This window comes from Hemiscyllium ocellatum, chromosome 6 (genome assembly GCF_020745735.1).
Source record: "Hemiscyllium ocellatum isolate sHemOce1 chromosome 6, sHemOce1.pat.X.cur, whole genome shotgun sequence".
NCBI lineage: Eukaryota > Metazoa > Chordata > Chondrichthyes > Orectolobiformes > Hemiscylliidae > Hemiscyllium > Hemiscyllium ocellatum.
Genome location: NC_083406.1, coordinates 67559304 through 67703482, shown reverse-complemented (window position 1 = coordinate 67703482; position 144179 = coordinate 67559304). Strand labels below are relative to the sequence as shown.

Here is a 144179-nt window from a genome sequence, read left to right as displayed (position 1 = left end):
GATAGATAACTCACCCAGCCGCCCCGAGTGAGTTGCTCCACCAAATCAGATGCAACTTTCAATTAGATATAAAAAAGATTCAGCCTGAGCTTCTTGTGTGTTGTTGGAACTGCAGTCTTCCAGGTAACTGGGAGTATTCCTTCATGCTGCTGACTTGTGACTTGTAAATAGAGGATAAGCTCGGGGGAGTCAGGAGGTGAATTACTTGCTGAAGGATCGCTAGTGTCTGAATTTTTAGATTAGATTAGATTAGATTACTTACAGTGTGGAAACAGGCCCTTCGGCCCAATAAGTCCACACCGACCCGCCGAAGCGCAACCCACCCATACCCCTACATATACCCCTTACCTAACACTACGGGCAATTTAGCATGGCCAATTCACCTGACCCGCACATCTTTGGACTGTGGGAGGAAAGCGGAGCACCCGGAGGAAACCCACGCAGACACGGGGAGAACGTGCAAACTCCACACAGTCAGTCGCCTGAGGCGGGAATTGAACCCAGGTCCCTGGCGCTGTGAGGCAGCAATGCTAACCACTGTGCCACCGTGCCGCCCAAATTGCTCTTGTTATCATAATATTTTTATGGCTGATCCAATTCAAAGGGCATTTTCTCACTGGAGATGGTCATTGCCTTGTATTTGTGTGTTGTAAAATATTACTTGACAGTTGTCAGCTCAGACTTGATATTGTCCAGGTCTTGCTGCTTTTGAACATGGACTAGTGGTACAGTTGGCGGGAAGTGGAATTTGAAGCTACATTCACTGACCTTTGCCACAAGTATGAGGTTCTTGCAAAACTTTATCTGGTCCTTGGAGCTTAACCCCTGACATTAATCTCCCCAGTTATTAGCCCCTTTTAAGTATGCCAACAGGGATGCAAATAGAAAGCATCTCTTCAACTAGTCTTGTCCTCCACCACAATCTTCAGGGCAGTATCCAAAAATTTTGGGGTCCATGCCATTGTATATTGTTCCATTCTTCACTCTTTCCCAGTTTATACTCAATTCCTGCATAAGTGCCAGCACTTCTTCCAATTCCAATGCACCTCCCATTTCAAAAGGTGTGGACCAGCTTTAAGCATTCCAACTCACATTAACTGGTACTAGTAAGTCATCTTTTTAGTTTCCTTGCTCATGCGTGCAGCCAATGAATAGCACAGTTAGCGCTAGCTGCACGCACTAATATTCAAATAAGCATGCAGTAGGCAGTTGGTGTGCTCATTGCATTACATTGAATGGATCTGGATTAGTCATGCATCATGATCCCAGTACATATTTTCAGGGGCTATCCAGCTGAACCTCCTTTATATCATTTTTTTAAAATGATGTTTTAATTGTATAGCATAAAGTTGAGCGTATTCACATCCACTTAAATCACATTTATAAAATTATGGAATTTGTGCAAAAAAAGAGAGATTGTCTTCACATTTGATCTTATATGACAATGTAAAGATTTTGCAATCAAAATAAAGTCATACTATCTATCACTGCACATCATTCATAATTTGTAATTTTTCATGGAAATTAATTTGTTTTTTAAGGGATGTACAACGTAAGAAAATCATCAAATGTTGCAAACTTTGATAAACGCTTCGGAATGCAATGGCCCTTCTCCACACTCTTGACCAGAGTCTCCAGGTTGTTGTTGGAGAATGCAGTGCAAATACATGAAAATACATCTGGACGTGGAAATTCTCACTGCAAGTTGTTGTTAATTTAAAACTGCAAAAATGTTGCATTTTGAAAGAGTTAAGCAGATTTAGCTTATTTTTCAAGAACAAAAAATACTGCAAACACATGGTAAAAATACAGGGAAGCGTACTGGTTATAATCTCCCATTTCACATTATCTCTAACATAGGTTCACAAGCAGAATGTTAGCTATTTATATTTACTGACATGTATTTCCAACATTTGTTTTAGATTTCCAGAATTTGAATTTTTTAAAAAATATATTATTTGTAAGTAGGTTTATTTGTAAGATAAAGAATCCTTGCGCCAGTTCTGAAATAGAAGAAAAATGTTTTCTGGTCTAATGTAGCAATGGTATTAAATAAACCGATTTGCTTGGCTGGCTACATTTTAAATTGACACCCCATTTCCAAGTACAAGATGCAGCCTTTATCCACTTTTACTTCTCTCTGCTTCCCAAAGGCTTTCTGTGCTTTGCATAGTAATTAGCTCCTTTTATTATCACTGATGTGCTGCTCCTGGCTGTTTCCTCAGCTGTCATTGTGTTTCTTTCATCTGCTGATGTTGAAATCTCTTTATAAAAGTGGTGGTAAGGGACTGTGATACTTATTCTGATCTACTGTGTGACAGAAATAGCGGTGAGGGGCAAGAAATCAAAGGACTAAAGGAAATCATACCCACCATTTTTGGAATGAGGACAAAACTTGTCAGCACTTCCTTGATGGTACAGTTAAACAGTGAGGTGAGATTGTTCATCCAGTTTTTAATGAGCATAATTCTGTAAGCATATAATTGATATAATTTTCAAAAATAAACACAGAATTGAAAGACTATTTGTTGAATTAAATTGCATTTAATCTGTCGAACAAAATTCAAACACAGCCCTCTGATTGCTATTAAACAAATTTGACCATAACCCATCTGAACTCAATTCATAGGATTATGCAGCAAATTTTGAATCCTTAGCAGTGCAAAATTAATGAAAATTGAATTCAACAAATCTTTATGTTGCTTGTGAATGTTACAATACTTTACATTACCTTTTAAAGCTGCATTACTTTGGATGTCGTCATAGCACCAGAGACAGTGTAAATGCATACATTTGTTGCTATTGCTACAAAAAAAATTAAAGGGAACTGGAAGCAGTAGTTGCATCATATGGAACAGACAGGTAGCCCAATATCTGTAGTAAAGTGTTGAACAGGTAACCCAGTATCGGCAGTAATTTGTGCTATCATCTGTGGATAGCTTTGTAGCTTCTTGGCTGGCATGAGGTTTAATGGACAGTTTCCAACTCAAAGCACAGGAACAACAGCAGATTCACCCAGCTGCTCAAAGTTTTACCTCACTTAGGGTATCATTAATGATAATGAAGGCAAAGTCTGTGCCATCTTTACAACTGAAGATTCAAATTTGCAGCTGGAAATGCAAATAGTGGATTTTAATGAAAAAAAAGTGCAATAAAAGTTTCCAGTTAATATTAGTCATTATAAACCCATTAGAATTGCACCAATTTACTAACCAAACAGCAAGTTGGAACATGTGAGTCTCTGGCTTAAATACCATTGCAATCCTTGTGTAGCAATTTTTCCTGGTATCTGATCTCATCTTTTTCTGTCTTTCTCTTCACTCCTGCTTCTTCCTATTATTTTTGCCTTTGCCTAATCTTCTTTCTCTTTTTCTTCCCTTTCCTTTTGGATGGAAAGTTTTAAATGGGATATTGCAGGGAGCAGTATATAATGTCCTTTGGTGAGAAACTAAGCCCCCATTGGCTGTATATGCACAAAGCTTCAGCGGTTGACACTTGCAGCAATCCATTTCCTTCCCCTTTCCGTCTCCAATCACTAAGGTTCACAGCAATGTTTCACTTTCATCATCTACCCCAGCTTCACCTCCCCATTCTCTCTTCACTTCCTATCAACCTTCAATTCAACACTACTCTTACCTCATCTCTTTCACTTTGTACTCAACATTTGTATTCTTAATTTGCCTTCCTCTATTGTATCTCCTTCACTTGTAATCCTTCATTGATTCCTCTATTCATATTCATTTTACTAATGACAGGCTGAGATCAGAGGCTTCCAAATCCTCAACCAATTTCTGATCTCCCTCATCCATTCCTACCCTTCCTTGTTGAGGCTTTGAGTGCTTTCAAATTGTAATTTTAAAAATCACAACATTAGTGTGTGAATAATGCTACTGAATTTTGTGAACATTTTCAGGATTTCTGTCCACTGTGCTTTTGGCTCAATCTGTTTTAACTGCGGTTCTACTTTACAATGGCGAAGCAATAATTTCTGGTCCATTCCTAGGATTTGTAGCATTGCTGGTCAGCTCAAATTTTTGAACATTTTATTGCAGACAAATTTAATCCCTGTAAATTTGGAATGGCATAAAGTGCGTATGTGCCATGATTTCACCAAGGGTAATGCATCGATAATTAAGAGGATGGCATATTGACAGAAGCAGCTGATACTGAAAGAAGTGCTTTATTCTGGTATGGAGTTTTGAGTAGGGTTTAATCTATACTTGGACAGAGTTAGCCCTGTCACAAAGGTTATTACACTCAATAATTAACAGTCCATATATATATTGTATAGACTTTAGTGATGGGGACTGTTCTGGTGCAGTAGTAATGTCCCTGAGCCAGGAGGCTTAGGTTCAAGTCCCAGCTCTTCCAGAAGTGTGCAATAACATCTCTAAATGGGTTGATTAGAAAATATCTAGATAATCTGGTGAAAAGAATATACTTTACCAAATATTTCCTTTTCAAAAGCCATGACATTTCTATTCACTATAACAACTAAATATAAAGTTGTGGTTTCTTGTTGTGGGTCTGCTCAAACTGAAGGAGGTAGTGATATAGTGGTGAGTGTCACTGGACTAGTGATCCATAAGCCCCAGCCTAATGTTCGGGGGACATGGGCTTGAATCCCACCATGGCAGTTGGTGAAATTTAATTTCAATAAAATCTGTAATAAAAAGCTAATCTAATGGCAACCATGTAACCATTGTTGTTTGCTGTTTAACACAAAAAAGTTTGGTTTGCTAATGTCCTTTAGGGAGGAAAGTCTACCATTCTTACCTGGCCTACATGTAATTCCAGACAATGTGGTTTATTCTCAATCCTTGTACAAGGGTAAGGAGGGATCATATTGCTTGACCTCCCTAAAGGAAATTTGGTGCATCGCCAATCAATAGGCAACAAGGCTGACCCACAACAACAATATACTGTATCTTAGGCAGGTAAGAGTCAGACTTCTGACTCTCAAGAGCTGCCAGATTGATCAGCTGCACTTAATATGAGTTTGCCTCCAACAGGCAATGCTAATGCTGTCCCTTGTCACTTTAAAGTATCATGGTATTGATATTTTATTCCAGCTAACTTCATGTACAAACTTTATATTCCTCAGCCATTTCAGTGTCTGGACTAATATTATGTTAATGGGTTACAGCAAAGGAGCATGCTTCTAATGGAGTGCCATGCTTCAAGTGATCCCAAGAAAATGAAGTATGAGATCTTTATCCACTCACCACAAATGCTATGATGTGGTGATGATAACATGAGCAGCTCACCTAAATGTAAACTACCAAACTGATTGTGAGTCATAACACAACAGCTCTAGCAGTGCCAGCAACACCAGAACTTATCCATGGACACTGCTGCATCTGCAAGGAAGACCTCTGAAGAAGAATGATAGATTCCATATGAAGGTAAATCCTGTGATTTTAAGGCAGGAAGGTATCAGGGAGCATTGGGAGTAGGATCAAGTCAGGGAATGGGAAGGTGGAGTTTGAAGACCAGGCAGTAAAGATGTGGAAGTTACACCTTTGGAAGAGGATGCCTCTTGTGGATGGGACACCCTAAAAGATGCAGTTCCCTTCCTTCTTGCCTTCTTCCGTAAAGCTGTTTAAGAAATGATTTTCTGAAAATTGTCTACCTGCCGATGCCATTTCATTTATGACATGGACATGTATTTTCAGGTCATTTAGCTTATTAAAAAGTTTGATTGCTCATTAATTATATAATTTGCCATTTTCAATGCCCACTTACCTGACTATGGGAATAGGGTCAGAGATGAGTGCGATGGTGGTGAGTTAGCCACTCATCATATTTCATGTGCCCAATGCCAGAAATGCGGTGTAAAGCAGTTAATATGTGAAAGGATTCACCAGCATCTCTGCCCATTAGGTTATAAAGTACTGTTGCTGGGGGGAGCAAACTGGTTCTCATTCCGCTCCAGTTCAGTGATAAGCCTATGTAGCTGATAGCTTGCGCATCTATTCTTTAGTCTAACCTGAAGTCTTACAGAGGAATCTCAGTAACTTAGATGTAATGTAACTAGCAATTATAAGCTAAGTAATAAATCTATTTTGTTTCTCAAGACTGAGCTCACTTCTGCGTTGTGTGGGCATCCTTTCTTACTTAGTATTAGTAATTTAGAATAATACCAATAATGAGGATTGGTGATAGTGAAGCAAGCCAAGATGTCACAGATGGTTTTGATTGACATGATTACAGCAGACACTATGTTGGCAGAGGTAGTATTTGAAAAGATACCAGTAAACAGGCCCAGCAAGTGGTTGCAAATTCTAGCCTGCCAGCCCTATAATTCTTTCCAGTCATGAAACTCTAGTTTTATGTTTTCAAATTCATTTTTACCTCTGTGAAAAACATTACACGCTTTTGTATTGGCGTAGTCACGTTATAGTTTGTTGAGATGCGGTATAATTTGATCGGACATTTTCAGATCTACTTTGGTTACTTGCAGTATTCAACCACAATTTTAATCAACAATATCTGCATGAGGTAATTAATGAAGCATGAAAATCTCAATGAATAAAAAAGTTAAGTAGGCCATTGCAATTACAAATATGATACACACACATGCCAAAATAATGTTGACTGCAAGAAAGCCGTATAATTATCTTCAGCACAGCATAATTACACAAACTAATGCGATTGAGATAAGCTACAAACGGAGTATAAAATTTCTTCTTCAACAGAAGATTTTTAAAAAACTATCACTTTTGAGAGTTGTGAACAGCAGCATTATTCAAGATTTCAAGTGCGCTCTCCTGTGTTGGTCTATTTGTAATGTAATTGGTGCTTAAAGAATTGTTCAGTAATAGTCAATCAATCCCCAATTTTAAAATTGAATTCTATTGCTGGAATAATTTTGTCTTAATCAAAATATTGGAGATATATTTTTCTTTTGATGATACAGTATGATTATACCAATTGTAACTCTGACCAGCATTGTGATCGGCATGGACTCATTGGACTAAAGGGTCTGTTTTCGTGCTACATGACTCTACGTGCACAGAAAGTTTTGGGCCAACCAATCTGGCATTCATGTTCCAATTGAGCCTCCTATGATTTTTTTCTAACCTAAATTGATTATTACAACTATCTTTTCTCTTCCTCGGTGTCTGCTTGATTGATTTTCTATTAAGTGCATCTTAATTATTTGCTTAACTATGCTGTCTGTGACAGCAAGTTTCACATTCTTACCAATTTTTGGGTAAATAAGTTCCTTCTGAATTTCATATTCAATTTCTTGGTGACTATCCTATATTGAGGATGGCTAATTATGTACGTGCTCAGAAATGGGAACATTTTCCCTGCGCCACTCTTCAAGAATCTTCCATGGTCTTAAATTCCTGCATTCAGTCTACCCTCAGCATTTGTTTCCTGAAAGGAAAGAAACTCACCCCGCCAATTCTTTCCCAATATGAATGTCCATAGAGTTCTAGTATTATTTAAGACTAAAAGTGGGCCCTTGAAGACAGAAGCAGGAGAATATATTATGGGGAACAAACAAATGGCAGAAGAATTGAATTGTTACTTCACTGGGGAAGATACAAGCAATCTCCCTGAGGTAACAGTGGCTGAAGGACCTGCACTTAAGGGAATTTATATTTGCCAGGAATTGGTGTTGGAGAGACTGTTAGGTCTGAAGGTTGATAAATTCCCAGGGCCTGATAGTCTACATCCCAGGGTACTGAAGGAGGTGACTCGAGAAATCGTGGATGCGTTGGTGATTATTTTCCAGAGTTCGACAGATTCGGGATCAGTTCCTGCGGATTGGAGGGTGGCTAATGTTGTACCACTTTTTAAGAAAGGTGAGAGAGAGAAAACAGGAAATTATAGACCAGTTAGTCTGGTGGGAAAGATGCTGGAGTCTATTATAAAGGATGAAATTTCGACACATCTGGACAGTAGTAACAGGATAGGTCAGAGTCAGCATGGATTTATGAAGGGGAAATCATGCTTGACTAATCTTCTGGAATTTTTTGAGGATGTAACTCTGAAGAAGGATGAGGGAGATCCAGTAGATGTCGTGTACCTGGACTTTCAGAGAGCTTTTGATAAAGTCCCACATAGGAGGTTACTGAGCAAAATTAGGGCGCATGGTATTGGGGGCAAAATACTAACTTGGATTGAAAGTTGATTGGCTGATAGGAAACAAAGAGTAGTGATAAACGGCTCCATTTCGGAATGGCAGGCAGTGACCAGTGGGGTACCGCAGGGATCAGTGCTGGGATTGCAGCTTTTTACAATATATGTTAATGATGTAGAAGATGGTATTAGTAATAACATTAGCAAATTTGCTGATGATACTAGGCTGGGTGTCAGGGTGAAATGTGAGGAGGATGTTAGGAGATTACAGGGTGAGCTGGACAGGTTAGATGAGTGGTCAGATGCATGGCAGATGCAGTTTGGTGGCAAGAACAGGAAGGCAGCTTACTACTTAAATGGAATCAATTGAGGTAAAGGGGCAGTACAATGAGATCTGGGTGTTCTTGTACACCAGTCAATGAAGGTAAGCATGCAGGTACAGCAGGTAGTGAAAAAGGCTAATAGCATGCTGGCCTTCATAACAAGAGGGATTGAGTATAGAAGTGAAGAGGTTCTTCTGCAGCTGTACAGGGCCCTGGTGAGACCACACCTGGAGTACTGTGTGCAGGTCTGGTCTCCAAATTTGAGGAAAGACATTCTGGCTATTGAGGGAGTGCAGGGTAGGTTCACGAGGTCAGTTGCTGGAATGGCGAGACTACCTTACGCCGAAAGACTGGAGCGACTGAGCTTGTATACTCTTGAGTTTAGAAGACTGAGAGGGGATCTAATTGAGACATATAAGATTATTAAAGGATTGGACACTCTGGAGGCAGGAAACATGTTTCCGCTGATGGGCGAGTGTCAAACCAGAGGACACAGCTTAAAAATACGGGGTAGACCATTTAGGACAGAGATGAGGAGAAACTTCTTCACCTGAGAGTGGTGGCTGTGTGGAATGCTCTGCCCCAGAGGGCAGTGGAGGCCCAGTCTCTGGATTCATTTAAGAAAGAGTTGGATAGAGCTCTCAAGGATAGTGGAATCAAGGGTTATGGAGATAAGGCAGAAACAGGATACTGATTGAGGATGATCAGCCATGATCATATTGAATGGTAGTGCAGGCTCGAAGGGCAGAATGGCCTACTCCTGCACCTATTGTCTATTGTCTAATCTTGTAAATCTTCTCTGCACCCACTCCAGTATGTCTACATCCTTTCTAGAATATAACAAAGAGCTGTGCATGCAGTACTTTAGGGCTAACCATGGTTTGATACAGGTTTAAGTATAAGTTTCCTATTATGCCTTTGGAAATAAAACCTAATGCTTCATTTGATTTTCCATGGTCATGTTTCTTCTGACTGTTTTCTGTCCAACCTTGATTTGCCCCTTACAGTAAGTGACTGCCCAATCTTCCTACTAAAATGTACTCCTTTCATTGATCTCCTTTGAATTTAATTTGCCAATTATTTATTCAATTTGCAAGTACTTCCGTAATTTTATTTTCCCAATCTCCTCTACATTGACCATTGCAGCACCACCATGAACCGTTGTGGTCTCATCCACAAGTTTAGGAATTGTGCTTTTAAGTTCAAAGTCCAAACCATTCATACAAAGTGTGAACAATAGTTTTCCCAGCACTGATAAGTGCAGAAAAGAAATTCCCAACTTTTGCTGCTGCGAATTACTACCCTTTATTCTCTTTCAATTATTTATGTCTTAAACCCAGCCAACAATTCATTCTGCCACATGTCCTCTGACATTTATTCTGTGACCTTATCATTAGATTATTTTGGAGCACCTTATCAATGATATTTTTAAAATCCAAATAAATTACACCTACTGAATTAGTATTGTCAATCCTTATCTCCTCAGAAAATTTTGAGAAGATAAATCAAACAAGATTTTCTTTTTCATTTTTCAGATCCATGGTGAGTATTCATTATTAACTCTCTAAGTTTTAGTGTTCATCTATGCTCAATGGTTAGCATTGCTGCCTTGTAGCACTAGGAACACAGGTTCGATCCCAGCTTCGCGTGATTGTCTCTATGGAGTTTGTACATTCTCCAAGTGTCTGCGTGGGTTTCCTCCCGATGCCTGAGGTTCTTCCCACAGTCCAAACATGTGCAGCCTAAGTGGATTGGCCATGGTAAATTTAAGGTTGCCCATAGTATCCAGGGATGTACAGGCTAAGTGGATTAGCCATGGGAAGTGCAGAGTTACAAAGATAGGGTAGGGGGGTGGATTTGGGTTGGATGCTCTTCAGAGGGTCGTTGTGGATTCAATGAGCCAAATGGCCTGCTTGCACACTGTAGGGATTCTACGGTTATTTTTCCTATCCATGATGTTAAAGTAACTGACCTATAGTTTCCTGGTCATGTTCTGTCCCCCTACTTTAAGTAAGAATTACATTAACTGTCCATCAGTTGTCAGCCACTATGTTCTTTAATATTGCCAATCATATCTTTTGTATGTAGTAATATAACAATGTAATAATTCCTATCTCTTGCTCAGATTCTTCTAAAATAGATTAATTAGTTTGTTTAGTCATTACCTTCTTTTATGTTAAGTGCACTTATTTCATCATTCAATGTCATTTCTCACTTCTATCTTCCTACTGAAGCAAAGTAATTTTCCTTATTGCCGTCATTTTCTTGCTGTTATCTGTCATACTACCCTGTCTATCCCTTAATTATCCTATTCACAGCACAGTCTTGCTTTCTTTATTGATGTGCGTGTAAATTATTTTATTATTGTATATTACTTGATTTAATTTTATAGTTTGTCTTTGCCCTCCATATTGGTTTTCATGACTTATTTCCCAAACTGACTCTGCATGTATTAGTGTAAGTATCATGGCTGCAAATGCTGCCAATGCCATTGCTGTGTGGCACAAAGAGTGTACATGCACAAAAAGACTCTCAAAGTCACTCTTGTAAAGCAGGAGCCAGTGCTATTGGAAGTCTGTCAGATGTTCTGAGAGAGGCAGGACTTAACCTGAATCCACATTCAGTGGAAGTATTCATACTGTGACCCGAAAGGAAAACCAGTAAAGTTTTCATGTGACACATAATGTGTGTTTCGACCAATGAGGGAGGGGGCCATACTGGACCTGGTATTGGGAAATAAGCCTGGCCAGGTGATCAAAGTTTAGGGGGGGATTATTCTGGGAATCGTGACTATAATTCCATACGCTTTTAGATACTTATGGATAAGGACAAGAGTGCACCTCAGATGAAGGTGTTAAATTGGGGGAAGACCAACAACAACCGAATTAGGCAAGAATTGAAGAATATGGATTTAATATGGTTAGAAGGTAAATCCACATCAGACACATGGGAGTCTTTTAAAGACCAGTTGATTAGAATGCAGGAAATGCATGTTCCTGTGAAAATGAAAGACAGGAATGGCAGGAGTCACAACACTGGATGACAGGGAAATTATCAGCTGAGTCAAAAACAAAGAAAGCATATCTAAGTTCACAGCAACTAAAAACAGATGAAGTCCTTGAAGAGTATAGAGAAAGTAAGAAGTTTAGGGTATTAGGATGGCTGAAAGAGGCAATGAAATGTCCTTGGTGAAGGAGAATCCCAAGGCATTTTATACATATATTAAGAGCAAGAGGAAAGCTATGGAAAGAGTAGGCCAACTCAAGAATAAAGGAGGGAATTTATGTGTAGAGTTAGAGGAAATGGGTGAGATCCTTAATGAGTAATTTACATTGGTATTCACCAGAGAGGGAAGAGGAGGGATGTTGAAATTAAAGAAAAGTTTGAATACTTTCAGGCAGATCACCATAGCAAACAAGGAAATGTTGGGTGTCTTCAAATGCATTAAGGTGGACAAGAAGCTTGCTTGTCCTTTCAGAGGAAAGCATCTTGATTACTCCCACGCTATCTCACCTTTGAAGGCAGCCCATTGTTTCATTATAGTTTTGCTTTCCAATCTTTAGATGTGTTCTCACAGCACAGAAATTAGTTCTGCTCCAATCCAGTATTTTTACTTTAGATTACACTTTGTTATTTTCCACAATTCACCAAAAGCTAATGATTCTATCATCAATATTTCCTAAAAAGCTGACTCTCCCCTTGACTGACCTCATTCTCCAGCACTGCTTCTTTCTGTGTTGTGCTGGAAACATGCTGAATGTGAAAACTCTTCTGACCACACTAAAGAAACTCTCTCTCTCTGCTCTACCTTCTACATTATTATACTAGCATGAGGAGGCAATGGCTGATTGGTATTATAACTAAACTATTAACCCAGCGACCTTGGCAATGTCCTGGAAATCTGGGTTCAAATACTACTATGGCAAATGGTGGAGTTTGAATTCAATAAAAAAACCTGGAATCAAGAGTCTAATGATGACTGTGAGTCCTTTCTCGATTGTCAGGAAAAGCTCATCTAAAGACCTTTAGGGAAGGAAACTGCCTTACTTATCTCGTCTAACCTACATGTGACTTCAAACCCACGGCAATTAGGGGAGGGCAATAAATCTGGTCTAGCCAGCAATATCCTCATCTTGTGAATGAATTTTAAAAATTATTAAATCAGTAATGATCCCCAGTATAATGCAACAGCTTTCCAGCTTGTAGATCAAGCTTTGTGCTGCGATGGTCGCATTCTGGTTTGGTGTGGCTCAGGGGTCCCACTCTGATGTGGCAGTTACTGTAGATGTAAACTATGGACTAGAAGGTGTAGGGATTACTGGTGCTTATTTTCAATGGGCTGTCTCATTGTCCAACTGAGCTTTCAATTTTCTCTAGTCTCCTATAGTCTTGCCAGTCAGTCAGCCTCCACTGGTCATCGTAAGCTATCTGTAATTTTTCCTGAAACATTATTCTTTTGTATCTTTCCCACTAGTTAGTGGCCTGTAGAATACACCCAATAGTACATTTACACCTCCATCATCTTAACCCTAACCAAATAGTTCTCTCTTTGATCCCTCCAGGACATTTTTTTCAGCGCTATAATGTGACCTTAATAATTAAAACTAAACCATCTCCATTCTTTCATTATATTTCCTGAAAAAGTATATTCAGGGTTATTAAGTCCCATCAGTCCCTTTTTTGAGAGGATCTGTGTTATCACCAATGATATTCGAAAATACCAATTCCACTTGCAGCTCACCAACCTTATTTGCCATACTTCATATATGATAAACCTTTGTTTATCACATTACCTTTCATTTTGACCACAGCTTATTATTTCTTATTCTTTAAGCTATGAAACAGTACCTGCAGGAGAAACTATTCAGAAAAGATTCAACAACACAGATATACCACATTGATGCCAACCATGAAATTCCAAAACTCCTCTAAGAACCTGGAGCAGGACATGTCCCATATGGAGCAGGGTGTGCTTTGAACAGCATTGTGATGCCATGCCATACAATTTTATAAATGGAGTTTGCAGCCTAATGAATAAGACATAAAGACAAGAGAAGGAGGCATTGTTAGTATGGTTGTGGATGACATCACAATTGGTGCTATAAATGGACAGTGTAGAAGGCTATTTAAGATTACAAAGAGATCTTGATCAAATGGTTCAGTGGGCTGAGGAGCAGCAGATGGAGTTTAGATTACTTACAATGTGGAAACAGGCCCTTCGGCCCAACAAGTCCACACCGACCCGCCGAAGCGCAACCCACCCATACCCCTTACCTAACACTACGGGCAATTTAGCATGGCCAATTCACCTGACCTGCACATCTTTGGATTGTGGGAGGAAACCGGAGCACCCGGAGGAAACCCACGCAGACACGGGGAGAACGTGCAAACTCCACACAGACAGTCGCCTGAGGCGGGAATTGAACTCAGGTCCCTGGTGCTGTGAGGCAGCAGTGCTAACCACTGTGCCACTGTGCCGCCCCAATTTGGTTAATGTGAGGTATTGAATTTTGGTAAAACAAATAAGGGCAGGACTTATACAGTTAATGATAGGGCCTGGGTAGTAATGTAGAACAGAGACACCTGGGAGTTCAGGTACATAACTCCTTGAAGTTTGCACCACAGATAGATAGGGTGGTCAAGAAGATATTTAGCCCTCTTGCCTTCATTGCTCAGACCTTTTGAGCATACTGGGATGTCATGTTACGATTGTAAAGGACATTGGCCTCTTCTGGAGTACTGTGTGCAGTTCTGATTGCCTTGTTATAGAAAGAATATAATGAAATTGGAAGGGTTCAGAAAAGATTTACAAGCATTTTGCTGAGACTGGAGTATTTGAATTATAAAAATTGGCTGGATAGGCTTGGACTTTTTTCTCTGGGGCACAGGAGGTGGAGGGATGACCTTATGGAAGTTTATAAAATCATGACAGGCATAGATAAGATGATTGGCAAGGATTTTTTCCCAAGGGTGGGAGAGACCAAAACTAGGGAGCTCTTCCTCTGCTGTCATCTTCATTGATGATGGTCTGTGGTCCTGAATCACTGCTCCTCTGTATTCCTCTGTTTGGAAAATTAAAATCACCTACAATTACCACCCTATTATTCTTACAGATAACTAAGATCTCCTTACAAATTTGCTTCTCAATTTCCCACTGACTACTGGGGGGGGGGGGGTCTATAGTACAACCTTAATATGGTAATCATCCCTTTCTTATATCTCAGTTACACCCAAATAGCTTCGCTGGATGTACTACCAGGAATATCCTCCTGAAGTAGAGCCATAACATTATCCCTAATCAAAACGTCACTACCCCTACTCACTTGCCCTCCCCCCCCCCCCTTTCTATCCTTCCTATAGCATCTATACATTGGAACATTAAGCAGCCAGTTCTGACCATCCCTGAGCCACATCTCTGGAATCACTGTGGTATCCCAGTCCCATATTCCCAACCAGGCCCTAAGTTCATCTTCATTTTCTGTCAGGCCTCTCACATTGCAGTTTAATTTATCGGTACTACCTCATTCTCTGCTTTGTTCCTGCCTGTCTTGATTGTTTGACTGTCTCCTCATCCAACCTGAACAAATCTCAAACTGGTCTCTTTTTTTCACTATCGCCCTGGGCTCCGTCCTCACAGGCTTACTAAATCCTCCCGAGCAGCTCTAGCAAACCTCCCTGCCAGTATATTAATCCCCTTCCAACTCAGATGCAAACCGTCCTTCTAATACCGGTCACTTCTACCCCAAAAGAAATTCCAAATCCTAAAAATGTGATTCCTTCTCTCCTATACCAGTTCCTCAGACACGCATTCATCTGCTCTATCCTCCTATTCCTACTCTCACTAGCTCATGGCACTGGGAGTAATCCAGATATTACTAACCTTGAGAACCACCTTTTAAAATTCCTGCCTAATTTCCTAAATTCTCTCCTCAGAATCTCATTCCTTCTCTCATCCAATGTCATCAGTTCCAATGTACACAACGATCTCCCTGGTTCCTCTTCCCTTTGAGAATATTCTGCACCCTCTCCAAGATAGCCTTGATTCTGGTACCAGAGAGGCACCTCACCATTCCGAAACATCTATCTGTGCCTCTGATTGGAAAGCCCACTGTCACATTTGATCACTTGGAACCTGATGAACCCCTCATTACTTTAGAGCCATTTTCGGTACCAGGAACTTGGCTGTTGGTGCTACATTCTTCTGAGAGTCAATCACCCCCTATATTTTTCAAAACAGCATACTTGTTTGAGATGGGGATAGTCACAGGAGACTCCTGCATTACCTGCCTACACCTCCTATCTTTCCTGGAATTAACCCATCTACCTGACTGTATCTGCAGTTTTTTTTCCCTTCCTGAAACTGCCATCTATCACACCCCCTAGCTCCTGTAAATTGCTCATTGGCTCTAACTGCTGCCCCAAACATCTGTGAGATCCAATAGGATTTGCAACCAAACACACTTCCTACAAACATCATCAGTAACATTGAAATTCTCCCTGATCTCCCACATCCAACCAGAAGAGCACATTATTGTACTAACTACCATCTTTTCACCTTAACACTACAGACCCAGAAAATAACACAGTCTTACTGCTCAAAAAAAATACTGCTCCAGGATAACTTAGTGTCTACATTTTATACTTTTAAAGTTTAATCAAGAGACAGATCTCAATAAAACATATAATCCACAACAAAAAACTCTACATAACTCATTATTTTAGATTTACAAATAAGTTACATTAAAAAAAGTCACTTAGCTGTTCCACTGGTGTGAGCTCCTCACATAGGTTTCTCCAAGGTCAGCTGTGAATCGCCCTGTTTGTTTATTTTTCTGAGAATGAACTCTGATATCCAGAGATACTTGAAACTAAACAGGAGAGGCAGTCAGCAGTGAAGGTTCACAGCCTGATCACACAACTGTGCAGGTTTACGTCTCCATTTTTTCACCGCTCACATGGTATCTACGTTGTCTCTCATCCTCCTTTTTTAAAATGCTGTTCTTTTGATTTTTTTTCAAAGTTCCAAAACAATGCAATAGCTTATAAAACAGTAATTACTGCTCCAAAAATTTAAATAAATCAACTCCAACACACTGAAAATACCTCAAAAAAGAAGCAGTTGTGACAGGCACAATTTTTTTTCCCATTCTCCATCTTGGATTACCCAGAATACTTTGTCCAGTGAGATTATCACACTTGTTATTATTCTTGATCCCTCCTTAGGGAATGGGAGATTTTGTCTCCATACCTGGCTTCATTATAGAGCATATTTACATATTCAGGAAATAGTGAAAAAAATCAGTGATTTGGTGAGCATGATGAAATTAAAAGATATCGATGTCAGGTAAAGCACTGGAAAAATTAATGGGACTAATCTCCGAATATGATAACCTGCTTCCCTGAGTTTTAAAAAGGATATTTGCGGTACAATCAATGAATTGGCCTCAATCTTCCAGAATTACTTTGTGCTGGATTTTGTAAGCTGCTTTATTCCTCAAACTCCCCTCCCCCCTCCCCCCAACAATTAAAAGTTTGGCCGGAAGCCAGCTCACTAAATTGATATCTGTCCTGCAGTCACTTTGCTCTCAGAAAGACACTAATTGTCTCAGGGTAAGACATCTGCTCCCATTTAAAGAGAAGTTCCACCTTGTAGAGTTGCTGATTCCAAACAAAGGAAGGTTATGGAGGCAGATTTCAAAGTGAGTTTAGGATAACACTGGAGCTTACCTTGCATACTCCCACAAGGGGCTGAGGAAGATGTGGTGGCAAGGTTGAAAGGCTGCGAGAGAGGAGATTGACTGGGGCACACAACATCCCCTCTCTTCCTACTCCCAGTAAAAGCTGCTATGCCATGCAACTGGTGTATTCTCCACCCTGCTATGGATAAATGTATTCATAAAGGCCAAAACAGTTAATGCTAAGGAAAACATTAAGGAACAGTACAATGGTATCACCTGGACTTGGACAATGGAAGAGCTTTGACAATGCTTGTATAGTGAGCAAGGGTCAAGATTCCCAAGATGAAAGGGCAGTATGTTGGAGAAGCAATTTCTTGAAGCAGCCTCATGGAAAAGCTGATTGTAAGATTGTGTGGATAAAACATTTCCAGAAAAATAATTTAATGAATGGGAGGCTTTAACTATGCCTCACTTTCACCACAATAAATTTGTTTTAAATTTGGCACTGAGAAACATTCGCAAACTAATTGAACATTTTAGAAAAGCTTTGAGCTACAGTTGACTAAATTGATTGAACTCCTTGTTACAAGATACCATGATGGAGGACTTTCATTGTGAACCACTGTAAACCTATGTTTCCTATGGCTAATCTGCCTAGCTTGCCCATCCCTGGACACTATGGGGCAAGTTAGCATGGCCAATCCACCTAATCTGCACATCTTTGTTCTAGGAGGAAACTAGAGAATCTAGAGGAAACCCATGCAGACATAAGGAGAATGTGCAAACAGGCAAGAAGTATCTGGCTCAATGTCTTATTCCAATCACTGTGATTAGTGTTCAATAATCTTTTACTTCAAATACAAAGGAAGCATGATTAAACACATGTAAAATTACAAAGGATTACTTAAAACTTTGCAGTGTGAATCTTCTTTTTTATTGGATTTTATCTTAAATAAAACAGTCATGCATCTTTGTTGTGGTTCTGTTCGCCGAGCTGGGAATTTGTGTTGCAGTCGTTTCGTTCCCTGTCTAGGTCATGCATCTTATTAAGTATCTGTTATTTTAATACAATTGTAATTTTGTGATATCTTTCACACATTCATTTGATGTGGCTGCGGGTATGTTCACCAAGCTGGGAAGTTGATTTGTAGACATTTTGTCTCCTGTCGAGATGGCATCTTCAGTGCTTTGGAGCCTCCTGTGAAGCACTGCTGTACTGTGTCTCCTGGAATTTATTTGGTTCTGTTCTGCTGTTTCCGGTTGCTGGTTCCAGTTGTTTATTGTAGCTACCAGGATATTGGGTCTCGGTCAATGTGCTTGTTGATGGAGTCTGTGACTGAGTGCCATGCTTCTAGAAATTGTCTGACTGTCCTATGTTTAGCTTGGCCTATGATTATTGTGTTGTCCCAGTCAAACTTGTGGTCCTTGTCATCTGTGTACATGGCTACTAGGGACAGCTGGTCATGGCGTTTATTCTCTAGTTGGTGTTCATGAATGCAGATTGCTCGTGGTCTGCCTGTTTGCCTATATAATGTTTTGTGCAGTCTTTGCATGGAATCCTGTAAATTATGTTAATTTTGCACTGATGGGTATCAGGTCTTTTGTCCTGGTGAGTTGTTGTCTGAGTGTGGCTGTTGGTTTATGGGCTGTCATGAACCCGAGTGGTCAGGGAGGTCTGGCTGTCAGTTCTGAGACTTTTTTGAATGTAAGGTAGTGTGGCTAGTGAGTTAGGTCGTAGCATGTCCTCGCCGTGTTATTTGTCTGTTAGGCATCTGTGGATGAAGTTGCAAGAATATCCGTTCTTGGCAAATACTCTGTAGAGATGCTCTTCTTCTTCTCTTCATAGGTCAGGAGTGTCGCAGTATGTTGTAGCCCTTTTGAACAGGGTCCTAACGCAACTTCTCTTGTGTGTGTTTGAGAAGTTGCAGTTGTAATTCAGCACATGATCAGTGTGTGGCTTTCTTGTACACTTTGTGGTGCATTCTCCATTCAGTGTTCTTTGTACCACCACATCTAGGAATGGGAGCTGATTGTTGGTTTCCTCCTCTTTCGTAAATATGATTCCTCTGAGCATGGTGTTGATAATCCAATGTGTGCTCTCGAATTCTGTTCTCTTAATGATAACAAAATCGTTGTCTGCATAACTGATCCAGAGTTTGGCTTGGATTTGTGGGAGGGCTTTTTGTTCCAATCTTTGCATCACTGCTTCTGCTATGAGCCCAGAGATGGGTGAGCCCATACGTGTTCCATTGATGTGTTCGTATATTTGGATGTTGAATGTGAAGTGTGTCATGAAGCACAGGTCTAGTAATTTGAGTGGTCCTTGTTGATAGGTACTCCATTGTGTTATCTGTTCTGTCAGGAGGTTGGCTATTGTCTGTCTGGCTAGAGTTTTGTCAAATTGAAGTGAACAATGTCATTACCTTGAATGAGATCATTGCTTCGTCCTGTTTATGTTTATGTTCTTGATGTCCAGGAATTCTTGTGATGATTGGATGGAGTATTTGGATCCACTAATAAGATGTTTTTGTTTTTGTTGATGTTCTTTTGCCAGTTTATGCAGTGGCGTTCTCGGGAGTGCCACAATGGGTCTAAGTAGTATGTCTGGTTGGTGTATTGGTGCTTTCTAGTTTCATCCTTTGTAGGTCAATCCTGATTATTTGTCCCTTTTTTTAAAAGGTTCCATAGTGTGTTGTTTATTGTATTGGTAAGCTGTGGTGTGGGGTCACACTCCCTCTGTAGGCAGGTGTCGGTATCTGCAAGTAGTTTCTCTGCTTTCTGAATATATTTGGTCTTGTCCATGATAACTGTCATTCTGCCCTTGTCTGCTGGTACTATGATTATGTTCTTGTCATTTTTGAGTGTTTTTAGGGCTTCTCTCTCTTTGGTGTTGAGGTTGTTCGTTTGTCTTTTTTTTGTTAGTAAGGGTAAAATGGTTTGTCTGCCTGCTTGCTGTATCTCTTCAGTGATGCAAAGATTGGAACAAACAGCCCTATTACGAATCCAACCAAACTCTAAACCAGATACATAGACAACACTTTTGTTATCATTAAGAAAACAGAAATCGAGAATACACACCAGATTATCAATACGATACTCATAAGGCTCAGATTTACAAACACCAACTAGCCACTAAACACCATAACCAGTTGTCCCTAGTAGCCATATGCGCAGATGACAAGGATCACAGATTCGACTGGGACAACACAATGATCACAGGACAAGCTAAACATAGGACAGCCAGAGAATTCCTAAAAGCATGGTAGTCAGCAATGGACTCCATCAATAAGCACATTGGCCAATAAACAACTGGAACTGGCAACTGAAAGCAGCAGAAACAGAACCAAATAAATTCCAGAAGACACAGTATAGCAGCGCTTCATGGGAGACTTCAAAGCACTAAAGATGCCACCAGACAGGGGACGAAACATCTGCAAAACAATTCCCCAGCTCGGCGAGCACACCCACAACCACGTCAACTGGCACCTGAGCTACAAATCTTTACACAAACCTTGAACATTGATTTGATATTTGTGCGCATAACAAAATTCAGCTGTAAAAGGACAGAAAATGTTCAAGGAAACATTGGTGGAGAGTAAGCCTGTGCCAGAAGTTGAAAAGGATCACACGTTTTAGATACAGATATTCAGCCTTCATTAGATTTCTTGAATTTCCCAAGTAATCTTACCAGATCTTCTTCTTGTCCTTTCTGAAAATATGATAACATATTACCTAACTGAGTATTTCAGTATTGGCTAGTTAGATTGTAAGCGTTCACCTTGTGAACTGTCTACCTTGCGTTCTAATTCACTCTTACTGTCCTTGTCATCCACCATCACTGTAAACACGCTTATTTTTTATCTTCTTCCCTGTGATATTGTTTTAGCACATTCATTTGACATAACTGATCAGAAACATCAATCAAATAAGTCACTTTTCTAACCCTCCTCTCTACTTCTATAGATCATTTAATCATGTTTTCAGAGGTTCACCTTTCAAAAGAATCATACCAACACATCATCTCCTGTTTGAATGTTCTAGCGATAACAGGCCTGTGTGCCCACTCTTTCATTTTTGCTTATAAAATTTTCAAATGCTACTTTACACTCAAGAAACATGGAGTTGTATCCAAAATTGAAGATTCAGCTTTTCCTGTAAAACCTTTATTTTCTGCCATAGGAATTTCATATGGTTTTCACAATATTCCTGAACAATACTTGGGCAGTAGTACAATTTGGTGAACAACTATCCATTTCTCATCCACTGGTCTGTTAGAATATGTCAACTTCCTCATCAGAATTCCAACTTTGGTACAATAATACTCCAGATCTCCTTCAGCCTCACCTTCAATGAGAGCTGCTAATCTACTCAACACCAGATCTTCTTTCTGAGCCTCAATTAATGAAGACATACCAAACACTTCCTTTGGATTATCCCCATCCTTAAACAAAATTTTGGCTTCTCTAAAATTTGTTTATGGTATTATTTGACCTCTGGTGATGAAGACTTTCTTTTGCCATTGTTCTGTCACCATACACAATGAAAGAAATCTGGAACTTGTTCCTGTAACTGTTGTCTCTTTAACCTTATTCAGACTTTTTGTTCGTGTGGGTTAAGGATAACCTTTACTCCAGCCAAATCATTCTCCAGGGTGAAGTCAATTCCATCTATGGGTAATTTCTTAACAATTCCTAACACCGCTGGTCTGGACAAAAGTCATGTTCTATTTTTACTGCATACAATGCATTGATCCATTTATTAGCAGTTTGACTTACATTTCACTCTCTGAAGGGAAAACTGCATTCTTCTCCTGCAAAAATCTGAATAGCTCCTATGTCCCTTAATACACTTATACATTTAGCAGTATCATTTTAAGAAAATAAAAGTTTTTCTTTTGATAAAAACTCCTTTATATCCCTCTGCTACCCTGTTCATTTCACCTACACTCATGTCAATGTTTACCTTCCTGGTTTCCCAGATTGTAGTCAAGGCTACAATTTGATCCATGGTATGTTCCTTTTGAGTTCCCTTGGCATATCAGTTTTGTAACTCCAAACAAAATCCCAATGCCTTCCCTCACTGCTTCCTGAATGAAGGTGTCGTACTTGATTGAAATGGAAAGATTTAGCACGTTGATTTTCACCTTTGGCCTCAGCACGTTCCTTTCAGATCTGAAGGGTGAATCTCGGAGCATTTCCAGCTGCCCTTTCTTTACGCTGGCTACTTGCCTTCATTTCATCCAAGGCCATTCATTTTCTCTAGCACCTTCTCCTTGGTGATGGCCACCATATTCATCTCTGCACCCCTCCCCCCCCCCCAACTCTCTTGAACTTTTGGGGTATTAATCATGTCTTCCACTTTGAAGACTGACGCAAAGTACTTATTCAGTTCCTCAGCCATTTCTTTGTTCCCCATTACTACTTCTTCAGCATAATTTTCTAGTGGCCAATGTTTGCTTTTGCCTTTCTTTTGTCCTTTATGTATCTCAACAAACTCTTACAGTCTTACTTCATATTACTGGCTAGCTTACCCTCATACTTAATCTTCAACCTCCTCACTTCTTTCATTGTTGTCCTCTGTTTGTCTTTTTAAGCTTCCCAATCCCATGACTTTCCACTGTCCTTCACCACATTATATGCTTTCTCTTTTGCTTTTATGCTGTATCTGACTTCACTGGTCAGCCATGGTTACCTCCTCCTCCTCCCTTTAGTATGTTTCTTTTTCCTCTGGATGAGGTTTTGCTGTGGTTGTAGATTAGAGTGGTGCTGGAAAAGCACAGTAGTTCAGGCAGCATCCAAGGAGCAGGAAAGTCAACGTTTTGGGCAAAAGTCCTTCATCAGGAATAGAGGCAGGGTGCCTGCAGGGTGGAGAGATAAATGAGAGGAGAGTGGGTGTGGGGAGAAAGTAGCATAGAGTACAATAGGTGAATGGGGGTGGGGATGGAGATGATAGGTCAGAGAGGAGGGTGGGGGAAGGTAGCAAAGAGTAGAATGGGGAAATGGAGGTGGGAATGAAGGTGATAGGTCAGAGAGGAGGGTGGAGTGGATAGGTGGAAAGGAAGCTAGACAGATAGGACAAGTCATGGGGACAGTGCTGAGCTGGAAGTTTGGAACAGGGGTGAGGTGGGGGAAGGGGAAATGAGGAAATTGGTGAAGTCCACGTAAAGTCCAGTAGTTTTTACCTACTGAATCTTTTGCTGTGTCTCCTGAGTTACTCCCAAGAAGTTCATGCCATTGCACCGACTCCTTTTCTTGCAATTCACTACCGACCTGATTTTCTCAGTCCAGCTGCATATTGACATCCCCCATCATCACTGTAACCTTGCCTTTCTTATATACCTTTCCTATTTCTTGGTGCATCTTGTGCCCAAATCCTGACTACTGTTTGGAGGCCTGTAGATAACTCCCCATTATGTTTTTTTCTAACCTTTGCAGTTCCTCAACAGCACAGATTCTATATCATCTGACCCTATTTTGTTCATTACTTTTGATTTAATTTCCTTTCTTTCTAACAAGGCAACCCCACCCCTCTGCCCACCTGCCTGGCTTTTCAATAGGATGTATATCCTTGGATATTTGGGTCCCAGTCCTGATCCCCTTGCAGCCACGTCTCCATGATGTCCACCACATCTGCCAATTTCAATCTATATCACAAGCTCATTTACTTCTTGGTCATTATACTTCTTGGAGTTTTACCCTTCCCTCTTCCCCCACTTTCTAGTTTAAAGTTATGCTGGTCATCCAATTTGCCCTTATCTCTCGAACACTGGTCGAGACCCTCCAACAGTACAGATCCCTCCTGTTCCAATATTGATGCCAGTGCCGCATGAAAAGGAACCCCCCTTTCTTGCACTACTCTTTTAGTCAAGTGTTTACTTCCCTTATTCTCACATCCTTATGCTAATTTGCACATGGCTCAGGCAGTAATCTGGAGATTATAACCCTTGAGGATCTGTTCTTTAATTTAATTCCTGGTTCCTGATAACCCCTAAACAGGTGGTCTTTCCTAATCTTGCCCGTGTTATTTGTCCTGACATGGACCACAACAACTGAATCCTCCCCGTCCTGTTCCAATATCCTTTGAAGCCGGTCAGAGATGTCCCACACCCTGGCACTGGGCAGGCAACATACCATGCTGGACTCTCTATCCTGCTTACAAAGGATACTACTTATTCCTCTAACGACCCCCGTGGTGAGCTTGGTTCAGCTGATTTGAAGCTATTTCAGAGGTACATGCCAAAAAACAACACAACAGATAAAAGAAATGATGTTTATTAATGTTTAAATTATTTCTGATAAAGAGTATTATTAAAATATTAAATTCTTTGAACAAGTACTTTAATTTGTTTAGTGAATACAAATCCCAAACCCAAGTAATAGCCTCTTATACGGAGTACAATATACTAAATCCTTTTATTGTCACATATACTCCATCGTAGGAGTACAGTGAAAAACCTTTACAACATCTGCCTTCTTATGGCAACATTGTAGGTACAAATACCTAGGTACAATTCTTGGATACAACAAAGGAATAAGTAATTGCATTTCTTAGAGTTGAAAAATAAGTTTAAAATAGGACAACATTAAATGATTGACATTAGAGTAAGGTGGGAAATTTCAAATAGACATTACAGTGTAGCAGATCAGCACAGGTTCTCCATATGTGGTCTGACTACCCGTGCCAGACCCCAGTCCAACAGCCGTCCCTGCTCCACTCCAAGCCCCAGACTGCTCTATACTGGCATTCAGCTGCTCCAAGGTATGTGGCAGGACTGCCTCCCTCGCGCTGGTCTCTGCCCAGGACTCGCTGCCTGTGGGATGCTCTAGGGCTGCTTCCCCACACACTTCCCTGGGGTTTGTAGCCCACACGCTGCACCAGGGCTTGCTGCTTGTGCTGTTCCAGGGCTCATAGCCCAAGTGCTGTTCTGGGGCTTGCAGCCCATACACTGTACCAGGGCTCGCTCCTCACAGTGGTCTGGGGCTTCCAGTCTGCACTCTGTTTAATGTGATTACTCTGTCAATTACTGTCACCAGAATTGACTTTAGACTTGAACTGCTTGTTAAGTACTCTGTAATATGTTTGAGTAGTAATGATAAATTCTTCCTTGTTCTTTTTATTGACAAGTAATCACAAGATTGTAAGAAAGAAATTTAATTTGTAGTGAAATAGAGCTTAAATCTTACAGCATGTATCACAAATGTTTGTGGCACATCGGGCAGAATCTTTTGATGCCAGAGGAGGCAGACCTGTAGGCAGGAAGGCAACATAATTTGAAGAAATTGTGGTCTTCCAGAACCTTGCCTCCTTCCCACCTCCACCTAAATTCTTTCCTGCCTGCTACCAATTGAGGCACTTAGAGAGGGTTACTTAGGAACCACTGAAGGACTGTCCAGGAGCTGTTCCTGCCCAGACTGCAATTATCTCAGGTCCAGTCAGGACAAATAAGAGGTATGATAAAGGAGCAGAGTGGCAATCTGAAGAGAGATTGCCATTGGTCAGAAAATCCAAACTTTTGTATTAAATATGCTGGCAGAATGTTTTGGCAATGTGAAATAACTCCACAGAGGCCAGTATCCTGTCACCAAGTTACCCTTCATTTACACATGATCAGTCCTTGACTTTGTACAGCCACTTCAGAGTCAGTTCTCAGCATGTCATATTCTCTGACATTCCCTTTTCATATGTCAGCCAGGGGTCTCTGACTGGACCAGATTAGCAGCCTCAATCAGGGAATTCATATTCTATGAGTCAACCGAGCTGACCATGTATAATCACTACAGTTAGCAATGCTTCAAGTGCTGTTGCATGATAATAATATCGATGACATGTGGACCACTAAGGCACAAGCCATCGGCACTGTCTGTCTCATGGAATCAAAGTTAGTCTGTATAGCAGAGATATATGCTATTTTTTTCCTCAGCTATTTTGAAGCTACCTTGATCCCAAAGTAACCCTACACGCCTTTGATGTTGACTTTTGTTTCCCCTGAAAAGCCCATTGGCTGATTGTTCACTGACAAGATAGATTTGAATCTCCAATACTGGGCACAATCACTAGTAGTTCTTCACATGTTATAAAGAGCAGTGTAACACACAGTAAACATACACACATATGTTACCATAACATTCTGTTCATAATGTTCATAAATTTCCAAGGCTGTAGTCTACCATTGACTAATTTGATTTGTAAAGCTTCAGCGTCATTTGTTTTCTTTGCCAATCTTTAGATTAGATTACTTACAGTGTGGAAACAGGCCCTTCAGACCAACAACGTCCACACCGACCCGTCGAAGCACACCCACCCAGACCCATTCCCCTATGTTTATCCCTGCACCTAACACTACGGACAATTTAGCATGGCCAATTCACCTAACCTGCACATTTTTGGATTGTGGGAGGAAACTGGAGCATTCGGAGGAAACCCACACAGACATGGAGAGAATGTGCAAACTCCACACAGTCAGTCGCCTGAGGTGGGAATTGAACCCGGGTCTCTGGCGCTGTGAGGCAGCAGTGCTAACCACTGTGCCACCCTGCCACCCATGTGCCACCGTGACGCCCAAAGGCATGTAATGTCTTACACTGTGTAAAGATAACAGCTGACATCATAAGTCTCATCACCATCCATACTACTGGATATTAATTTCTATTATAGTATTAAAAAACAAGAACCATTCACCTTGATAGTTGGAAGTCTAAACCCTTTTTTATTGTTTTCATGTGATTTAGCATCACTGAAAAGAGTTTAGATTAGAGTGGTGCTGGAAAAACACATCAGGTCAGGCAACATCCGAGAAGCAGGAAAATCGACATTTTGGACAAAAGCTCTTCATCGAGAATGGAGGTCCAACTATAAACAAATGAGTGAACTGGCTTGGTGAGAATGGTTATTTTTGAAATTTGAGGAAGTATTCATCAGTCAGAATTCACAACTTCAGGAAATGTAAGGCCAATATTTGCTGCCACCTTCAATTGTTTTTTTTCTAAAGTGGTGTTACAGTCCATCTGGCCTAGAAATACTACAGTGGCATTCGGAAGGCAGTTCTAGGATTTTGACGCAGCAACAGGAAAAGATTGATAATATAGTTCCGAGTCAGGATGGTGTGTGACTTGGGATAAGCTCTTGCAGGTGAGGCAGCATGCAAGGAGCAGGAGAATCAACGTTTCAGGCATGAGCCCTTCTTCAGGAATCATGCCCAAAACGTCAATTCTCCTGCTCCTTGGATGCTGCCTCACCTGCTGCGCTTTTCCAGCAACACATTTTCAGCTCTGATCTCCAGCATCTGCAGTCCTCACTTTCTCCGATAAACTCTTGCAGGTGATGTTTCCATGCATCTGCTACCCTTGTCTGTAGTCAAGATTGTGGGTTTGAACAATGATTTCAATGAAGCCAAGGTAAGTTACTACGGTGCATCTTTTACATGGTATACACTGCTGACATTGTGTAATGGAGTACAGATCAAACAAGATTGATTGTCCTGGATCATATCAAGTTTTGTTGGAGCTGGATCATACAAGCATTCCTGAGTAATATCTTGGAGGTAGTGACATTCTTTGGGGAGACAAGTGGTTAGCTACTTTCCACAGATTTCCCATCTTCTGGTCTGCTCTTGTAGTGATAGTAGTTATGTGTCTTTCACATTAAATTTCTGATCAATGGTAACATCCAATATGTTAATGGTGGGGGAATGCAGTGACAATTAAGTAATGGAATGTCAAGGGACAATAGTTAATACCTAGGTCTTATGTGATTCAAATGTTATTTTTCAGCCCAAGTTTAAATGCTGCCCAGTTCTTGCTGTATACGGACATAAACTATATCAGCATCTGAAACAAAGAATAGTTTCAGAACACATGTTTCAGACCATCAGTCTCATGGAAAACACCATTATCTTGCATGCTTATGAAATTTCAAATTATCTGTCCGCAGAAAGCCGGCGATTGTTTGTTATTGCATAACATTGACACCGGGGCAAGTACCGATTTATACATGTACCCACAGATGTAGGAAGCCTTGATAAAACATACCAAGGTAAAATTTTCAGCATATGATAGTTCAGCAAGTCCATGTGCAGGATCAGTAGTGCTGCAGTGCAACTACATTCAATCCCACTTGGCTGTCAGTTGTGTTCTAGATTGATACTGCTGGACTAGCATTTGCAGCTGTACCAGTTTTCTGTGACCTCACAGTAATCACAATCTATGGACTCAATTAGATATCAGAGACACATTGGGAACAGAAGCAGACTTTTGAAGAAGCACATGTAAAACCGAGTATTAAAGAAGAACATTTCATTTCACTTCCTTCTGAATTAATGGAGCCAAAATCTCTTGCTCACTGAACAGAACTTGTACTGCTGACATGATTGTTGTATTTCTCAAAATTTTCATCTTTTGGATAAAAGTGAATTTTGAGGAGCAGTCGACAACTACAAGATACCATTCAGACATGATTATGTGTGGATAAACTGGCTGTCACAGTATACCATAGTCATAGTCATACAGTCATACAGCATAGGAACTAGGCCTTTAGCCTAACATGTCTATGCCAACCAACAAACACTAAACTACACTAATCCTATTCACTGGCACTTGGTCCATAGTTTACTTCCTGGTATTTTATATACTAACCCAGATGCTTCTTAAATACCTCCACCACCCTCTCAGGCACCCTCTATATTACTACCACCTTCTGAGTGAAAAATGTTTTCCTCAGACCTCCTCTCAACCACTTACTCCTCACCTTAAACATATGCTGTCTGCTCTTTGACACATTTGCATTGGGAAAGGTTCTCATAGTTTACCCTGTCTATGCTTCCCATAATTTTGATCACCCTAATCAGATACCCCTTAACTTCCTCAGCTCCAGGGAAAACAAACCTGCTTTATCCAATCTCTCTTCATAACTGAGATCTTCCATCACATGTAACATCGTAGTGAATCTCCTCTGCACCCTATACAGTGCAATCACATCCTTCTGATAGTGTTTCGACCACACTGCACACAGTATTCTATCTATGGCCTAACCAATGTTTTATTAAGTGGCAACAAGACCTCTCTGCTCCTATATCCTATGCCCCAGTTAATGAAGACAAACATTGTGTATGCCTTCTTCACCACTTAATCTACCTGTGCTGACACCTCCAAGGATCTATGCACTTATACACCATAGTCCCTTTGTTCCTCAGTACTCCCTAAAGACTTTACCAATTCATTGTGCTTATCCTTTCCAAGATGTCCCAAAATGTGTCACTTCTATACATATCGAATTAAATTCTACCTGCTATTGCTGTCCAGTTTACAAACTGATCAATATTAGAATGTAATCTGAGACCATCGTCTTCACTATAACAACTTACCACTTTTGTGTCATCTGCAAACTTACCAATTACACTTTCTACATTTGCATCCAGCCGTTAATGTACATAGCAAGTAGCAAGGGTCTCAGCAACGAACCCTGTGGTACACCACTGGTCACAGGCTTCCTGTCATAAAAACAACCCTCCACCATCACCCTTTCCCTCCTATTTGTAAACCATCCAGTCTGTTAACTTGTCTTGCATTCCATGGGCTCTTCGTTTTTTTTTACCAGTCTTCCATGTTGGATCTTGTTAAAGGTCTTACTAAAGTGAATGGAAACCACATCAACTGCACTTCCTCATCAATATCATAGAATCATAGAATCCCTTAGTGTAGAAGCAGGCCATTTGGCCCATTGAGTGCACACCAACTCCCCCCCCCCCCAAGGAGCATCCCACCTAGATCTATCTCCTACTTTATTCCCATAATCCTGAATTTCCCATGGCTAATCCACTTAGCCTGCACATCCGTGGACACCATGGGCAATTTAGCATGGCCAATCCATCTAACCTGCACAAATTTGGACAGTGGGGGGAAACTAGAGCAGCTGGAGGAAATCCACATAGATATGAAGAGAATGTGCAAACTCTATACAGTTGCCCAAGGCTGGAATCAAACTTGTGTCCTTGGCGCTGTGAGGCAGCTGTGCTAACCATGTTGTCCTTAACGCATTTAGTCACCTTTTCAGAAAACTGAATTAAACTGAATAACACAGCTTCTCCCTCCATAAAATCCATGCTGACTGTTCCTGATTAGTCCCTGTCTTTCGAAATGTTGATTAATCTTGTCCCTCAGAAATTTTACCAATAATTTTCTAGTGACATCGGACTAACTGGTCTTTAATTATCTGGTCTATCCCTGCTGCATTTTTGAACAAAGGATCTACATTAGCTATCCTTCAGGCATCTGGAATTCACCTGTGGCCAGCGAAGTATTAAATATCTCCAGCAAGGAAGCAATTTTCTTCCTTGTCTCCCATAGCATCTCATCAAACCCTGCAGATTTATAGGCCTGTATGCCTGCAATAAGCATCTAATACCTCCTCCTTATTAATTTTACCTTGCTCTAAAATTTGTCCATCCCAAATGAAATCGCCATCTCTAATGTCTTTCTCCTTTGTGAATATAGACAAGAAATATTAATTTAACCTCACTCATGTCTTCTGGTTCAATGCAAAGCTTACCCCTTTGAAGTCTATTGGGCATCTTTCATAGTCACTAAGGCTGTGTCTCAGTCTGGATGTGATATCTCCTTCCTGACCACATGAAGCTTACTGATAGTGTGCTTTCAACAGGCCCTCTCTTAACTAGAGCTGAGTTGCGCTGAGAAGGCTCATACTAGTTAAGTTTCAACAGTTTTAAACACCTACTGAAGCCCGCCCTTTTTTTGAATTTCTGCTTTTTTTTAATTCTGTTTTTTATGTCTTAGATGAGCGTTTTGGTTTCTGTATCTAAGATAATTGTTTTCCTTTAAATTTGGGTTTTTGTACCGAGGATGGCACTGGGGCATGGTGATTTTGTACACTTTTCACTGTACCTCTGTACTTTGCGACAAAACCTAATTCTAATTCTAAGCTTCAGGTAATTGACTAATAACTAGCTCTCAGTCAGATGAATCTGCTAATGCACCAACTTTTAACTAGACTTCTAAACTTTAAACTTCTAAAAAGACAAAAGGAAGGATTTACCAATTCTATTCCCCCACTGATCCAAAATCCCTGAAATATATACTCACTTGTTCTATGCCTCATTCTGGATGTGATCTCTCCTTCCTGACTGTGCAAAGCTTAATTCTCGTCTGGAAGATAGTTCAGTTACTATCATCTTCTCTTTCAGCTGTATAGTTTTATAATCCTGGCAGAGTTTTTACGTAGACACCGTTCGTTTGATAGGCTTTAATGATATCTGTCCAGCAGACAGCTGCTCTGGCTCAGAGCTTACTCTTCCCATTGCCTTCATTTTTTTTCAGAAATTCTCCCTGCATCATTTTCACTATGGTTATTCTGAATGCGGCTAGCAAAATATCATCATCTAATAAGTTGTCATCCATCATTGACCAGTAATGATGCATTCCTGGCTGTGCTTCAATAGCTGATTAGAACATCCCAGATCACTTGCTGAGTCTTCATCTTTGTGGAACTCCTCTCTAATTTCATCCAGTTTTGATAGTTTAACTTCACTGGCTTTCTATGGTGTATAATTTTGCTTACAAGTTGTGCAGATCTTTATACTTAGATTTTTAATCTCATGTTTCCTGAGCCCTGATGCAGCTCTTTACAACTGCTCAATCCCAGGATAGTAAGATCACCCGTTTCAGTGATGTAGAACATACAGTTAATCTATTTTTCTTACCCTCTTGTTTATGTGCCTTTGATTTAGATTATTCCCAGCTGTTAAATTTCAGTTACTTTGCATGCTAATAGCATGATCTTGATTAGTGACCTTGTATAACCACTTCTGATAAAAATTTCTGGCACCATTTTCTAGTATAATTTGAGCAGAATGATGTTACTCAGTGCTTCAGCTTCAGATTTATGGTTATAGGTTTATCTCTTACCTTCTTCCTGATCTGAATGATTATGTGAAATTTTTCTTTTCTCTAGGAACCATCACATCCAACCACTCATTGGGTTACATGATTCCTTTATGTATTGAGTCCTCCAAATCATCATAATCTTCCAGGGTACAAATATTTTGTTCTTTGTTCTTCTCATTTGTCTGTTGTTCTGTCTCTAATAGCTCATTTACCAGCTTATCTATCGTTATACATTTTGCATATCTTTTCCCAGTGATTTGACTTTCCACAAGCTCTGCAAGTTGTTCTGTGTGCAGGACATTTCCCTCTCTCATGTGGTCATCCCACAGCTCTTAAACTTTTCTCAATTAGTCTGGTGTCAGTTTTTTTGAGATGTTTCACTGCATTAATCCCACTGCCATTATGTTCTCTCATCTTGTAAAATGGGATTTGAACACATGAAGTGCCAAAGGTCATGAAGCAAGGGTTCTTTATTCAAAAACAGCAGGTCATTACAAGCAGGAAAGGAAATTAAAGATAGGCAAGGAACTAATTACATTCGGCTACCCTTTGTCTGTCTGTTCCCACTTCATGTCAGCATTCTTTCCACCAAAGAAATGCTTTTTTTCCAGTGAGAAAATGTTTAACTGCTCCAGCTGCAATCCCTCATCATTGCCACTAGTGTCAGTCCCGGCAAATTGCTTCTCTCTGTTGTTCAGTGTTCTCCATCATCATCACTACCTGGTGCTGGAAGTCCCATTACAATCTTGAACTGAGCTGTTTGTATACAGTAGAACCTTGATTATCCTACCATCAATTATCCAAATTTTGGATTATCCGAACAAGATCTCAATGTCCCATAAAAATGGCTTTAGGCAACTCAGCAGTTAGTTATCAGTTAAACGCTATTATGGTGTCCATTGCCAGATAACTGAGAAATGTTTGATAACTGGCACTCAAATTACCACTTGTTTATGATAGATCAGTTATCGGTTAAACAGCATTATGGCATGCATTGCTGATAACTGAGAAATATTCAGGTGACCGGCACTCATAAATTGCCACTTGTTTCCAGTTATCCGAACGATCAATTATCCAAACAATATACTCCGCGCCCATCTCATTCGGATAATCAAGATTCTACTTCAGTCAGCATCCGTTTCTTGTGCTGTGGCAGATTTTACAACCTGCAACATTGAGTGCTTGTCCTTTTCAATTAAATATGCAGATTTTTCCCCCAAATTTGCAACTTTACATGAGTAAGCTTTGTTTGCAATGAACTAGTTCCTTATTTGTTCATTTACAGCACCTGGCTGACTTGTTTCTGATACTGAACTATATACATTTCTATATATATATAATATGTATGTATTGTGTCTATATTATATATGTAAAACTGGAATTATCATCGTTTTTAATTCAAACTTTTTTTTGTGGCCAGTGCAGGAGTGAGACAAGGAAAGAAATCATTCCAGCCCTGTTTATTGAGTATTAAAATTTATTATGAACTTGTCAACATTACCCCTGCCTCAGGCCTTAAAATTTGTATTGGTTGTCACAACTGGCTGAGAAAGGGTGAACTGGCTAATTACTTTTCAATCTCATTTGTCAATCTGAATAAGTTTTTAAGTTCTTTTTGGCATGAGGTGTATTATATGAGGTGCCTAATGGGTTCTTTAAGGTCTGATCAAAATGAATACAAGAGAGTGTGTGCTTCAATAGGAAACAAATTTATTAGCTCCATCTAATTTAGAGATATGCAAACCAATGAGTGAATCTATTAGCTTAACCTACATTTTCAAAATTCATTCACAAGACATGGAAGCACTGGCTAGTCCAGCATTTATTGCCCATCCCTAATTGCCGAGTTAAAAGTCAACCACATTGCTATGGGTCTGGAGTCACATGAAGGCCAGACCAGGTAAGGATGGCAGCTACCTTCCCAAAAGGACATTACTGGGTTTTTCTGACAATTGGCAATGGTTTCATGCTCATCCTTAGACACTTTCTTCCAGGTTTTATTAGATTCAAATTCCGCTGCCTTGGTGGGATTTGAACATTGGTCCCCAGGATATTACTTACATAAACTGGATTAATTTTCTAGTGATAATATCACTGCGATATTGCCTCCCCTCTAACTTTAGACATATTTAACAAGTGATTCTAACTGCCTGGCAGTCAGGACCACTTGGGTAGCAGCTGGCACTGGGAGATCAATCTCTGCTCTCATGACCCCGATGTCACAAATCCCAGTCTGATGGTGAAAGGTCTCCTGAGCTGGGAAAAGTCCCCAATATTTATCCTGTTCTGAATCTGATAACATGTGCTGTATTGCCATCTTTGTATTCCTTTGTGCCAAAACAGTTCCAGGTGCCTCTGTGTCTTCGCACAACAGTCTGCTCCCAATTCTGAGCCAAGGTCATTGGAGCTACCCTCCAGCTGTGGTTTTTACACAAAGCTTGTTTTCCATGTTTTTCCCTTCAATTTCAATTTCTTATTGCCATATCCAATTAACTCTTAACAATTAAACCTCAATTGTCTGATTTGGAGATATGTGTAAACCTTACACTACTAATATAATCTTGCTGTGAAATAGTGATCTAAAGCTGTTTTGAGGTTGTCAGATATAACATCTGATTCTCATTGATCTGTTGTTGAATGAAGACATGGTCTGATATTGTCCGTGTGTGGAAAAGAGATGTGCTAATCTGGACTACATTTGAATTGGTGTCCAATGTGGAAGCTGTTTGAAATCTTTGGAATTGTGATTTTTCTGTCTGCCAGCTTGCTGGTCAATAAAGTGGATCTGTAAGCTTAATTTTTTGTAGTGGAAGGAATTATACCAATGAATTTTGTAACATTGGCTGATTGTTGATAGAGACTTGAAGTTTTGATCATTATCTTGATTTGGAAGGATACTGATGTGACTTTGATCCCCTTGCACTACATCATTTTGTTGCCTTGCTTTATTCTTTGTTGATTTAAGTTGTTGAATATTTGCTGTATTGGGGTAGAATGACCAAATAAATCACTCAACCACTTCTGGCATCAAAGAGTTTATTGAAATTACTCTGTTGGGAAGAAACCTCTTCAATCTTCTGCAGTGAACAAAGACATACATTTTTATACATTGTTTTCAGCTCACCTTTAGCAATTACAGATCAATCATATTATTAATTGATTACATACACATCCAATCAGGTTAATCATGTGACTGCATTATCAGTGAATGAATTGAATCATTTATTGTCACATGTATTCAATCTAAAATACAGCGAAAAATGTGCTGTTGTCATTGTAGGTGCCATTCACAGTCACTTATAATAAACTAAAAAATGAAGAAAAATAACTTAAAGGCATTCCAACTTTTCCTTCTCCACTGCTACAGGCTCCCTCCAGGCTTCCCAGACCATGCCATGTCACCTGCTCTGAGCTACGCCAGCCAAAACATGCCACCATGCAAAAGTCCAGCTCTGGGCTTCCCAGCCCTAGCCATGCCACCACCAACCCATGCCACGCCACAGCCAGAGTTCCAGTCTGAACTACACCAGTCCATACCATGCCGCTGCCAGGAGTGCATTCCACATGGAAGCGAGATTTCCACTCCAGGCTTCACAAGCCAGCCAACTCTGTGGCCATGCTGCCTCCGAAGACACCACCACCATTTCGGAGCCCATTGAAGCCGCCTTTCTACCACTGACCTCTTTTTATCAGTTAAGTTTGGGAAAGAAGGAAAGAGAAAAAAGTAAATGAAGAGGATGAGCCCGTGTACAGGAACCTGGAAGCTGCCTACTTCGCTGCCACAGCCAACTGATGGACAGGTTTCTGGATAACCCTTGGTCTTCCATGATCTCGTGATGTTTCCCAGATACTCTTATTTCTCTCCTTGAGGCTTTTCATAACTCATGCTGTATTTAACCACATTCCAATACCACCAATTTCTCTACCTGTAATTTGACCCTCTCTGCCAGCAGTATGGGAGATGCCCTCCCTTGTTTATATTTTGTTCGTATGATTTCTAGTGGAATCTGTTGAATCCTTATTGTGGCTTTTTTTTTAAGTTATATGTCAAAATCTATAACAATTTCTAAGTCTATAACTATGATTATCGAGAAACTCACCTAAAGTAAATCTTGTTGTGATACGTTCAAGACTCAAAATTAATTAAATATATAATTTTTCTATCGGCATACAGGGTACTCTTATCTAGTTTTTCCTACATAAATGACTGCAGTTGCATGTCTGTCTATGTGTGGTATCTTAATCCTTAGATATATTCTGTCTAAGGAGCTACAATTGTTCTAACTTCTGATTTACTTCAAAACAAACTACACCAAACAAGCTTTTCTAAATTAACTGAAAACAACTTTTGGGTCATTCAAGATGGTGATGATCTAACAGATCTATCTTGCTGAGCTCTGCACCACAAATCAGGCAAAGTGGTCCTTTTACCCTCTCCTTGCTAGCTGTTTTGGTAGATCCTCAAAGCTTTAATACATGGTGAGGAGTACAGTGCTCTGAGTGTTTATTGCCTCCTAGCACACCCCCTTAAATTGTTAACAGATGCGCTTTCCAGGTTGATGTGCGCCATATGATTATAGGGGGAGATTTTAATCATCTCATGGATCCCGCAGTGGACAGGGTGCCCAGGGGTCTCCTGGGCACCTCCCCACAATCTAAACAATTGGTGGACTTATGTGGGAAGTTGGGATTGGTGGATATATGGAGATGCCTTCACCCAGCATTTAGGGACTTTATCTTTTTCTCCAATCCACACACGTGCTACACAAGGATTGATTTGTTTCTTGCTCCATTTTTTTTTTGGATTCAGTGATGTCCTGTAAAATTGGGAACACAGCCATTTCTGATCACGCAGCATTGTATATGGAGATTAGGGCCAGGGGTAATGGGTATGTTCGCGGCATTAGCGCATGTACCCTTTTCTCCTGACGGGCCGTACGTTTATCCAGTATGTTTCGCGGCAGTTTAAAACGTTCTTGGATATCAATTTGGGTACGGCCAGTAACCCGTTGCTGCTCTGGGAGACTGCCAAGGCCTATGCAAGGGGTATAATTATCTCTTACTCAGCGAGGCAGAAATGACAGAGGGGAGAGAAGCAGCATATGCTTGAGGCCCAGCTGAAGACAGCCAAGACTGCATAATTTGACAGGCAATCTGTGATGAAGTTACAGTGGATCTCAGCTCTTTGGGCTGCTCTGAACTCTGTGGTTACTGAGACAGCAAAGAGAGAGATGTCTTTGGCAAAGCAAAGGTTATTTGAGTATGGCGATAAGCCAGGTAAATACCTGGCATATTTGGCTAGGAAGAAAAGCACCTCGCTCCCCCCCCCCCAAATCTATTACACCTATTAGAGAGGGCACTGGTACTCTTATTTGTGATTCCAAAAAGATCAACACAGTGATTAGGAAATTTTACTCCAAGCTTTATCAGTCAGAAGGCTGTGAGGACAGGTTGGCGAAGATGAAGTCCTTCTTTAAGAACCTGGACCTCCCAGTTGTGACTCTGGAGCTGACATCCTTTTTGAATGCTCCTTTGACAGTGTAAGATGTACAGGAGGGGGCAAAGCAGCTCTAAAGTGGTAAGGAACCTGGCCCAGATGGCTTTCTGAGTGAGTTTTATAAGGAATTTATGAATATGTTGGCTGAACCAATGTTGGAAATGCACAATTATTCATAGAGTCAGGACTACCTGCTGCCCTCTTTGAGAGAAACTGATATTCTCTCATTCTCAAGAGAGAGAAAGCCCTGGAGGACTGTGCTTCATACAAGCCCACCTCGCCGCTAAACTCAGATTTTAAAATTCTGTCTAAGACACTAGCGCTGAGGTTGGAGAAGGTGTTGCTTTCTATTGTCAAGGAGGATCAGACATGTTTTATTAAGGGCCATAGGACCTCTAATAAATTAGAAGAGTATGGAACATGGTCCAGATGTGCCAGCAGAGGTCAATTCTGGGCTTGGTAGTCTCCCTAACTGCTGAGAAGGCATTTGACTGGGTGGAATAACCATATCTTTTTAATGTTCTGGGGCAGTTTGGTCTTGATGGGGTCTTTGCCAGATGGATGAAAGCGATCCTATGGCAGCAGTCGTTATCAATGGCATAAGGTCTGATAATTTCAGTATTGGTACATGCAGCTGACAAGGATGCCCCTCTCACCATTCTTGTTAAAATGAATTTTCCTCCTCGCTTATTATTTCCATTGTAATTGCTCCCTCTGTTATTCCCTAAGCAAACGTTGGAGAGACTTAACAGTTCTTCTTTCTTTCATTTGGCATTGCAGGTGGCCTCTCATTAAGCTTGCCAAATTGCAGCTCATCCTGGGAATGGGGGTGTTAGACTTTCCAGATTTTAAGTGATATCAAATGGGCTCCCTATTATCCTTTGTGAATGACGAGGCTTGTCAGGATCCAAGGTCAATGTGGCTGGATATTGAGGCTTCCCAAGCAAAATATCCCCTTATTAATTTGTTATTTATGGATAAGATGAGGGCAGTCACGGAGTATTGTCAGAACCCGATTGTCAATAACATGGTTAAAACGTGGAGAATGATGTGACAAAGCGAGGGCAGTTTATATAAAACCTCCTTTTTCACCCCCATTAGCAGGAATGCCAGGATTTCGGCCAGGGTCGATGGATTCTGGTTTTAGGTTATGGGCGTCCAGAGGAGTCTCTTGTCTGGGAAACTTATTCGAGGGGGAGGTTATGATGTTCTTTGATCAGTTGAGCCGTAAATATGAAATGCTCAGGTGGGACCTCCTATGTTATTTTCAGATCATTATCCAGAAAAATATCACACTGTTGGTTGACCCTTACAGGTCTGATGTGGAAAGGAGAGTGCTTCAGACTACAGGTATTCTCTTGATTAACACTGTCTACCATTGAGGTGGTGCCTCAGAAGATATTGAAAAGCTCTGCGGGGTCTGGGTGCAAGAATTGGGAGTGGAGACCTCTTCAGAGGTATAGCAGGACATTTGGGAGAAATTGAGAAAGATCTCGATTTTAATATAACACAGGTTCATCACAAGGTCCATTTGCCCCCTAACGGTTTACAAAATTTAAAAAGGGAGCACCTCCAATGTGCACTAAGTGCAAAATAGGTATTGGCACTCTTACCCATTGTTTGTGGTCATGCCACAAGCTTTGCAAGTACTGGGGCGCTATAGCAAGTAACTTGGAGGGGATCCTGGGCGACTGAAGTCAAGGTAGGTTTGGTATCTCTTCTCTTGAGGTCGAGAGTGTGGTGCTGGAAAAGCACAGCAGGTCAGGCAGCATCCGAGGAGCAGGAAAATCAATATTTTGGGCAAAAGGAATGGGCCTCTTCTCTTTAGCCTGCCAAATTTGCCTTATTTAGATGAGCATGGAAAGAAGCTGTTTAATATTCTTACATATTGTGGAGGAAGAACATTCTGATGAGTTGGATCTTGGGAAGTCCCTATCGGTATGGCATAGGTTAGTTCTGGAACATGTCCCCCTAGACTTCCTCACAAGTATGGTGCATCAGAAAACAAAACTTTTTTATAAGATGTGGTGGCCATTTCCGAGCTATATAGAAGTAGATTTGTCAGCTTTACTTGTATAGCCATGAGGCCTGGGTCTGATGGGCTGGGTCCCCTGAGAGGAAGAATCCCAAATAAACACTGGTATGCTAACTGAATGACCTGATGATGGGGAGCTTTGATTGGGTTGTGCTGAGTGATGTAATTTAATTTAAATTAATTTAATTTATATTGTTTAGTTATTTATTGAATTGTAGTATGGGTAGTTTTTTTTATTATTTGTTTTGTAAAGTAGAGTAGTAGTTAGTTTATTGTTGTTATACTCTCAGACATTTTTTTGTAATTTTGTAAAGCATAAAAATCTTTCTCAATAAAAAAAATTTTAAAAAACTATTACCAGTCATCTTGTGCAGCTTTCAACTATGGCGGCCCCAACAGTTGTTAAGATTGTTGTTGTGGTTCTAAAACTAAAAGCTGTTGAAGTGTCTATTGTTTTAAACATTGTTTTCAATGAAAGTTTGGGGTTTCCTTTATCAAAGTAGCTCTTCATTATCCCAATGGTAAAGCTTTTTCAAAATGACTTCACTGAGCAAGTGTTAGCAGACGGCTTTAGTGATTGGAATGAGGGCCAGGTGGATCTCATTGACTATGAGATCCTTGACTGGGGTTGTTAGCAGGGGCCAGCCAGGGAGCCCTAGCTGATAGATATAAATAAAAGATTAATTGAGTCTTCACATTGTAGGGACTGGCTCTGAGCTGACTGAGGAGCCCATGTACTGTACACATGTAAATAAACAGTGACTTTCCTGGTCACGGGATACTGGCCTCTGTGCAGTTATTTCACCGTCATTATATTGTTGATGCTGAACTTTTGTATGCCCTATGTATTCTTGCACCAAATTCCTTTCCTCAAGAAATTGAATCAGCTTTGGGTGTCCTATAATCGGGTTATTTTCATGGGTACCTGATCCAAAAACAGCTTCCTGAGCTGCTAGTGGGCTTTTACTGTTCTCGCTACATTCTTGTACACTTCTTTCCTATATTGTTGTCTAAAGTTTTGTTTGAGACAGTGTTCTGATAGTTTCTCCAGAGGAGATTTTTGTTCAGAGATGTTTCCTTCACTGCTGTTGTTCAGCTCTATAGCTTTGTTTCTCTGAAACCACTGGCTGGTCTGAAAGTGATAGCAGCAATTTGTTAAAGCAATGATTTTTTATAAGTCCTTTTCTCCAGCCAATCTCTGATCTGTTTCTTGGTCATAACTGCTAAGATTTTCCAGGCAGTGCATCCTGCCACATCTACCTCTTTTATCTTGTGGATTAATGCCATGTTATGAGTGGGAGACTGGCCAAGAAGAAAGTATAGTCAAGAACTGTCTTTAGGCTCAAACTTCAAACTAACACCATATATTATACATTGATACTAAATATATAGAAGATTCTGATCTATGCTTACATTAGGTAATGAGAAATCTATCTTCTTTCTGTGTTCATATCCATATACTCTCAAAACTCTGCCTCATTGAAGAATGTCCTATCTCCATCGACACCGTTGATGTGTAAGGCTGCTCCAGAGTCCCAATTCCAGTACACAAGTTATCTTCTTTTCTATTGAAGGAACTGATTACAACCACCTCCAACATACCATCACCACCCAAAATGGTAACTGAGGTTCTGTTGACATCAAGGGACTTTGATTTCCATGGTTGAAAGGACCTACAGGCAGTCCCTGGATTATGAACAGGTTGCATTTCAGAATATGTTCATAAGTCAATTTGTCTGCAAGGTGGAACATGATACAGTACAATATGAAATATCCGTTTGTAAGTATGAGTGAATGTTCACATGCTGGATGCTTAAAGTTAAGGGTACTTTGGGACCTTGTTCGTAAGTTGGATGTTGGGAAATTGGGGATCCCCTGTGTTGGTTTGTGTTCAAACTGAGAATCTTTGGACAAGCAGCAGGCTGTCCTTTATAAAGTCATGCCTGCTGCATTGTTAGTGCTCAAGGAATGATAAATATCTTCAAGTGCAGTTGATAGTCTTACAGATCCAATTATGGTAAACAAGAATACACAAAAGCCACCCAAATTGTTTTACTTTATGCCAATATTTTGTGAGATGAATTTTTGCATATTTGTATTGCAGAAGGTTCTAGAAGACGAGGATACCATCATAAGGAGAGAATATCTTCTGTGAATCCCAAATGTTAAGGTGAGCCGAATATCATTTTTCATTGTTTTGACATATGGTTTGAAGCAATTTGGTCTTACTGACACTCGGAATGGAGTTTGCTGCAGATGCAAACCTTGTGTTTGGGGCTGAGCCAGAAATATGAGAATTTTTTAAAACTGCCCAATCTGTATCATACATAATCAACCTGCTCGCTGTTTCCAGTCAGTGATCTCAAACATAGAACATGAATTGCGTTCCAGTCTATCTATAAGTAATATAGATAGTGTCTACATCTGGTTTTAATTTATGTATCTGGCTTCAGAGTGACTGGGTTTCCCCTCAAAATATACATTAATCATTTTATCATACCTCAGATAGTAACAGTTCTAAATCTAACAATGACATGCAATACCACTTTGAGTATCTTACTTACTTCCTGCTTTTATTTGCATATTACTTTGATATCTGGAAATGGTAGTACTAATACAATATGTAAGATATAAGTTACAATAAATGGTTCCAATAAAATATATAGCACTAATAATATTTAGCCATTGGTTATGAATGGCAATTTAATTTAAAATCTCCTTTGATCCAGTGAAACATAATTCACTTTGAAATTTTATTTGCATTACAATCATGTTATGACATTTCAGAGTTCTAGAAGATATCAGCCTGATGCTGGCATGCTTACTGAACATTTGTGTTCTTGATCCGTTTTTGATCTGTAAATGTTCGTAGATTTTCTTTATAATTGCATAGGAAATTAATCTCTGTCTAGATTTGATTTTGGCATTTTTATAATCCAGATGTGTCGAGAATGGACTAGAACAGAATGTTGCTGTCACTCATAATTTTTTCAGAAAATTGTTAAAGACTTTCATTAAATTTTATAGTTTTGCTCCACCATATGTTTCAAATGTTAAACTATACAAATGTTGAACTCAGCAAAAACATTTGGAAATTAGCCTTTCAATAAAATGATACCAAACAGTATCTGATTTACTGATATCATATATGAATTACCTGTTTATTTGGTAGAATAAAATCCTGGTAATTTACTAGACTAATATCATTACCGATCTCTATAGTTTAACAAACTCAGTGACAATTTGAAAGCTATATCATTTTTTTGTCATGACACGATTTTATTGTTTCAAATGCAAGTGCTTAGAAAGAATTAAACAGAAAATCCAATCTTCCTTTATATCCTTAGATTGTTTGCAGAAGGAAATTTTTAACTTGGAGACATTGGTTTTAACTCCAGAATATGAGCATTCAGACGCAGGAGGTCAGATTTTTGGCACTATTTCATATACTTAACTTTCCCTTTGTCACTTTGATTTGAAACTTATTTTAGGCATCCACCATTCCTGTGCAAAATAGTCATCTAGTTGAACATGTTAATTCAGGTTATGACTGTTTTGGATTGAAATGTACTTTTCAACTGTTGTGTCTATCCAGTTGCCAGTCAGAGCAATTAGAAGGAAGAATAGGCTGTAGATTGCCATTTTAAAGTGATCACCAGCTCCCTTTAAATAAATTGCTCGTTAATATATTTGAACTGTTTGATTGCTGCTTTTGTGACTGTTAGGAGTTTTGACAGCAGTAACTGAAGACAATCCTTTGGGAAAGTAATTTGTCGAGTCAAGAGAGAGGTCTTATTCAGGCACTTCTGGAAAATTTCTGATTCATCCCAATGGATTTGGTGCTTGCACTGTTATTGTAGCTAGAAGAAGAGGAAGAAAGGAAGATTAGAATCTATAGAGCTACACCACCAGAGAAACAAAAATATAAGAGGGCAGATCACAATCAATGAGTGTTTGGTCTGAACTATTTATCTGCAAATCACTATGGAGCAGCATAGTCTGAATATTCATGGAGTCAGGGACTTTCACCACTGCAGAGCCACACCCATACCTGACTGGCTCACACCCATCTCACACCTTTAATTTGCAGTGGTGAAAATTGCAGGCATTACAAATAACATCAAGATTCCCAAAAGTAGATTTTGGTTGCCATTTTCCTCACTGTCTCCCCTACTCCATTAATATCCAGCCTAAACTGCTCCAGAGCAAATTGCAGATAGCGAGTTTGGACTGATACACTAAAGTGATGTAAGGTATGGGAATATGATTTCCTGATCTAACAAAAAAAATCAGTTTTGTGGAGGAGAGAGTATGAGCAATGAGATTAGTTGCCGAGTTTTGGAATTGACATCAAGAGTAAGGCACTAAATCTTTCAACGCAATTGAATGAGAAACATCCTGGGTCAGATCTTTGAACTTCATTCTACACTGTTGTCAGTTCCCAGGGGGATAAATATAAGCCATTTAATGCTATTCTGGTAGTATACTAAGGCAGTCTTCTTCTACCTGATGGTTGTACAAATAGAATGCTTTCTCTTAAGTTTCTCCACTAAAGTGTTCAAGGCATTTTAGGAGATTCTAAGCATACCTCCAGTTGACAATTTTCATCTTAAGCTGCAGGAGCAATTTTCAATAGAACTTCACAAAGAGAACTGCATTCCACTCAAAAGATAAAAGCTACCAAGAACTGATGTTGGGACTGCGTAATTTATGCTGACACATGTTGTTGAACAGATCTCAGAAAGAATGCCTTTAAGATAGCTAAATGACATTACAACATGTGAGCTGTAGTTTAAGAGGCCTGTGTCTTACTCACCATTCATTCAGTCAACAGTCATCCTGTTAATCAGTCAGTTGGCCAGTCAATGTATATTACATTAGAGCAATCTAAGTAAGTATATAACCCACAATGTCCATGTGAGTCTGAGGTGACTGAAATATTAGTGTATAGAGTTGTTAATAAATTTATAAATACCTACTTTAATAACATTCCTGGCTCTCTGTAGTATATGTCCATGGCCTAACATCATATCAATAACTAATTTTAAAAGAGGTAAGACTTTGGTGCATTGTGCTAATGCCATAAACTGAGTAACCCTATTCACTTCATGATCAATTTGAGTGTTATTCTTCCCAAGGAATTGTAAAAATGTAAAAAGTGGGTGCTCAATTAAAATAATTAACTTAAAGCTTAAATGTCATATGGTTTTTAGTTAATGGCACCGTCTTATATTATGTTCATTCTTTGAATTCCATTCAACCCGAAGATGGAAAACAATTAGAGTCATAGAGTCATACTTAGCTTATCGAGTCTGCACCGACAATAGCTACCACTAAAGTCATGCTAATCTCAACTTTTGGATAGCCATTTGTTTTTAATATTTTTCAGGCAATCTTTATTGTTTGCGGCTTCCAAGGTACAGAAATACATGGAGCAAAAAGATTAATTAAAGCCAAATATACATAAGCTGAACAATTTACGATTGATATCAACCTTCTTTTAGGACACAAATGGACATTAAAATATGCCAAAATTAAACTAACCAAAATAAATTTTCATAGGACTTTTAAAAACTAAAACCTATCATTTTTATTTCTTTCCAATTTTTCCTCATATGAAGCTGGTGACTCATGATTCCAAAATGCTGGCTTGACTCCAGTAACCTTACCCAAATGGCCATTCTTCAAGAATGAGACAAGACAGTGAATGTATGCAGACTATTAAATTATGGAGCATATCATTGCCAAGTCTCATCATGGCTTCATCAGACGTCTCCACACACACATGCATATGTTACAATGGGGCCACTGATTATCAATCAAGATCAAGAATCTCAACCTTTTTTTTCCCCGGCCATAGCTTGGGAACATAAAGTTTAATCATGCAGTTCAGTGTTACTCTACCATAGAAGAATAATGAAAGGTATTGCTTATAAAGGAAATTGAACGACTTTGTTACTCAGAATAAAACTTGCAATTTAGTTTTTATTAAACAACACAAGATTAAATACACAATAGAAATAATTAAATTAAATTAAACTAATAAATCTAATTAATGAATCTTCAAAGTATTATTAGCCACTCTGAATTCAGGATGGAACATGAGCTATATTGAAAGTTTTTGACGGAGTGAAAATTTGACAGCTCAAGCTTGTCAGTCTTTTTGATTAGACAATTAGCCTTTAGCCTGTCGGGACAGATACAGTTGAAGTTGCAGAAGTTAATAATTTATAAGTATTTACAAGTTTATAATTTTTTTACAGAAAATAAAATTATATTCTTATTTTAGCTTTTAATAACTTGTGAGTAATAGGCTTATATTTCAAGGCTAAATCAAAACTGTTGCCCCTTAACTACTTTATAATTCTTAATTGTATAACACTGTCTCACTGTGACTGATAGATTGAGATCAAAGTTCTTACTCGTCTGTTGGGTTAAGATTCCCTGTTGCTAAGGTGACAGCTTATTTTAGAAACAGCATGTTCAGAAAATAAGCTGGCTGAAATTTGAAACTCTATGTTGTTGCACTAAGCTACAGCTAGTGGCTTATAGTGTCCAGACTGAAGAATCACTAATTGACACAACCTGGACTGTCAGCTAGACAATAAGAAAAAAACTTAAAACTATGAGATCATGATACATTATTTTTGATGGTGATATGTACTGTTTCAATTATAGTTCACCATTTAGCAAAGGGCTAACTAGACATTATGCTGATTCAATACTGCACACAGCGAGATATTCAAAACTGGCAAAGAGCCAAGCAAAATAGCTAGCATTTTGTATGGAAGAAAGCTGAGGAGTGAGGCCATAGGGCGGAAACAGTCTGTTTCACAGTCTCTTTAGCCTGAATGTTGGCCAGTTCTGCGACACGATCATTTTATTAGCCTTATGAGAGAAAACTTCATATGAATAGCAATCGTCTGTTATCCGTGCTTTTTGGATTTTCCCTTTCCAATCTTATACATGCGCAATGGACATGATTGTTACTAAGAAGATGATTGTATGCATTTCAGATTTCTTCTGAGAAAAGCTGTTTCTTAAGGTGCTATTTGTAACATTGACCCGAAGAACGTGTACAGTACCTGAAATATTTATAATGATATTTTTAAAGCACAGTGGTGAAGAAAATGTAATCTTCTGCTCTACATAGCTATTGTTGAATACTACTGATCATCGAACAGAACTGGAAATAAGTCGATTGCTGGTTTGGAAAAGATCTTAAAAGTTGTCTTCTGTGTCTGTTACTATACTTGGAAAGTATTTCCATTAATGATTTAAGTAAAATATATTTATAGTCTGTACAGATACATTACCTGAAGAAGCCTGTTCATTAACCTTGTTCTCGACACATGGGACTATTTTTGACTTGACATCTGCTAAAAGAAAATATTCTGGATCTGTTAGAATGCTGCTAGAAGCACATTTACCAGTGCTTGACCTGCTTAGCCAAAACTGGAGTCAATCATCTTTGAGGTATGTTAACTTTAAATCAGTTCTTTAAAAACACAAAACTCAAAAATGTTTGTAAATGTTAGACCTGTAAATATTTTGCAAACTTCAATCTAGAAGATATTTATTTACTTTTGAATGCAGTACATCAAAAAGGCTTGATGTTCAAATGGATGCATAAGATGGGAAAAGTATGGTCATTCGTTTTGAATAACTTTCTATTCCATTTCTGTTTTGCCTGAAGGCAGGACCTTGCCTCATTCTTCATAATTCTTCAACCTGAACAAATTTTTTCTCAATTTTTGTTAGTGATGGTTTGCCATTCCCTTCCACTGTCAGGGCTCTAATAAGGACACAGATGCCAAGTCTATTTCAGCTGCAATGGGAATTGAACCTAGACTATTGGTGTTATTCTAAACCATGCATTAGCCATCAAGCTAATTGAGATACTTGAGCATCTCAAATAACTTACTTACTGCAAAACCTGATAATCCACCATGCTGGTATAAAACTCTCACTCACATTTGTTTCATGATATTATGCAGTAGCAGAAGACAGTCTGATGGTTGCTCCTCCATGTTTGCAAGGAATTAAAACTACAGGTGGAATCTTTCCACTTTCAGACTAAATCCAAAACGAAAGAGATGAGCAGAGGGAAAGCATGTCTTGTTAGAATCTGAAACCCATTGGATCTATTGGCAACAAATTACTCGCCATTCAGCCATTGACTGGGTTTTAGACCCTGAGCAAGAAAGTCCTGCCAGCCACTATTTCCATCATTTTCTGTTTTAATTTCAGATTTTCAGCATTTTGCTTTTGTATCATCAATGCCCTGACCAATAGTTATTGCTCAATCAACACGCCATAGAGCAGGTTATTCAGCTGTTATCAATTGTCATTTGTTGGAATTTGGTAAGCACAAACTAGCTACTGTGTTTCCAATACTGCAACTGTAACTGCACTTCAAAAGTACTGCATTGGTGTGTCTGGTAATTGCAAATATATAAATGCAAGACTTGTTTGAAAAGGTGTATCTCAATGATAAGTAATCCCATTGCTGACCTTATAATGGATAAGGTGATAATTTTTGGACCAAAGACCTGGCGGACTCCTTGTTAATGAAGCAAGTAGTTAAGCAGGTGATTGGAGTTAGTAGGTTAACTAACTGATTGTGTAGATATAAAGAGAAAACAACATGTAAGTTAGTTGATTGTAAAACATTGGTGTTTTACTGATGGTGATCAATAGATGGAAAAAATACAATGGCTGATTTGGTAAGGGGATAAAATGTTCAGTTGTGTGGAAGAGGACTTCTGGATATGATGAAACAGAAAAACAGAACGGAAAAGAGGAAGAAAGTAGAACTTTTGTATGGAAGGAGATGTAAGACAAATTAGTTGATAAAACATGATCCACAAAGAAAGGCACCTTGGTTTCTGACTCACTAACTGGCTTGGATCCAAATTGACATTGACAGCAGAGGATAGTTGTCAGAAGGTGGAAACAAAGAGACAGAAGATTGCAACTAGAGTTACTATTTAGAAGAATGGCTGCAAAGATTTGGAGTATGACTTCCCACTGACAGTTTGTGCACCGGAACCTTTTGAACAATGGGAAAATGAAGTGGAACTGCAGATATAGGTTATGCCTTTATTATGAAAAGAATAATGTAAGCCTTGGCATGGTTGCTTCCTCCTAAAAGCAAGATCAGGTGTGAAGTATTCTCAACCAGCTAAAGATTCAATAACTGGACACTGAGGAAGTTTCAGCAATGTTATTAAACTTTATGGACAAAATTCATAAGAAAGATAACCTCAACTGGACATTTTAAGATAAGGGACAGGAGGTTTAGAGCAGATGTGAGGAAAAGCTTTTTCATCCAGAGAGTGGTAGAAATTCAGAACTCACTGCCTGTGAGGCTGGTGGAGGCAGAAAACGTCATCACACTTGAGAAGTATTTAGATGTGCACTTGCAATGCCAAGGCTTACAAGGCCATGAGCGAAGCTCTGGAAATGGGATTAGAATAATTAGGTGGATGTTTTTGACCAGTAAGATGCAAAGGATTGAAGGGCCTTTTTCCATGTTGTAGATGTCTATGACTCCATTCAGCCGTCACACAAAGATGGAGAATTTGATGGTAGTGGCAATGCAAGACTGACCAGGCACAGGTTGAAAGCATAAAAACAAAAGAAGAAACATGGCTAAAAAGGAGTGAGTATAGACATACATTTGACAATTAAAATAGGCAATAGAAAATTGTAACAGAAGAATCATCTCCAGGAATACAGAATGTATGGTCCTCAATTATGCAATGATACAGATCAAAGTTAAGGAATTTAAGAGTTCTGTGCGCTTTAGGTTTAACAATAAAAACAAGCTGCAATCACCAAAGGAAGTTCTCTGTTACTTAAATAGGTTGCACCACTTTATCAGGACTGAAGTAGTGTCAAATGGAATGCATATATTGTTGAGTAGGTTGTCTATGAAAATGGCTCAAACTGGAAGTAAAATACGACAAGGCGATTAATTTTTGAGAAGCCACTGAATCTACAGTTTACACAATCCTGATTGTATTCATATAATAAGACATAATCACTCAAATCAAAAAACTAAGTTGGTGTCATTGGCATCATAGGAAATTAAAAGAAAATAGGGTTATATTGTATTGAAAGGATTGCTGGTTAAAAGTCCTATTAAAGGATGAAGTAGCAGGGGCAATGAGTGCCCCAAGCTGATAGAAGAGATTGGTAATAAATGTGATATATGTAAAAAGAGTAGAAGGACACCATCATGACCATAGTGAGTCTTTTATTAACAAGAGAGTAACAAGGCTGAAGCAATGCAATTGAAGGTATGTGATAAAGGAGAAAACATTTTCATTCTGTACTTCAAAGACATGACAACTTGACTTAGTCGATCTACAATAATATAACAAAGGGAAAAAGTAATAGTGAGCGAGAATTTGAGAAAGGATACAAACCAGATTTGGTTAATAGATATATTCCTAACCTACGATGTAGAAAGGGTGGTACTTGTTAAGTATGAGTGAAACGATATGTGTAAAAATATAAACATTGTGATAATGTACAGAACATTCTTTAATAAGGAAAATATGAAAGAAATCAGATTATAATGGGTCAGACCCTTAAGATCCTAGCAGACCAACCAAGTTGTAAATTAACAATTAACCTGGCATGGGTAGTTTCTGTGAAGAATTTACTGAAAATATATTTCCAAGTCTGATGGTGAATGGCTTGGAGGTGAACTTGCAGGTGGTATTTTCCCATGTATCTTTTCCTCTTGTTTTTCTAGGTGATGGTGCTCGTGTGTTTGGAGGATGTTGTTTAAGGAGCCTTGGTAAATTTCTGTGTTGCTTCTTGCACATGATACACACACACCGCTGGTATTGAGTGTCAATGAGGATGGGAATAAATATTTATGGTTGTTGTCCATTTAAGTGGGCTGTTTTGTTCTGGATGATGTCAAGCTCCTTGAGTGCTGTTAAAGCTGCACACATCTCCTGACTTGTGTCTTGTAAACAGTGGTTAGGCTTTGGAGAGTCAGGATGTTAGTTAATTGCTACAGGATTCCTAGTCTTCAACCTGGCCTTGAAGCCACATCTTTATCTGGCTAGTTCAGTACAGTTTCGGATGAATGGTAAACCTTAAAAAGATCTGTTCAGCAATGGTAATGCCATTCAATGTCAAAGGGTAATAATTAGATTCTGTCTTGTTAGAAGTGGTTATTGTGTGGCACAACTTTTACTTGCCACTTGTCAACGCATATATGGGTATTGTCCAGGTCTTTCTGCATTTCTACATGGGCTACTTCAGTATCTGAGGAGTTGCAAACGCTGCAAGACATTGTGCAGAGCTATCATAACAGTGAGCATCTCCATTTCCGACCTTACAATTGAGGAAAGGTCATTGCTGAAGCTGGTTGGATAGAGGACTAGAGTGCTATGGAACTCCAGCAGAGATGAGGACCTGGCTGTGGGTCTGGAATCACACATAGGCCAGACAGGTAAGGATACCTCTAGATTGTTAGAACATTCAAGGTTTGCATAAAGAATTGTTAGAACACTGTTAAGTATGGTGGCCCACAAGAAACTCGTCTGAAAAATTCGGTCATATGGCCTATGGGGAAATATAGCTTGGAGTTGATATTGGGGATATGATAGGGAACAAAAGGTTAGGCTATTAAGGTGTTGCTTTGAATAGAGAATAGATCGAAGTGATTCATTTCAGGGTTAGTGAACAATTCACTTGTTCCCAATATGTACATGTATGGATGATTTTGACTTAAACATATTGCCTAGAAATTGGTTAATGTTAATAGGCCTATATGAATTAAAGGCAGGATTGATCCCTATTCTAAATCCCCTTGGTCCAAGAACTGCACGAATAATGTTAAGGTGAGTTTCTCCTCAGTGCTGTGAATTGCACAGGAACCTACTCATATTATGCAAATACCCCTCATGTGAGAATCACTTAGATGGAAATTCTGCCTCAATCCACAACCTGCCTTAAAGAAGTCCACTTCATGTTTCAAATTTTGACGTTTTGACTCATAATGGGTGGATCTATAACTAACATATTAAGGAGCAATAAGAACAAGATCTAAATCATTCAGTTTGATGCGTTAAACAATTTGCATTTATATTATGCCTTTAATGTAGAAAAATACTCAAACTGCAGAACCAGATAAAAAGTGAATGACAAAAAGTGAGCAGCTTCTGCACCTTTTGCAGGCCATAGAATCTTGGAAGGTGATTGCTACTTTGACAACGAGGTTGAATCTTTCCGGATCCCAAAAATTCTGTTGTGCCTCACAGCCATTAGTACAATTGATTCAAAATGTTGAATGATGTGGTCAAGAATGCTTGGGACCAGAACGTTTAGTTGACATAATAGGTTAATCTGTAAACTGCACTTACAGTATTTTGTATTTTACCTGTATTGTGTGGCTGTTGGTTAACTGCAATTGCTCTTTAAAGAGTCTCCAATCACATAAACATCTTTTAAATCTTTCCCCTCTGACCCTCTAGTCTAAACTTAAGCCCTCTAGTTCTGGACTCCCCCAACTCAGGGAAAAGACCTTATCTATTTACCCTATCCATGCCCCTCATGAATTTATAAACCTGAGCGGGACTGACAATGGTAGAGGCAAAGACTCCTGAGCTGAATTACAATTGTAGCTAACTGATCTTAATTCTGATGCATGATTTGGGAGCCTGTCCCTGTGCACAATGGCAGCAATGTTAGAGTGAAAGGTGACAGTGCACTTCAAAGTGCAGTATTGAAGTGAAGATCTATATTGTAAAAGGAATAGGAGATATGCTACGTTGCTTCAGTGAAGTTGGTACATTTCTGATACTAATCTCCATTGACATGGGGCATGGTAGCCTATGGTGTGTGCCCTACAATGTTGGTGCCTGCTGTCCAAGATATGGCCCAGAGCAGCAATTGGTGTGCTGCAGTTACTTGGTACCTGCTTTGATCTTCACTTTGGAATTGTGCCATTTAGTTTTCTCTCTGGCACATGGTAGAATAGGAAATGCATATCAATGAGGTGAGACTGGACATGAATGGCACATAAAGGCATGCAAAAAGCCCTCTCTCGGCTCACCATTGAGATGCTCAACTGTGAGCATGGAGGTTGGCATTGGCAAAGTACCAGCCTCACCATATCACCATGACCTGTTTGGGACTAATACAGTTCAGCATTTCAATACTGCACTTTGGAGCTCACTAACACCTTACCTTGCAATGCTTCTGCCAAGCCACTTTGCACACAATGTCGCAATCCATCTCATGCATCAGTATAGGGTATATCTCTGGGCTCTTATCTTGCTGTGTTAGCATTCATCCACTCTGCGCTTGCTTAGTTGCTCAGAGTATCTCTGCTTGCCTTGCTTTTTAGCGCAGACAATAACCAGGCAGCGTGTCTCATTTGGCTGCAATGAACTGTCAAAGGTGACTATGTTAGTCAGCCTCCTAGTCCTTTCTCAGTCAGGAAAGATGATGTGGTGTTCCAACTGAGTAGCAAGTACAAAGGGCAGTAACTTTTAGTACATTGAAGGAATGGGTTGAGTGAGAGCCATTGAAAGAAGATGCTTCATGCAGCATTGAGAGTGATAGACCATGAGCCTTTGTGGAGGATGGGTGCAGTGACAGAGTTAGAGTGGATATGAGGTAGCAGAGAGGAGATGGTGGCTCTTACCCTGACAGAGTACAGAAGATCATTAACCTTCTTGTGGCATGGCATTTCTCCAGACCATGGACAGCATACTTCAGACCAGCAATTGACATAGTACACAGCTGGCTTTAAATATGGCACCTACAACACGAACACTGTGAGGTCCTACCATTGCTGATTGAGAAAACAGCGCCATGCAGACATGCTGCATTCTTAATGAGATGGGCAGTGGAGAACTACATGAGGACTCACTCAGCAGAAACTCTCCATGAAACTCTCTGAAGTTGGCACTTTGCTGATTTTTGGTAAAATACAGCCCTATATTTTTTAGAAAACATTGACAGTGGGATACAACAGTTCAGTTTTATTGATTTGGAATTGCAAAGGATTAAGATTAGATTAAATTTCATGCAGTATGAAAACAGGCCGTTCAGCTCAACAAGTCCACACCGACCCTCTGAAAAGTAATTGACCCAGACCCATTCCCCTACCCTATATTTACCTCTGACTAATGCACCTAACACTCTGGGCAATTTAGCATAGCCAATTCACTCGACCTGCACATCTTTTGGACTGTGGGAGGAAACCCACGTTGACATGAGGAGAATGTGTAAACTCCACACAGACAGTCACCAGAGACTGGAATCGAACACAGATCCCTGGCACTTGTGAGGCAGCAGTGCTAACCACTGAGCCACCATGTAACTCTAATACAATTCAGCATTTAGAAGCCCAAGTACACACCCTGTGGGACCTCCAGGCAGAATAATTTCCATCCACTACAACTTCCTATCATCTTTCAGCCAGCCAACCCTATATCCAGACGGCCAAATTTCCCTGTATCCCATACCTCCGAACTTTCTGAATGAGCCTACAGTGGGGAACCTTATTAAATGCCTTGCTGAAATCCATATACACCACATCTACTGCTCGGCCTTCGTCAACTTGTCTCGTCACACCCTCAAAGAACTCTATAAGGCTTGTGAGGCATGACCTGCCCCTTTCAAAGCCATGCTGTCTATCTTTAATCAAACAATGTTTTTCCAAAAAGCCATAAATCCCACTTTAGAATCCTTTCCAGTACCTTGCTTACCACAGACATAAGACTGGCTGGTCTGTAATTCCCAGGGATTTCCCTATTACCTTTCTTGAACAGAGGGACAACATTCGCCCCCGTTGAATTATCCGGTATTACTCCCATTGAGAGTGAGAGTGCAGAGATCATCGCCAGTGGAGCAGCAGTCTCATTCCTCTCTTCCCATTGTAACCTTGAATATATCTGATCCAGCCCTGGGGACTTATCTATCTTGAGGCTTTCCAGAATTTCCAGCACATCCACTTCCTTAATATCCATCTGTTCAAGCCTATTAACCTGGTCCACGGTGTTCTCACTATCAACAAGGTCCCTCTCACTAGTGAGTACTGAAGTAAAATACTCATTTATGGTCTCCCCTACTTCTTCAGACTCCACACACAAGTTCCCCCCCACTATCCCTGATCAGCCCGACCCTCCTCTGATCATCCTCTTATTCCTCTCTTATGATTTTATCATATTATTTAAATCACAACACAAACAGCCATTTTGGCTAGTAAAGTGTTTCATGTTTCTTTTAAGAGTAAATGGTATAAGCAAGGTGTTGATGTACAATTAAGATCTGCAAAAGATCAGTTAAGCCGAGTGTATTCATGAAATTTATGTACTAGCTTCAAATGTTTAACCATTTTTCATAAAAAGTTTGAAAGACTTGCAAAAAGTACACATATTAAAGTAATATTCTCATGTCTAAAATTTCATTAATTCTGGAGGCAATGACAAATAATGGGAAACATCATAAACAGAATTTTTAAAGTGAAAATTCATCAAATTGCGGATGTTGGAATTGAAACTATGAAATCACATTATTGCTGGACTTTGTTAATAGAAACCTCCTAATTTTCTCCTAAACCTCTTAACCTTTAACTAGCAATGGGAAGATTTATATGAAGACTTAACTCTTTTGGGAATCATGAGACCTTGCACTATAAGTGATGATGTGATATATATTGAACAACACTATAAAGGAATTCCATGTTTATTCTTTGTCTGAATGTTCCTTTGTTATGTTCTGGCAATTATCATACTCCAAATTGACAATGGATAATATATTAAGAAAGTTTTATGCTATACATCTCTTAAAATATTTTTGACGTTCTGTTGTCATTTAGTCTCTTGCAAGTGAATAAAATTGTGCTCATAAAATTGTATTTTGAGTTTATGATTTTTCTATTTATTCTCTATCCACAGAATGTTAGAAAACAATCTTAAAATCAATAATAATGAAGAAAGTGGTCAGGTAAGATTAACCATCCAAGAATTAAAATCAGTTTATCCTTCAGGGAGTCCTATTGATGTAACAAGCCATAAAAACAAAACTTGATTATACAATAACAATTTGTACACATTATGCTGTATAACTTCCTTGTCATTATAAAACCATATATATACTTTTTCACCATGACTAATGCTGCAAGAAATCAACTTAAATATAGCATATTGTATGAACACTTCAGACACAAGATAACATCGCATAAAATAAGAACAGTTCTTGGCAATGGTATTTACGCTACTCAGTATCAAAAAGCAAAAGGAATAGAATATCTGGGCTGGCAGATGGGGAATTTGAGGCAGGATTTTGTAACCACAGCTCTCAGTTACTTATTTTTACTGTTTTAAGATCCCGCTACAGGTGGGAACAGGCAATTCTTGTGTCCCCACATTGCTCCCCTTTATATGGATTTCAGCACCAGAGTTACGTTTTATGGGATGATCTAAGTAATCAGGAATTTTGACAGTTCTACTTCCAGTGCTTTCATTTCCATTCCAGAACTTCATTCTTTTAGTAGTGGGAGTCAGTATCAGTTAAGGAGATACCTCCCCATGTTACGGTGAAATGTCCTCGCACCCTATTCCATGGAGGTAGACGATCCAGTAGCATGATGCACATCCATATTATGTATTTATTCTGACTCTAGGATTTAGGGAGCTCTCCAAGGAAATATTTATGGGTGGGTTAGTGGAAAAGATACATATAATAAAATCTACTCTCTCTTCTAACGTTTTACTTCAGATTTTCGCCTTTTCTTAAAAAAAAACAGAATCATATAAATTGCAATCAATGTTTTACTTATTGTAAGAATAACATGGTGCAATCCAAAAGTGTAATGACAATGAAGTAACAAAGTGCAAAAAAAAGTCAGAAGCTGACCAAAATTATACAACAAGCCTGCTGAATAAATGAGGAAAATTAAACTCATCTGCAATGCAGGCTATAGCAGGCAAAAGAGGATAACAAATTACTCACCTTCCCTAGTGCCAACCACAGCATGGCTATTAATGAGAAAATGTAGATCCATGCGTAAACCAAGCAATGGTGAAAATACGGCACAACGCAAAGACCCTTTGGTTCTAAGACTGACTATTCTGATCAATAATACTTACATCTCTGTACCAACTCATATATTTAACAGGTTCTCAGTGACCTTAAACTAGCAGCAGCCAGTCACCATGAAATTCAGTTCCATAGTACCCGTTGCATTTTGCCCTTCTCCTTGACTGTGAACCAGACCTGGGCCACTACTTAGTGCAAGTGGGCAACTGCTTTCTGGAACAAGATATCTGGGCAACTCTTTCCTGATGTCCAGACGTATGCCCCAAATTAATAACTCTGAACTGAAGTTCCTTAAAACACAGAGAGTAAATGCAGATATGATTATTTTGAATCACAACTGGAGAGGCAATAACCTAGTGGTATTATTACAAAACTGTTAATCTAGAGACCCAGGTAATGCTCTCGGGACTGAGGCTCAAATTCTAGCGCAGCAGATAGTGAAATTTGAATTCAACAAAAATCTGGAATTAAGAGTCTAATGATGACCATGGTGCCATTATCAATAGTCATAAACCACATGTAATGCCCTGTAGAGACAGAAACTGCCATCATTCTCTGGCCTGGTCTACATGTGACTCCAGACCCACAGCAATATGGTTGACTCTTAACTGCCCTCTGGGCAAATAGGGATGGGCAATAAATACAGGCCTGACCAGCGACACAGTCATCCAATGAAAACTATATATTTGCCACAGACTCATGAGCCCAGCTGATGTGGCACACCACCAAAACTTGCATTTCTGTATAATGTTATTAGAATTATTTAAGTAATATTAAATTAATAGTCAAGCTCACCTGCACTGTTTTAATTCCTAATATATCACTCTGCACTTTGTTCAGCTCCTTTGTTTTATTACTTACTATTTTTATTACTTATTCTCTTTAACGTGTGGCAGATTTGAATCTGGAACCTTTTTTTAGTCATTTTAATTTTTATCTCTCTCGATCTGAGTTACATAAATATTAAACTCAATTATAAGATTAATTATACATTTGCCATACATACAAACCAAATAAACTATTTAACTGTAATTCCTTATGTGGTGTTTTAGACTGGAGTCTCATGGCTGTAATGTGGCATACTTTATTTCTATCTCCCAACAGAGAGGGCAGTATAAAAACTTGATCAATACTTAAAAGTGTATTACTTCCTCCCAATAAAATAACAATGATTACCTTTTCATACAAATTATATTGTGCCATGCTGTGATGCACTCCCCTCTCAGTAACATCAATCCTCACTCATTCTTATTTTGAAAAAGTTTTTGTCCTTCTTTTCACAACTACTTCCCTCTTATCACACATGAGACCGAACAGCCTGAAACAACAGAGAGTCCAATGCTGTCCATGTTGAGATCCACCTCCATTCCTGAGGAGGAAGCCACTCAATCCTCAGAAGAAGCACAGGCAAGGCTTTTATCCACATCCTCCAGCAGCTCAGAAACTTCCACATTGATAGGTTCTCTTTCCAGATTAGACATGGGGGCACAGTTTGGGTGAGCACATCACTGACACATCTTCACAACAGGTCGAGGAAGAAACTTAACAGATCTCTCACACTCAGAGCACCATGTTGACCAGGAATCTGCTCAGACCCAACCAGAGATAATTCCATAGTCAAAAACAGAAATTGCTGGAAAAGCTCAGTAGCTCTGGCAACATCTATGGAGAGAAATCAGAGTTAATGTTTTGGGTTGAGCATTACAGAATCCATAGTTCTTTCACTTTTTATTTGACAATCCCATGGTGTTGGCCATTTGAGACTTTAAAATGAACATAGTGGCTTAGCAACAGTATACAGCTTTGTCAGAGGCAGGCAGTAAACTAGAAGGAAGGTTAGAGGTTATCAGTTCTGTGCTGACTCCTGCATGCACAGAATTGCTATTGCCACAGAGACCCGCGTCTAACACATTCAGTGTTTGCAGAATTTGCACACAGACCTACACTCCATTGCAAGGCAAAAAGAGGATAAGAAACCACAGCCTCACTCCAGGTTATCCTTCCTCTCAGTGAGACAGGTATTGCCAGCATGATTGCATAAGGAGGAGAAGCCACATACAGGACCTCCAGAAGATACCTCTCAGTTCACACCAGAGGTGCCCAGCCCATCCAACACACTACTGACTGCCTATGGTGTGTCATAGCCTGTTATGCTCAGAGAAGGTGAATTCGTAGTACATCATGTATTGGATCAAAACAAACATGGGGAATGCTGGAGAATCTCAGTAGCTCTGGCAGCATCTGTGGAGAGAGAAACTGAATTAATATTTTGAGTCCAATATGATTCTTCTTCCTAATAGTCAAATGCACCCTGAACTCTTGCTGAAGAAGAGTCATACCAGCCTCAAAATGTTAACTCTGTTTTTGTCTCCACAGATCATGTGGAAAGCTGCAGCTCCAAATGATTGTTTTCCATTGTCAGATCTGAACATTTGCATCTACTTAGCTTTGCATATCTGGCATGACAAGGGACCAATTGATGCAAAATATGATTGCTTGAGACCATAATTTCATAAGAGAATGACCTTTCAATAGAATCCAGTTTGATGGCAGGTGGGTGGCATTACAGAATCAACAGATACATGATTTATACAGTTGCCGCTAGCCAAGCTTCAGATGCAAATCTTCCTGCAGAGAAATTAATAATTTACCCTATCACTGTGCATACGGTAGCAGCCATTTTATCTGTTTACAAGTTGTATTTGATGCAAAGGTGGCTAGGCTTGAACTTTATGTCCTTATGACTGAATTGCAGCTCCATCTGAGATCAACAATGTGGAGAGAAATTAGAGTTGACGTTTTAAGTTCACTGACCCTTCTACAGAACCTGCCAGATCTGCTGAGTTTCTCCAGCAATTTCTATATTCATTTCCTCAAGTTTGGGGTTGGGGTTTAATGGACGGGTCACTGGGAGAAGGATGATGGTGAAAGAGGAAAATTCCAGATTGAAGATTGGGATTTTGATTAGGAGCTGATTATGTTGGTGATTCACAATATACAATTACTGCAGCTTTACTAGGCTCCATACATGAGGGTGAACGGCCAGTTCACAAAGCCATGATTTTAGGGAGTAAATTGGAAACATTAACCATTATAAAAAGGGGCTGAATGGAAACAGCGAGAAGCTGAGAAGTAATCGGGGCACAGGATCAGCAGCACAAAAGATAACTTGAAGAGTTGGGGTTGAGGGAATCATTATTGGTCTTGGGTGGAGCTGCAACTCAGCTCATCAATAGGTAATCTGTGTAGTCCTGGAGAAAGTGGGTGCACAGGTCTGGGGTAATAAAACAAAGAATTGTAGATGCAGGAGATCTGAAATAAACAATAATGGAAATTGTTGTAGAAACTCAGCAGGTCTGGCAGCTTCTGTAGAAGGGTCACTGGACTCAAAACATCAGCTCTGATTTCTCTCCACAAACCTGTGCATCCACTTTCTCCAGGACTACACAGGTTACCCATTGATGAGCCCTTGAGCATTAATATACAAAGCCCTAAGACATAACAGCAGTCAGACAGCCCCAACTGAGGATGCCCAGCCCCCAGATGGCTGATGTACTTCTGATCCCTTGAATGGTTACACTAGATCTGCAGGACTGAGCATAAATAAATTCCTGGTCTGGTGATGCCTGGACTCTGATCAGAACAAGCACCTGACTGATTGTGGTCCCACTGCAATAGCTGAGCCTCTTGAATGACTGTGGTGGTACTCAATGACTGGCTAAAGACCTCCTAAACCCATACAGCCTCAGGTGGCTGTCTGTGTGAAATCTGCAAAAGTCTTACCCCTGTCTGCATGAGTTTCTTTCAAGTGCTCCGGTTTCCTCCCATATCGGTAATGGGCAGTTGTTTGATGGAATCCCAAGAGACAGGATTTATATATATTTGGAAAGGCAAGGACTGATTAAGGATAGTTAACATGGTTTTGTGTGTGGTAAATCATGTCTCACAAACTTGATTGAGTCTTTTGAAGAAGTAATGAAGAAGATTGATGAGGGTGAGCAGTGGATGTCATCTATGTGGACTTCAGTAAGGCGTTTGACAAGGTTCCTCATGGTCGACTGGCTAGCAAGGTTCGATCTCATGGAGTACAGGGAAAACTAGTTATTTGGATACAGAACTGGCTTGAAGTTAGAAGACAGAGTGACGGTGGAGATTGCCTTTCAGACTATGACCAGTGGTGTGCCACAAGGATCGGTGCTGTGTCCACGACTTTTCGTATTTATATAAATGATTTGGATGTAAACATAGGAGGTATAGTTAGTAAGTTTGCAGATTACACCAAAACTGGAGGTGTAGTGGACAGCGAAGAAGGTTACCACAGTGTACAATGGGATCTTGATCAGATGGGCCAGGACATTGTTTGGGCCACTATTGAAATATTGTGTGCAATTCTAGTCTCCCTTCTTATTGGAAGGGTGTTGTGAAACCTGAAAAGGTTCAGAAAAGATTTACAAAGATGCTGCCAGGGTTGGAGGACTTGAGCTATAGGGAGAGGCTGAATAGGCTGGGGCCTGGAGTGTCGGAGGCTGAGGGGTGACCTTATAGAGGTCTATAACATCATGAGGGGCATGGACAGGGTAAATAGACAAGGGCTTTTCCCTGGGGTGGGGAAGTTCAGGACTAGAGGGCAGAGGTTTAGGGTGAGGAAAAAATTTAAAAGGGGCTGAAGGGGCAACTTTTTCACGCAGAGGGTGGTGCATGTTTGGAATGAGCTTCCTGAAGAAGTGGTGGAGGCTAGTACAATTACAGTATTTAAAAGGATGGGTATATGAATAGGAAGTGTTTCGAGAGACATGGGCCAAGTGCTGGCAAATGGGACTAGATTAGGTTGGGATATTTGGTTGGTATGGATGAGTTGCACCGAAGGACCTGTTTCCATGCTGTATATCTCTATGACTCTATGACTGTATGTGTATATTAGGTGATTAGCTAAACTTAATTGCCCATAGTGTCCAGGGATGTGTAGGTTAGGTAGATTAGCCATGGTTAATGTGGGATTACGGGAGGATGCTCTTCAAAGGTGGGCTCGATGGGCTGAATGGCCTCTTGCCACAGTATAGTGATTCTATGATTATATCATTCACTCCATTAAGGATTGATTGGCTTTGAATTTCAGACATGACCATTAGATTTGTTGCACGTATGGTGTATTTGCCAAGTAAGCCATTGGCACATGCTGTACCTTGAAGTAGCGTGGTGCTCTGAACATTGACAATTCCATGCTTCTTCACCTGCAGTGAGTAGCAATCCGTGTGAAGCAGGATGGGAAAAGCTAGTCACTGCCCATAAGCAAGATTCAGAACTCACTGTTAAAACCTGAAGGGGAAAAATAGCAAATTTATTTCTCAATGTCAGATGTTTGATCTATTTCATTCTCAAAGTATTTTCCCAACTTACTTGCTGTCGATCATGCTACTCAGAGCTTGGGAACATTACACTCTCAGATTCGCAATATGAAGAAAAAATTGCCTAATTTTCCCCTCAAGCACTAAATGACACCTTTAGAATTTTGCCATTGAGCAGCAACTGCCTCTCTTTCATGTATTTGTACCTCATTAAAGTCCCAACTCACCTTATCGATTTACTTCCAATTCTTCTTTTGTTCATGAAGGAAGTAAATGGCACAAATTTCCAACATATAAATCAGAACAGGTACCTAGCCTGGCAGAACACCATGTTATTGTCGCAGCCAAGAATGAAACTGCATTTATTCCATTGCAAGAGGTTTTACAGGTAAGGCTGATGGACTCAAGGCATGTATGGGAACATTGGAGTGGGACATCATAGCTATTACTATTACTTTTTAAAAAGTTATAGAAAAGGGCAGGTCTTCCTTCAAAGTTAAACTGGAGTAAATTTTAAGGGTATGAAACAAGAATTTCAAAAGTTGGCTGGAGTAAACTATTAGCAGGTAAAGGGACAGCTGACAAGTGGAAGGCCTTCAAAAGTGTGATAATGAGAATTCAGAGACTGTATGTTGTTGTTAGAATGAAAGTCAAGTCTGATAAGATTAGCGAACAATGGATGAATAAAGATATTGAAATTCTAGTCAAGAACAAAAATATACCGTATTAACTGAAACCCTTGAAAAGTATGAAGAGTGTAGGGGCATTCTTAAAAAGGTACTCTTGGAGTACATTCAGCAGAGAGACTGCACTGGTTGAATATCTCTGAAACAGCAATTAGGGATGTTAAATAAATACTGGCCTTGTCTGCAATTCCATAAATGAGGAAAAAAATGTGCTATCCTCATGCCAAAATTCCATCACAAACCATCCCAGCTTTAATATTCTAGGTTGCAGCACCAATTAAATATGCTACCTTCATTACGAACCTGGATTTATGCAAAACATTTATATAATCACCGCCAAGTAGAATTCTGGGCTTTTTTGTTCCCAATTTGTGTGTCCATTTGCAATGTGCACAAAAGAAACTGTGTGAGTGATCGGCTAATGAAATCTGGAGGTGACAGAGACAGTCATGGGTTTCACCGACTGTTGAAGTAAAGTAAGAGTGGCCTTGACCACAAGTCAATCTTGATGTTTTCTCACTCCTCTGGATTTGGGTGGAGGAGGTGCTGGAAAGAATAGCCAACTAAGGTTACTTCAGGACAATGGTCATTCAACAACTGAATTGTTTGGTACAATAAAATAATAACTGTTCATGATATAACCATCATTCAAAATTAAGAAATGTCAAATCTGTTATATCAGGCATATTTGATAGCCATGAACTATGTAAGTAAATTATCAATGAGATTTGACTGTATAATTCCTGGATGATGTAAACATGAGTGAATATTGAACATTTATCATTAGACATAACATAAGTAAAATAAAGAGAATGTGTGTGAGAATATTAGGCAGCCAGAAAGCAAAAGGCCATTGACTTATTCAGGTCTTTAGCTATACATAACAACCCTGCATAATCTTCTCAGAAGTGCCTTCTGAGACCTATAAGTGACTACTGTACTGTCAGCACAACATTTACCATCTATTTTAACTATGAAAAATATAACTAATGTTACATGTAAAAATAATTAATGAAAGGAAAACTATATAGTTCACGTTAAATATGGTTTGAATGATTTGGTATTGGTTGATTCTCGTCCAACAAGTTTATTTTGACATATTAAAACTGAACTATGAAATTAGATACTGAAGTGATGAAACTTTCTGGACTAAAATGATTTCAAAGTTAATATTTCTGCAACTTGGTGTACATTTTCTTAGTAAGCGTTGTAGAAAAATCTAAGGGAGAGATTTGATCCTCCTTATCTTTAACTAATAAAATTCACAGTTCTATGAATTATGTGCTCATACAAGAAAATTGCGTTTTGATCAGTCAGACTTAATGTATAAATGGTGACATTTAAGATAACTAAATAAACAATTTATTGTAACAAATGAAATGAAATTTGAATTATTTGTCCAACAAAAACCTATTTTACTACAAGGTTCTTTTTGTGACTCTTGAACCTTCGGCTGTTGATGTTTGGTGGATGTGAAAATTTATTACCTACAGAGTAAGTCTACATCCAGACTGCCAACTCTTGGCTAAATAGATCCATTGTGTTCATCTGTAATTTGTTCCTTTAGTTTAGCAACTCAAGGCACTTCCACATCCTTTGGGATTTATAACTGTTGGCTTCTTAGTATGTGTGGCTGCATTCCTATAATAGTTTGTAATGTTTGAAAAGGACACATTTACACAGCATTCTTGCATAAACTAATTTTAAAGTGTCTAGTAAGAGAACAGATACTTTGGGTTAATTGTGATAATAGAAAGCAGAGTTTCATGATATTTCCATTCACTGTACTTTGTTGGAGATTCTAATAACTGTATTTGTAAAATAAGTGAGCAGGATATTTTTTGATGATAGGTTATAAAAATAAGGAGATGGAATTTTTCCAAAGTTTTCCTCAGTTCCGAATTAATGTTCCATTTATGACAACTTAAAGGCTATTCATGCTGTAATTTTGCAGAAGTGAAGCTGTTTGAATTAACAATATGTTTTTTCATGGAGGTTTCTAAAGTACATGAAAAGGATAATGCAAAGCTAACATTTGAAAATTGTAGCATAAGGAAAGATTAGATAGGCAAAGCGCATTTCCTTAGAAAGAGAAGGTGGTGAATTAAGTATACAAAGCCATGAGGGTACACAAGAAAGAGTTGTTTCCCTTAATGTAGAAATGAATTAACAGGTTGCACAGATTTAAGATAATTGGTTGAAGGATTAGAGGGAACATGAGGAAAATCATTATACCCAGAGAATGATGGGTGTCTGGAATTCACTGCCCAGTTTGGTGATAGAAAGAAAAAACCCCAACTTATTTAAAGGGAATCTGAGTCCGTACCTGAAGCTGTGTAACCTGCATGGCTATGGACCAGGTGCTAGAAAGTCAGGTCAAAATGGGCATCTAGTTTTGCTTTCAGTGGGCATAGACACGTTGGGTTGAATGATGTCTTACTGTGCTGTAACTTTTCATTATTCACTTCGTTGACAGTAGATAAGAAATGTCTTAGTACAAAGGGTGGTATGTGTATGGAATGAGCTGCCAGAGGAAGTGGTGGAGGCTGGTACAATTGCAACATTTAAGAGGCATTTGGATGGGTATATGAATAGGAAGGGTTTGAAGGGATATGGACTGGGTGCTGGCAGGTGGGACTAGATTGGATTGGGACATCTGGTCGGCATGGACGGGTTGGACCGAAGGGTCTGTTTCCATGCTGTACATCTCTGACTCTATGACTCTAAATCATTAAGTCGCCTTAGTCCACAATAAGATTTACATATAAAGCAATAATTATAATTACATTTACTTAATTCAGTTAATACTATCTATCTCAACAATCTAACAAAACTACTGCGGTATTTACCCTGATTAGTACTGCGGGCACTGGCTACCTGTATCTGTATGTGGCATAGGATAAAGACAATCCTCAGTTTTCTCAATATTTTTAATCAATCCATACAAAGATGCTATTACATACCCCTGAAGCAGTAAAACCTGAATCAAGGCTGTTTTGTTCACAGGTAGGGTGCCACGGTGGCTCAGGGGTTAGCACTGCTGCCTCACAGCACCAGGGACCCATGTTTGATTCCAGCCTCGGGTATCTGTCTGTGTGGAATTTGCACATTCTCCCCATGTCTGCATGGATTTCCTCTGGGTGCTCCTGCTTCTTCCCACAGTCCAAAGATGTGCAGGTTATGTAAATTGGCCTTGCTAAATTGCCATAGTGTTCAGGGATGTGTAGGCTAGGTGCATCAGTCAGGAGAAATGTAGAGTAATTGGGGTAGGGGAATGGGTCTGGGTGAGATACTCTTCAGAGCGTTGGTGTGGACTTGCTGGGCCAAATAGCTTGTTTCCACACAGTAGGGATTCTATGGTACCACTACACCACAGTGCTGCTCCTTTGTCTATATTGTGTCAGGATCTGTCTACATGTCAATGGTAGAGGATAGAACACTTGTGAGTCCAAAAAGAAGAGGCACTTGTCTTTGTTAATGGTTTATTGAGATGGTTTATTGCATAATCTCAATAATTACAACTTAAATAATGAATCTGGCTTAATTACTGAGGACCTTTGGGAGGTGTACAGAACATATTTGCTGTCCGTGAAGGCTAGTTTAGAACTCAGTGCCTCAAACCCAAAGGTTGTATGACATTATCAAGTTGGATGGAACTAATGCAAACTCAACAGTAACACTTTCAGAGCCATTAATTTATAAAGTAGACTACTGCTATCCTTCTTGAATGTCTTTCTGATTGGAACATTTCACTTTGTACTTTTTTGGCAAGTTTTAATCAAAGCACAAGAACAGATGGGTTGGGTCAGATGTATGGGGTTGAGAAGTGGAGTGAAGAGAATCTTAAAAATCAAATTCACAAACCAAACCCATCCCCAACCCACTCACCTTTGCCTTTAAATGAGGTAGGAATGTGTGGGAGATACCATTCCATTCCAAGGAGATGAATTTGTCAACGTGTGGTAAACCTGACAGTTATGTTCTGGTGAGGATTTGGTGGATCTGGTCCCTTTATGCATTTCAGCAACCCCACAGATGTGGATCTTTTTTGAACCTCCCTCATGAAGTTCCATTAACTCCTGTATCCAGTGTCTAATCTTCTCCAAGGCCTTGGATCTCACATCCCAGCTCCTGATCTCTCAAGGCCTGGCCTCAAATTACATTCCAAAGTGCCAACCTGCCCTTCAGAAGTCTCAATCTCTAATTGCCAATCAGACCAGCAAACCCCATCACCAAAGCCATAAACTATCCTCACCCCCTTACCCTGAGGTTCGGAAGCCCCTTGTGATTCTCTGATTGACCCCAACCATTTTTCCACCATCATGAAATATGTTGCTTGCACGTGTAAGATAGGTTTTGTGTAAGATGCAAGGCATTATAATGTGCAATTAAGAACATTAATTGGGGGGATAATGCACAAAACTTACTCGAGTGTAGATATTTGTGGCTAACATCTAAACATCATTATTTGTTATTGCTGTCCTTGAAAGCGACATATTCAGAATATTGGTACAGCTGGGCACCAAATACATCAAATTACCTTTGTCTCAAACATGTGGTTGAGAATGTAATAATTTTGAACAGTGAAGTACACTGGACCTATTGTCTCAAGTTATTCTGGAGCTCAATCTTTTGGATCAAAGAGGTGCAGAATTCACAAAAGCTCCCTTTCACCTGCACTCTGTTTTCTTAGTATTTACATCTGTGTTGACAGGGCTCAGGATTGCTGCCAAGAATCATACTGGGTCAATGTAAAATTTAAATCCTTTAATACCATTAAATATGTTTTGCTCTACAACCAAGTCTCATGTATTATCTAGTTATAATACATGGTAGGAAATTGTTAGATTTACAGAAAGTAAATTAAAAAGCAATAGTTAAATAAACTACACTCTTTAAGAAAGCCATATCAGTTGTCAAGTGTGCTCATTTCAGATCTTTTTTAAATTGTCCGTGAAGCAACATTTGATACTGTATGTGTTGTATTTTCAAACTCTCTGGTGGAATAGAAATGACGTAAATTAGACACACACATGCAACACCCTCAAAAGCTTGCATTTGAGATACCACTGAAAGAAGAACAAGGCACAGAGCAAGTGCAGTTGTATTTGTGAAATTATGTTCCTAAATAAAGTATCCATTATCTCTTGCTTTTGGCCTCAAAAACAGATGGCATGGTCTTAAAGCACTGAAAAATATATGACATAGACTAACTTGGATCATTCATTTAGCACATTGAAACCTGAAAAGCCTGCTGATTGTGTTGCGAAGTAATCTTGCTGAAATAGGGACAGCATCGTAAATGTAATCTCCTGGGAATGGGAAGTTGACAAATGATTGCAGTTGGCAGGCAATGCAATTTGTTTCATCTAATAGACTGGGCTATAGCTGGAATTGTTCATGAATGATAAATGAATTGTATGCAGATCAATGAACTTGGCTGTAAAGGTATCCTTAAACCGTTTCGGCAGAGACAAGTTGGGTGCCTTTTGTGTATCACTCTGGAGATCGTGAAACTGAACAATTTAAATGATTTACAATGTGTTGTCTCTCAGGTATTAATGTATTAGGCTATGAAATGCCTTTGTAATTTCTCAAAAGGTAGAGTGAATCCAGGGATGCCAATCTTAATTTAACTGCTTCATTATTATTTTAATATACCTGGATTGCTTTTTATGGAACCGATATGATGACTACATATTCAACTTGTACTTAAAGCAATATCTATAGAGATAATTTTAAATTAAAACTTTAATCTGTTAAAATTTCTTTCAATTAACAACTAGGTTCAAATTTCACATTGCAGAAATCATGGCAAATTTACCTTTTCGTTTGCCAGTATGATTATTTTCAAAATAAGTTAATATGTTATTAATTTTGAAGCTAACATTTGCATGTTTTTTTTTAATTCAACCATGGGATGTGGGTGTCACTGGTTCGGCCAGCACTTATTGCCCAGAGGACAGTTAGGAATTAACCAGATTGCTCTGGGACTGGATTCACATATAGGCCATTTCCTTCCCCAAAGGACATTAATAAGTCAGATGAAGTTTCCCCCAACAATTAACCATGGTCTTCTGGTCATTATTAGACGTCATTTCAGATTTTTATTGAATTCAAACATCCTATCCCCATGATAGGATTTGAACTCGGGTCCCAAGAGTATTACCCGGGTCTCTGGATTACGAATAGAAAGAAAATGATTCATTTATCCTCGAGCATATATGGTTATGTTAGAAGGAATCCTAAGATCAATCTCTTCTTGTTCATGATTTTTGATATGTGTAGCTAATCAAATACAGTTATTAAATTCAGATTACTGTCATTATACGTTATGCAATGTAATGCTGCAACAAAGATCATCTCTTTTTCTTCCAGCAGGTACCACAGAAGTTTGTTCCTAGGACTAATTCCGAGAGGTATTTTGTTTGGATTCCTTCACCTCCTAAAAGTACTAATATGCTAACCAAGTGTAGCTTAAAGTTAGCAAATCTATTAATCCACAAGGGAAAAAAAGTTGTTAATTTTTTTTAGTTAGAGAATACAGATGCCTGAGATTTTTGACTCATTAAATGTGTAATTTGGCTCTTGTGGTGCACAACCACTACAACATAGAACAGAATAAGATATGTTATAACAGTTATACTTCCTGATCTCTACAAAGTCTCATGGATCGGCACAAAAGTAATGAAATAGAAACATCAGAGACAAGGGGCTAAGAATTCTTTCATGGATGTGAGCATTATTAGCGAGGTCAGAACTTATTGCTCATACCTAAATGCCCTTGGAAAGGTAACAGTGAGATGCCTTTTTGAACCACCATATTCCATTTTGTGTAGGTTCACCCGTTATGCTGCTTGGAAGAAAAACCCAGTGATTGTGAAGAATTGGTGATAAAGTTCTAACTCAGGGAAGTGTGTGGCTGGGAGGGAAAGTTCCAGCTGATGGTGTTGCCCTAGTCCTTTTATTTGATAGAGGCCACATGTTTGACAATTGAAGGACTCATTGGCTGTAGGGTATCTTGTTTCTGGTACACACTCGTTTCCACTTTCGCCAGTGATGAAGGGAGTAAATGGTTAAGATGAAAAGTAAGTTTGGAATTGGGTAAGCTGCATTGTCCTGGATGGTGTCAAGCTCCATGCGTGTTACTACAGCTGAACCCATGCAGCTAAGTGGGCAACATTCGGTCATATCCTAACCTGTGCTTTATAGATAGGGATCCGGCTTTGGGGTGTCAGAGGATGTGTTCTTTACAACAGAATTCCCAACCTCTAGTCTGTTCTTGTAGCCACAGAATTTAAATGAATGCTCCGATTAAGTTTCTGGTTAATGGTAACCATGCCCCAGAATTTGATTGTAGATGATTTATTGATGATAATGCCAATGAAGTTGCTAAAGACTTGCTTCTTTGATGATAGGTCCTCAGGAGGAGGCAGATCTTCCACTCAGCACTTCGGGTTAAAGACTGCACAGACATGTCAGCCTTATCTTTTGCCTTCATAGGCTTGGTTCTGACTTCATTGAGGCTTGGAATTGCCATAGAGTTCTTTTCTTCACTGGAGTGATATTATTTTTAGGTATATCTAGTGCTGTATGTCAGGGTTGTGTCCCACAAAGGCTCGATAGTGGTTACAGAAACATTTGCAATAGGAAGATTGAGTTACTTTCTATGAGACTTCAGAGGAGCCAAAGTGAATGCTTGTGGTTACTCCCTCCCATTTGTATAGTATTGTACACCACATCTGGTAGATGGGTCTGGTCATTAATGCTGGAGGTGTGGAGGAAATTGGCAGAAAGGTATCTTGTATGAGCAATAAAACAAGAACACAAAAGGGTAAACATGGGTAGGTATATTCTAATGGCCCCAAGTAGTCAGGGAAAGATAGAGGATCAAATATGGAATCAAATTTCAGAGATGTATAAGAATAAGCTATAGAGGATTTTCACTACTCAAATATTAATTGGGATAATTTTAGTGTAGGGAGGGAGCAAAATTGTTAAATTGTATCCAGGAAGCATATTTAGCCAGTATACAGAAAGCTCAATCAGATAGCAAGCAGTTCTGGACCTAAGGTTCAGCAATAAGCACAGGCAGGTGGAAGGCACATCAATAAGAATTCATCCATTTAAGACAGAGATGAAGAGGATTTTCTTCTCTCTGAGGAGTGTGAATCTGTGGAATTTTCTACTAAAAAGCTGATGTGGCTGGATGAGAAAGTATATTAACATATTTTTTAATCAGTAAGGGAATCAAAGAGTTAAAGGGGAAGAATACGTGAAAATGGAGTTGAAGATTATCAGATCAGTTAAGATCTCATTTGAATGGTGGAGCAGACTCAATGGGCTGAATGGCTAATGCATGCTCTTACATCTTATGATCTTAGTTGGCCACTTGGGACAGGGAGGGTCAGGAGTCTGTATCTCTATAGTCTGAGGAGTGGGCCATGGTGGGTTGTGCAATCAGTCTGAGCAGTTTTAGCTAAGTCAGTTTGGAACCTGGAAACAGATCAGTGACGGGTCCAGTCACACATCAATCATAGCTGTCAGTCTAAATGGTCAGTATGATAGGCCACAGACTGTTCCAGCGGCCAGATCGATAAAAGTTAAGTGGGGTTTTCATGGGTGACAGTACTGATCGGAAATTTGGGTAACACAATTCTGGGAATTGAAGGCAGCATGCAGCAGAGGGAACAAAAATTGGGAAGAGGGGAAACTTAAGGTAGAAGGTTGGGGCAGGGGAGCGCTTAGCTATCTGCAACTCCGAGCTCTGCAGTCTCTCACCATTTAGATAACATACTTCTTTTTTGCTCGTAGGGAGTAAATCACCACACGTCATCTTTGAGGTAGCACAGTGACTCAGTGATTAGCACCGCTGCCTCACAGCACCAGGGACCTGGGTTCAATTCCAGCCTCGGATGACTGTCTATGTGGAATTTACACATTTTTCCTGTGTCTGCGTGGGTTTCCTCCGGGTGCTTCGGTTTCCTCCCACAATCCGAAGATGTGCAGGTTAGGTGAATTGGCCATGCTAAATTGCCCATGGTGTTCAGGGATGTGTAGGTTAGGTGCATTAGTCAGGGGTAAATGTAGAGTAATAGGGGAATGGGTCTGGGTGGGTTACTCCTCGGAGGGTCGGTGTGGACTTGTTGGGCCGAATGGCCTGTTTCCACATTGCAGGGATCCTATAATTGACTTTACTACAGTAAGAAATCTCATAGACAATCAAGTACTGAAACAATGATTTAAACATTATTGCATGTAGCAACCAAATAAAACCCCTCAAGTAAGCAAGTTAGGTCTCACAACAGTGTCGTGGAAATTAAATTGACTCGACTCAACTGCTAGCAAGAGCAAAGTAAAAGCTTTATTTTTAACCCTCTGCATGCAGGACCAATACACTTGGCAAGAATGCCTCATGTAAGGATGATGAACAAAATTCACATATTCCTTTTGTACCATTCTTATCACACTCTCAAGGACAAGGGCTGAAAAACAGAGTTCTTATTTTCTTATCCCCTTTCCGTGGACATAACTGTCTTTATGTTTTCCTTAGTTAGCTTCTTTGCTGAATTTGACTGCTCACAAGGCCAGGTTGAACATTCACAAAGTTCAGCAAAGACAAGCTGTCTCCTTGACTGCAGAATTCAGCAAAGTGTTTACAAAGTTCAGAAAAGTATTAGATTTAGCAAAGCATTCTCTTTCAGATTTCACAGTAAATGTTAATTCTGTTAATTCTCCATTACATTTCCCCCCCTTTTTGTCATTTTATGACTGCAAAGACAACAACCAAAAAATATACAGAGACAGAATAGCTAAAAATCAAAAATGCTTAGGGAACACCAGGCCTTTCCTCAGACACCACCTACCTGTGACACAGCTTTGTGGTGGTATCGTCACTTGCTTTGGTGTGCCCTGTACACATCCCATGTTCACACATCTCACTCATCAACGTCATGGTAGGATGGGGTCCATGCAATCAGATCTTCCTGCCATGGGGCCACTGATAGTTTTACCATTTGGTATCCTACTGCACTCATAAGGAAGCGGCATACACAGGTACACAAGCAGGGTCCTATACAAAGCACAATGAGTAAGAACAGTCCTACAACTAGTAGAACGTGTAGGATCCAATACCCCCATCCTCCCCAAAGGAAGGTGAGCCATTGGAACCAGGAGTCATCTGCTGGAGGAAGCGGTCGTATCGCTGCCTTCATATGATTTATTACACTAGTGATATTTTTGGACTTATCAGGAATATTAAAACAGCATGAGGTACCTAACATTTTGCAGACACCCCCTCTTTCAACCGTCAGTACGTCTAGCACTAATCGATTTTGTATCACTGCTTCCCTAACCGCTGTTAACTCAGTGTTAATGAGTGCTAGGCCTTCCTCTGTCTCATTTGCTAACAGTAATACACTAAATGTGAGGCCATAAATCTTGTTCATTGCTACCGTTGTCCCTGCTCCCAAGAGAATAGACCACCCAATGTTCACTCCTGGTCTAGTCCAGGGGACTGCGAATGTGTACCCATTCCACTGCTGAGGGATGTCCCTTCGGGTGTGTCTGTTACTGGCCCTTGGGACAAACACTGTTGTGCCAGTGGACAGTATCGCGGGGTAACAGCACCCCTTCCATCCCAGGGGAAGTTGGTGATAACCTTTCTCTCCACAGGCCCATATTATACCCGCCATCATGGTCTGATTATTGATAAAGTAACAAGCAATGTTTATGATCGTACCATTTGCATAGATTGCTGAGCAAGAGTCATTGTTCAAGTACAGCGTCAGAGTACACTGGGAGATCCCCAAATGGAGTCTTCCCAATTGTTACAAATACACGGTTCTACCCTAACCTTCCATTATGTGGAAGGCTGTGATCGGGAGTGTGTCAGCCTTGAGCCTGCAGTTATCCTTGAGTTCGGGTGGTGGTGCGAGATTTGCCCTAATTGCTCCCCCTATCAGGGTCAGGGTAGTCGCCACCCGCGGAAGCAAACAGCTAGCATTTCTCGCCAGGCTCTCTCTAATTGGTTCGGTAGTCCACCGTTGGGCTGTGTGCAAACATATCCAACAAGGGTAACTAGCGTCTAATCTCCGGTGTGGTATTAGGGCCAAAGCACATGCTCTCTTCCCTTCACATTTAGCAATGGCACTTAGCACCTCCCAACCTACAGGCATCACATTTACGCCATTTATCTCCCGAAGGGCCAATTCCACTACCGAGTTAGTCTCACTGTCTAGCCCCGGCCGACTTTCTTCAGGTTCGGGCGTGACATTAATGCCCTCTGCCCTGCTTGGGGTTAGGTCCATGATCTGGTTTGGTTGGTTGCCAGGCCCCGGTGCTACTATCTTCTGTAGGACCTTCTACACTGCATCTCGGGGGGGGCACTGTACCATTATAGTCACCTGCCTATAGATGTCGGAGAAGGGTCTATCTATTCCACCAGACTCCCTCATTGCTCTTCTGAGTCTTGGATATTATCACCCATGCCCTTGTACCTCTTACCTTGATCATAGAATATCTATTTCCCGTGTCAGGTGTCCCTTTAGCAGTGGTGGCTACTACTAAGTGCCAGTCACCGGCACTGCAAGGATACCTGCATGAATATTTATTATCCCATTTATAGTCATCCTGGTTTCTAAACAGCCATGGGTTGCATGTGAAGGTCCCCTTAGCACCCTCAGTTAAGATTACCGTCTGGGGCTGTATCCCAGACGCCCCTGCCCTTATGAATAGTCCTACCAGGGTGCTTGCTATCAATGTGGGCTGGGGCAGCCCCATATTTGTATGTGGCTTCTGACAACTACTTGCACTTAATTGATTCCAGTGTTGTCTGATGTCTCCTCAGGCCCAGCTACATGTTTGCAATGGCTGACGTGTATCCATGTGGCTCTTTCAGAGATCTTAACAGCTGTCTGTGTTGTAAGGAGCACTTGAAATGGCTCCAGCCACCTCTTCACCTTCCAGTTTTTCCTCCTGAAGTTTTTCACCACTATCCAGTCTCTAGGTTCTAGATCGTGCAGCTTCCCTTCGGCTGGTTGGGGTAGTGCTGTTTTCACTTGATTCTGTATTTGAGATAAAAGTGTAGAGAGTTTTATACAGTAACACATCTCCTCCTCACAGTGGCCTGTTATCTGTCTTACCTTAGGTCTAGGACTAATTCCTGTTTTGGGCAGCCTACCAAACAAAATTTCAAATGGGCTAAGATAACTTCTTCCTCTCCTCCAAGATCTCATATACATTAGCACAATTGGAAGTGCCTTTGTCCATGTCACCCCTAATTCCTCACAACATTTTGTCAATTTATTTTTTAGCGGAGCATTTTCTCTCTCCACTGCCCCACTGCTCGCTGGGTGGTAGGCACAGTGTTGTCTCATGTTTATACCCAAATAATCACTGATCTGCTGTAAGGCATTATTGACAAATGGGGTCCCATTGTCACCACTGAGCCTTTCAGGGATGCCCCATCTCAGAATTATTTCAGTTCACAAAGCCTTGGCTACTGCACTGGCATCTTGTTTAGATGTGGGGAACGCTTCCACCCATTTGGAAAACATCTCAACTATTACCAGACAATACCTTTTCCCTTCGCTGGGTGTTAGTTCAATAAAATTCATTTGTAATTGTTCAAAGGGTTTTTGGGGTTGGGGATGTGCTGCCTGACTCATCTGTATTCCCCTCCCCACATTATTAGTGGCACAGATAACATATCGTTCACAATATTTCTGGGAGTAATGAGTAAATTCCTTAGTGTACCAGTGTGCCGGAATACTGTCATATATCCCCCTTTTGACACATAGTCCTTAGAACTGGCATAGAATGGAAATAATGCTGGTGGTAGACAGGGTTTACCATTGGGGCCACACCATACTCCTTCCTTCACACTACATACTGTTTTCATCCACTCACGCTTTTCTTCCAGTGTGGCCTGTGACTGTAACTCCCGTATATCTGCTGTTAGAGTACAAATTTTTGTCATGTACATGTTAAACTGATCACTTATCGGCTGCTGGGCTGCCGTCCTTGCCACTGAGTCTGCCCTTGCATTACCTTGAGAAATAGAATCATTATTTTTTGTGTGGACTTCACACTTACGCACAACAATTGATTTAGGCAACAGGACCGCTTCCAGGAGGCCAGAAATCAGGCCACGGTGTGTGATGGGCTTTCCGGTGGAGGTCAAGAAGTTTGGAACCACAGGGTTCCAAAATCATGTACAACCCCGAATGTATATCTGCTCTAGGTGTAAATATTCACTGTCTTTCCCTCAGCCAATTTACATGCCTCAGTCAAGGCAATCAGCTCTGCTGCTTGCACTGACAGATGAGAAAGGAGTGATCCCGCTTTGACTACATCATAGGTAGTCACTACACCATACCCAACACAATTCTGGCCTGTCTCCTTGCTCCTGAATGCTGACCCATCCACAAAAAACTCCATATCTGGATTGCTGAAGTGGTGAATCCCACAAATCTGGTCTAGGGCTGCAAATTTCATTAGTTACAGCAAAAACACAGTCATGTGGGATTCCATCTCCTTCTGTGGGGAGAAGGCTAGCAGGTTTAAGGATGTTACATCGCTTTATTGTAATGTTAGGCATCTCCAATAGCACAGTATTATATCTGAGCCAACATGCTGCTGACATGTGTGCGGTCTTTTGCTCTGAAAGCAGTAAGGATACTGCATGTGGGACAAGCAGGGTTAATTCACCATAGCTGACTATATCCCTGGATGCTTCAACAGCCTTTTCAGCTACAGCCATGGCTCGCAGACATTTAGACAATCCAACGGGGTCTAGTTTAGCTGAAAAATATGCTACTAGCCTCAACTTTCTCCCATGATCCTGCAACAGCACAAATGTCATGCAGCCACACTTCTCATCTACCATTTGTACAAAAGACTTGTTTGGATTCAGAATCTACAGTGTAGGTGTAGTTTGGTGCGCTTTTTTCAATTCATCAAAGGCACTCTCGGCCTCTGGGATCCACTGCAATGGACTTTGGTTCTGCAACCCTTTGCCATGGGCTATGTCACTTAGGGGCGCCTCAAGGATTGCGTAATGTGGGATGAACATTCTACAGTAAGAGCACATGCCCAAAAAGGATAGCGTTTGTTTCTTCGTGTGAGGCTTTGGAATTTGCTGGATTACTTGAACTCTGTCTTGACCAATGGCCTTCCCTTGTTCCCTTGTTAAGTGTCCTAAGAACTTCAGCTGTTATTGCACAAATTGTAGCTTTGCGAGACTAGCTTTGTGCCCTTCCCTCACTAGATGGCAGAGCAACACAAGGGTATTCTTCTCACATTGTTCCTCTGTCAATGCTGCGTAAAGCCTCATTATATATGGTGGGGGACACACAGTAACCTTGACAAAGTCGCGTGAAGTTATATGGTTTCTCTTTGAATGAAATAGCGAACCAGAATTGACTATCTGGGTGTACTGGTACACTAAAGAAGGCATTTGCTAAATCCACAACAGAGAAACCTGTCGCTGGACACCTTCACTAGTGACATGTGAGGAAAGAGCTTTCCACATCAAAAAGATAGGGTCTACTTGCCATCACAGATACTTTAGATAAGTTCACACTGGTTGCACATCTGTGATTACTCCAATAAAATTCACACAATAACAACTGATCTGGTTTAATCAATCTCCTAAACCAATCATTCTCATATGATTCGTCAGGGCTATCGTGGTGTACGTGTGCTGTGCAGTGCAGCATGTCCACAGCAAGAAAATTGGTGTTAATAGGATTAACATGGTTACTTGCTGTTGTAGTTCTGTTCGCCGAGCTGGGAATTTGTGTTGCAGACGTTTCGTCCCCTGTCTAGGTGACATCCTCAGTGCTTGGGAGCCTCCTGTGAAGCGCTTCTGTGATCTTTCCTCGGCATTTATAGTGATTTGTCTCTGCTGCTTCTGGTTGTTAGTTCAAGCTGTCCGCTGCAGTGGCCAGTGTATTGGGTCCAGGTCGATGTGCTTATTGATTGAATCTGTGGACTGCTGGAACTGACAACCGGAAGCGGCAGGTACAAATCACTATAAATGCTGGAGGAAACATAGACAGGGGACGAAACGTCTGCAACACAAATTCCCAGCTCGGCGAACAGAACCACAACAACGAGCACCCGAGCTACAAATCTTCTCCCAAACTTTGAATGGTTACTTGCTTCCAGAGTGAGTGAATCACTCACTGAACTTATCACTCTCTGGCTTAATCACCACTCATAGACATACATCAGGGGTCATGGGTCGTATTTTACAGCCTGCACTGGTAAATCTTCCCTTTGCATTACCTGCAAGCCGGTCGGGGTACTGAGCAAATCCAATCCAAGTCTCCGTATGAGATCCCAACCCATCAGATTTAAAGAACAGAATTCTGATAGCATGAATGAGAAGTGGAATGTTTCCCCATTACTAGTTTCACACAATAGGGGTGCGGAAAATCTCTCTCGTACCATGACTCCTGATATACCCATTGTGTTCAGGAATCTTCCAATCATCTTTATTGGCATTGATTGTCTAAACTGGCTTAATTTAAGGACTGAATATGTTGCCCCTGTATCTACCAAAAAGGTAACTGTTGTACCTTCCGCATAAAACATAGAGGTAGTCATCGACTTATATGCATCATTGTTATATTGAATATATAGTCCACACTTGGCAATCTTAGTGCTCAATATGGGGGTGGGACTTGTTTCAGTGCCCGTAAGGTTAGTAGAAGAGATTTGCATAAGCAAGTCTTCGTTGCCAAGCATAAGGGAAAGAGGCTTACCTGTACCTTGAATTTCTCTGCAGCAGCCAATTGAACTTGCTGAGATAAATCTTGAATCTTCGCTTCACCAAAAACAATATAGTTATCTGATGCCAGGCTTTTGTAGACATCTGGTTTTGTGATGACAAACAAAATGTTTTTAGATTTTCTTATTGTGATTCTGGTTACCCCAGTAATCTGGAGAAGCCCTAGTTTTGACATTGCTTTCCGTGCTTCCTATTCACTTCTGCTCTCTTTTGCTTTGCTGACTGGTTCTTCATCTATCCAGGATGAGCCCCCAAGTTTACAGTTGTGGAAATTAAATCGACTCAATTCAACTGCTAGCAAGAGCAAAGAAAAAGCTTTACTTTTAACCCTCTGCATGCAAGACCAATACACTTGGCAAAAATGCCTCATGTAAGGGCAATGAACAAAAGTCACATATTCCTTTTATACCATTCTTATCACACCCTCAAGGACAAGGGCTGGAAAACATTAGAGTTCTTATTTTCTCATTTTCTTGCCGTGGACATAACTGTCTTTATGTTTTCCTTCGCTTCTCTGTTGAATTTGACTGCTCGCAAGGCCAGGTTGAATGTTTACAAAGTTCAGAGTTGAAAAATGTGGTGCTGGAAAATCACAGCAGGCCAGGCAGCATCCGAGGAGCAGGAGAATCGACGTTTCGGGCATAAGCCCTTCTTCAGGAATTTCCTGAAGAAGGACTTATGCCCGAAATGTCGAATCTCCTGCTCCTCGGATGCTGCCTGGCCTGCTGTGTTGTTCCAGCACCACATTTTTCAACTCTGGTACTCCAGCATCTGCAGTCCTCACTTTCTCCCTGTTTACAAATTTTAGCAAAGACAAGCTGTCTCCTCGACTGCAGAATTCAGCAAAGTGTTTGCAAAGTTCAGAAAAGTATTAGATTTAGCGAAGCATTCTCTTTCAGATTTCACAGTAAATGTTAATTCTGTTAATTTTCCATTGCAAATAGCAATTTGGCTATTTCCCAATAAATGGTGGAACTTGGCCACGATTCCACCAACAGTGACCTGTCTCCTGATGTAAGCAGGGTTTAATCCTGGTACAAAGTTGTTCTCTAGAGTTCGGCTAAAGAGGGAGTTCTGGTGTTGATTCTTACACAAATTTTCATCTCTCAGGTCTATGAGGAAATATATTGATGATTCTTAAAGTCCTTTCTATGTTCCCTGTTACTTTTGGCCTTAACTATCTGTTTGAAGGCATAGCTTTCCTGTGATTAACTCCTTAAATTCTGCAGGATAATCCTTGTCCTTTGTGGGAATAAAGCATCCAATTTACCATGCAGCTGTCATTGTAATCTCCACTCCAGTTTTGCCAGACTTGGTTAGTTATTTTCAATTCCTGTATAAGTTTGTCCTTGTCTTTTTAACTTATTCAAAACAGTTATTGCTGTTTTTTTCCCCCGTGTAACACTTTATCTTTAGTTAATTCAGTAAATCCATAAACAGTTATTGAAGTTCTGAAGATTATAATAGCACAGCTCTTCCTGCCAAAAATGAACAATTTCACACTTTCCCACAATACGTTAATAAATTTGCCAGACCTTTGCCTGCTTACTTAAGAAATTGTACCTTCTTGTAGCCTCCTTGTATCTTCTTGAGAACCTATTTTTCTACATTTCTTTCAGTTGTCAATAAATTTGGTAATCATCCCTTCACTGCCTTTATCAAAGTCATTCAAGTCAACTATAAACAATTGAGTTTCTGGCCTACTTTATGCCTACTTTCTGTTAGACAACCAATCTCTATAGTTGGAAATATGCTACCTCTACATAATGAGCTTTGTTTGCTGCAGTAACCTTAGAGAGTTCACTTTATTAAATGATTTCTGGAAAGAACAGTACAATCCACTGTTTCCCCTTTATCCATATCATATGTTACCTCTTTAATGAACTTCAATAGATTGCTCAAACATGTTGTGCTTCATAAAGCAATGTTGACTATACTTGATAACCTCAATCTTATCTAATAATCTAACTTTCCCTTTGACAGATGTTAAGAAAATTGGCTGATAGTTTCTTGCTTTCTGTCTCCCTTAGTTTTGGAATAAAAGTGTTACACTTGCTATCTTCTGATCTAATTGGGCATTTCCTGAATCAAGGGAAATTTGGAAAATTAATACCAAAACATAAGTACCTCACCACCATTCCTTTTAAGATCCCAGGATGAAATCCATCAGGACCCAAGCGCTTGTCAGCTTACAACTCCAACCATTTACTTTGCATTGTTTCTCTAGTAATGATGATTTTTCTGAGTTCCTCCCGCCCTACCCGACTAACTGCTGCTTCTTGGGTGCAAGTAATATCCTTTATAGTGAAGACTATACAAAATATCTGTTAAATTCATCTGCTACCTCATATTTTCATTAATAATTCTCCAAATTCATTTTCTATAGGATGACTATACACCTTCATTAATGCTTTTACTTTTTAAATACTTATGTAAACTCCTGTTATCTGGTTTATGTTTCTGGCTAGCTTTCTCTCCTACTCAAACTTCCCCTCCTTATTAATATTTTGGTCATTTTTAATCTTCTATCCAATCTTCTGATTCGCAGCCTGTCTTTACACAAGTATATTCTTTGTCTTTCAGTTTGGTACCATCTTTAACATTTCTAGTTAAGCACAGATAATGGGTGTTAGTGAGTTTTGAGAAGATTTGTAGCTTAGGTTGAGGTTCTGACTGTAGGTTTACTCACTGACCTTCCGGGCCATGCCACCAACGCTTCATCCGGAGGATCACTGATGATGTTACCTATTATGGTGATGAAGCATTTGAAAATGAACCTTCCAGCTCAGCAAGTAAACCTACATCTAGGTAATGGCTCTTTCCATTAGAATTTTTCTTGCTGTTTGACATGTACCGTATATACTCAAGCAATAGTCAATCTCATACAAAGGTCAACCCCCTATTTTTGACTAAATAACCTGGAATTTGCCATATATCTTATGTAAAAGTCGACACTAGTTCTTCACATATAACACTTCAACGTTTATGAGTCAGTGTGCTGGTTGTCGCGTGCTGCTCCAGCTTTCCCGTCTGCTGATTGTTCCACTCTGCTCCTGGTCTTCCAGTCCACTGGTTGTTGTATTCTGCTTTGGGTTTTCAGAATTACCGTCATTTTTTTTTCTTACTCATTTAGAGATAAATTGGGCTTCTGCTCATGACACAGTATGAATTCAGCCCCTCAAAAATAGTATCCATGTAATAGTTGACCCCATAAATTTAACCTTAAAAAATAGACAAAAATTCAACTATTACTCAAGTATGTATGATATCTACTCTATGTATCTTGAAATATCTCCTTAAATGTCTGCCATTTCCACTGACCTTTCCTTTAACCTAATTTGCTATTTCACTTTAGCCAGCTCTGCTTTCATGCCCTCATAACTGCCCATATTAAATGTAAAAAAACATCTTGGACTAATTCCTCTCTCCCTTGAAGTGAATACAAAATTCAATCCTCTTAGAACTGCTGCTATCTAGGCACCTTTCCTAATTACATCTTGTTCCATGATATGAGGCCTAGTATATGCTTCTCTTTGGTCATGTCCAGAGCCTGCTGTTATAAGAAACTATCCGTAGAATCTCAAGGAGTATCTTGCTTGCAAAGGCTGAGGGCTGACTTCCAGACATTTCATTCTATCTTCTCCTGTACCATGACCCCACCACTGATCAAGCTGTTATTTCCAGGATTATGATTGAATATTCTCTAGTGGAGATCTTCCCTGCCCAGATTCCTTCCTCATAATCTCCTGATCCCACTTTGCTCTCTTCTACCTTCCCAAAATCCACAAACAAGACTGTCCTGACAGAATCAGCATTTCAGCCCATTCCTGCCCCATTCAACTTAATTTCTTCCTGTTCTGACTCTATTTTTCTCTTCCCTTGTCCAGTCTCTTTCCACTTCCACTATTATTCAGATGCTTAACCTTGGTTCCACACTTTTCATTTTCCTTCTCCTCTCCTCACCATGGATGTGCAACCATGCTACATGTCCATTTCCCATCGTCCTCCTTCCCTTGGCAGTGCTTAACCTGACTTTATTCATTCCCGTAATAGTTTGCTTCTATGAACCTGTGTTCTAGGCTATCCATGCACCTCTTTTCTTTTTCAATCAATTATATAGATTAAAATCTCCCGTGATTATGACCATTTTCTGACAAGCAATCTATTGTTTCCTTGATTATTGATCTGTCTGCTGATGGAAATAAGTCCTTTATATTCATTCCAACCAAACGCTAAGGATCTTTTACCCTGTACAATTCCCTCAGCCTCCTCTGTTCTTTGAAAACAACCCAGCTCATGAAATCTTGTCTGAGGGCTGACATTCCTCATTCCAGGCACCATTCTGCAAATTTTCTTTACATCCAAACACAACACTATTGTCACACTTACCAATACTTTTCATATTCGTAGTATCAACAACTGAGCTGTAGAGTTTTCAGTTGCAATATGAGATTTATGAGCTGAAACTAAATAAGGATCAAAGTGGCATCAGGAGTTATTTTGGATCCTGACCAGTATTTGAAGCCAGGCTAATAAATCTCATTCCCCTAAATCTGCAAGTATATTATATTTAAATTGTTGTATTTAGCTCAATTTAACCTTAACTTACTGGACTAAATGAGTGTAGCATAAATATATAAGTAGACCAGATGAAGTCTCAAAAACAAGGCATAACTATCACACAAACATGTAAACACATGTGCTGGGCAGGAGTAGGCCCTTGGGCCAGCTCTGTCATTCAATAAAATCATAGCTGATCTGATTGTAGTCTTAAACCCACATTCCTGTCTACCCCCGAAATCTTTTCATCCTTTTGTTAAACAAGAATCTTTCCATGTCTTCCTTAGAGTTGGTAGCGAATGTAGATGTGTACACCTTTGCCACATCTCCACAGCTGGCTGAGGAAAACTGTTGGAGACCAAGCATTTGCTCAATGCCAAGCTGATGAGGACCACATGGTATTGGCCAATATTGTGACAATGTACAAAGTACAATGTACAAAGAGACACAGGAGCAGTAGACAGGTTTCTCAAAGACTCTTGGGAGTCTTAATGCCATGCTGGCTCTAGCCTGGTGTGTATGGCTGTCTCCAAGAGCAGGTTGGCAGCAGAATTATGTCATTGCCAGAGATGTACTCCAAGCCTTTAACTGTGTGTTCAGCATCAGTCATGAGGCAGCAGGAGGACTAAGGACCTCAACATAATTTCAGGAGCTCTTTCCTCTTAAGGAGACAAAGTAGTACCAGTATGCGGTATCCCCACGTACATACATCCAGAGGTTTACTGTCAGGATGTTACAGAGGTGCTCAGCCCCTCAGTCTTGCCTGTGACCCCCAATTCTGTGGAAATCACAGCCAAGGAAGCTGATCCTGCATCTGGCCAGGATGTCCTCAGAATGTTGGGGCACTTTAGCTACAAATATCCCTAGGGTTGCCCACCTACCTACCTAATATAGCACAGATGTCTTCCACCCCAGCTGCAGATGCCAAGGGAAGGAAAAGTGAAAGGGAACATTCAGAGGCACACAGCTGTTACAGATGAAACTTCATTGCACATAGAAGGTTACACTTGCAAGTACATTGACACTTCCAATCATCACCTGTCTGATCGACTGTCATTTTATCTGGAGCTATAAGACAGAAAGTTCAGAAGCTACCTTTATTAAGCACCATACAAGGTTACAACCCCATCAGATGAATTGCTACTCTTTCCCTGAGGCCCATTTTGATATTGCATGTTGCCATTGTTGAACATGGGAGCATCAGATATTTGCAAGCCTTCAATCAGTAGATCATGTCAACCTTAATTAAATAACAGGAAAGACAAAGAAAGAGCAAACATACAAAATTGCACATCATTTTGGGATGAAACAGAGGCTGTTTAAACATCAACAATTTTACAGTCAGTTAATGATGCCTTTAAGCAATTCAGATTTATTGTAAGTGGCTGTCAATTTTACACTACTGTATCATTGGCAAAGGCGATATTTCTTCCAAGCAATGTCTTCATCCTTTTCCTTGATCTCTGAGCTTTCAGGCTTCATCACATCTCTTTTGCCTGCTCCTGTGTTCAGAGCACAGCATGCAAGGATAATGCAGGAAACTCTATATGTCTGGAGTGTATTGCAAGGCCCCTCCAGACAGATCAAAGCATCAGAAAATCATCCTGAGGTGACCTATTGCCATGTCCACAATGGGGTAAGAATGTGTTGCATTGTACCTACACTTGGCCTCCATTAGGAGATGGTTAACAGAGTCAACAACCTTGTTTGAAGAGGTAGCTCTGTAACCTGTCACCCTCTAGAGCCTCCTTCTGCTTCCCTCCTGAACCTACTCTGCATCCTGAGGAAACCTTCTGCTGGGGCTTCTTCCTGTGACAGCTTTTTGGAGTCTTCTGAAGTTACGGCTGGTTCTGGGCTTGCTGAATCCTTTGTTCCTCCTTAGTTTCTGTGGGCTTTTACTGAACTGTGACCACAGTGATGATAATCACTGACCATCTGCTGTCATTGGTTCCATTGGGATTGGCCTCAATGACTCTATGTGGGGGATATTAGAAACAAAACAGATCCTAAGTAATGTAAACAAGCAGCAGTCACAGCATTCACAGACATGAGCGTTTATCAGAGTTCTCAACATAATGGGGCCTGGAGGCCTTCAACAGGAGAGCCATGGAAAGCATGTACATAATAGACATTGTCCAGATGTGTGCATCACAAGCCAGTTTGCATAAATACAGCAGGAGATTATAAATGTGGTGGGATTATTGATACCTTTCCCCCAACCACTACATTATCCAAGAAAGGCCATTTGATCATAACAGCATGTTCTAATCAATTTACAGTTGATTGTAAGAGGTTGTGCCTTTGTACAGTCATTGAAACCTTGGAATGTGTTTGGGAATTGTCAACCTCAGGTGAAAATTTAAAAGTTGCCCGTGATCACTTTTGCTTCACAGAGATGATGAGGGTTAATTTATCATGATCAATGACAGTGTCAGGATTGCTGATGGCCAGGTTTTTATAATCTATATTGTTGATTAAGCAGAATCTTATGATTGTGGATGTCTGTATTCTCAACTCTGTACGTGCCTGATTAATACAATTATCCTTTCAAGGGCTTTATATTGCCCTCAAATACAGCCTGCCACCATAGGTAAGGCAAAACAAAGTTTCTCTGCCCACTCTGGCTGTGCTAACAACTATCGTTTCTCTCTTCTTGTCCAGTGAAGAATCAGGTGAAAATGGAAGGCTTTCCATTTTGCGTTTGGGAGAGTGATTTGCAGACTCTGTCTGTTAGTCTAGATGCACTACGTGTCTCTAGCAAATTTGTGTCTTCCCATGCTCCAACACAACTCTATTATTTAACAGTTCATCTCCTCATTTACCCACTGAGCCCCAGGCCTACTGTATAACAATGTGATCTGCTGTCTCCCCCATTGAAGCCAAGATGGTGGTGAACATGAATGACATCCTTCCTAAATTACCCTATGCCTTATTGGCTTTCTTTATCTAGAATTGACCCTGCTTTCAGTGATTATTATAGAATCCCGACAGTGTGGAAGTGGGCCATTTAATCCATCAAGTCCACACCAATGGCATCCCAGTCAGTCCCATTCCTAATTCCCAATCCCTATAACACAGGATTTCCTAATCCACCCAGACTGCAGATGCCTGGACACTATAGGCAATTTACCATGGCCAATCTACTTAACTTGCATATCTTTGGATTGTGGAAAGAAACTGAAGCACCCAGAGGATGCCCACACATATATGGGGAGAATGTGCAAACTCCACAGAGACAGTCACCTGACTGTGGTTTCAAACCGAGATCGCTGGCACTGTGAAGCAGCTGTGCTAACCAATGAGACTGTGCCACCACTCTGTAATCCAGCATATTAGCTCGAAATCCCACACTTGACTTCCCCAACACAGCACTGTCTTTAATAACCCTTGTTAATGTTTAGAAGATAAGCTCTTAGGACTCTCCATGGCCCACCTACAAATTGACTTAAAAGAACAACCCATCTGAGGATAGGCCAGATCCCTGATTGGTATCTGTACAGCTTCCTGACTGATTGGTGTTAACTGAGTTCAGAACATGGTGAACCATGGCAAGACCCATTGGATGGCCATAATCTTTATTAACTGAACTCAAAACCACTCCCCTTTGATTTGCAGAATTGGCCATTTGGTTGAAGCATATATAATGTGTTTGCAGCCAAATGCTGATATTTAATGGTGCTGCATATCAAAGCGCTACTCCCTTGACTGGTAAATGCTGGTAAACTGTACTCTATCTGGCTGTGTCCCAGTTCTGAAAGGCAAGGCAAGACAAGACAGATCTACTGTGAGCCTTTAAGTTCTGAATGAAGCAGTAATGTACTAAAAGACAAGGCAGAGATGCTGCAAGCATCCAAGTATGCATAAAGTGAGTGAGCTTTAAGAAATAACTTAGGAATGCACCATATCCTGATGTATGAGGTGGGTGACTGTCCCTTTGTGCAAAGTGCCTGATAGCAATATGGCAATGCAAGATATTGGTGAACACCAAAGTGCTGAAGTGAAGTTCTAAACTGTATTACAAATTAATCTGAGATGTATGATGATGCTTGTTGAAGCTGGTGCTTTGCTGATGCCAGCTTCTATGAATAGAGAGGCAGGTGGTTGTTGTCCATGTAGTGTGCCTGAGATACTGAGCCATGCTGGTCAGGAATGAAACCCATCGGAAATGTCATCGAGCTGCAGCCGTCAGGTAGCCTCTCTGACATTCAAGTCAGGAATTGGTGGCGTATACCCAATGTCTTGGAAAATAGCAATCTGCATATAAATAAGATGAGTTTGGTAATAATGAGGTGCTAATGGCTGCAAATTGGCTCCCCACTGCTCACTAGTGAGATTCTCATCTAGCCCACGAAATTTTAAGGAATCTGACTTTTTTTTCTTGACTGCAAGAATGTCATATTGCTCAGACACTGGGACAATTCTGCCTTGAGTTTCATCTGATGGATTGTCATTAACTTGGTTCATATTGTTTCTCTGTCCCGAAGTGATGCCTGACCTGTTGAGTATTTCCAGCATTTTCTGCTTCTACTTCTTAACTATCCTGAACCATTCTGAAATCTGAATGCAATTACAGAAAGATTCATTTTCGATTTCTAATGTGTTTAATGTAATTGTGAAGGTTTTTTTTATCTTTTTAAAACTATGATATATTTTTCAAAACCAAGGATTTATGTTAACTTTCATAGACTCCATACTGTTTGGAAACAGGCCATTCAGCCCATCGAGTCCACACTGACTGTCCAAACAGCAGCACACCCAGACCCAGCCCCAGCCGTCTACTCAATGCCTATAACTCTTTATGAGTAATCCACCTAACCTGCTTACTCCCTAGACATCATGGACAATTCAGCATGGCCAATCCACCTAACCTATATATCTTTGGACTGTGGGAGAAAACTCCTGTAGACACGAGGAGAATGTGCAGACTCCACACAGACAGTCACCCAAGGGTGGAAATGAACATGGGTCCTTGGCACTGTGAGCCACCGTGCTATTCCCTGTAGTTGTTTTTATTGGGTCCTTCAAAAACATGGCCAACTTCAATGCAGATCAGGGTGCTACAATGGCAGGGGCCTTTAAATCATTTTTAAAACTCATTGGGCAGAGACCAGCTTGAGTGGTCAGTGCTCTGCCAGACATTACTCGAGATGGAGTGGCCTCACCAGGAAGCCTGAAAAGGAGGTTTTCTATCTCCTTTACCTCCAACTTTGAGAGATGTCACCCCAATGCAGGAGTGTACCTCCACCCCTCCACCCTCTCCACAAGCCTGTGAACAAAGTAAATTAAAATTAGATCCTGTGGCTGGTCACCCTCAGATCAGAGGAATACTAGAGCCATGGGGAAACAGGAGAGTTCCTCTGGCCACACAGAAACATTCATAACTTTTAATTAACATACCACTTCTGACCTCTTCTGGAGCTGTACTACGCATTGGTGAACAGTGTTCCCAGCTATGTATTCAAATAACTTCAAAATCCAAATGTTAACTTAACAACAGATGTAAACATAGCACTAAGTCTGAGGGAGGGATGCTGATCCTAATTTGAAAACACACATGCCTATTCACATTGACTGCAAGGGATAAAGTTAGCCCCATTATAATAACTTGACACAAGATTGAATGAATAGACTGTATAAGGAGACAATACCAAAGATGATGTCTGTTCATAGATCATGATGCTATGAGGACAACTTAAAATGGTTAAATTATAATGTTACAAAAGAAATTGGTTTATGGACAGACTCTGAACTTGGAGGGATAAATGCATGTAGTAGAACAACTCATCAGAGGGAAGAAAAGTCAAGCATAGCACGGAATCGGCAGGCAAAACACTCCCTATATTGATGGCTTAAAAATTGTGCATGTTATCTTAGAATGCAGTCACAGTTACCAACCTCAGTTATGTTGTCAACAGAATTAATTTATAGTGTCTAGTAACTAGTAAACTTCATTTGAGGGCCTCGCTGCTGGATGTGTGCAGGTGTATTAAGACCTTTCAGTGGAATTCCACTCCCAGATTGTAACCATAAAATATTTTGAGAACTTTTATTTTAGATTACCTACAGTGTGGAAACAGGCCCTTCAGCCCAAACCGACCCTCCAAAGGGTAACCCACAGAGACCCATTTCCCTCTGACTAATGCACCTAACACTGTGAGCAATTTAACATGGCCAATTCACCTGACCTGCAGATCCTTGGAATGTGGAAGGAAACCAGAGCACCTGCAGGAAACCCACAATGTACAAACTCCACACAGACAGTCGCCTGAGGCTGGAATTGAACCTGGGACCCTGGCGCTGTGAGGCAGCAGTGCTAACCGCTGTGCTGCCTTGCAGTGAGAATGCTCTGCTACTCAAGCAGTTCATTAAATTCTATTCCCATTCCAATAACCTTCTAAACATCCTTGGACTAAGTGTCAAACTCAAATAGATGGTATCCTCCAGAAGTACTAGAATCGGAATTTTGACCTTATATGGTTTCTATGAAATTGAAACTAATTCTCAGCATTACAAAAGTAATAACAATCCCAGCTGGATACAACTGTTGGAAGGAGATAAGGCTTAATTTGTAACCTATGCTTTCTTACAGTAATCCAATGCAACAGACGCAAGGCACAGCTTTAGGTCATTACAGTGATGAAGCAAACAGTTCCAGTGAGTCAGAAAGCAGTTCAGAATCTGACTCTGAGGTTGGAATTCGCTCAAATGACACCAGTAGCACAATACCTTCACATGTCACTACTTCTGAGGTAGGAAAATATTTCTAAATACCATATGGTGTGAAAGGCAACAAATAATACCATAGGATCAAAAGAGTGACAAGTGCTACACCATTTTTTTCTTTAAACTAAAAATATTTCAGTTACTGTCAATGCAATGAGATATTTAAGCCCAATTAACTTTTCGGAGGTTTATAAAATCATGAGTATAGATAAGTGAATGGCAGGTGTCTTTTCCCTCGGGTAGAGGATTTCAAGACTAGAGGACATGTTTTTAAGGTGAGAAGAGAAAGATTTATAAAAGTCGTGAGGGGCAATTTTTTTTACACAGAGTGGTTCATGTGCGGAACAAACTTCCAAAGGAAATGGTGAATGCGGGTACAGTTAGAAAAATGAAGACATTTAGATAAGTGCATAAATAAAAAATGTTTGGGGCAATATGGAACAAGCGCAGGTAGATGGTACTAGCTTAGTTTGGGATTATGGTCAGCATGGTTTGGACTGAAGGGTCTGTTTCCATGTTCTATGACTCTATAATTTAACCATTACAATATATTCCTATATCTTTATTTACCAAACTTGCATTCAGCAATAGTGTATAACAACAGGCAGTTGATCTAATCTTATAGAATGGCTAAAGTGCATTAAATGATTTATTTCATACTGGTATTGTAGTTGAATTATCGTAGTGTACATTGCCATTGGGAATTTGTTCCAAGCTAATTTTAGAGATTTTACCTAACTTTGCTGATTATCACAGAGTTAAGATCGACCAATTCATTTATACAAGTTTTCCTAACCAATACTATTATGTAATACTTTCAGTTAATTATAGGCTCAATCTCACAACAATAATTAACTTACATAAATAATTTATTGTTTTGAAAGACTGTATTAAATTTGCTCTTGTTTCCAGTTGGGCCAGACCTCAAATAGCAAGTGGCAACTTAACAAATGGTTAAACAAAGTGAACACAGAGAAAAATGACACCACCACTGTGAGCAAAAATGGCAAGTATGGGCTCAGCAACTATCAGTTGCAACAGACTGAGAACCAAAACATGGTGAAAGCTCCTTTACTCTGTCAAACAGATTTCAAAGACCAAGAAAATCAAACTCTTAATGGAAAAAAACAAAGGCCTAGAATGGCTCACAAAACTGTACGTGGTAAACAAGTGTTACTGACTGATAATGAATCTGCCTCTGAAAGAAAGGTATTGAGCAAAGAGCAGTCCAAGAAGATAGTGAAAATGTCAATTGAAGATGATCTCAGTTTGCTGAACTCAGAGAACCAAAGAATGATGTGTTATGAAGGAGGAAGCCAGGACTTAAGTACATTTAAACAGGACAAAATCAAACCCACTTCCAACAAAATAGGGTCAAAAAGAGAACTGGAGACAATGAAGCACACGGAACTTGATAAAAATGTATCTAAATCTACAGAATTTGTTGGCGCTGAATGTTTATCATCCTCAACCTCATCAGACTCAAGACTGGATTCTGACAATAAAGTGTATCTTCAAACCAAATATCCACCAACTTCTACTTCACAAGACAACCACAAAGTTCATGATTGCAGCAACACACTCAGCCGAGTCGGGAGCTGTAGTGCTGTCAACTCTGTTACTGGGACTATTAATGAATCAAACAATGACTCAGAAGGGCAACTGTTTGCTTTAGTTCCTTTTGGTCGAAATGAACAACTTTCATCTTTAAAAGACAGTGGAGACAATGAGGAACTCAAGTCTCTCTGGGTAAAAATAGACTTGAAACTTTTATCAAGAATTCCTGGACAGTTATCCAAAGAGTTGCTAACCCAAAAAAATGTTGCTGAGGGAATTTGCAACATCAGTGTCAATAAAGGTAGCAGTTCTTCAAGAGAGAAACTATCAACAAGAACAATAAGAAAACGCAAGGTATGTCCATGCCTAATTATTTATCAATGAGAGAAATGTGTAGCTTGTAATCTGCTAGTGGATAAAGGAGGCAGAAACGGTGTGAAGTCCATCTTTCTCGAACACAAAACAGTCAAAATGGAAAATTTCAGAAATTCCTATGAGCCCCCTTTCAAAGTAATCTACTTACAACAACAAGGAGGCTCATTTCACTCAATTAACCAACTATTCAGCAAATTGTAAGTTATCCAGAATGCTTCTTTCCCCAATAACACATTCTTGATGCATGGAACTATATTTGGACGGAGTGCTCAGCAAACTTGCAGGATGTGTTTATTTTAGGAAAATAATATAATCAGTTTTCCTCTTAACTGATATAACAATCATTGTCCTATTGTTTACTTGCCTTAGTTCCATTTATCAACATAGCCCTCTGGATATACTTTGACTTCCACATAATTTACCTAATTCAGACAGAGCACTGGATGCCGTTAAATAAAATAAAGTTCTTGAGTCAGGATAGCAGGTAATACAATAAATCATATATCTATTTTAAAACTTTTATCAAGAGTTCTTTTTTATCATTGGCGATGTTGGCACTTGTTCCCTGAGCCTTGTCTTTAGACGTTGATTTGATACGATTGTGCAACTTTTATCGTGAGATGAGAGTCAAACGGAGGGTAGAGCAGATAAGAACATCACATTTTCTGATGAAAGACATCAGCAAACCATTTATATATTTCTCACATTTTGACAGTTTCATGGTCATTTTTACGAATATCAATTTTCAATTTTTAAAAAAAATTTGCCACAGTGGCATTTAAACTAATGTTCTACTGGATCGTTAGTCCCAGCCTCTGAATGGCTAATCCAGTAATTCTATATATAACAAAACATAAGGAAAAGCTAAGGAGGGATAACTTACAGCTTAGTTGAAAGCATATGTTTTGGGGAGATTTATAAAGAGGGTTCTTGGGATGAGAGTTATAAAGCACAGGGCTTTTGCCAACAATTATGCACCAGAATGTGGAACAATGTTTGAATATTTCTGTAAGATGCTTCAAGCTCTGTCATAGACAGTGCCATGATTTGGAGCATCACCTTCTCTGGCAGGGTTAATGGATGAAAATGTGACTGCTCCACCTGGTTTTATTTTGATCCCTACTATGATGAGTCACTACATTCTTCAGGGGAAAGGCCAGAATGCCAATGACGATGTTACATTTTGTTTGGCTGATATGCTTGCCACAGGCAAGTAGCTGGAGACATGCAGAGGTTGCAGCATTGGGTTTCAGGTGGCATCTTTGGAAGGTGTGTGAAAGTGAGGTGCAGTTTGTGAATGTCAGGCAATACGTCTTGAGTGCTAGATGAATGTGTGATAATTTGACAATGTGTGAAGTCTTAAAAGGAGCAGAATTATTCAAATGTGTCCAGGACAGCTTTTTAAGCCAGTTCATAATTTTTTTTACTTTATTCATTCACGGGATGAGGGTGTCACTGGCTAGATAGCATTTATTGCCCATCCCTAATTGCCTAGAGGGGTGTTAAGAATCAACTACATTGCTTTGGGTCTGGAGTCAAATGTAGGCTAGACCAGGGAAGGATGGCAGTTTCCTTCCCTGAAAGACATTAATGAACCAGATGGGCTTTTCTGACAATCAGCAATGTATTTATGGTCATCACTAGATTCTTAATTCCAGATTTTTACTGAATTCAAATTCTACCATCTGCCATGGTGGGATTTGAGTTCAGATCCCCAGAATGTTACCTGGATTAACAGTCTAGCAATAATACCACTAAACTATCACCTCCCAAAATACATCCTATAAAACAGGGTCGGGTACTGGACATAAGTTTTGAGAATGAAGCTAATGAAGCAATGGAGAATGTGACAGAGGGGGAGCATTTTGACAATAATTACAATAATTCTGGAAGGTTTAAGGCAATAGGGACAAGATGGACTGTAATTAAGAGTTCTTAATTGTGGTAAGACTGATTTTAAGGTGAACATTTTCCAGTTTTGGTGTCTTAGATGCATCGTTGGTCCAAGATGTTGCTAGGACCCCATCAACCAGCATTGACAATATGATATCATTGGTTATTGATAGCGTCACAAATCTAGGTTCCACAATCACCAGCAATCTATTATCTGATGCTGAAATCAATTACTGCATTTGAAAAGCTTCAGGAGTCATGTATAAGCTGAGTCAGAGACTGTGGCGCAACAACAACCTGACCAAAGACTCCAAACCGTGATTCTACCATGTCTGGGACCTTTGTGCAGTCTGTTGCGATAGCAAGACTTGGACAACATTTTCAAGGCAGGAGAAAAGGTGAACAGTTTCCAGTTTTGGTGTCTCAGTTACACCTTTGGTATGTCTTGGCAATATAAGGCCGTCAGTTCCAATGTCCTGGAGTATTCTACTTCTATCAGTACACTCACTACTATGAGCCAACAATGTAAGCAAAAATTTGACCATGTTCATCAGAATGTTGGTCATCATACCCCCAAGGACCTGTACGTGAAGTAGCCACTGGATGGAAATTTGCTCTTTGTCCATACCTATATGACAAGGAGTCGAAAAGTGTGGTGCTGGAAAAGCACAGCAGGTCAGGCAGCATCCAAGGAGTAGGAGAATCGATGTTTCGAGCATAAGTCCTTTATCAGGAAAGTGGGGGATGGTGGGGAGGCACTAAGAGATAAATAGGGAGGTGGGAGTGGGGGTGGGGGGAGGTAGCTGGGAAGGTGATAGGCAGATTTGGATGGGGGATGATAGTGATAGATCAGAGGGGAGGATGGAGCAAATAGGTGGGAAGGAAGATGGACAAGTAGGACAGTTCAAGAGGGTGGTGCCGAGTTGGAGAGTTGGATATGGGATGAGGTGGGGGGGAGTTGAGATGAGGAAACTGGTGAAATCAACATTGACGCTGTGTGGTTGGAAGATATCAAGGCAGAAGATGAGGAGTTCTTCCTCCAGGTGTCGGGTGGATTGGATTTGGCGGTGGTGGAGGCCCAGGAATTGCATGTCTTTGGCGGAGAGGGAGTTGAAGTAGTTGGCCACAGAGGGGTGGGGTTGTTTGGGCATGTGTCCCAGAGATGTTTCTCCAGCATGTGCACTCCTCACTTTCTCCTATACCACAAAGACTCAAGGTAGATATAAGGCTGATAATTCAATCCCTCGATGGGTGTGTTCCCAGTCTGGGAGCACATGGAATAACATGGCTGACGAGACTACCATTTTCCTAGTCACCTCCAAGTTAACTCTCATGATCCAGTGGGTTGACAGGTGTTGAAATTAGCAACCAACATCTTAGTACATCATTTAAAGGCTCATTGTTAAAACCTCAATTTACCCAAATAGCTCATTGCCCGTGCTAAAGAATGGCTGGCATGGACAGTCAGGTACAAGTGGGCAGACCACTTTCAAGGATCTAACTGAACAAAGGCAGAAGTTGAGGAGGGGAGGTTGGGGGTGGTGAAGGGGGTGCTCCTGGGCTGGTGCTCTGCATGCATTAATGGTATCCCCCCAAGATGGCATTCCCAACTCCTTCTGCACCATTTACCTGACAGTTGTCTTCAGTTTCAACTTATATTACCAGTCCATTGCATACAGAATCGAGACCAAATATAGTCTTCAGGTCAATTGGAATTAAAGGAAGGATTGGGGACAACTGTGGCAATGGAGCTGAGAAAAGGACAAATATCTGAGACTGAGGTGATAAGTGATTAGATAGAACTGCATTTGACATCCAGACTGTTAAGCTATCAGCCTGTTATCAAGTGTTGGATGAGTTAACATTTCCTCCACCTGAGGATTAAGAAGATCTAAATAATGTTTTGCAACCTCTGTCAAAATGTTGCACATCATGCCATCAATTCTCTAACCCTCTCTGACTACTTGCTCTTGTTGACTTGATTGTGTCCAACCTTAACTGTTCTTTTTGATGCAGAGCTGAGCTTCAAAGCATATATGTCCCATACATTACCAAAATTATTTATTTCCACCACAAAATTGCTTGTTAAAGGAGAATCCTTTTTTTATTAGTGATTCATTCATTAAGTTTCTTAAAGGTGCAAAATATTAAAACATATGGAATTATCAGGCCAATCAGTTAGACCAGATTGCCCAAATGAAAATAAAAACCTGAAGAGACTGGATGGGTTATGTCCTCCATTTTGGGATTTCAGTATTTTCTCTGTGAAGGAGTAATAAAATGTTTGGTATTTAATTACAAGCTTCTGTAATAACTTCTTCCCTTGTGTATTTTTGCAGTGTGAAAACAGTAATGCTGACAAGAAAAGTAAAAAGAACCATTTTGACAACAAACATTTTATTGTGGGACTACCCTCTACTGACAACTGTTCTGCATCAAATCAAAAAGCTATTGTTATCAATGAGTAGGTGTTGTTATGTGACCTTATCATCATTTATATTGTTAAACAGGAGCCAACTATTCTTAATTCTCAACAGAGGTAATATTTGATTAAGGGAAAATCCTGCATATTAAAATTCCTTGACTTTTCTGAGGAAATAATGTCGGACATCCGCAGTGGAAATAATTAAAATACAGTGTACCTATGCTCCCAGAAAAGCAATCAACAATTCATTGTTGCCTAGGAGATAAAACAAATGAAAAAGGCTCTGCAAGAAGTTAATTAAAGGGAGAGGCAGACTGAATGTGTGTGATCTGTTTCAAGCAGGTAATATTGAGTTTAGAATAATCTGGGTACAGAATAAGAAAATTCGCTTTCATATTTCATTTGAAATTCTGGGTAAAGGCATTAAGAGTTAAAACCTATATTAACTGAAGGACTCCTAACAGTAAACAGAACTTCTATGGATAGACACGGTGAGAAGAAAAAGAGAGAGAGAGTTTTAGACACAAAATTCCAGCGATAAAGAATACAAGAGCTAAGAGTGTTTTCACTTAAAGTGGCTACACTTAAACACTAATGATGCCTATATTAAGTGAGATGTCTGTAACCATGGAATGTTAGAGAAGATTTTAAGGGCAAATCTTGCCAGAAATAAGTAGAAGGCCCAAGAGGTCTCGACTCTTACATAAATCTTTGACTCAGTACTCAGACCAATTGGTTAATCGTCAAATTTCTGACATATTCTAAATCTGCTGGGGCAGTGAGTCAAATGTAGTCAGATATTCTCAGCTAGGTTATCCTGAGAATTTCAGCTCACTTGGATTCCTGCAGTTAAGAAGAGATTTAAATTTTCTTTTGTCAACCCACAGAATTTCAAACAAGTTCTGGTTGAAAGCATGGTTCTTGACTTTGCAACCAGGATATTCTAAATTTTAAAAAGCTTTTGAAATCGAATCACACATACAATCTACATCCCCATACAATTAACTTCTTGATGGCCCAAATCTATTGTTCATTTCCCAGTCAGCAATAAATATTGTCGAAATGGGGGTGGAATAAAAATTGAGCGAGGACATTCAGCTTATAGTCTAAGCATCTGCATTCGTTGAAGTGGTATTTTTAATATCTTTTACACAACTACCAATAAAATTGGTAGTTATTAGTGTTCATGATATTTGATGTTTGAATAGTAAAATTATTTTCATTTAATTTATGAACTTTGGGGCCTCAATCCATTAGTAAATATCTGAGATCTCGGATTTAAGACAAAATGAAACTGGTCTATAACGAGATCACAGCGATAGATTTATGAACAGAAATGGACAGCATTCCTTCAGCTTACAGATTTTTTAGTGGTCATCATAACTACAATATGAAATTACATTCTAAGGTCTGAATCATACAATTTTATAGCTATGTAGAAATTGCATCAAGTTCTTAAAATCCTCACAAGGCCCAGCAAATTTTCTTATCGTCTCTTGCTAAACATGCATCATTAACTATCTATCCCACCCTACGGGGTCCCTCACATCCAATTCTAATATTAATATTCTGAATACTAATAAGGCAAATTGTGGTATTAATAGGATGTTTAATGAATAATCTCCCTGAATTGGCAACTCACTGCTGCCTAGTGAGATACTCCTTACATAACTGGCAAATGTATAAAAGATGCAGTGGTTACTCCCGATGTCAAAATAGGCCTTGCCAGCTGCCTTGTGCATTTCTGCTGCAATTCTATCCATAGCCCATGTCGTTCCACCCCCTATGGGTCCCATGAAAACTATCTTGGAGGTTACTGCAATACCTTTATTATATTCCAGTAAGTATTCTCATTGTTATTTCCATTCATTTGAGAGGAAGACCTCAATCAATAGAAACTTCATCTTTTCCATCTCTCAATGCAACCCTGACTGATGAGTTCTTTATGGAGTGAGGAAGCAGTGCTCCTCAAACTAAATATGTTATCTGCCCCTGATAACACTTCTCTGAGAATAATTTTCAGTATTGTTTCTGAAGAAGCATAATCGCCTCTCTCCTCCCAGCATGTCCTCACTCCTTGTATGAAATGTGCAGAAATAAAAAAACCTAACATTTTCATAAAGAGAAGAACAAAATATACTTTTATAAGCTCTACCAATAGGTTTAAGCGCTTGCTATAGATTTCCCACCCTTTCCTCCTCAGAAACTTTCAGAAAATGGCCCAATCCACACTAAGTGTATCTCTTTTATACAAGTGCAGCACGTATGCACTCCAAACTCAATGGAATTCTTACCCTTAATATCTAGTTTACAAAAAGCAAAAACTAGGTAGATATGATAAACAACAAATAGTTCTTTAATGTTATTGTTATATTGTGATTCCACTTTTTCTTTTTGTTATTATCCTAATATAGGTTATCCAAACAAACAAATGGGACAGAAAAAATAATTCAACCCTTTATTTCGCCATTACCTGGCATCTCTAATCTGAAGTACCCTGATGAAAACAACATCACTACTGGAGGAGGCAATGATACTGTTTCACCTGACAAATCCTCGTTACCCTTACCTCCCTTAAATTGGAAATCTGAGTCTAAACTACAGAGTTGCATTCAAGCCTCCAATGTAAGTAAACATAACATCTGCATAACATATATTTGTGTAACATACAGCGCATTTTGTATTTTGCTTCATCATTGTGAAGATCGCTGAGTCCTTTTAGTTTACCTGTTGTTAGATTTAGACCAAATTGCCCAACTATCTGTATAGTGATGGGAGAGTTGAATGGTTCTGATTAGCTAAAAGTGTAGTACACAGCACGTGAAACTTATTGAAGTAACAAAAATAGTCCCTTTTCTATTGATGTATTCAAGATCTAATGCACCAAACTAATATCTGATGTGGCTCAAGAGACCGTGGAGGTTATACTGTGGGAATATAAAATAGATATTGCTATCATATCTGCAGAAGATCTTTAGAATCAGGATAAGCATACATGAAGGAGTTCATTCATAGGTGTATTCCAGAAAGACAAGCGCATGAGTGCAAGAACAGTAGAAAGAAATGTTGATTGGGTTAGCTTCAGTAGGAAGAGGCTCAAGTGGAAAAATGCACTTGCCAAGCCAAATGGCCTGCTTCTCCACTGTAAAGTTAATTTAACTCTAAGTAATTTAATCTCAGAATTCCTCATACTCATTGCAGGCCATGAAACTGATTGCAAATATTCTCTGAGAGAAAAGGAGTAATCTTCAAGAATTTTACTGGCTGTTCTGTTAAAGTACATCCATACTAACCACATTGAAAAAGAATGAAGGAGTGAGAGCATTAGATGAGCTGCACATTCTGTAGGCACAGAATTTACGACATATAAAAGATACGAAAAATTCCATAACATTCCCCAGCATACCGCTATTATACTATGAACTGAAAGAACTGCAGGCAAAGTAAAATAGAAAAAGATCTGATGATTTAAGTGAAATGATATTATGGGGCTGTTGAACAAATTTAGATTGTAGTTTAATGGCATAGTAGTACCCAATGCAACTCGCTTCTCTAAATGTAGACACCTAAAACACCAGAAAGTGTGCTCACTCTTTAAGAGCCCTTACAAACACATGCACCTGGCAATAGATGATACACTGAGCTGCACAAGAATTTCTAGCTACACTCCCTGCCTTACTATCAAGGACCCATTATTGAATTCAATTGATATTAAAACTAACTTTTGACTTGCTGATTTATTTAATTAGTTTAGGGTTAATATCACTGAAGTCAACCTACTCCTGGTATTCATGCAATACTTTTATCATAACAAAATTATTTTTAACATTGTTACTTCAGCTGACTTTATTGGTCCAGAAATATAACAGTTATTTGAATCTATTATGCTTTAGTCTATTTGCATTCATTAGCCTGAACATAATGCATGCTGTAAAGTACTAACTTTCTGCCAACTGCAGAGATAAACATAAGCAGGTTCCACAAGGATTCTACCAATCGGTGCTCTAACTTTGGTGGAAATTGCAGATGGACTATATGCATTTTTGCCAAGCTTCCACTGAGGTTGCAGCAGCCTTCAAAAAATATCCTGGTTAATATTTTATTCTGATGTTCTTTTTCATGTTTACAGAATGAAGCATTTTTCATCTGAATTTGCTAAGTAAAATATTTATTTGCAGAACTGGTAAATTTCAATTTCATTGCAATCAGCAGTTGTGCACAAGCAGTGGTGAGATTCAAAACCACAATGACATGACTGATGTGAGATCATGAGAATAAATAAGATTAAATTAGGTTAGTCTGTAACAAAAAACTTCATTTATTAAATTTTCAATGTTTGGGTTACAGACTAATCCAGTGCATTCCATAAATACACTGTAATTATTATCTGGTTAGCAGATATGGAGAGAAATATTAGCACTTGTAACATTATACCTCAAAATTGATGAAACAAGTTAACTGCTTTCTTTCAATAGCAAGTTGAGTGGGCACAATAAACAAAAGAAGCATGATAACATTTTACCCTCATATGATTTGTACGATAGAATATGCAGTGAGAACAATGCTGATTTTGTATATGATCCTTTTCCTGTGAATGGATATATTTGGTCTTGTTATTCTATTATCCATTGACTGTCTTTGGTCATTTATTTCATGTAAAAAGGAAACAGATGGTCAAAGTTGGAGCCTGGCTGATTCATCCTGGAGATGAAAGAAATCTAAGGAGAGTCGACATTTCAGGCATTCCTGATGAAGGGCTTATGCCCGAAACGTCAACTGTCCTGTTCCTCAGATGCTGCATGACTGGTTGTGCTTTTCCAGCACCACATTTTTTGACTGTTACAAATTATTGTCAGGATCTACATTAATGCTTATTATTTATTTTTAGATGCATCTAAAGAAAGTTCTTTTCTTTACAATAATATTTTCTGACTATGGGAGCTAACCTTATCATTTCTTATGAAGGTCCTGTTTGGTTCAACTACCTTCCTATAACTTCAGTTACAAATGGTCAGTCATCAAGTGTTATGATCTTTCAGATATTTGTAGCTGACACTCAGATCTCACTCTGCCTTACATTTAATGAACAAATGACACAAGGTTGTATTCATTCTGAATGTTCCAAGCTATGTTCATTCCATTTGTACTGTTCAGTTCATTCCAAATATAACTTTGAAGGCCCAGAACCTGACTCTTCATTGTTTCAAGCCTGATTGGCAGTGGGAGGAAGGGCTGCCTCCTCTGATTATAAAATCGGTAGATCCTTGGAGATTTGATTTTCTGAAAGCCAAGAACTGTTTATTGCTGTAGGTACACAGGCAGTTTTGTTTATTTATGGGGATGGTTTTGTAGGTGTTGGTCCTGGGTAGGTAATCTGAGTCAGAAGGTTGTTATTTTAGTCCTATGATATGACATTAAACATTGTCTACCATCTTAGATGGACGTAACATAATCCATGGCACTGTTTCAAAAGAGAGGAGGGGAGTTATCTCTGATTAATATTTGTCGCTCAATAGATTATCTGATCATTATCACCGCAGTTTATTGGAGCTTGCTGTGTGGAAATTGACTGCTGTGTTATCTATATAACAATGACCCCATTTCAAAAGCTCTTAGTTGACCATTAAGTGCTTTGAGATATCTGATGTACCTGAAACGTTGCTGTACAAATACAGGTCTTTTTTTCTCTACAGACTCACAGCCAATAAATGAAGAGAACAATGGGTGAAATTTAAATCCCCAAACAGGATATAGATTTGCATCAGATGAGACATAAAATGTTAGAAATCTCATACCCAGCCTCAAGCTGCCACTAACTTGGCCTCTGACAGTTAAATTGGAAGAGAAATAGGAAGCAGGGAACCATTCCTAAGAGATAGGCCGGTCACTTAAATATTTTCAGCCTTCATGCTCAGGTTTTAATCTCCATTTCAAATGTAATGCTGGACATTCTTGGCCTCACAAAACCCCATGGTTCTACGAAGGTGAGGATTGCTGAATCCAAGATGCAGGTGGAAAGGCATTTACCTGCTGATCCAATGAACTTCCCATCCGCCATGTCCTTTGACCATGTGAACCTAAAAGCGCCACCCCCCAACATCTCTGGCCCTTCAATGTCTCCAACCTTTTAATTAAGTCCACAGTCCTCTCACCTCTGACCTGTCAACATCTTTGACTCTGCCATATCCAAACCCCTCAACTTCTTCAGGGTGAGAATCATATGTGATTACTAATAAACAGCTTATGCTTGAAACATCAATTCTCCTGCTCCTCGGATGCTGCCTGACTGGCTGTGCTTTTCCAGCACCACATTTTTCAACTCTGATCTCCAGCACCTGCAGTCCTCACTTTCTCTTAGTCTATTATCCCAGTCAATCAGCTTGGTAAGAAAATCATTTGACTTCAATTGTTTGTTTACAATTTTGGCACTCACCCATCTACCTTATTACAGTATAGAGACAGCTTGGCAGGATGGGGGAAGGTGCAACAATGTGGTAGGTGGGGCATCTCTTGTGTTTTAAGTGATCCCTGCCCTGCTGACAACATGCCTGGAAAATCCAGCTCCAGAGTCTTCTATAGCTGTGTCTCGGCTGAGTGTTATGCTGCAAGCGTGTACAATTCTTGCAGTCCCAGATCTGTTGGCAACTGAGAAGCAAGTAAAATTGCCAACTTGTTCTTTTGTTCCGGAGCCCAGAATTAGTCTCGGCCAATTTGTACAGTTACACACTTCAAGGCAACAGCTGTGTGGTACAGTGGGAGTGTTCCTAATTCTGGGTAGAAAATCTGCTTCAAGTCCACCTATCATGAAGTTATGTCACGACAGGTTGATTTAAATAATTTTCTTGCTTCAGGATTGCAAGGCACACCTTGGACTTGATGTAACTGAACAAAGAATTTAGTCTACAATTTTAGCTGCTTCATATTTGCTATAATTCTTTCAGCCTTTCCAGCATAAAATACTACAAGTGGCATGTTATTGAATGAGAGCACATTTAGAATGAGAAACAAAGCTCACTCACTTCAATAACTGCAGTACCCACAGTATCTAGCATAGTGTTTTACTCTTTGTTTCATTCTCAGTACATGCATATTGTTAATTTATCAATAGATTAAAAGGTTGACCATATGTAACTTTAAAAGTTAAGCTTTCCCTGCTCTTCTGAAGGCACTGACTTCTACTGCGGTTTCATTTTGTGCAAGTTAAGCAGTTTCCATGATCCTGTTCAAGAAGCTATTTTTCATATGGAATTCAAACAAAATGTTGGCCAGCCATTCAACAGTCAGAGGCAATATAGATCAACCACTTTGACATGCCCACACAGCACTTCTACCACAGTATATAGCAGCAACAGGATTATTTGATTTTTTTTCCTCTCAGTCTGAGGTCAGCAAATTTCACACCAGTTGTGACACAAAGAGTTGTGCATTCACTCAGTTGGTTTGAATCACTCAGGAGCATGCTATTAATATCAACTGAATCATTTAATGACTATTCATTGGCTGGGCTTTAATGTCCAAACTTAAAAGTGTTGTCTGATCAATTGTGAAATGATCTATAACGTATAACAGGACATGGATAAGCCAGCACAATTTAGGATCCAATTTAAGATCTTGGGTAAGGGCAATGTGAGGAAGAATTGCACAGCAACTGATAATGACATGGAACTCACTGCAGTGAATGAAGGCAGAAATCAATGTATTGGAGGTAGAAACAGATTTCAAAAATACATTAGATAAAAACAATGACTGCAGATGCTGGAAACCAGATTTTGGATTAGTGGTGCTGAACTGCTGTGCTCTTCCAGCACCACTAATCCAAAATTCAAAAATACATTGGATGGGCACTTGAAAGAAATAAACCTGTAGTCCAATGGAGATTGAGTAAAGTGGTGGGGCTGACTGGTTTGTTTTGGATACAATGGGCTAAATGGCCTCCTTCTGTACAGTGAATGACTCTGATTTTGAGAAGAAACACAGGTTGTGTTATTTTCAGAAAGCAAGGATAATATTATATTTTATTTTAGAAGATAAAGTATGCATTTGTTCCTTTCTAGTTCTATTGCATTTTCTTACTTGGCAGACTATTCTATACCAGCCATTTTCCATCAACTGGGAGAGTATGATGGTACAATTTTTTCCTTTAGTATCTGCCTAAATTAAATCATACATGTAACAGCGGCTGGTTGGCAGTTTTTCTTGTGTATTAGGTGATTCATTCTGATTCAAAGCTAATGTCACTCATTTTTTCAGTGACTTGTTCCTTCTTAACACTCTTTCTGGTTCTGACTCACAACTGTCAGGAATTCTGCCAGTACTCATTATTGTACTCAAACTCACCTCTAGTGCAATGCCATTGATAATTATGTTTTCCGGATAATAATATTGGAAGGCGCATATATAATCAAACTTGTAGAAGTCATTAGTATGGTTGGAAGCAGCCTCTTAGGTGGACAAAATAATTTAACAATGAACCAAAAGAGTTGACACTATTCAATGAAATTATTATACTGCAATGTTCGACTATTGCTAATGAGCACAGTGTAACTATGATCTGTCATAGTACCAAACCTTTAAAAACTGCTTTTGTGACTAATGTTATTATCACATTTGTTATTCTTATCTACTTTGGAATAGTCTGTGCAAAAAAAAAGTTATACTTGTATTGCAGAAAGATGTCCACATTAACTCCAACAGCAATCAACTTTGCAGTAATCAATTATTTCAAACACCTCAAGAAAATTCATGGTGTGCGACATCAAAGTGGCAAAATGATTCCTGCAGACCTAGGCTTGTTTTTGATGACAAGTGAGTAAGGCACTTTGAAAATTTAGTGTTAAGTTAAACTCTTAAAAAAGATCAGCACTATACACCGTTGTAACTTCTGACATTTTAGATTGATTCATATCACTTTTGTAGTTAATCTGCCTTCAAAATATTCACCACTTTGGGATTTTTAAATTTATACTTAAGCAGGCAGCATAATGCTGACTACTACATGCAGGAGGCAAAGAGAAAGAAGCACAAAGCTGATGCCATGGTATGTTTAGTTTTATATTTGAATCTATTGACTTTTTGAAAAATTATACATTTCAATATATCCTTGCCAGAAAATTTCATTTTGAGACTATTTTTGTTTGGTTTAGGTGGACAAGTTTGGAAAGGCGGTGAATTATATAGATGCAGCATTATCTTTTATTGAATGTGGCAATGAAATGGAACATGGACCGCTTGAAGCCAAATCTCCATACATGATGTATTCTGAAACAGTAGAACTCATCAGGTATGTTACAAATTGTAAGATTATTGATCCAGTTAAATAGATAGTAGTCTACATAGTTAATGCAAGGACTCAATTAAAAGACTATTAAGTGTAATAAAACACTGTATATAGATGAGCAAGGATACTGACTCTGAAATTCCATGGAAAGCCGGTTGGGAGTTGCTGTATCCCTGGCCCAACTCCTAACTGAAAGAAGAGTCATTTGTATATCACAGGCAAGAAATCTATGTCACTTACAGTGCTAAATAGGCTTCAGTCTTGTTGTTGTAGCTATGAAGATCAGCAGTCCTTGCTCAACATGTTTAAAATGTTTTCAATATTTTGAATTTTTTTTCAATTTTTTTTAAGCACTGTTGCCTCACAGCACCAGGATACCAGATTTGATTCCAGCCTCAGGTGACTGTCTGTGTGGAGTTTGCACATTCTCTCCGTGTCTGCGTAGGTTTCCTCCGGATGCTCCAGTTTCCTCCCAAAATCCAAACATGTGCAGGTCTGGTGAATTGGCCATGTTAAATTGCCCATCGTGTTAGGTGCCTTAGTCAAAGGGAAATGGGTCTGGGTGAGTTACTCTTCAGAGGATCAGTATGGACTTGTTGGGCCGAAGGGCCTGTTTCCACACTGCAAGTAATCTAATCTTAAAAACCAGGCAAATTAAAATGTATATATTAATTCATGTGGTGTAGTCATTTCTGTCTACTTCAGCATTTATTGCCCAACCTAACTGCCCTGGAGAAGATACTGGTGAGTTTCCTTCTTAAAGTGCTGCAGTCTTTGGAAAGGAGGGACAATCTGAGTGATATAAGGCAAGGAGCTTCAGGATTTAGACCCAGTGCGCTGAAGGAACTGCAATATGGTTCCAAGGCAGGACCACTCTGTGGCTTTGAGTGGAATTTGCAGATGGTGATGTTCCCAAATATCTACTCCTTGTACTCCTGGGTGGTATAGTTTGCAGGTTTGCAAGGTGTTATTTAAGCAACCAAAATGAGTTACCGCTGTTCATTTGGTTGATGGTACACACTGCTGTCACACTGGTAAAGAGAGTGAACGTGGAAGGTGGTGGATAATGTGGCAATCAAGAGGCTGCTTTGTATTGGATGGTGTTGAAATGCCTTGTAGATGTAGGCTAGCTTTAGGGAGTCAGATTGTGAATTGCGTGCTGCAAACTTCTAGCTTAGGACCTGCTCTTGAAGCCACAGGTAGGGCCAGTCCAGTTCAGTATCTAGTCAATGGTTAGCCATTAAAAATATGGAATTCAATGATGGTAATGTCATTAAATATCAAGGAACAGTGGTAAAAATCTCTACCGAATCCCTACGGTGTGGAAACAGGTCTTTCAGCCCAACGAGTCCACACTGACACTCTGAAGAGAAACCCACCTAGACCGATTCCCCTACATTTACCCTGAGTAATGCACCTAGCCTACACATCCCTGAACACTGTTGACATTTTAATTTTCCCAATTTATCTAACCTGCACATCCCTGAACATTATGGGGCAATTTGTGGGAGAAAACCCACACAGACACAGGGCGAATGTGCAAACTCCACACAGTTAACCAAGGCTGGAATCGAACCTGGGTCCCCGGCACTATGTGGCAGCAGTGCCCTAACCACTGAGCCACCGTGCCATCTCCATTCTTGGAGATGGTCATTCCTGCATTTATGAGGTGCAAATGTTACTTGCTGCTTGTCAGCCCCAGCCTGCACATTATCCAGGTCTTGTTTATTTGGATCTGGACTACCTCAGTATCTGAAGTTTGTGAATGATGCTGAACATTATGCAATCATCAGTAAATATCCCCACTTCCGACCTTTTGATATAAAAATAGTCATTGCTAAAGCAGCTGAAGATGGTTGGGCGCAGGACCAATATTCACTCTAATCTGTGAGGGTGCACACACATGCAACTGCTCCTATGTTCCACGCACAGCAATCGGCATCGGCATGCCAGACTTCCGGCATTCCGGAAGTCGCTGCCACATATGGGACTCACAGGTAAGGCAATTCAAGGCAATGCTGTCTATGACCCAACCCAGATGAACTCCTGCAGAAATATCCTAGAGCTGAGATGATTGACCTCCAACAACCACAGCCATGTTCCTTTGAACTGCGTATGATTCCAACCAGAGGAGTTTATTCCCCGATTTCCATTGACTACAGTTTTGGTAGGGTTCGTTGATACTACACTCTGCTAAATGCAGCCTTATTATCAAGGGCAGGCACTCTCACCTCTAGAATTCATCTTTTTTTGTCCACATTTGGACTAACGTTGTGATAAGATCATGAGATGAGTGGCCCTGGCAAGACCCAACAGAGCTCAGTGAGCAGGTTATTGTTTTCCAAATGCTGCATAAAATTTTGTCAATGACCCCTTCTATCATTTTAGTGATGATCTGGCATGATAATCCAGGGTGACAATTGACTAGGTAGGATCTGTCCTGCTTTGTGTGCGTATCAACTACCTAGGCAAATTTCCACGTTGTCAGGTACTGCCAAGGTTGTATCACCAATTGAGTAAAAAGTGAGGTCTGCAGATGCTGGAGATCACAGCTGAAAATGTGTTGCTGGTTAAAGCACAGCAGGTTAGGCAGCATCCAAGGAACAGGAAATTCGACGTTTCGGGCCAGAGCCCTTCATCAGGGCTGATGAAGGGCTCTGGCCCGAAACGTCGAATTTCCTGTTCCTTGGATGCTGCCTAACCTGCTGTGCTTTAACCAGCAACACATTTTCAGCTGTATCACCAATTGAACAGCTCACCTGGGGGTGTTTGGCTAGTTCTGGAGCACAAGTATTGTCAGAATCTTGTCAGTGCATAATTTTATCTGCAGTATCCAGTATCTTCAGTTGTTTCTTGATATCACGTGGAGTGAATCAAATTGTTTAAACACCAGTATCTGTGATGTTAGGGACCTCTGGAGGAGACCGAGATGGGTCTGACTGAAGATTGGTGCAACTGCTTTATCTTTGTCTTTTGCACTAATGTACTGGTCTCCCCCCATCATTGAGGATAGGGATATTCATGGACCCTTCATCTCCTGTTGTTAATTATCCGCCACTTTTTCACAATTGTGGCAAGACTGCACATCTTAGACCTGATCCAATGGTTATATGATTGCTTAACTCTGTCTGTTGCTTACTTACCCTACTGTTTTGCATATAAATAGTCCTGTGTCATAATTGCACCCTGGTGTTACTTCTGCCATGACCTCCTGTAACCTTCATTGAATCATAATTGATCCCCATGGGGAAATGCTGGGCCATGAGGTTACAAAGGCAGCATGGCGGCTCAGTGGTTAGCACTGTTGCCTCACAGTACCAGGGACCCAGGTTCGATTCCACCCTCAGGCAACTGTCTGTGTGGAGTTTGCACATTCTCGTGGTGTCTGCGTGGGTTTCCTCTGGGTGCTCCAGTTTCCCACAAAGTTCAAAGATGTGCAGGTTAGGTGGATTGGCTATGCTAAATTGTCCATAGTGTGCAGGGATGTGAAGGCTAGGTGGTTTAGCCATGGGAAATGCTGAGATAGAATAGCGGGTGGGTCTGGATGGGATGCTCTTCGGATGGTTGGTGTGGACTCAATGGGATGAATGGCCTGCTTCCACACAATAGGAATTCTGAGCCTGATGATACACAGTGTCTCATGGATGCCCAATTTTAAGTTACTGGATCTATTTGACATCTAATCTATTTAACACAGTGATAGTGCCACAAAAATAGATGAATGTATCCTGTATGTGAAGACAGGGCATGACGTCCTTAAAGACTGTGCAGTTGTCACTCATGCTGATTTCAACCCGAACAAATGCAACTGTGACAGGCAAATTGGTGAGGAAGTTGATTTTTCCCTTTTACTAGTTCCCTCACTACATGCCACAGACTGACTGTAAAGTTATGTCCTTTATGACTTGGCCTGCTAAACCATTTTTGATGATGGAAGTTATAGTCCATTGCGAACTAGAGAACACTCGATGCCTTTTCCACTCTTTGTGCTTTCTCCAAATGGTGCCCAGCATGGAGGAGAATGGATTCATTAGCTTAGGGAGTATGATACATAGGAAGAGTTGTTCTTACCCATATTTGGCCTGATCCTATGAGACTTCATGTGATCCAGAGTCATTGTTGAGGATTTCCAGTGCAATTCCCTAGTGACTGTATATGAAGCTGCTGCCACCTCAGGGTTGGGATGTCTGCAAGCTATGATTCCATGAGTGTGACTATGTAAGGCTGTTGCTTGACTAATCTATGGAACAGCTTTTGCACAAGTTCCCAGATGCTGGTAAGGAGGACTTTTCAGTCTCAACAGGGCTGGGTTTGCCATTATTATTTTGTGTACCTGGTGGATGCCGTTGTCCACCTGATTTCTTGTTACAACAAATGGCTGCTAGAACATTTCAGCGGGCATTTAAGTTGTTAATTACATTACTGTTGATGTGGACGACATGTCGGCAGAACTAAGGAATGATGCTAGATTCCCTTCTACAAAGGACATTAATGAGCTAATTTTTTTAAATAACAGTTGTGTGATTACATGGTTGCCATTAGGCTAAATTCAGGTTTTATTGATTTCAAATTTTACCACCTGCCATGGTAATATTTGAACCTAGTCCATAAAATCTTAGCCTGTGATTTTGGATTATTAGTCTAGTGACATTGCCACTCCATCACCTCCTCCCAATTGTTTCAGGAAGCCAGTCTTCAAAATTCTTCTTGAAGCACTTAACATCCCTGTCTTTCAAAAGCCAAAGTTAGTTCTGTAGTACAAATAATGAGAAATATGTTATTTAACTGATTTTCCTTATTTTTAGAGGATAATACATCATGAGTCCACTTTAGACAGATTGTCCAACTATTTCAATTCAATTGTCTATCTCCACTTACCCATTTTACTGATGACGTTACTGATATTTTACAGCCTTATGTAAGGCTGAAAGCAATTACTGAAACTAAACTAAAGTATCACAAGTCCAATAGAGATTACTATTGAGAGACTGGACCAAGGTTCATGTTTGGTTATATTTAAGTGAGTTTTATTTTACAGTTGCTATCCCATTCTCGACTGATTCGATATTGAAATAGGGAATGCTTTCACTCCTCATCAATAACATTCTTCATCTTGATAAACTTATCCAAATGTTTAAAATATTTATTTCAATTCTATGCAAACATTTTTTCCAGTTTTCCTCACAACAAGAGGTAGCACACACAGGGACCCTTTATGCTTCCCTGGATTCTGGGTAGTATTGGCAAGACCAGCATTTGTCACCCATCTCCAATTGCCCTTGCACCAAGTGGCTTGCTGGGTTATTTCAGAAGGTAGTTAAAAGCCAATCATATTACTGTGGATCTGGAATCATGTGTAGAGTATGCCAGATAAGCATGGCAGAATTCCATCCCCTAAGGATATTAGTGAGCCAGATGGGTTTCATGACAATTGACAATAGAACTGGATCACAAGCATTCACTTCAGTGGACAGAAAATTGCAGGGTGTATGCATTTGATTTCACATGGTACAGTTGAAGTGAGTTTCTCTTCCTGCTGAGAATGTAGGAATGTGAAATCTGTCTTCATACGTACAAATCGATGATGCATCATTACACTCCATAAGAAAAGTTGGAATGAGTAAGAAAACATTGCAGATGATTTTTGTTTTCAGTGCAGCCAGTGCAGATATCATACTTAAATTAAAAAGGTACTTTGTCTACAATATCAAACTTTATTCAGTCACCTAAGAGCTGATATTCAAATAGTTAGCACACATGGTTTTAGACTAAGATAGAAATTAAAGTTTTAAAATTCCATATTGTATCACACTGGAACAAAACATCTTGAAGAATGGGAAAAAGTGAGGACTGAAGATGCTGGAGATCAGAGCTGAAAATGTGTTGCTGAAAAAGCGCAGCAGGTCAGGCAGCATCCAAGGAGCAAGAGAATCGATGTTTCGGGCATGAGCGAAGGGCTCATGCCCGAAACGTCGATTCTCCTGCTCCTTGGATGCTGCCTGACCTGCTGCACTTTTCCAGCAACACATTTTCAGCAGCAGTAATGAAGAATGGGGCCATTTAAAACAATGCTTTAGAAGTATTGCAACTGTAATTGATATACAAGAGAGAATAGACAAACGCATACTAGAATTTTAATGTATGTAATGCCTAAGAAAGAAGAGGGGTCTTAATTTTCTTGATGGAAAGGGAAAAATAAATCTACTAGTAGCTAAAGTTGAGGAATATTTCACACCTCAAGAGTCTTATTCATGTAAAGCACCTTTAATATGATCTTCAAGTGCATGAAGAAATCTTTGGTCAGTATGCCATTAGTTTCTACAGAGGTACTCAGGATGCCAAATGGAAGGTTAGTACAAATCCCAGAGGAACACTATACGTAGCATTTACACCATTTCCTGCTGATCTTCTGATGTTATGGAGAGAGATTGAATAATCTTTACATATGAATATACATCTTGTCATTATGGATCCTTCATTGGAAACTGTTTTCTAGCATTAAAGATGATCAAGTAGGAGCCAGGTAACTAATGCAAATATTTAGAATTAAACAGTTGTTGATATTTATAAAGCAGGAGCAGTCAGCAAAAATGTAGTTAAAACATTTTTGTAGTAATCACACTTGTAGAAATAATGCAAATGGAGCTGAGATATTGCTTTGAACAGCTTGAGAAGAAAAGAATATGTAGCTTATCTTGATAATTTGTGGTAAATTCCAAAATGAAAAAGAGATACCCAGTGTTGACCAAGTGTCAGTGCAGAATGAAAAAAAACATTTTGAATAAAAAGTGTTCAAAACCAAAGCAAGAGCACCTTGATCATATGAAGAAGGAAACACAACAAGGAATTTCACAAATGGAAGAATAATCTAAGATAGACTGAGAACAATTTGTTTTATGGATGAAACACAGACAGGAGATAGTGTTAAATGTACAACTTCAAAAAAAATGGTAGATTGAGAATTAGAAGTTTTGCTAGAAAACTCAATTTAGCATCACGTCAGTCACTTTACAGACTTTTAAGTAGAAAATTGAGCAAGTTGAATCAAAGGTAGCGATGTACTCTGTCCAGAACATCCAGGCATAGGAAACTATGATGTGGTAGGTGGATCCAAAAACAAATGCTAAAGACTAAACACAGGAACATCAAATAGACCACAAGTATTCTACTATTTAGAATACATAAAAACAGTAGATACAAACATTAACAGTAAATGCAGTGTTAGAGAAGTTTGCTCACTTATGCAATCATTTAGATTTTGTGGCAGAAAGGCACAGCATATTTCCACAGCCAGACATCTGGCAGGGAAAGTTCCAGTTGAAATCTGAGATAATATGTGATGAGCTGGAGAGAATGGACAAACTTGAGGTAATAAAATTAAAGAGGAGAAAGTGAGGTCTGCAGATGCTGGAGATCAGAGCTGAAAATGTGTTGCTGGAAAAGCGCAGCAGGTCAGGCAGCATCCAAGGAACAGGAGATTCGACGTTTCGGGCATAAGCCCTTCTTCAGGAATCAGGAATAAAATTAAAGAACTGAATTTATTCATCAGCAGTATGAGTCATTAAACCAAGCAATGAACAACTCTGAATATATTTGGCTTGGATTTTCACTACCATAGTAGGTAGTTCGAGTTGGGAAATTTCCCATTCGCAACCACCATTTTGATGGAAAGTCTAAGTAACTGATCTTCTCTTGGCATTGGGGGTAGGGGAGGGGATTTGGGGGTCATAGTAGGTGCAGGAAAGTATTGGCACCTGCCACTCTGATAAGATCAGAAGCAGCCACAAAGGCCACTGAAGCCCAAGGTGGGCTGCATAAAAATACCATCTCACTTCTCTGGGACATGGTCCCAGTTCTATGGCTATATTTATCCCTCACACCCCAGCAGCACCTTCCCCACACATTTCCTGTGTCATAACTATGGCCTCCAATCTATCCCAACCCCATCCATGACCCTTATACTCTCCATGCCCTCGTTGCAGTCTTTAAGTGTCCATTCAGCCAGAATACTACACTAACCCTATGATAACAATGGCATATGTGAAACTACTTAGAAAAAGAAAACACCATTCATATTTCTTTTGAAAATGGTGTTCCCACAGCCCTAATGAAATGTCCATCAAATGGACATTTAAACTATCAGTAACAAAATCTTTAAGCACTTCACATCTCATAATCCAGAGCAAATAAACATTGAGATAATGACAAAAAAGATAACAGTAAAAATAACTTATTCTAATCTCATAAAGATGTCAATGATTAAAAGTCACAGTTCTCTCAAGCTGTTTAAGTAACCTTTCACTCAATTCATTTATGACTATGGGCTGTCAGTTCATTAGATTGACACTTCTATAGCATTGTAGGAGGAACAATACTTTTAATTATGTATGTGTTTTTTTCCAAAGCAGTTCCAATTAATTGATCCTGTAACAGAGTAGGTTGAGTTTGGAGGGTATGAGAGACTTCTGGGATTAGTGGAATAAGGAGTTGGAATGGGGCTGCAAGTGATCATGAAGGAGGTTGGATGTGGATGTGTTAGTACTTGACGGGGCAGTTAGTGAGGTGTGGGGGGGGGTGCAGGGTGGGTGGTGGTGGTGGTTGTTCTGCTGAGGGTAAGGTGTATGAGCATTAACTTTTGAACTTGTCCTTCAAATCCAGGCAGTAACTCAACTCCTGAGATTTATGAACCACAAGTCACTGAAAACTCAACTACTGCATATACTCATGTAAAAGTTGATCTCATATAAAAGTTGATCCCTGATTTTGGCCAAAAATCTTGTATTTTCCATATATCTCATGTAAAAGTTGACTCTACTATGTCGCATTATAAACCTCTTACAAAGGAACCTGCATGTTCCCATTACCCCACTTAAACAAAATCACATTCATTCATACTGGTAACTCTACTCATCGCTCTTTGTTTATTATATTGCATCTCCATTCATTACTCTACTTAGCCACTTGGTTTACTCCAGCACGTTTTGATTCATTCATTCAGACCGGTCTATTGGTACTTATCACACTTTGTTCACTATACATCCAAAAGTTAATACCATTAAAGTTAATCATTTTAATTATGCTATTATATATGAATAAAAGAGATATATTATCTACATATATCTTTAATTCTTTGACATGTGTTAATGTTGCTGAGGTTCATTACATACAAGAGTAAATGGAAGGGAAATGGAAACATTTGGCGGGAAAGTTCAACTTGCTTACACATTCAGAATTTAATAAATATTTAATTTTAAGTGTGCCATTATACCAGGCCAGGACAATGTTGAACACCGATTTTGCAGGATTGTACTGAATCATTGACATGTTAAATTTTTATACTGGTACGTATAAATAAAATTTACTACCAGTAATTCATTCTTGTTTCTCTTGCTTTTATCCAGTAATTACCGTTACTGTAATTCATTGTGTTTTTCTTCTTTACCTGGGATTAGTTGAGCAATCAAATTGACTTCTGCTAATAATCCGGTATTTTAAATTTCAGCCCCTCAAAACTCGTGCCCGTGTAATAGTCAATTCTATAAATTGAACCTTTAAAAATAGTCTAAAAAATTCAACTTTTACATGAGTATATATGGTAACTCCACAAAAAGTATTGTGTATTAGCAGAAGTCCCAGCTCAAAGTGAAGTTAGTCAGACTAACCCGTACCCTCGTTCCATTTCAGTGAAAGGTGGGAGCACAAGAAATCAGGAATGGGAATCCTGGAATCACCCATCATTTTCAAATGGATCTCAACTTCACAAGACTCCAATCTTCCTCTCTAAAATTAACCTGTAGAAAGAATTTTATCCAATACAGACCAATAAAGAAAATAATGCCAGGAAGTTCAAATGTGAATTGTGGAAACTAAGTATTACAATTAGATGGGATTCAATTAAAGTTGTGGTTAATTGATAGTCCTTTTAGTAGATACCTATGTATTTGAATGCATTTTACAATCACTTCAACTCTATTGATCTTTCAACTTTAGTGTCACAAATCCTGGATGACATTAAAGGGTGGCACTTATTCTGTAGGATATAATCAGTTGAGGAAGAAACTAATAGAAATCTGGTCAAACGCTGGAAAAAATCCAGCAACAAGAAACACAAGATTAATTCAAATTTAAAGAAGCCAGTAACATAAAACATAGATTCTGAGAGAAAAGGACTGAGTTGAGATTACCTACGTAAAACTGTTAATAAAGGTAATCAAATAATGAAGGCTGCTATCTTGTTTCTTGAATTCAAAAATAAGGATAGTTGAAAGCTAGGAGGACCAATCCTTACAAAAGTAGAGATATCCAATATTTCAAGGATCCCAGGGCTGAATTTTAATGTTACGGTGAGATGCACATTGTTTTGCCTTCCACCTACACAACCACCAAAAGGAAAAGTAGAGTCGAGATTGTCCAGTACTTAAAATGCCTGCCCTGCAGCAATAACACACTGTGGGTGGCTTTAAGGAATGAGGTAGGACTTGCCATTCCTCAGTGGGAGGATGACCCATCCTCAAGCTGCTAGCTAAACTGATTGACCAGAAACAGCAGCTGAATCTGGATGGAGGACCAGAGGGAAGAGTAATGATTCTTGTAGAATCAGGGCAATGCATAGGCAGTTAGGGTGCAAGATATCTGTGAGTCAAGATAGAGGTTTAAGGGAGCATGAGTGCATTTGAGGCAGGGAGGAACTTAGTGGGGAATAACATTGGGAAGTGTCCCCAGTGTGCACATAGATTCCTGCCAAAAAATGCACATCCATTTCTTGCCTGCCCACATAAATTGTTTTAAGGCAAGAACAGTGTGTTATTTGGGTGAATTAGCTTTTTAATAGAGTCAGTTGCCCATTTTTGTTCAGATGGCAGGCAGGCTGCTGATTTCCTCAACATGTTGTGGGGACTTGGTCGATGCTGAAGAGGTGGTATTGTGCAAGCCATTTATATATTTTGTGTGCACCCCTTGCCAAAACCAGCTCCTGACTGAGGCCATGAAATCCAGCCTTTGAAATTGATCCTGAGATACAAAATTATTGGAATTTCCTAGATTAACTGAAAAAGGATCTTGAAATTACCATGTTCTTGTACCCTATTTTCTTATTTGGTTTCAGGGAATGGCAATATATTTATTGATCATACGCACTCCTGTGAAAACAGTAAGCCCACTTAAATGATTGTATAATTGTGAGGCTTATTCAGCCATTTCAAAGAATGTCAAAGTCAACACAGCCACCCCACAACTTTCCTTTATTTTGGTGCCAGCAACAAATTAACAGATTTATTGAATTCAGTTTTAATGAATTTCAAGGTAGAAGCTGAATTTGGGATTTGACCTTATAGATATGACCACTTCACTGCAATGCCAGCTGGACTCAAAATGTAGGAGCAGATGTAGGCAATTTGGCCCATTGAATTTGCTCCATCAATCAATGAGATTGGCTAATCTGATAATCCTCAATTTCACATTCTGCCTTCTGTCAAAACTTCTTGATTCACTTAATGATTAAAAATCTGTCTAGACAGCCTTGAATATATTTAATATTCCAGCCTCTGTAGATGTCTCTGGTAAAGAACTCCACAGATTCACTGCCCTCAGAGAATAATTTCATCTTTATCTCTGCTTTAATGGGCATTTTCTTTTCTCCGATAATACTGCCGGGTTCCAGACTTTCCCACAAAGGGAAACAACCTCTTAGCATCTATCCAGTCACCCCATATGAATCTTCTATGTTTCAGTAAGGTCACCACTGACTCTTCTAAACTCCAATGAGTATAGGTCCAATTGAATCAACCTCTCCTAATAAGAAATTCTCTCCATATCATTCCAGTGAAACACTTCTGGACTACCTTCAGTGCCAATACTTCTTTCCTCAGATAAGACCATAAGTCACAGGAGTGGAAGCAAGGCCATTCGGCCCATCGAGTCCACTCCACCATTTAATCATGGCTAATGGATATTTCAATTACACTTACCCACACTCTCCCCATAGCCCTTAATTCCTTGCAAGATCAAGAATTTATCAATCTCTGCCTTGAAGACACCCAATGTCCCAGCCTCCACTGTGCTCCATAGTAGTGAATTCCACAGGCCCACCACTCTCTGGCTGAAGAAATGTCTCCTCATTTCCGTTCTAAATTGACCCCCTCTAATTTTAAGGCCATTCCCATGGGTCCTAGTCGCCCCGCCTAATGGGAGCAACTTCACAGTGTCTACCCTTTCTAAGCCATGCATTATCTTGTAAGTTTCTATTAGATCTCCACGCAACCTTCTAAACTCTAATGAATACAATCCCAGGATCCTCAGCCAATCATCATATGTTAGGCCTACCATTCCAGGGATCAACCGTGTGAATCTCAGCTGGACACACTCCGGTGCCAGTATGTCCTTCCCGAGGTGTGGGGCCCAAAATTGGACACTGTATTCTAAAATGGGCCCCACCTAGAGCTTTGTAAAATCTCAGGAGCACATCGCTGTTTTTATATTCCAACCCTCTTGAGAGAAATGACAACATTAGATTTGCTTTCTTAATCATGGACTCAACCTACAAATCAATCCAGATCCCTTTGTACTTTGGCTTTATAAATTATCTCACCATTTAAAAGATAGTCCATGCCTGTATTCTTTTTTCCAAAGGGCAAGACCTCACACTTGCTCACATTGAATTTCAGCCATTTCTTGGACCACTCTCCTAAACCGTCGAAATTTTTCTGCATCCTCCTCAGTACTACCTGCCCGTCTGCCTAACTTTGTACCATTGGTGAACTTTGACAGAATGCCCCCATCCCTTCATCCAGACCATTAATATATAATGTGAACAGCTGCGGCCCCAAAACTGAATCCTGCGGGACCCCACTAGTCACTAGCTGCCATTCAAAAAAGTACCTTTTATCCCAAGTTTCTGCCTTCTGTCAGACAGCCAATCCCCAATCCATGCCAGTAGTTCACCTCAAACACCATAGGTCTTCACCTTACTCAGCATCTTGTCAAAGATCTTTTGTAAGTCTAGATAGATGACATCCACTGGGTTTCCCTGGTCTAACCTACTTGTTTCCTTTTGAAAAGAATACTAGCAGGTTTGTCAGGCACGACCTCCCCTTACTAAATCCATGCTGACTTGTTCTAATCCGACCCTGCACTTCCAAGAATTTAGAAATTTCATCCTTAACGATGGATTCCAGAATTTTACCTACAACTGAGGTTAGGCTAATTGGCCTATCATTTTCCATCTTTTGTCTTGATCCTTTCTTGGACAAGGGGGTTACAACAGTGATAAGAACACCAAAACTGCTCATATTAGTGATCCAACTAATTGCATGGTTTAGCATTGTATAGTTTAAGCAAGACATCCATATTTTTATATTCCATTCTTTGAAATCAGGGCCAGCATTCTATTTGCCTTTCTTATAACTGCTGAAGTTCTATGCTAGCTTTTGGTGCATGACGTTCCTCAATTCCCACTGTGCTGCAGCTTTCCACAATAATTCTCCATCTAAATAATATTCAGCTCCTCCTTTCTTGCTCCAAGGACATAACTTCATTTTCCCAAATTATGTGACATCCGCCAAGATTTTGCCTAGTCACTTGTCTACATATCTCTGTAGCCTTTGTTACATCCTCACTCATCTTCCTACCTTCCTTCCTATTTTTGCATCATCTACAAACTTGGTAATAGTATATTCACTTCTGTTATTAATAAAATTGTAAATAATTGTGACACACACACACACACACACACACACACACACAAAAAATGGCCTTCTTATCTTAACTGATTGTGTTCTATTGATTAGCCAGTCCTCAATGTATGTGAAAAAAACTACCCCCACTTATTCAGTTGCCTTTTATGTGAGACGTATTTGAAAATCCAAATATATTATATCTATTAGTTCTCATCTTTATATCCTTCATGTTACCTTCTCAAATAATTCTAATGAATTTGTCAGGTATAAATTCCTGTTCAAGTTTTTATTAAGTCATGCTTAATATCAGTGCATCCACTATTTCTATAGCTGCTCACTTTAATATCCTAAGATTCAACTCCTCAGGTCCAAGGACTGATTAGACTTTAGCCCCATTTATACCCCAGTATTTTTTTCTTTGGTGACGTTTATTGCATTTATTTCCTCTTTCCCTTTGCTCCTTGATAATTTAGTATTTTGGAAATGTTATTCATATTTTCTATGAAGACAGATGCAACGTATTTACTCAGTTTGTCTGTCATTTCCTGGCTCTCCCTTATTACTTCCCCAGCCTGAATTGATCAATTACTTCATATTCTGAGGAGATTGTGGCAGAACTAACATATTTCATTAAACTTCACTGGAGTAACAATCTGAAAATCAAGCCTGCTATTCCCAGAGTTGTCACAAAGGTAAAAGATACTAAAAAGTACATACTATTCTCCAATTTTAGAAGAATATCAAACCCAGATTGACAGAAAATATGGAACAGATTTCTTTACTAATAATGATTACAGTTTATCACAGTTAATTAGATCTAGGTACAGGTAAACAACTATGAACCATCAGCATATAACTCTACTAATTAGGACTATAATCCCTGCAAAGTTCCCCTTATGCACTCACAGACCAACAGATAGGGAAAAACAGTGATGCTTATGGACAGAGGGGAAGACTGGGAACAGTGATTCCTGTACAAAATGGTTACTGAGATGATTCTTACGGTTTTTTTGCTGCTTCTTAGTCATTCTTCTCCGGATGCTTCCACTGGTTTGCAAGAGGCACAGGGTGGCTTTTTCAGTTAGAAAATGTCTGGCTTATCAATTAAAAGTCAGTCTATAGCAACCACTAAAGGAAAGATAACTTATTTTAGCTTTGACTTTTACTGAAAAGAACAGAGAGACCTTCTTTGCTGGAGGTCTGATACTTTCTCTGTATCTTATTCTCAGGCCCAGTCTGTTCAGCTATCTGGGAAGAAGTCACAATCTCACACAGGTCCATAACTGGCAGGGCATGCTGAATTACCCATCTACTGACTTGTATTCTTGTAAGCTTGCCTCAATGGCATGTTTGTTTGTATTAAGCCTTCACAGGTACAAGTTAATACTAATTTTACTATCATATAGTCATATTGATTACATTTTGAGAGCTGTTTAAGGCAGCTATTAAGGCATTTCTCCTACAGCTTTAAGAATGAATGAGAGAGATCTCACAGTGGGCTAGGCTGGTATCTGCCCATACAACATAGCAAAGTAACAACAAGCTATCCTGAAATTTTCAAAAATACCTAAGACGCTGTACATCTCGATTACTCTATTTGGCATCATGTGATAGATAACATAATAAGTGCCCAAGTTGCAAATTTATTTGGATTTTGAATTTATTATCAAAAAAGCAGAGTTGTAATTAGGTGTGTCAAGTTATATGTTGCCATCTAGTGGTCAGAAATATAATTGATAATTAAATATTTGTTCAGGATTTTCCAGTTAAGTGCTTCATAGGAACCAAATTGTACAACTTTAGTCTACGGTTCTGACTGTTCATTGTAAAGTATGGAAAATAAGAGATTAATGGTATGCAATTTCCTGATTTAGGTCTGGATTTTCACACTTGAGGCAATTAGTGAAAGTTAAATTCCTTGCTCAGCCCACTTATCGAAGGAGAAAGTGCTTGTGATGAGAGGATTTTCACAACTGGGAGATGGATGAAAGTTGTAGTCTGGCCAGCCAACCTGGGAAATGTTCAAAGGTGGCCATGGGGTGCTGAGTGTGAAGGCAGGTTGTTCGAAAAGCCTGTTTCAATGCTTACACTCCTTCACACCTATGTATTTCCTATATGTAAACATATTTGCTCATGCCATGTTATGCACCCAACCCCAAAAGCCACTCATGCTCTATTAGCCAGTCTGCAGCCCCAACAACACATTATGATCTCATATCACCATTCCAGGCAGTGTTATTTCCATAACAATTCACCAAACATGCATTTATAGAAAACATCATAATGACAGTCAAAGATCAGAGAGTCATACAGCATGGATACAGACCCTTCAGTCCAACTACTCCATGTGGACCATGTTCCAAGCCAAACTAGTCCCAATTGCCTGCATTTGCTCCATGTCCCTCCAAACCTGTCCTATTCTTGTATTTATCCAAATGTCTTTTAAATGTTGCAACTGTACCTGCATCCACCACTGCCTCTGGCAGTTCATTCCACATACAAACCAATCTCTGTGTAAAGAGGTTTCCCTCATGTCCTCTTTAAATCTTTTTCCTCTCACCTTAAAAATATGTCCCCCACTTTTGAACGATCTAACTGATGAAGGGCCCCTGCCCAAGACATCAATTTTCCTGCTCCTCAGATGCTGCCTGACCTGCTGGGCTTTTCTAACACCACTCTAATCTCAACTTTGGAAATAGCCCCTAATGATTTTTATAAACCTTTATAAGGTCACCACTCAACTTGCAACACTCCAGTGAAAAATGTCCCAGCCTATCAAGCTGATTTTTAAAACTCAAAGCCTCCATTCTTGGCAACATCATGGTAAATCATTTCTGAACCCTCTCCAGTTTAATAATTTCCTTCCTTAAATGACTCCACATAGGCCAGTATTCCATCACCAACTCATCCTTCATTTGTGTTTCATTTGGTAATCTTGTAAATAAATTCTGTTTTGTTTAAAACTAAGTGGTTTGAGCAGCTGCATGCCTCCTGGAATATCCATGTTACACCTGCTTAAAGCAACGAGCAAAGTTAGGGTCTGGGCTACTTTCTTGAAATGTTTTGAGGGGGTCTGGCCTAGTCCATAACATGAGTCATTCTGATTCAGTAAAATTCTAGCCATATGGATATTTAAGACTCCAATATGGAAGATCAGAACCTGGAGGCTTAAAGACGAAAGCAGATAGTTTGAATAAAGTTTAAGTCAAATGGCAGATGGTCTCTTGTGAATTGTTAAAATACATTTTGCATTTCATGGTTCACAGTTCAGTTATTTGTTGAATGTTGCCCATTTCCTTAATATCACAGAGCTACTTTCTCAGCTCACTTATCTGCAAGGCTTGGAATTGTACAATATAATCTCCAACTTAAATTCTATCCCGGGACAAATGACTAACTTTTTAGGTTGCCATATTTGACTATATATTATCAGAGATCATTTACCCTTCAGATATGATCTGATTAGCAGAATATAACAGATTCCTTTAAAATTCACTTTGTCATTCCACCCCACTCAGAGTTTCTTTGAACTTATTTAAAATGAATTTGCATTGCAATTCAGCAATTTAGGATAAGTATTACATTAAACTTGCACTGGAAACCTGGAGTCAACGCCTGAATCAAGGAAACTAAGATGTATTTAATCTGCACTGGCTAAATCCAAGTTTACTTCATTTCTGATTTAAATGATTTTCTGAATTGCAACTGTTATACAGGCAGGTACGCTGACAAATGAAGGAAAACAAAAAAAGCAGCATGAGAAATTAACATCACTCATTTCTTTACAATTGGTCAGCATTATTTAAACAAAATAATACCATGATTATAAAACCAGAATCTCAACTATTTGAGATTCTGAAAATACATTTAAAATTGTGTTTCTGGGTTGTGTGAGGTTAGCCAGATAAAATTAAGGAGCCAAGTACCAAACTCCTAGGATAAACATTCGAGTTATGCATATTGCATCTGAGATTTCCACTGTTGGTAAAGTAAGGAGGAACAATTCCCAGTACAGAAGCATTGCTAACTTGTGAACATAGATTAAAGATGCTTGGCAAAAGAAACAGAGGTATTGTGAGAACATATTTAAAAATTCTCAAGATTAGAAATGCAGAGCCTGTGAACATGGTAGAAACAGATCAAACTGTACCTTTCAAAAAGAAAATAATAAATACTTGAACAGAAAATATTTGGAATTCAATGGAAAGGAAAAGAGAGTGGGATTGGTTGAATTCTTTTCAGTCATGCTTAGATATCACGAAGTCCCTTTACACGGATAACACAATATTACTAAGAGGACAGATTGTTCAGCATATTTAAAATACTGCAGATTAATTCTGTGATTCTATGACTCTATAATTGAAGTAAAACTGATTAATACTTTAGTGCATATTTGTTGTTATTGTCTAATTTAACATTGGATTAAAACATGCTAATGGAGGTATGTTAAGCAACTGCCTCAGCTTGGGAGTGAATCTGGTAAAATGTAAATAATTTTACTTTGATGTTTTATTTATACCATCCCTTTAATTTGGATTTTGTTTAAAGATATGCCATGAGACTGAAGAATCATTCAGATGTAACAGCCACTCAAGCAGATAAGCAGCTAGCTGCTTTGTGGTGAGTTTCTTAATTATGAGATAAAAATTAAATCCGATTACATAAAATTGTTGTGATAGTATAAAGTATTGGAGATTAGAGGATGTGCATTTTGTGTCTTACTGCAAGTATAGAAGTATTTTGTTTAAAATCCAAATTCAGTTGTTTCTATCATGTATATGTTTGCCTTTCAATAAGTAGCTTAGCAAGACAACATTTTAGGGCATGGAGAGTTATTAAATACTGAATAGCGTCAATTGTCCTACTTGAATCACCCACCACCAAGCTCCCCTACCCCCACCCCACGCACCACCACCATCACCACCACCACCACCACCACTGGTGGTAGGGAAGTGTTGAGCATTAGCCACTACACTATCTCTAAAAGAAGGATTATTTGCATGATAGCCATATGTACCGATAAATCTGCTCCCTCTGGAAGCTACAGTAGAACTCCTTGTCTCCAGCCTTGCTAGAGGACCCTGAGACAGACTGTCAGCATCACCTAGTGGAGTGAGGTATAAAAGATTCCCAAGACAAGCATTCTGAGACAGAAGGAGATTTATTGAAGCTGATTGGAATTGGTTCTTTCTCTTCTACAAAGGAGCTAGCTGTTTGGTGAGTCTGTGATAAGTGGTTAACGTCCTTTCTGTTCTTAATTTTTAATATAGTATACATATATAAGGTTAATAAAATACATGAAAAAATCTTTCAGTGTGCAGAAATAGAACTAACAAAACTATAAAGCAATTATTTGCAGAAGGGAAAGTACTTGAAAGTGTCTTTCTTATGCTTTTGAGTATTTAGCATTTTGCTTTGGTTTATTTGACTTTTGTGATGCTAAGTATATGTTACAGTTTCTCTCCGGTTCAGGGATACTGGTTGCTCCTGTGAGCAGTCTTTGTATTTTACATTCAAGGTTAAGCCTTTACTGGCCAATATCTAATTATACAATGGTGTAATCTTGTTCCAAAACAGAAGCACCACCTGATGACCGGAACTGAAAATCAAACCTTCACCAGTGCTTTCAGATGCATTTCTCCAGTTCTTCGGTAGCAGATTGAAACAAAGCAGAGAACAAGTAGAAGCACAGCATGAAAGTTATAATGAAAATACACTCACTTCGCTTCCTTTAGAAAAATAAATAAACCACATTAATCTATGTTAGTGAACCAATTTAACAATTGGACTGCATTCTGGGGAAGGTGGGACCTGTACAAGCAGGACAGGTTACACCTGAACCAGAAGGGCACCAATATCCTGGGGGGTAGGTTTGCTAGCACTCTTCGGGGGGGTTTAAACTAATTTGGCAGGGGGATGGGATCCGGACTTGTAGTCCAGCAAGTAGGTTAGCTGTTTTTCAGGATGTCCAAGAATGTAGGGAGGCTGTGGAGAAGGTAGCACTGACAGGGAATACTTGCGGACACAGAGATGGGCTCAAGTGTGTATACTTCAACGCAAGAAGTATCAGAAATAAGGTGGGTGAACTTAAGGCGTGGATTGGTACTTGTGACTAAGACGTTGTGGCCATCACGGAAACGTGGATAGAAGGGGGACAAGAATGGTTGTTGGAGGTTCCTGGTTACAGATGTTTCAGTAAGATTAGGGAGAGTGGTAAAAAAAGGAGGGGGGTGTGGCATTGCTAATTAGAAATGGTATAATGACTGCAGAAAGGCAGTTCGTGGGGGATCTGCCTTCAGAGGTAGTATGGGTTGAAGTCAGAAATAGGAAAGGAGCAGTCACCTTGTTGGGTGTTTATTACAGGCCCCCCAATAGCAGCAGAGATGTGGAGAAACAGATTGGGAAACAGATTTTGGAAAGGTGCAGAAGCCACAGGATAGTAGTCATGGGCGACTTCAACTTCCCAAATATTGATTGGAAGCTCTTTAGATCATGTAGATTGGACGGGGCAGTGTTTGTGCAGTGTGTCCAGGAAGCTTTTCTAACTCAGTATGTAGATTGTCCAACCAGAGGGGAGGCCATATTGGATTTGGTACTCGGTAACGAACCGGGACAAGTGATAGGCTTGTTAGTGGGTGAGCATTTTGGTGATGGTGACCACAATTCTGTGACTTTCACCTTGGTTATGGAGAGAGATAGATGCGTGCAACAGGGTAGGTTTTATAATTGGGGGAAGGGTAAATACGATGCTGCAAGACAGGATCTGAGGAGCATAAGTTGGGAGCATAGGTTGTCAGGGAAGGATGTCATTGAAATGTGGAACTTTTTCAAGGAACAGATACGACGTGTCCTTGATATGAATGTACCTGTCCGGCAGGAAAGAGATGGTTGTGTGAGGGAACCTTGGTTGATGAGGGAGGTTGAATGTCTAGTAAAGAGGAAGAAGGAGGCTTACATAAGGTTGAGGAAACAAGGTTCAGACAGAGTGTTGGAGGGATACAGGATAGCCAGGAGGGAGCTGAAGAAAGGGATTAGGAAAGCTAAGAGAAGGCATGAAAAATCTTTGGTGGGTAGGATCAAGGATAACCCCAAGGCCTTTTATGTGTATGTGAGAAACATGAGAATGACGAGAACAAGGGTAGTCCGATCAAGGACAGTAGTGGGAGACTGTGTATTGAGTCAGAAGAGATAGGAGAGGTCTTGAATGAGTACTTTTCTTCAGTATTTACAAATGAGAGGGACCGTATTGTTGAAGAGGAGAGTATGAAACGGACTGGTAAGCTAGAGGAGATACTTGTTAGGAAGGAAGGTGTGTCCCCCGGGCCTGACGGGATATATCCTAGGATTATGTGGGAAGCAAGAGAGGAAATTGCAGAGCTGTTGGCAATGACCTTTTCGTCTTCACTGTCAATGGGGGTGATGCCAGGGGACTGGAGAGTGGCGAATGTTGTGCCCCTGCTCAAAAAAAGGAATAGGGATAACCCCGGGAATTACAGGCCAGTTAGTCTTACTTCGGTGGTAGGCAAAGTAAAGGAAAGGGTACTGAGGGCTAGGATTTATGAGTATTTGGAAAGACAGTGCTTGATTAGGGACAGCCAGCACAGACTTGTGAGGGGTAGGTCTTGCCTTACAAGTCTTATTGAATTCTTTGAGGAGGTGACCAAGCATGTGGATGAGGGTAGAGCAGTGGATGTAGTGTACATGGATTTTAGTAAGGCATTTGATAAGGTTCCCCATGGTAGGCTTATGTGGAATGTCAAGAGGCATTGGATAGTGGGAAATTTGGCCAGTTGGATCGAGAACTGGCTAACCAGTCAAAGTCAGAGAGTGGTGGTAGATGGTAAATATTCAGCCTGGAGCCCAGTTACAAGTGGAGTTCCGCAGGGATCAGTTCTGGGTCCTCTGCTGTTCGTAATTTTTGTTAATGACTTGGAAGAGGGAGTCGAAGGGTGGGTCAGTAAATTTGCAGATGATACGAAGATAGGTGGAGTTGTGGATAGTGAGTAGGGCTGTTGTCAGCTGCAAAGGGACTTAGATATGATGCCGAGCTGGGCTGAGGAGTGGCAGATGGAATTCAACCCTGTCAAGTGTGAGGTTGTCCATTTTGGAAGGACAAATAAGAATTCGGAATACAGGGTTAACGGTAGGGTTCTTAGTAAGGTGGAGGAGCAGATGGATCTTGGGGTCTAGGTCCATAGCTCTTTGAGAGTTGCCACTCAGGTGGATAGAGCTTGTAAGAAGGCCTATGGTGTATTAGCATTCATTAGCAGAGGGATTGAATTCAAGAGTTGTGAGGTGATGTTGCAGCTTTACAGGACCTTGGTAAGGCCACATTTGGAGTACTGTGTGCAGTTCTGGTCGCCTCACTTTAGGAAAGATGTGGAAGCTTTGGAGAGGGAGCAGAGGAGATTTACCGGGCTGTTGCCTGGAATGGAGAATAGGTCGTATGAGGATAGGTTGAGAGTGCTAGGCCTTTTCTTATTGGAACGGCGAAGGATGAGGGGTGACTTGATAGAGGTTTATAAGATGATCAGGGGAATAGATAGGGTAGACAGTCAGAGACTTTTTCCCTGGGTACAACAGAGTGTTACAAGGGACATAAATTTAAGGTGAAGGGTGGAAGGTATAGGGGAGATGTCAGGGGTAGGTTCTTTACCCAGAGAGTGGTGGGGGCATGGAATGCGCTGCCTGTGGGAGTGGCAGAGTCAGAATCAATGATGACCTTTAAGCGGCAATTGGATAGGTACATGGATAGGTTAGGACAAATGTTCGGCACAACATCGTGGGCTGAAGGGCCTGTTCTGTGCTGTATTGTTCTATGTTCTATGTTTGTGTTCTATTAACCTATTTTGATCATTTTTCTGGATTTGACGAGGTCAAAATATGTTCAATGGATTTTCTCTTGCTGGACGGCACTGCCTTCACAGAACTAGCTAATTGACCTTCAAAATTTCTTTTCTGACAGTTTTTTTTCAATCTGAATCACATGGAGTGATTTTGAATTCCATTATTCCAGGTCGCTCGCTAAAATTGCCAACTCTCAACCACTATCCATGACCCCTTTCCTCACAAGTGTCAATTCTTGGCATGAATGACAAGATGATTGACATGTTATTGCGGAAATGAGGCAAGATTCAATAGAGTACAGTTGTCCTCTTTAGTACAGAAGAGGCATGGGGATGACTTAATTGAAGAATACAAAATAATGAAAAGCTTGAATAAATTGGACAGCAAAGACCTGTTTACCTGAATGGAGGGATAGAAGGATTAGAAGGGAAGTGAGGCAATTTTATTTTTCATTCTGGAATTCACTGACAGTTGGGAGTTTGAAAGAAAAGTCCTCAACATATTTTAGAGGTATTTGGATCTGCACTTGAATCATTATAACTCACAAAGCTATGGACCAGTTGCAGGTTAGTGGGTTTGGAATGGGAACTTAATGGATGCTTATACTCAAGATGGTACAGAGGAGATTCAATGGATGTTGCCTGAGCTGGAGCATTTTAACTCTGAAAAGAGACTAGATAAACTGAGATTGTTTTCTTAGGAGTAGAGAAGGCTGACAGAGGACATGATTGAGTTGTACAGAATAATAAGGGGCATAGGTGGATATGTAGAAAATTTTCCACATGGTAATGGGGTCAATAACCGAAGGGATAGATTTAAGGTCAGTGACAAAAGGTTTCAAGGAGATTTAAGAAACATTTGTTTTCACTCAGAGAGTGATGGGGATCTGGAAATCTGTCGAAAAGAGAGGTAGAGGGGAGAACCATCACAACATTTAAGAAGTATTAGCTGAACATTTGAAATGCATACAAGGCTACTGGCCAAGTACTAGAAATGGGGCTAGAGTAGATATGTACTTTATGACCAACACTGAAAAGATGGCCAAAGGGCCTCTTTCCAAAGTATAAAACTCTATGACTTCATACCTAGTTTATCCACCTGGCATAAACACTAATTGGCTGAATGGCCTCCTTCTGTTCGGTTATATTTTTTGGTACTAGTCCTATAAGAATAGCACCATGACATCAATACACTAGCTTCAATAGCTTTATTGTTGAGTCTATAAACAAGGACAGCAATAACATACCCATGTGGAAGAGCAGGATATCTCTGTTAGAAGCATTTGGTGTTCCATGTACTTCCATGTTTGATGCCAGGGAGGAGATTACGAGCCTGAGGCTTTCATCTTTATGTCATCAGTGTCTGCAGGAATAGTACCAGAAGACTGGAGGATAGCAAAAGTTGTTCCCTTGTTCAAGGAGCCTGGTAATTATAGACCAGTGAGCCTTACTTTGGTTGTAGGTAAAGTGTTGGAAAAGGTTATAAGGGATAGGATTGAAATCATCTCGAAAGGAATAAGTTGATTAGAGATAGTCCACATGGTTTTGTGAAGGGTAAGTCATGCCTCACAAACCCTATTGAGTTCTTTGAGAAGGTGGCCAAACAGGTGGATGAGAGTAAAGCCATTGATGTGGTGTATATGGATTTCAGTAAGACGTTTGATAAGGTTCCCCATGGTAGGCTACTACTCAAAATACGGAGGCATGGGATTGAGGGCAATTTAGCAGTTTGGATCAGAAATTGTCTAGCTGAAAGAAGATGGAGGGTGTTGGTTGACGGGAAATGTTCATCCTGGAGTTTACAGTTACTAGTGGTGTACTGCAGGGTCTGTTTTGGATCCACTGCTGGTTGTCATTTTTATAAATGATCTGGATGACGGTGTAGGAGGATGGGTTAGTAAATTTATGGATGACATAAGGTCAGTACAGTTGTGGATACTGCCAAGGGATGTTGTAAGTTACAGAGGGACATGAATGGGCTGGGTTGACCTGGACTGAGAGGTGGCAAATGGAGTTTAATGCAGGAAAGTTGAGGTGATATACTTTGGAAGGAGTAACAGGAATGGGCAAATGGTAAGATTCTTGGTAGTGCGATGAGCAGAGAGATCTCGGTGTCCATGTACATTGATCCCTCAAAGTTGCCACCTAGTTTTTAATTCTACAGAGGGTGGCATGGTGGCTTAATGGTTAGCACTGCTGCAGGGTCCCAGCTTCAATTCCAGCCTCGGGCAACTGTCTGTGTGGAGTTTGTACATTCTCCCCGTGTCTGTGCGGATCTCTTCCGGGTGCTCCTGTTTCCTCCCACGGTCCAAAGGTATGCAGGTCAAGTGAATTGGCCATGCTAAATTGCCTATAGTGTTAGGTGCATTAGTTAGAGGGTCCGGGCAGGTTACTCTTCGGAGGGTCGGTGTTGACTTGATGGGCTTGTTTCCACACTGTGGGGAATCTAATCTAGGTTGATAAGGCTGTTAAGGCGGCATATGGTGTGTTAGTTTTTATTAGTAGAGGGATCAGGTTTCAGAACCATGAGGTCATGCTGCAGCTGTACAAAACTCTATTGCGGCCACACTTCGGAATATTGCGTGCACTTCTGGTCACCACATTATCGGAAGGATGTGGAAGCTTTAGAAAGGGTTCAGAAGAGATTTACGAGGATTTTGCCTGGTATAGAGGGAAGGTCTTACAAGGAAAGATTGAGGAACTTGAGGCTGTTTTCGTTAGAGAGAAGAAGGTTGAGAGGTGAATTAATTGAGATACATAAGATGATCAGAGGGTTAGATAGGGTGGACAGTGAGAGCCTTTTGTCTCAGAATTTGATGGCTAGCATGAGGGGGCGTACCTTCAAATTGAGGGGTGATAGATATAGGACAGATATCAGACGTAGTTTCTTTACTCAGAAAGTAGTAGGGGGGTGGAACGTACTGCCTGCAACAGTTGTAGACTCGCCAGCTTTACAGACATTTAAATTATCATTGGATATGCATATGGACGAGAATGGAATAGCATAGGTTAGATGGGCTTCAGATTGGTTTCACAGGGCGGTGCAACATTAAGGGCCGAAGGGCCTGTACTGCACTGTAATGTTCTATGTTCTATGGTTGCCATGTTTATCCTGTAGTGTCAATAATGCTCATTGCCTCACTGTTATTGTTACAGCAAAAGGCAAACAGTACAGTTTTTAAATTCAACTGTTGGTCCAACAGATGCAAGCTTTAGGAACCTATAGTCATGATTTTAAAATGCTTTGGATTAGAGATGAGATGCTTTGAATTCATATAAGTGTTTCCTTTTATAGATGTGTTAGTTTGATCCTGTTGAACATTCTGAGTCTGAGTCCAGTTTACAAAGATTTTTCTTTTTGATTTCTGCAGTTACCGTTGTTTGGCACTTCTTTTCTGGAGGATGTTTAGACTTAAGAGGGACAGTGCAGTTAAATATTCTAAAGCCCTGATCGACTATTTCAAGGTAAACATTTGATACATTTTCTAAGTTTTGTGTCACTTCATAAACTCCGACTAACTCTCCACTGTGAAAATATAATCAGAGTTATTGAATGTAGCTTGAATGACAATTTTGTTTTCAACTTTATTACATTTTATTTCAGTTCAGATGAGACGTTTCTCCAGATATAGAAATGAATTAATTTCTTAAGGAGTTCTACAAACAGTTTCCATCCTGATGACTGTAAGACATGAAGCTTCAAAGCATGTCCTGTTTTTCAAGCTCTGTAAATTAAGTAGTTATTCATATGATTGTTAGTGATTCTGAATGTTTTCAACAACAGTGAGAGGTGGGTCACAGACATGTTTGTAGTTGTTACAAAAATAAAGTTTATATCATTATTATTTTTTGACATTGTCTCTTGAATATAAAATGGAAGAACGAAGAGGTCCTGTGATCTGCTCTGAAATCTGGTGGAAAAGTGCAGGAAGATGGTTGCTATGGTGACACGAGGAATCCCCAACTCAAGATTATCTTGCTGAGAAAGTGCAAGATTATGCAAGTGTGAACAATCTGTGTGACAGCGTCTGCACTCTTTGCACAGCATCGCATGAAGTATTGGTGAATGTGTAAGGACATTAGGAACCCTCTAGGTAGTCTACAAGGGAAACATAAATATTCAGCAGCCTTAACAAATTGAAAGATACTGCACTACTCTTGTACAAAGTGCCATACTTATGTACAGAGTGTTGATATGTGTGTATCCGAAGTGACTTCACCATTATTGTTCCTTTTCCTATTATTACATCTTGGTGTCACCTTGGCAGTTGCAATTGAAGTTGAGGAAGCCTGCTGACTTTGGCAGGTGTCCTCTGGTGTTCTAGGTCATAAAGGGCTCTAGTTTGCATGGGAAATCTGAACAGGGGCAGGTGCAATCTCCTCAGCCTGACCTGATGAGAGATTGGGTCTCTGGCAAAGGGGAGTTGGTATAACAGGTCACCTCCTCAGTGGCCTGAGATGGCAATCCCTGGGTGCATGTCTGATGCTATCAGTGTGCAGTTGGACATCCCCAGCCTCTGAGGGAATGGATTACCTAGAGAGATTCCAGATGCCTTGGAGATCCCCACCTCCACACCGCCCCCCCCCCCCCCCCCACCCCACACCCCCTCCCCCAACCCCCCTTGCCTCGTTACTGAATGAACACATCTATGGCCCCAGTGATGGAGTGAAGGTCTCCGCACATTTCTGGCAAATACTGACTCTTCTGCAGGATCTGGCACTCCATGATGACAACCACCCATTCCATGGAGATCGTCTTGAACTCACATGTCGAGCTATGACACAACGTGGACATATTTTGCTCCAGTCTGCACATTATCTCTGGCACCTCTACCAGACATTCCCCTGCTTGTTTGTGCATCTCTGTTAGCCCATTAATTGCCAAGTCCAGAGACTCATCATCTGTACTGGGAGCAGCAGGGCCCTGTTCTCCAGCTATCTTCTGAGTGTCAGAGATTTTAGTCATTGCTTCCTTTACTAGCTGTGGGCCTGTGTCAGGGTTGTGATCTCCAGAATGTGAAGCTGAGCACACCCTAGATAGATTACCCACTGAGATGAATGTTATTCTCTGCACTGATGGAAGATGGGAGGAAGGTATTGAAGGTGCATCCTCTGAGGCTATTTCTTCTTAGAGATGTAGTTCGAGGGGTGGATAGAGATGGATCTGTAGTAATGAGGTTCTTCTTTTTTTATTATCGTGGCTTAGGATTGGGTTTCAGAGAATGCATCAAAACATACAAACAAGTGACCCAAGATATCATTAAGATGTTGGGACTTGGTGTGCAAATAGGAGTAACAGATTGGAGGCTTCTCACTAGATATCGCGACATATGTAAACTCTGTTTGAACATCCCTTCATCTCTAATCAACTTAGTACCTCCTTTTCAAAGGGGGTCAGGAGCCGTGAAGTGTTCATCCTGATGCCATCTTTTATGGTTATATCCTCGTTCTCCGCAAGCCTTTGTTTAGAAGCTCTCAGATGTGCTTGTTTTCCTAGTTGTGAAGTAAGGTCAGTGAACTGAAGTGAATGAACTACTGAGTGTTGTAAGTCCTTTTATGTTTTAAGTGTGAACCTGGGCAGATGTGTGAGAGGCTGTACTGCCGCGTTGCCAGTGATGCTCCATTGGTAGCTGCAATGAAGTGACAGAGTTGTCACTAGACACTTGATGGAGATACTTGGCATCCAACTTCCTGTGCAAAGACAGCAACCTGACAATGTTAACTCACATTCACAGGGGCATGAGGCACTGAGGTGACAAAGATACATACCTTGGTGGAATTCATTCACCTTCTTGTAGCACAGGAGCCTGGATTCTCCTGAGGCAGCCATGGATATTGACCTCTGCATTAATCTCTGTCCAGGCTGCCTTTGTCTGTCGTTATGGTCTACCATTGCCATCCCTTTGGAAAGTCACTTCCCTTCTCTCCTGAATAGACAACTGGGAAACTTCTAGGGAGACATGAAGAAAAAGCATTGAATTTTGGTATGTGTCATTTCTACGAGTGGTTGACAATGAAGGTTGAGATTTGCTCCTGGGTTCCAGAGAATGAAGTGCACACTGACTGTCTCTTAAATATGGCTCCCAGGCTTTGGAGATGGCAAAGTTTGGTAGGGGCAGAACATCTCGTTCACCTCCCCTTAAAATTTGGCATTTTTTATGTATATGAAAATGCAATGATCTGAGAAGAATGCAACTTCTCAAGAAAACCTGACAAGTCCAAAGTGGACTTATACCCATACTCTGTATTAAAAAAGTGTGATTCTATCCCCTAACTTACATCTCATATGCAGGAATTTTTTTTCCACAAATACAGGTTAGCTTAGCTTTACCCACAAACATGCTCATTTGAAAATTGTGGGTTGCCTGCAAATTGCATTATCTTTTAGTTTAGTCATTAACAGAAGACTCTTTAACCAAACTGACTATTCTTCTTTGCTCTCTGTTCTAGTGTAACAGAAAAGAAGTGCTAACCAGTGGTATTGCACATACTAATGTGCATCAGAAGGAATTGAGCGCACATCAGTACTGCAGTCGTCCACTTAAACTCAAATGTACACATCATCGCTGCAATTTTGGGAAAAAACAGGTATTGATTTTGTAAGCTACATTCTTAACTTATGTTTAGCAAAACTAATTTCTACAATAAATAAAATTTAAAGTAGATTTTTCAGCAATTGAATTGTAGAATTTTGTGCCATTGAATCAGTGTGTTTTTATGAGGTGTTACCAAACTTCCAAAGAAAGATGTCAATTAGGCACAATTTCACTGTGCAAGTAGAGTTAGTTCAGCTAGCTATACTATAATCAGCAGACAACCTCACACACATTCCCCGCCCCTGGGCCCCAGCCAATTGTTGACTAACTTTTACTACCTTGACCAGAAAAATACATGACGACGGAAAGTGGAACGGAGGAAGTCCAACTGATAATTTTATTACCTGTTCTAAAAGTGGAAAGGAAATGGCATACCTAGTTTGTGGGCATATTAGAGCACCTATCCCATATTCATAACCCCATTTTGTGCCTCTACATCAAAACCTCTATCATTTACTCCGTGATCCCCTTTACAACTCTGATCCCTTGCTGAATAAAAACTTGAATTTGCATGGTATCCATGGTGCTTCTCCTCAGGAATGCTTGTCATCATGGCACTGGCCACTACTGAGTTCTGTTGCAGCTGAGACTCCAACTGAATTGGCTGGCAGCTTTCAGGAATGGGACTGCCTTTTCCTGAGGTATAGACTTTCCACTTAAGGCTTATTAAGACTCCAGCATATTATGGCTACTGGGTAGTTGATTTTAAAATTGGCCTGCTCCACGCAACCTTTCAACCAGGAGGGTAAGTACACGCCTCCATTTTAAAATACGTCCCATAGAGCTATTGGAAGGAAGTCATTTGACCCATCATTGATGATGTCATGTTATTGAGAGTGAGCTACTTGGGAGCAATGAATCTATTCAAAGCTAAATAGTATCAAATACTGGGGCTTTTGTTTCCTGTACATTATTCAGTTGCCGCTGAATCATTGAACAATGTCACTGCGCTTTTAGAAGCTTTTCATCTGGCACTGATTAAGTCATTTTGCAAGAATACAACTTCAAGGGGAAAACCAATATTCACCACTAACAGGATGTCACCGTGGAGCCAAGAAGATATTTCTTCAATCACATAAATGAGTAATGTGGTAGATGAACTTCATTGCAGCAGTGATGCCAGGTATAAATGTTATATTTCCCAAAGATTGGTGCCTCATGTCAAACAGCATGTCCCATTGGATGTGAACCCAACAAGCTCACACTTGAAAAGCTTGCAACACCCTAATATAAGTAAAGATGTGGTCCAACAACACCCTGGAGTTGTTTAGGGAGAGGTGGGTGCCGCAGGGAGTCGAGTGCACTATTTCCCCCTCCAACTGTATTTTGATTTAGTCCCCGCCCTCCCCTTCACTGTTTGATCACACAGCATTGCATGTTGATGTGAAGGGCACTGCTTGTCATTGGTCACCCAAGTGTTTTCCTATGAAAAAGTTTTTAAAAAGTAAAGATGTGATTCTGCAATTGGACAATGTTTACTAGATAATGACAACAAATTTACAAATATAAGTTGGGCTCACAGAATGGCACATGTGCATTTACTAGAAGCTATGTATAATAATGTATATGGCCCTGTCTCTTTGCAGATGGAAAGAACATGTATACGCACTGCACCTGTTTCAATGCAACAAAATTTGTGATAGCCATTGACTAGTTCATTTCTCAGGGCACTACCTTGATGAATCAAAGTCAAATTCCTAGTTCAAAATTTAACCAAAGCCTGGCAGTTAATTGTCAATCAGCATTAACAGGTACATCCTTCATGGCAATTAGATTAGATTACTTACAGTGTGAAAACAGGCCCTTAGGCCCAACAAGTCCACACCAACCCGCTGAAGCACAACCCACCCATACCCCTACATTTACCCCTTACCTAACACTACGGGAAATTTAGCATGGCCAACTCACCTGACTCGCACATCTTTGGACTGTGGGAGGAAACCGGAGCACCCGGAGGAAACCCACACAGACACGGGGAGAATGTGCAAACTCCACACAGTCAGTCGGGAATTGAACCCGGGTCTCTGGCGCTGTGAGGCAGCAGTGCTAACCACTGTGCCACCGTGCCGCCCACTAATACTTCTAACAATTTGAGTCCACTTGCCAAAATGTCACCATCCCCCTCTCATGCAGTGTTGTGTTAATTTTTCCCCTGAATCTGTATTCTTGCAAAAAAGTTCTCATGAATGCCAGATGAAAGGTTTTGATAAAATGTGACTTTTTCCAGCAATATACAAGTTCTGTATTTCTACATGACATTACAACAGTAGTTCACCCAGAATCATTTTAAGTAGATCAACACTAAACTGCTGAACTCTCTGTTCAGACATCAAAAATCCAAAGTCACAAAGTTTGAAAAAGACCAGAATGGACCAAGTGAAAACAAAATAAAATTATCAAGGAAAAAATATGAGCACATATTTCTTGCAATTTAAAATTTAGTTCAAATTTTGTTTCTTATTTCACAGTTTAGGATTTTTGACAATTTGACCTAGAAGGAATTTCAGGTAATTTGTATCAGGATATTGCTTTTAGTTAAATTGATAACATTCTGGGATTACTCATTAGTTCCCATCAGAAAAGTTTACCAAGTTGGTGTCTCTCATTGCATAATTTACACAATGGGTTGTTGGAATGTGGAATTCTCCAACGCAAACAATTTATTTAGTCCATTAGTTATTTTAATTGGGTATTAACTACTTGAAAAATGAATATTAACAAGTATGGGAACAAGTAAGAGTATTTGATTAAAAAAAACTTCACACATGCAACAAGTTTTAAAATATCTGTCTAAAACTGATATACCTGTATTTTCATATTGCAGGACTCTGGTGAAACAGCTAAAAGTTCAAACCTTTGGGGAACCAGTGACAAGTAAGAACACTTTCCTTTCTTCTGACCTAAAATGAAACAGTGTGAAAATTATCCTAAAACATACATAGTGAGTTTATCATCTGCAAATGTGGAGAGAAACAGTTTATGAGTGAAGGAGCAGCAAACAGCAAACCATGAGTGGTTTTCTTAGCCTGAGGCTTAGAACTATGTTGGTGAGTCTGTGCAACCCAGATTGGGCTTCCACAAAGACATTTCCTTGGGGAGGACAGGAAAAGGTTTTTGCCCGAAACGTCAATTTTCCTGCTCCTCGGATGCTGCCTGGCCTGCTGTGCTCTTCCAGCACCACTCTAATCTTGACTCTGATCTCCAGCATCTGCAGTCCTCACTTTCGTCTAGGACAGAAATAAAGTTCATGCATCTGGGGCCAATAAGAGAGGAGTGAAAGTCCATGTGGGTTGTGAATGTCTGACAGGCAAGATGACAGTTCAGATGGGGAGATGATTATAAGTGAATCCACTGATTGTGGGTGGGAATGTTAGTGAATGGGTGAGCATCAGTCAGGTGGATATTTTTCAGTTACATTTGTATTTTCCATTTTAGGTTTATAAGAACATCTACACCAATGGTATCTACATCCTCCCTTGTTAGTTCAGCTGGATTGCTTGAGAGCAGTTCCAGTAACCGTGGATCATCCCCCTCTTCAACCATTAACATTCCACAACGTATCCATCAGTTGGCTGCTAACCATGTTAACATCACCAATAGCATTCTCTACAGTTATGACTACTGGGAAATGGCTGATAAGTTGACCAAGGAGAACAAAGGTATATCTTTTGGCTCAATCAGGAGATAAGACATAATAGTTTGACTGCTGTAATGAATTGCTTTTTTGTTTGCCTGTCTGATGTATAAAAATGAGATACCATTCACAAGAGCATAAAATGAGGTTCAGAGACAGTGTGAATGTCAAACATGAAAACATCAGAATGGTGAAGAACTTTTGCTTCCCTCGAATCCACTAATATCTGTTTTGTATCATCGTTATTCCGGGAGTTGTTTCAAAAGTGCACTTCAAGCAAGCTCCATATCCAGACTGAAATGTATGTACTTGCTAGTAATTCAGACAGATTTGCCAAGCAGTTTATATGTAATGCACCCTTTCTCATCTTACAGATTGCAACCTGAAGATGCTGGTGATAATTCCTAGTAACTTCATCCAGACTCAAAATAACAATTCAAGACTGTTTTATGCTTGCTTGATAAAATCATTGGTGGAATGTGGGGTGGTGGGGGGGGGAGGGGGTGGGGGGTGGTGGTGGTGGGTGGGAGTATTTTCATGGAGCCAATGGTAGCAGGAAGCACGCAAGGTGATGTAATTAGGTGAAATTGAAGATTGTGATATACTGTTTGCAAGTTGTGATGTAGCAATAAACTCAATGCTATATTGAAAATTACGACAGCTTGTAACACATTTCCATTCATCAATATTTATTAAAGTGAAATAGGTTTCAGTAAAGTCCTACCTTCAAAATAAAGTCAGTATTGCAAAACAATCTTGTGGAACCTCGTGCACGATTATTTAAAAGTGATGTGCAGCAGGTTTTTTCCAGTTCCATGAGGCTTAAAGGAAAAATGATTTATTGTTTAGCTTTTTGGTACAAGGGAGGAGAGCAGGAGAATGTACTCTTGCTTTGCTGCTGAGGATCAGCAAATGTGAGTCAGTTGTGAATGTAGTTGTGGAGTGAACGAGTAAAAGGGAATCCAAGGGAGGACAAAGGATGAGGTTAGGAACATTAAGGAATGAAATAGGAAGGTCCTGGTGACCTGGGTGTCATGGAGGGAGCAGTGAAAAGTGTCCTCTGCCACTAAGTGTCTGTATGTTGAATTTAATACGTTTTGTATGCATGTCTTGGCACTCAGAATTTAAATCATCACTGTGTAGGAAAAGGCAAAAAGAAAGAAAGCAGAAATGGCACACAGTTTCAGTTAAGACTGAAAGTTGGAAATAGCATGCAGTTGATAAAATCTAGCCTGTAGCATGGTTACAACTTAGAAGGAGACCATACATTCTATCATGTCAGTGCTAGCCCTATAAAGGAGCTTTTCTACTGAGTAGTATCTCTCCCCAACAAATTATTCCATTACAGATAGTTATTCTTTTTCCTTTTGAAAGCCTCTATTGATCCAACTTTCACCATATTCTCAGGTACTACATTTCAGATCTTAACTCTAATTTCGATCCTTCTATCAAATCTCTGCTCAACTTTTCTTCACCAAGGACATCAATACCAATTCCTCCAATCTTACTATATGAATGAAGCTTCTCATCCCCGGAGCCATTCCCACAAATATCCTCTGTCCTGGCAGCAGGAGAAGCTAGATATTTCATGCTACTATTTTTCAGTAGCAACATGAATGATATTCACCAATTACTGTGCTTTAGTTAGGCCCAAACTATAATACCACTGAGTAATGTGTTATCTGAATTTCAGTGTTGATACATAGGGTATACATGCAAAGACAGGAAGACCTTAACCAATAGCATGTCCCTTCACAATAGGCAAAATACTTTCCATATACAGTTAGCCCCTGCTTGCAAAACTCAAAACACAGTGTGCAGCATTAGATGTGATTCTGCAAATGAGCAAATTTGCTAAATAACCTCTTCATATGACTAATTTAGAATTTTCAGTCAAGCTTACAGTGTGCTATAGTTGCATGTGCTGGAGGCTACAAATATTAATACACAAGGCTTGATATCTTACAGCTGGAAATAACTTGACTACACACTGTGCTTATTGAACTTATCAAAGTAGGTGATGGTCATTTTCAGGTTAATTTCTTAGTGCAATGCCTTTGTTAATCAGAGTCCGCCTACCAAGCAATCTGCACTGTCCTCTTAAACAGTATGAATGTTGTTCTCCCTTTATATTGGCACTTTTTGTGCCTTGTACAGAGGGAGCAGAAGAAGGGCTCTCCTTACTCACCAATGATTTCTCAGGAATACTTCTCATAATTCCATTTCAGAAGTGTCAGAGGCACCTCTGTTTCAACAAAGCCGGTTGCTCAACTGTGCCACATTTGCCAGCTAACCTGAAGCCACACAAGTGGAGTGGACTGTGCTGTCGGTGACTGCCAAGATTGCCATGCATCTAAATTTTGAACCCAATGGATCCTTCCCACAGTGACATCCTACAGTTTCCTTTCCATCACAGTGACTGAGAAATCACTGGGGCCTTGTATAGAGGGACAGAATTCATTGTTTTCATCATGGTCAGCACATGGTCTTATCAGGTTACCGGAATTCACAATAATGTAAAGTATAATCAGACTCTGAACAAGCTCTGAAAGCCCCATTTTAGGTGTTCCAGCATCTCATTTGAAAGACAGCACTCTCTCCCACACTGGAGTGTCAGCTTTGATTCTATACTGAAAGTATGGAGTGGATCTTGAATCTGGACCCTTATGATGCATAGGTAAAAGTTCTACAAACTGAGCTACACATTAGCCACAAATTGAACTGTCGCAGATTCGTTAGAGGCTCTTTGGCATCATGATTCACTGACTCCACATACTTATAACACACAAATGACATATCACACAAGTACCCTGCCAGTCAATGTTGCTGCTATAATATTTGTGCTTACCCACTGAAAAGAGTAAAATCTGTGTTATTATTTACCTTCACACATTTAACATGGTGTTTCTTTTAAATTTAAGTTCCTTGCATTAGAAAGTAACTGTACTTTTTTTCTTTTTAGAGTTCTTTCATGATCTTGATGCACAGATGGGACCTATAACACTACAAAGTAGTATGACGCAGCTTGTTCGTTACACTCAACAAGGACTGCATTGGATCCGAATCAGTAATCACATGTTGTAGTGCTCTTTTTGAATGATCACATTCCACGTTCAATTGTAAAGTGCTGAACTGCTCGTTAATGCAGCTCCTGGCACATTGAAGGGAATTTTTGCCACAGAATTTCAAATCTTAACTTTGATACTTCTTTGATGTTAAAGGCTTCAGTCTATGAATTTGTGAAGATTGAAGAAACATTGGTGCAATTGTTTTTAGCATTCTTTCCTTTTGTTTTCCCTTTTCAGCAGATACTGCTGTCACATCAAGAAATACCAATTGCCAGCTTCTGAATATTACAAATTTGTGCAACAAAAGAATCTATTTTCACCCTGCTTGTTCATATGTCTTCACTGCCAACTGCTCATGTATTTCAAACCTTATTTGCTTTCTCATTTAGGTTTCTACCTTTTAAGATATCTTATAAAGAAAATCTGAAATAATATCATATTATGTACTCATATTTTATAAGAAAAAGTAAAAAGGGTAAGTGCAATTTATGATAACAAACAACAAGTATCTGTTAATCAGAAGCAGACAACCATTTAGGTTAAGACTGTTGATGGTGTCAGTAATGACACAGGTGAAATTCCTGCTTAGAAAAAATAAAAGCTGTCTAAGAAATATTGCTCAGAGCATGTGTTGTAATTATGAATGTGTGTTATGATTACTTCATGATGGTTAAAAGGGTTTTCCAAGGTGCAGATTTTAAATGGTCATTTTTGATTTAAAATTCCGCTTCATCACATGCTATAACATTTTATTGGTAACATTGTGCTATTTCAAAAAGAAAATGGAAGATGTCATTCTGTGGGTAAGGTGAAAACTTCTGGAAATTATTTTCAGAACTATATTTGTCTCCCACAAACTTCATATCGCAAGAACATGCCCCACATGCAAGCTGAATTATGGAAATATTCTAAAAGATCCATTTTTCAGTCTTCAATGCAGTTGCAGCTGACCAGAATATGGGATTTCTGTGGAGGTTTGCTGAACTTGTGCTATGACTTCAAGGAAATGTCAGCAGAAACCCTAACGGAAGCCAGGATTTTCGCTGACCTTCTGCAAAAGCCATACCTGTGATTATGGAATCCTTATGGAAATTGTGTCCTTTGAGTCCAGCAGTATTCTGTTCATGAAAGAGTATACAGGAAATATCTTTTCTGCAAATTGAAGTAACTTGTCAGTTTAGGATAAGGGAGGAAAAGTCTCTATTGTACAGTTAACCTCAAAAACATCGATGAAAAAGGATAATTCTAAGAGAGAAACAAAGTGTTTGCTTCATTTTGTTTCCTAAATACTTTTCATACTAAGTTTCCTCATTCCAATTTACTTTTTTAAGTTCAACACCGATTTAATGAATAACAATACATGGTAATATTGCATTGGTGACTTGTTTGTCTATCATCTTTCTACATGATCAAAATGAAATGCCATCAGATAAAAAAATATAGTTTCAGTAAACTATGTAAAGTATGGGCGGCACGGTGGCACAGTGGTTCGCACTGCTGCCTCACAGCGCAAGAAACCCAGGTTCAATTCACACCTCAGGTGACTGTCTGTGTGGAGTTTGCACATTCTCCCCATGTCTGCATGGGTTTCCTCCGGGTGCTCCGGTTTCTTCCCACAGTCCAAAAATGTGCAGGCTAGGTGAATTGGCCATGCTAAATTGCCCGTAGTGTTAGGTGAAGGGGTAAATGTAGGAGAATGGGTCTGGATGGGTTGCGCTTCGGCGGGTTGGTGTGGACTTGTTGGGCCGAAGGGCCTGTTTCCACACTAAGTAATCTAAACTAGAAGATAATGTGGATCAGGTTTTGGGACAGGTTTTCAACAGTTTAAAAATATCAATAACAACCGATTACCATTTAGAATATTAATTGTTCAAATTTGATCTGAAGATTATTTTTTCTCTTTGTCTTAATGCCATGCCAAGATATTTTATCATATCTTACCAATATAGACTTTATGGGATTAAATTAATTAGTAAACTGCTCTCACATCTTTAGCATCTGCAATAAAAAAATGGTCTGAACATTTATTTTCAACCAGAATGTAACTATTAATCCAGTATTATTTTGTCCCAACACAAAACATTAATTTTATTCCTTTGTTAATAAGCTTCACATATTCTGCTTTATGTTTGTGATCTATTAGTAAACTGTTACTCATTCATCAAAAATATTTCATAGCCAAAGTGCATTTGTTTTTTACAGAGCTCATCATTTGTTTAAACAATAATATTGAATATAGTATAAAGTTGTTTAATGATAGTGCATTCAACTTGTTTATAAAAGTATTTTACTTTTCAGTCTAGCATACATATCTAAAATTCTCACCACTTCTGTCAGTGATTTTATATTTCTAGATGAAATGTGCAGATATATGAAGTCAATTAAATTACTATAATTAATATAATAGACAGGCATGGAGATGTGAATGAATTCTCTGGAATCATACAAATTCTTAGGTAAATTCTTAGGTGTGCTAAGTGGAATTCATTATCAGTTTACAGTATCATGAACATGAATATGTAGATATTACAATAGCCTGATCAAAACTATTACAATTCTTAATTTCAAAAATGCATTTTCATTTCAAGTTTAATTTTTGCAGATTCTTGCTTTTTGATTTGTTCACATTAATGTTAATGTAGCTCAATTGGATGTTTTTTAAAACTTTTAATGACAGCACTTTACATGAAAAAGTAAATACTAATTGGAGAGTTCCAATGTCTGTCTTTTGTCAGGATGATTTGGAGGTGCCGGTGTTGGACTGGGGTGGACAAAGTTAAAAATCACACAACACCAGGTTATAGTCCAACAGGTTCAATTGGAAGCACGAGCTTTTGGAGCACTGCTCCTTCATCAGGTGGTTATGGAGTATAAGATCGTAAGACACAGAATTTATAGCAAATGTTTACAGTGTGATGCAACTCAAATTGTATATTGAAAAATACCTGGATTGTTTGTTAAGTCTCTCATCTTTTAGAATGACCATGTTGGTTTCAGTTCTTTCATGTGTAAATCCCAGAACTTTTTTTAAAGTTACATTCTCCAGTGAACTTTAACAATAGGTGCCGTGTCAGCTCAGAAAATGCATTGAAGGTGTGAGGTTAAAGTCCTTTTCCTAACAACTC

General features: G+C 39.7%; 1 protein-coding gene across 2 annotated transcripts; it reads left to right on the top strand.

Annotated features, from left to right (window-relative positions):
- Positions 1 to 46880: 46880 nt before the first annotated feature.
- aff3 (AF4/FMR2 family, member 3) lies at positions 46881 to 141242 on the top strand. Of its 2 annotated transcripts, none has more exons than XM_060826633.1 (16): positions 46881 to 46997; positions 55457 to 55505; positions 69013 to 69050; positions 89577 to 89736; positions 90623 to 91621; positions 95875 to 95999; positions 98375 to 98585; positions 104629 to 104765; positions 104934 to 104997; positions 105104 to 105240; positions 123459 to 123530; positions 131128 to 131221; positions 134207 to 134344; positions 137177 to 137226; positions 137788 to 138011; positions 140949 to 141242. In XM_060826633.1, exons 1-16 carry the CDS (start codon positions 46930 to 46932, stop codon positions 141068 to 141070), a joined length of 2688 nt encoding a protein of 895 aa, XP_060682616.1. In that variant the 5' UTR covers positions 46881 to 46929; the 3' UTR covers positions 141071 to 141242. The 2 variants fall into 2 exon arrangements, with proteins under 2 accessions (XP_060682616.1, XP_060682615.1); XM_060826632.1 differs by having other exon boundaries at positions 104931 to 104997.
- The last annotated feature ends 2937 nt before the right edge of the window (positions 141243 to 144179 follow it).

Bases quoted from the DNA above. Each gene is read 5' to 3' on its own strand.
- aff3 (XM_060826632.1), top strand. From the start codon at position 46,930: ATGCTGCTAGAAGCACATTTACCAGTGCTTGACCTGCTTAGCCAAAAC. The intron at 105,241-123,458 runs GTATGTTACAAA...TTTTGTTTAAAG, and splicing joins GAAACAGTAGAACTCATCAG to ATATGCCATGAGACTGAAGA. The intron at 134,345-137,176 runs GTATTGATTTTG...TTCATATTGCAG, and splicing joins GCAATTTTGGGAAAAAACAG to GACTCTGGTGAAACAGCTAA.